This window comes from Cricetulus griseus, chromosome 4, assembly GCF_003668045.3.
Source record: "Cricetulus griseus strain 17A/GY chromosome 4, alternate assembly CriGri-PICRH-1.0, whole genome shotgun sequence".
In the NCBI taxonomy this organism is placed as follows: Eukaryota; Metazoa; Chordata; class Mammalia; order Rodentia; family Cricetidae; genus Cricetulus; species Cricetulus griseus.
This window is the reverse complement of record NC_048597.1, coordinates 190713464-190857642: the sequence shown is the minus strand read 5'-3', so window position 1 is coordinate 190857642 and position 144179 is coordinate 190713464. Positions and strand designations below refer to the sequence as shown.

The 144179-nt window shown below is 41.7% G+C and overlaps 1 protein-coding gene across 5 annotated transcripts; it reads left to right on the top strand.

The window, feature by feature from the left end:
• Nucleotides 1-33475: 33475 nt before the first annotated feature.
• On the top strand, nt 33476-136872 carry Filip1 (filamin A interacting protein 1). 5 transcript variants are annotated; one of them, XM_035443820.1, is made up of 6 exons: nt 33476-33748; nt 73888-74061; nt 80812-80990; nt 117872-120677; nt 123408-123465; nt 135851-136872. In XM_035443820.1, exons 1-6 carry the CDS (start codon nt 33476-33478, stop codon nt 135889-135891), a joined length of 3531 nt encoding a protein of 1176 aa, XP_035299711.1. In that variant the 3' UTR covers nt 135892-136872. The 5 variants fall into 5 exon arrangements, 3 of the variants coding, with proteins under 3 accessions (XP_035299711.1, XP_035299710.1, XP_035299709.1); XM_035443819.1 differs by lacking the exon at nt 135851-136872 and having other exon boundaries at nt 117872-120674; nt 123408-124219; XM_035443818.1 differs by lacking the exon at nt 135851-136872 and having other exon boundaries at nt 123408-124219.
• The last annotated feature ends 7307 nt before the right edge of the window (nt 136873-144179 follow it).

Below are 144179 nucleotides of genomic sequence, written 5' to 3'. Positions count from 1 at the left end.
CTGCATTCCAGGAAGAGTGTCTCCATCCTTCCTTGCTTTTTATATTTTTTCTGGAACTTAGCAAAAATGGCTTGCTGGTTCTTGTCAGCATGGCAAGACCTAACATTTCCTGAAGGTTTTAGACGAGCCGTCCATGCCAAATTCTTAATGGAGTTTTAACGGAATCCTCTTAGGAGACGAGACTTGTTGTGACTTACCTGCTGGGAGGTTTTCGGTCGTCTTCAGGGAAAGAGCTAATGACTTCAGGGTTCTGGGGACTTCTAGTCATGGGATCTTTGCTGGCTGTTGGCTGTGGCTGACTCTAAGTACTTTTGAAAATCAGAGCCAGGAGTCAGTAGCCTATCCTTTCTCAAAATAACATTGCCTGGAATTACTTATAATTACTTAACTTACTTGCAGGGACTAATGTAAATATTTGGGAAAGCCGACTCCCAGGAAACACATAGTGGTTTGAAATTCTGAATATTATCTTATAATTCTCTTATGAATGCAAAGTGTGTGGGAAAACAGAATGTGGAAGCAGGAAGTGTTGGACAGTTGGGTAAGGACTGCAAATGAAACACATCTCTGCTCAATCAGTGGATCAACGAGCAACAAAAAATGAAATGCCTGTGAGGGAGCGTGGGCATTATTGTGAATCTCGTGACAGAGTGGATGATCCTAGGGAGTGTCAGAAAGCATCAGTTCAGAGATTAGGTGGAGTTGTGGTAAGAGCAATGTAAAGGGCAGTCTTAACTTCTTTCAAAGGCACACAGCAATTGAATAATAAAGCCAGGGGGTCTGAGACAGCAATGAGAAGTTCTCAACATCTCCCCAACAGAATTCATCCTAAAATTCATTTTTTGTGTCTTATGTAAAATTTCTTTTCATACATTGAGGACTTTTCTTGAGTAATGTGGTTAAAGCAATTACTCCCCAAGGTAAGACATGACCCACAAAAATAGTAGTAGTAACTAACACACACAAATCATACTAGTAACTAGCACACTGGATGTAAAACTTAAGAACCACATTTAAGAAAACTCAGCTCCTAACTTAAAATATTTTTGAAAGCAGTGGCAAGGAAACATCACAGACACTTGCAGAAGAGAAGCAATAAAATTCGGTCTGTTAATATAAAACCAAGCCGGACCAGAGACAGCATGCAGTGTCGTTAGAGTCTTAGGTCATTAGATTATCTTGGCTAGCTCTTTCCTAAGATGAGCCATGCCGCTTGCTTTGGAGCCTCCAAGCAAACCGTATGTGGCAAGAATTGACGTATGAATACGTTTTCAGCACACCACGTTGTGTTCTTTCATTCATAGACATCTGACATTTGGCCTACCCCCAGAACAGACCCTCTCAGGTTTCATCAATGCCTTCATTTTCCTTTTGTAATACTTACTAACTTCTTAGGGTGGTTTCTAGTTAAGTAACTTCTCCACATCTAGGAGCAGTGAGACCCTTGAGAAAGGCAAGTTGATCTCTCCCCCAACTAAAACAATGGGTCCTTGTAGGTCAAAGGAAAAGTGAGATTAGAAGCTAAAGATAATCAGAGCTCATTCCAACCCAGCGTTTTCTCTCTCCCCTTCCTTCCTTTAAATAAAATTAGAAATGTCAAAAAAAAAAGATTTAGAAAAACATTTGAAGGAGAATTGTATCCCAAGGGGGAAAAATGGCTCTTTATTCATAGGCAGAGGCCACCCAGAGGTTTGACTGGTGCTGTCTTGGAGACTTGTGAAGGCATCCACTCTTGGTTGTTGAAGTGTGTCTCCTTCAGTGGTGAGATTTCCGGGCCACACAGAAATGGAACCAGCTTTCTGGTTTTGCCTCCTCGATGACCAACTTTGCAAGTCATTAGCTGAAAGGTTTACAGCTAGCCATGAATTCCCCAGATTGAGCAGCAGAACACGTGCTTACCATGTGTGAGGACTCGGGCTCAATTGGAGTCTCGATTAGATGTCCTCAAAGGTCATCCTAGGTCAAGATTTCTCAATTTTGTCTTTTTTTTTTAATATATACTTTGGAATACTATGGAGAAAGTTAAAATGACTGTGAATGACAAATGGGGGTAGGACTGGGATAATTTATTCTAGGCATTTCTCGTATTTTAGAAAAAGTGCTTATTTATATTTGTGTGTCTGTGTGTGTATGTGTGTGTGTGTGTGTGTGTGTGTGTGTGTGTGTGTGTGTGGGTGTGTGTGTGTGGGTGTTCTTTAGTGAGTGCAGGCACTGATGGAGTCCAGGAAAGGATATTAGATCCCCTGGAGCTAGAGCTCAAATAGTGCTAGGAACAAACTGCTTTGACCCGATCCTGAGTTGAGGAATTTTTGTTTCTACCAGTCATTTCAGAAAGTGGAGGGACCGTCAGCTAATGAGTTACCAGCTGATGCTTCTGCTGTAAGCACTGGAGAAGTTACATATAAAAAGAAGCTGTTTTTAAAATCACTAATTCCATTTTTAAATTATGTCTTTTACTTTTGAAGTTATAATATGATTATATCATTTCTCCCTTCCTTTTCCTCCTTCTAAACCCTCCCATAAACCCGTCCTTGCTCTCTTTCAAATTCATGGCCTTCTTTCATTATTAATTGTTACTCATCTATATGTATATTCCTAAAAATAACCTGCTCAGTCTATATAATGTTACCTGTATGTGTGTTTTCAGGGTTGACCATTTGATATTGGATAACCAATTGACAATCATCAGTTTCATTTTATTATCAATTGGCCCTTAAAAAACTCAAACAGGTCATTTGAAAGGCACTACCAGCAAGCAGGTGTGTGTGTGTGTGTGTGTGTGTGTGTGTGTGTGTGTAAGAAATTGATGATCAAGTAAAGATATTTGCATTTATGTCTTGTATTATACCAAACATTTTTCAACTTAAACCCACCCCATTTTATCTGTAATCTGGCATTTTTTCCACTGAGATTTCCCATCTTCATGAGAGCAGGGAATCTGAAGGCAGCATGGATGAGAGAACACTATGGATGCTGGAACTTATGAGGCTGATAAATTGCTAGCCTGGAGTACATGTGCCCTACAGAATGGAAGCATGCTTTGCCATGGCTACTAACAAAAGTTTGTTTTGCTATTGGTTGGTTTGTTTCTTACTATAGGCTGACCAGCTGAAAGCTTCCAAACCTTTTAGAGGAAGAATACAGGCAGACAGGGAGAAAATGTCAGATAAGCAATGAGTATTTAAAAAAAGAAGAATGTCTGAAATACTGACTGAGACATATTTATAGTAAAGTTTTATTTGGCCTTCATTGGGAATTCTGATTTAACCGAGCATCTAGTGTGTTTATTTTGTAAATATAGCAAATAACTTTATGCTACAAGATTATTCACACGTCTGATGTTCTAGGAGTTCAGAGGACATGCTGTTTCTTGTACAGAAAATCTCAGTCTGGGCATTGTTTTTGACATGTTGGGCTACATGAGTCTTTGTTTCAGGGGTTCTCAGTAGTAGAGTCTGTGCTTAGCATGCTTGAGGCCCAGTTCAATTCCCAGCATGTGACATACACACACACACACACACACACACACACACACACACACACACACACACATTCTGGGCTGAATAATCCCCTGTTTTGGTGCATTGTATATTGTAGGAACTTAGCAATATCTCTGGTTTTCATTCATACACACCAATAGGACTGTGTGGCTTATTTTCTTGTTTCTGTGGTAAAATACAGTGACAAAAGCAACTTAAGGGAGAAAGGGTTTGTTTTAGGTCACAGTTGTAGGGTGCAATCTACCATTCTGAGAAGTCAAGGTGAGAGGAAGTTGAAGCTTATAGTCACATCAAATACATAATCAGAAAACAGGAAAGAATGACAGCTGCCATTTACTTCACTTTTTTTTTTTCTGTTTATACAGTCCAGGATCCTAGCCCAGGGAATAGTTCCACCCATAATTAATGTTGATCTTCCAACATCAATTAATGCAATGAAGATAACTGCCTCCACACATGTCTAGAGGCCTTCTGATTCTGTCACATTACAATTAATAGTAGCCATCACAAATACTATTTCCTTTGTTAAAATCAAAAGAGTCTCTAGACATCAAAGACAGGAATGAGAAAGGAAAATGTCCCTGGTTGAGAACTGCAGGTCTAGCAGTATGTGGGGAGATTACTTTAAGAAGAGTCCATGGGTAGCTCTATGGTAGTGTTTGTTCATTCACAAGGTCCAGGGTTTGATCCTCAGCACAGCAGAAACCAAAACCATACAATAGAGCTAGAAAGGAGGAGGGAAAGAGGAAAAGAGGCAGAGAAAGGGATAGAGAGAGTATTTGAACAGTGACTTACATTTTTAAACACAAAAGAAGTGATGGTAGAAGGCTTGTCAGACGAGGAAAGGAGAATGAAAAAGGATGCTAAGGCAGTGGCTAAGTTTAGGGTACCGCGGGCAGATGTATCTAAGTGTGTATTCACTGTTCATGTGAGAAACAGGAGGACTCTGACATTCTTTAAGAATTAGACTTCTTTTGTGATTCTGCCTGTGACCCCAGCACTGGGTTCACATGCTTCATAACATCAGACAACTGCAAACTACAATTACAATGATGGTAGAGCTGGTAGGGACACCTACATAGCACATAGTGAGTGCTTTACTCATGTATTTGTGGAAAAGTTCACATATACTCCCATAACACATGCCCAGTCGAACAAATTATGTAGTCATAACACTTGAAAATGATAGTAAATGTGTCTACCATGCCGTTTGCCATTATTTTAGAGTATTATCCTACTTATGGAAATGTTTAAGTCAGCATGAATTGTATGGTAGCAGCTCTCTAGATACCTTGTTTCCTGTGTCTGAATCAAGAGGCCAGCTTGAGCGGCTGACCACACCACCCAGATTTTTAGAGAAGTCTATTGTAGGCTGTTAGCACAATGAGGACTCACCCAACTGCGTGTTTCTCAGGAACAGATCTCTGCTGTAATCAACCCGTCTTGAGCTTTGTGACTGCTCAGTTATCAGCACTTGATAGAAGTCGAAAGGCAAACGTTCGGAAGTGGAAAAGCTTTGAGTGAGAAGTCTAAAAGGTGAGACTGTTTCTGGCAGGCAAAGGAGAGCCTTCTGAGCTTTATGAGCCAGGGACTCCACGATCTTGAGAAAAACAAGCTGTTCCTAGGCTGTTTTCCCCACTGGCGAGATGTGGGTGTGAGATTGGAGACTTGCAATAGCAGCCACCATCAGAATCTCCTTGGCTCACAATTTACAAAGCATCTCTGCCTGCATTTTCTAATTTGATTGCCCCCAGGTGTGTTATCAAGGACATAATTTTTTTTCTTTATTTTTCTTCTCAAATAGCATTCGTTCTTAGACATTGGAGTAAGATGAGCTTTGGATATATTTCCCATTATGAAACAAACAAAACCTTCTGCAGTTTGAATTTTTTCACTCTTCCAGGTGTGATGTCATCAGTGGGCTTGGCAACTGTTTGATTTATGGGCAAAGAAGAGCCTCCTGTCCTTGGCAGAGAGGGCTGTGTAAACCTGGGCTCCCCTCTGTCTGGGATCCAGCTTGGAAGTGTTTCTTTTCCCTCCTCAGATGAATGTGGCACTGTGCAAACACTAAAAGAGTTGGCTGTCATTTCAGCTTGGCATTGTCCCCGCTACAATCTCTTCAAAGTCCATTGGTGTTGCTCCAGGGTCGCTCTTTGACCACTCTGTCCTTTCTTCCATCCTCTAAAGGCCAGGTGCCTTTTTCGGATGCTCCCCACCTCCAAGGTACTGTTTCTGTTCACTGCAGGATCTGAGCTGTCCTTTGAGAAGGTTACATATTTGGGGGCGTTATGAGGCAATGTACAAATATTCTCCTTCGCCCTCAAACCAATGTCTGACTTAGGTTGGGACAAAACTGAGAGTAAATTAGTTGGTCCAACAAAAATAGAAGGAATAACTGGCCTTAAACTCTCTATGTAGACCAGGCTGTCCTTTGAACTCAAAGAAATCGGCCTGCCTCTGTTCCCAAGTACTGGGATTAAAGGCTTGTGCTACCATACCCTGTGAAATCCTTTGTAATTCACAGGAGTGTGTACATTTTAATCTGGAGTAAAAGTTTATAGCATATCATTTTACTATGAAGGAAAATCCAGATTCCACGGATTATTTCTAGACAGTTATAAATGTTCATGATTTTAACGTTTACGTTAAAAATTGGGAGTAAGTCTCAGAATTTTTGCCACACTAAGATAATTATTACTTTCCAAATTCTGTTGGCACACTATTTTGCCCATTTTGAGTTCAATCAACTAGATTTAGCCAGGCTTACATAGATATTTAATTTTCTGATTTACTTTGGTGCTGCGAATTGAACTCAGTGTCTCTTGCATGCTAACCATACATTGTAACGTTGTAACCTTTCCCCTCATGTTGGAAGAGAGCCCAGAGCCTTCTTCCAATAAAGTAGGCAGGCACTTTATTCCTGAGCTGTAACCTCAAGCCACCATTTATTTAAACCATTAATTTATGTCTATTTATTTATTATGGTAGGGCCCACACATGTGGAGGTCAGGGACAGCTTGCAGGAGTTGGTTCTCTCCTTCCACCACGTGAATACTGGGATCGAAGTTAGGTGGTCAGGCTTTACCCATTAAGTGATCTTGGTAAGATAACAAATAGATCCCAATCTGTTTAGTAGAGGTGGTTGAAATGATGCAAGAAGGATTCTGAGGATGCATTGGACTTAGCAGCCAAAGAAATCCATACTAATTAGTGATCTAGGAGGAGCAAATTCATGCTGTATGTTCACTATCCAGGTTAATGGAGATTTAACTTCTCTGCAAGTTGAGTTACAAATAGGTATTTCAAAGGAGCTTAGTGTCTGGAATGCTGCCTTTGAAGTAAAATTAACAGTAGTTTTCTCTCAAGTAAGTAGAGGGTGTTACACTGTTTGCAAGCATGGCTCTTTGCAGCAATGGTTTGACGTCACCCTTATGTTTATTTCCTCTGTTTGAAAAATGCCAGGAGGAATCGTGAGGGAATTTCATTTTTCACACATTGACACGTGGTTTGTTTTAAGGGCTTAGTCTTCAAAGAGTAGGAGAGGCAGCACGATTTGTTTAGGTTTAAAGACATGTCTTCTCAGATGGAGCCTCATCTGGGTGTTCCGGTTAGGACACTCTGGAGATGGAAAGCTGAAAATCAACAATCATTTCTGTTTCCCAGATCAAACTGGTGCCTGGGATACAGGCAGAGCCTTAACTCTTCTTGTCCTCAACATTAATCTTCAGAAGTCAATAAGCTGGACAACTGTATTATTCAAAACCATCTCAGCTTGGAAAGCAAATCTCATGTGGTGGACAGTGCAATTTCTCCTTACCAGTGGTCCAGTCATTGGATACTAGACATCTTCATGCAGTTTAGGTGACCTTGACCTTATCCAAAATTCTGAGGTGAGAAAAATTGGTACTTGACTCAAACGAACACAGATGACGAAATATCACATTCACTGAAAATGTTTCCTGCAGGTTAAGAATCAGGAAAATAAATGTATATTATAACTGATTTTCAGGGAACCAAAGTTTCAAGTTTTATTACTAGTGTTTCTTAAAAAGAACAATTTCTAAAACAACAGCAACTTTTTAAAAGAAAAGACTTTTAAATATATAAACAGTTTTCTTTATCCTCTCAGCTATGGTCAAGCTTCCTTTTAGCTAAAGTATGCTCTTGGAACCACTCAAGTTTATTGGCTTGTTCACACCAACTGTGTTTTTACAATTTCTTCTTTGGTTTTGACTGACCATCTCCTCAGAAAAACATGCTGTTCCATGGGAGGCAAGCTGTCTCCTCCTCCCTGAGACTTGGTGACTTCATTGATATGGTACCAATGCTGACCAAGGAAAGGAAATGTGAGCACTGGAAAACCAGAAAGAAAGGTGTTTTTACTGTCTGGACATGCTCTTGCATCAGAGTTGTAGAAGTTACTGTCTTGAGTAGTCAATGGAGGAAATGTACCACATTGGGTGTAAAGAATGTGACTCTCCAAATCACAGCTGGCAGAAAGCTATCCCTGGGTTTACATTTTCTGGGGAACGTCATCCTTGGCCACAGTGCAATGACAGATTCATCATCTTCTTGGGTGACACGGGGCAAAGCAAGGTTTAGTCTCCTTTTATTGCCAGGGGGATTGGGAAGAGACCATGCAAAAGCTGGCAGTTCTGACTAGCTGAGCTGGCAGGTCTGTCCAAGTAAAAGTCATGGGGTGGGAGCCCAGGCAAAAGAAATGTTCACCACTGAAGAACCAGTCGTGGGTTTGAAACCACCCAGGCACATCCATACTACCAGGGCCTTGACCTTGAAGACAGCACCATCTCTGTGAATGGTCCCAGTACAAGTTAGATCATTGACATTCTGGACTAAGCATGCAAGAGGGAGACTTTTCGAAGATGGGCAGTGATTACATCCACAGCATTCAGTTCCTAAGAAGCACAGTTAGACTACTGTGGAGAATTTGGGCTTTGCCTCATTTAATATAAAAGCTTGTCATATTTCATAATGATTGGAGCTACAGACCTTGCCTCCCCATTATGGTTAGCAGAGATGCCATAACTGTGAAGAGGAGGATTTGAATAGTGAATAGAACAAGGGGCAGACTTAATCTCTTAAGAACCTAGCTTTATCTGTCACTTTGGAAATTCAAACTTTTGTGATTTGAAAAAAAGCTTAATTATAAGGGGAAATCTCTTAATTTTTGTCTTTATGATTTGAAATCTAAGTTACACATTTAGAAATGCACACTTAAAGTGCAGTCTTATGACCACCCTCTAAATTTTACAACAAATGGATTGTAATAGTTGAAATGGTTCCAATTTGTAGAACTCATTAGAGCAATGATGTCATGAATATGCCAGCATCACCAGGATCAGATTCATTGGCCATTCATTGTTAGACACAGAATTCAGACTGATTCAAAGGAATACATGAAGAAAGCAGATGTATTCAACAGACTGATGGGTGAAAATATATCATCCATTAATTGTATTGTGATTAAATCCTTTGGGCTTTGTAGAATAGAATTTGCAAATGTGTGGGGCACAGGAGTTCAGCAGTTCTGCCTCATTAATAACTGAGTGTGCCAAGCAATGTGTTGAGTGTTGGGAGCAAAATAACTTACAAATGAGGTCCTGCTTTCAAGAAGCTCAAACTAGGCAAACAAACATGGCAGCCCTACAGCTACAAGTGAATAGCAACCAGGAGAATAAGGAAAGAAGCAGCTAAGTTGGGAAACCAGCTCAGAGACAGCTGTGCTTGAATTGATATTTAATGGAAGTGCAGAAGGATTACTGTGGGGGGAGGGAAGGCTGAGGTCCACAGGGCTAGGTAGAGTAAGGAACTCTCAGGAAATAGAAGCAGTTGGCATAGTTAGAATCAATCTAGGGTTCTATGGGGGAAGTGGCAAGAGAATATTAAAAGTTTGGCCAGTGTGGTGGTTTGAATAAGACTGGTCTCTATGGGCTGATTTTAATGCTTCGTCATCAGGAATGGCATCACTTGAGAAGGAATAGGAGGTGTGGCCTGTTGGAGTGGGTGTGGCCTTATAGGAGGAAGGGTGTCGCTGGGAGTGGATTTTGGGATTTCAAAAACCCAAGTCAGGTCTAGTATCTTTCTTCTTGCTGTCCGTGGATACAGATATAGACCTCTCAGCTACTTCTCCAGCACCATGTCTGCCTTTGTGTCCCCACGCTCATTACCATGATGATAATGGACTAAATCTCTAAAACTGTAAGCCAGCCCCAATTAAATGCCTTCTTTTTGTAAGAGTTACTGTGGTCCTTGTGTCTCTTCACAGCAATAGAACAGTGACTAAGACAGCAGGTCTAGGTCATGGGAGACTTTAGAGCTTTATTAGGAGAAATGGCAGAGGATGAACACAAAAGCACTTGTGTATTGTCCCCCTATTCTGCCCCCAGGCACTACAGGCCCCAGTGTCTGGTTGTTTAATTTCCTGTATTCAGTATGTTAAGCGAAGGCGGGTTCTACTGTCCTATGGCTGTAGTGATCCTACTACTGATGAGTCCATCTGCAGTGGGGTGTTCCAGTGCTGCACGGATGGTGAGGCTAAACCGAAGGGCCGGGAAGTGGGTGCAGAAGAGATACATTAGCTGTAAGGACCTCTATCATCCCACCATCACAGAGCAAAGCAGGATTGCACTGCAAGTGCTTCTAGATACGATCTGCAAGGCAGTTCTTCAAGTCTTAAGACCCTAGTTCAGATGCCACCTCGAAACAGAGGGCATGGACTTCTCCAGCAGCTCAGGAGAGTTGGAGTCCAGAAATCAGCTGGCTGGCTGGATAAAGCTATATAACCTTCCCGGCAATGAGTTTTTATCTAACTAGATATTTGTTTTCTTTTCCTCTCTCTGCAGTACTAGGAATCAAATGCTCCACCACTGAACTACCTCCCAGCCCTCAATGATTTTCTATGAGCTAGCTCACAGGCATCTTAGGTCTATGGCTTGATGTTCATTTCCTACAAAAAGATAAATATGCCCACCAGTGGGGGAGCACCAGTGGCATAGCCAGTCAACACACTGCTCATGTGCAATCACCAACTCTGAGGTATAAGTATAGAATAATTTAAAATAGAAATAAAGATCTGGCTTGCAGGACAAAAAGGAGTTTTGGAGGGGATGGAGAATTAGCATCACATTTAAAGCCACCTTGCTGAAAATTCTGAGTTGTAAAATGTATCACCTGCCATTATTACATCCACACAAAAGACATTTAAAACAAAGCTTGGCTTCTTGGATGATGCTGATAAAATCATCTTAAGAGTTCATGACTCATAAATACATAAATACTCAGGTATTCTTTTACAGTTAATAGCTACTGGAAAATGAAGATATTTGAAAAGCTCATGTAGCTGGGTTCCTTTTCATTCTAGCTGCCTCTGTGTTGGTAACATCAGGAGTCAAGACCCTTCAAGATTCAGGCACCTTTACCCCAACCTCTTTCCTAAGCCTGTCATCAGTGGTGACAATATGATAGATATTGATGCCTTTTCATTAATTCCCTTTGACAACAAACTGTGATAGATCTTCTCTTCAATCCCATAAGCCACTTCCATAACCTTGTCTAGAAGGCCACATTAAAACCGTGACTCAGGAAGAGGCCCAGGCCATGGAGAAGGACAGAAGCTGGTCCAGGCTGTAGCTGCCCCACTAAACAGGCTGTGCTAGTCTGGTAGGTGGCACAGGATGAATACAGTATGTGCTTTCTGGTGTTTCTCACTCTCCAAGTAGAACTGCGGGAAGAAGTCAGCCATCTGATGAACCCCAGAAATCAGTTCTTCCTCCAAGGTGTTGCCTCCATGCCTACCGTGGATTGCACCATCTTCATAGCCACTGCTGCCAAGGGCTGTACCTGCTTCTGTCTTCCTGAAATCTCTGTCTCCCTCCTTCCCTCCCTCTCCCTCCTCCCCTTCCTCCTCCTCTCCCTCTGTCTCCATCTCTATCTCTATCTTTGGTGTGTGTGTGTATGAATGCATATGCACACATACCCCATTGCATTTAAGTGAGGAAGGACAGTTACCAGGGAATGCACCACTGAAGACTATGATGACCCCCCCCCACGCCCAAGGGACCATTAACTTGCCTGTTACTCCTGGGGAAAGGTGGGGACCTCATGAGCACTTCTCCTATCAGTGATGTATAGTTGATGGGCCCAGCCTTGTGCAGATAACTCCTGTTACTGTGAGGTCAGGGTGCAACAGCCATGTTATTTCCAGAAAATATCTCTTCACTACATTCCTCACCATCTTTCAGCTCTTACATTCTTTCTGCCCCTTCTCCAATGTTCCCTCAGCTTTGGGGTGTGGGGTCAGGTGGACACAACACAGAAGTCTTGTCTAGGGCTGGGTTCTCAACCATCACTTATGAGTCTGTGCATTAACCATTGTTCACTGCAAAAAGAGGCCTCCCTAAGGCTGAGTGCAGCACTAACCTATAGGTAATACATAAATACTTAGAAGGCAGTTTGATACCATGTGCATTTAAGAAGCCAGCAATAGTAGCTTCCCTCCTGGGGCTCTGAGTTCATCAGTCATGGTCTTTACATGACTTCCCTTCTGTGGAGTGAGCCTCAAGTCCAATCAGAAAGTGGCTGGTTACCCACCCATAAGAGTCATGCCACCTATTGTGTAGTTTAGGGCATTCCCAGCTCGGTGAGACCATTTCCCCCTTATTCCCCCAGCAGCTTACCTTAAGGTACAATAAAGCTAGCTGTCAGGGAGGCGTCTCCAGGCCAGCTCTTGATTTCTCCATGTCGTGCAACGTAAGTGTGATATCAACTGGGTATCGCCATCCAGTTCTGGTGGGCAACCAAAAACAATGTCAGTAGCTTGCATTATTTTGTGGCCTCTGATTTCCCTGAAGGATGACCCATGGGGTGATATCCCAGACTGGCACTGTTATCTTCATTTAGGAACCTATGGCTTCTGAGAACAGCATTACCTACATACTTAGGTTACTTTGGGGAGATACTTCTTTTTTTTTATTTTATTCTTTTATTAGTTCAAATTAGGAACAAGCTTGCTTCACATGTCAATCCCTTCTCCCTCTCCCTCCCCTCCCCCCAACATCCCACCTGCCCCTAGCCATCCCCCCCTCCACTCCCCAGGCAGGGTAAGGCCCTCAAAAGGGACTCCCCAACGTCTACCACATCATCCTGGGCCAGGCCTAGGCCCTGGGGAGATACTTCTTGATAGCAATTTAATTTCTACTTATGTACTGGGAAGAATGTACCACACGCTTGTGTAAATGTATAGCCGCTAGAATTTTTTCTTTGATAGAAGTCCGTAATGATTTTTTTTTAATGTGGTTCTTGGCACTGAACACAGAGGCGTTGCACATATGTAGCATGGCCTGAACTACCAAGCTTCACTCCCAGCTCCAACAGTGATTTTTTTTTTTTTTTACATTATATTTGAAGCCTAGCATTATGCCTAACATTCTTAACTGTTTTTAAGGTCCTATTATAAAGTGATCATCTATTGATTCATTTCAATCCTTTCAAGCCTGACATTCTTGACTCTTCCCAAAGGTTAAATATATTCCATTTATTCTCTATATAAGAATAGCTTACTTTGGGGCTGGTGAAAATGACCCAATGCCTAAAGGCTCTTGCAGCCAAGACTGATGACCTGACTTTGATCTCTGGACCCACATGGTGAATGGAGAGAACCAACTTCCATGTCTGTTCTCTGCCCTCACCACCATGTGCCTGTCTACACACATGCACTTGCTTACACACTGTGTCTGCCTGTACGTGTGTGCTTGCCTACACATGTGCACATGCACAGTCACAGATCAGCAAATAAATGTAGTAAACCCTTCTTATTAAGGATAGCTTCCTTTTGACTGTCCAGTGTCTGTCCACCTTCTGTACTGTAACTATTGTTCTGTTGTTTTTTTTTTTTTTTAAGAGACAGAGAACATGGACTTGCACACTCCTGTCCTGCTCACATTTGCTTCTCATCCATTTATTCTTTTTCTCAGAGTATTTAGTAGCTCAGATTTTCTCCTTCCCACAAACTGCAAAGATGCTTATCATTTAGGCCCTCTGTACCCATGCTGTGGGGGAGAATTCGGAGAGCTGGAGGCATTCATCAGAGGTTATTTAGTGAGGAGGTAAGATTGGCCTATCAAGTTGCTCAGCTGTTTGCTCACAACACAAGGTGGGTCAGCTTCAGCTTTCTCAATGAAGTCATTCATAATTTATCTACTTTGTTATTAACCTTTTCATCACTTTTGAGTTTTCATAATTTTTCTATAATTTTTGGTAAATCTTCCACATTCTTCATCTTTTTCACGTAAACATTTTATTGGCTATTATTTGTGTGTATGTGCACATTTGTGCACACTTGTTAGTATGCACGATTTGTAGCAACTTGTGGGTGTACGTTCAGAGGACAACTCTTTGGAGTTGGTTCTCTCTTTCCACCTTTATGTAAGTTCCAAGGATTGACCTCAGATTACCAGGCTTGCATGGACAAGTGCCTTCACCCACTGTGGAGCCATTTTACCAGCCCCCTTCCTCCCCCTTTTTCTTCATCTTAATGGAGAGTCCACAGCTTCTCATTCTCACAGGGACCTTAAGATTCTAAGAACTTTTGAGAGATTGTAGCACACTTTTCACACCCAGTTTATTAATCCTTGACAAGGGAGACCTTTGTAGGAGTCTGAGCAATGCAAAAGTGTCCACGAGACCATGTGTGCATACCCTAGCTTTTGTTTTCCTTCGCCTAATTCAAGCACACAAAGACATACCGGGAGTCCATTCTAGTCCCGTGCTAACTGTGCAGTCATCACAAAAGTGACTCAGACAGCTTCTGCCTGCAAGCAGTTTATGATCTTGTGGGATGGAAGAAGTGGTGAGCACTGCAAAGCTGTCACAGGCAGACAAAATTAGTATAATTTCTGTTTCCATTTTTACACTTTACTTTGGCTAAATTTATCTTAAGCTTTCTAATCACTGTGCTGCACCATAACAAAGGATGAAAAAGAGAAAAGGCAAAATCCACAGCTGAACACACCCCTCTGTTGCTGTTGAGAGGGTGTGCTGCAAGCTACACAGGACAGATGTTGAAGTCCCACCACAGCTGAATGGACGATGCAGACACAGTGCTATGGTCTTTTAGCCTCGTAGCTGTCCATAGCTCTGGTGAGGCATTAACCATCCTTTACAGCTATCTCCTACCCAGAAGGATCCCCTAGAAGGCATACAACTCAACTCAGCCGAAAAGCGAATATTCTGTAACTTCTGACAGTGACACTGACTGCCTCTCAGCGGTCACTGTGCCACAGTTATAGAGCAGGAGTTGTCACAACAGGCATGGCAAAGGCGGTGTTGATGAGGACGGGCACCTCTCTAAAATCTTCCCTTTCCATAAATGTACTCATGAATCCCATGGGTTAGCTCCATGAAAAAGCCAAGTTAGTGACTTTCTACAGAAATTGAAGGAAAACCAAGCAGTTAATTTCTGAGATGTTCAGTTAGCAGTTAATTTCTTTGGAATGCTTGTGTAGTCTGTTAGCCAACATTACTGATGACTAATTCCTGGTCTTGACGACAGTTTCTTGCCAGCTCAGATGTGTTCTTCACAAATTATGAAGAACCCTGACTAGTGAGCTAGATGCACTGGAAGCTTCAAGGATATATATATATATATATATATATATATATTATATATATATATATACTTTGACGTCATCTCTTTGGACTCTACTTGAGGCCATTACCTCACAGTGAGCACAGAGCGATCCCTGACTGCATCAACACATTAGTAACTGTTACAGAAATATCACAGGCCCAGGCTCTCATGTGAGAAGTCTCTGGCCAAGAGGACTGCTGAAATGAGGGGGTGTGAGGAAGACGAGCAAGCCAGTATCCTCACGAACTAAGCTTTATTTATAATAAAAGAAAGGAAGACAAGAACAAATCTTTGACTTCAGTTCAAGCTCCAGCTTGTTTTCTTTATAGAGGCCATTTGTTTTAAGTTTGTCCATGCACAGTCAAGCATTTTTCTTCCTAGCTGATTGTGACATACCTCTAAAAGAACAGCCATTTCCTCCTGACTTCCCTCTCACCTCCTCTGTGCTTCTCCATTGTTTTGGAAGAGACATATGACTTTAAATAACTGCAATACTTTGGATTATATTTGGAAGACTTGGCTGGTCAGTGTGAGCCCTTCTTATCCTAGCTGGAGGGTGAAATGAAGGAAGCAGGGAGCGATGCCAAGCTTGTCTTTTTAGCGCTGCCTTCATAATGCCTTACTTGGTGATGTGTGGGCAGCCCTCCATTATGATTCGGGATCCATGGAGAAGAGCAGGGAGTTGAGGCTGAGAGCCACTGGGCCTTTACTCAGTGGAGTAGAGGGCCATACCCTCAGGATGAGTGGGCTCATCTCTCGAATCTCGGCACAGTGGTAACTATAAATGGGCCATGGTGGAGTTTGTCCACCATGCAGATCTGCAAATGCTGCCAATCAAGGCTGGGTGGTTGTGTGTGGGGAGTGGTTTTTGTCTTTCCCTCCCTCCTTCCTTCCTTCTCCCTCTCCCTTCTCACTTCTTTCCTCCCTTTCTTCCTTATCTTATTCTTCCTAAACCTATACCCAAAGGATGTGTCCAGATAAACTTCACCAAACTGCCCTCACGTCATCAGCACAAGACAACAACTCAGAATGTGTCAGGAAGGGCCACCTGTGTCGGCACTAAAAGGTAGTTTAGGGACAAGGTAGTCTCTGCCTCATAATATCCAGGAGCAATCTTTTAAATCTCACTAAATAAGTCCCAGTGTGTGGCAAAGGGCACTTTCTACAGCTGGATTCCCCGTCCCCATCAGGAGGAGCTCAGAAATGGCCCCTGTTCCCACCTCTGAGACCCTCAGGTGAACGGTTGCAACTCTACTATTCTTGTTGTTTCCACAAACCTGAATGTTGAGAGATTCTGTCTCTACCATGACTCTTGGCATATTGGAAGTTTGGGTGCAATGGAGTTAAATCCTGGGGGCTTTTGAGCCTTTTTTTTTTTCTTGATACCCTGGATAGTATCTTAGCTACCTCAATGATGACATGGAGGCTGTGTGGGAGAAACAGAGCAGGCAATGAAAACATGTCTCTCTAGCAGTCAGGACAGCATTAGGAACACAGTTCCTCATTTTCCTCAAGACTTCTAGAAACGGCCTATTAAAAGTTTTTTAGTAAAACCTGGAGGTCCTTAGTCATAGGTGGAACTGGTACTTGAGAGGTCAAAATTTTACACCCAGGTTACGATAATTCAGTGATCTGGTTTTAATTCTTGTTCTGTGAAACCAGGAGGCAAAAACTGTGGAATCTGTGTTGAATCAGACACAATTTTCCTGTTAAAAATTGAATTAGGTTATCACTAAGTAGCCCAGGCTAGCTTAGAAAGCATTATATAGCCGAAGCTGTCCCTGGACTTGTGATTCTCCTGCCTCAGCCTCCTGAGTGATGGGATTACAGATGTGGGCCATGCCTGGAAGTCATGACTACATTAATTAAGCCCCAACAACAATTTAGTCATTCATTCATATTCTGAGATGGAAATGAGAATCTTCCTTGGGAAAAAGCTGAACAAAGCTTTCTGCAGGGTCTTTGAGTTGCTGTTGCATTAAGATTCAAGTTTGTTTTTTGACTATCCAATGGCTAGGATACAGAACCAGAACATATTTTTTTAACTGATTACACTAAAAATTAAGTTCTGTGGGAAAAACTTATAGTGCCCTACCCAGGGAAGGTACTCTGTAAAAAAAGTGTTGGTTTTTTTTGTTTTGTTTTTTGTTTTTTGTTTTTTGTTTTTTTTTTTTAGAATTGGCTTGCAATAGGAATGTAAACTCACTTTTATAATAAGTTAAAGTAAGAGTTCACCTGGATAAAACACATTTAGTCAATGAATTAGCAGAAGCAAAAGATCTTCCCAGCCTTTCCAGCTCAGCCCATGACTTTCCATCTCTTGTGGAACAATTTCCCTAGAATATAAAACCCCTGATGACAATAACCACTGGAAATTTCTTCTCCTACCAAATGCCTGTCACTCTTGGATCACAAGTGAAGATAGTAAAGAGGACTTTGGTATTTGCTTACACAAGTAACCCTATCGGTCTGATTGTCATCCATTCTTTTTTCAAACCTAGTTTAAAGTAACAAGAAGAGCTATTCTAAATTTTCCTTTTCAGCAATACATGCATATATAGGGTTTGGTGTTTTTAAATATATAGTTAAAAAAAACTAATAGGGAACAGTGTGACCATGTGGGCAAGTCTAAACCATCTACTGAGCATAATGCACAATGGCTTTATATTTTAGGTAAAATATATCAATAAATGGAAAACTCTAACTCAAAGTCTATAATATTTCAAAAAATTTCTACTTCTACTATTTCTACACAGTTCATGTATGTTGTAATCTTTCATATAGAATACTTTAAGAGATTTTTAAAATAATCCCTCTTCTGAGCTTTTGACTTGGGAAGCTTGGCTTTTACATTTTCTCTTGGACATACTTCTGTCTGTCATTGGACACATTCCCACAAGCACCAGGATAGAGAAAGGACAGAGAGGCGTTTTGGCCATTACCTCAGTTGGCCTATGAGCCCAAATCTGTATGCTGATTGGCCTGCCTAGGATGGGTGGCTGTGCGGTGGGGGAAGATTCTATGTGCAAGCATGCCACACCTTCATTCTGGTTGACAGCTGTCAGGTAAATCTTCGTTGGTGGCCACAAGTGCCATTAGGAGAGAGAAAGTGGGTACTGAAGGCAAACAGCTCTACAGTCCTAGGAGAGCAGCCCCCTTTGCGTCCTGTGGCTGGTGAGTCATGCCTGTGGACCAAAAACCGAGGTGGCAGAAAGTAAGGGAAGAAGAGAAGGATGCCCTCCCTGGTGACAAATTTGGAAAATGCTCACTTTGGGCATTTTTGTTGGCTTGAATGGCAGCTGATGAAAAGAAGGTAGTATTGAGTTACTGGGAAAGTATTTTTTCTCATGGCTACATGAGAAACAGGCTTTACTATTTATGTACATCTTAATTTTTAGACATTAAAACTATTGGCATGTAGCCAAATTTAAAAATAACCTGTGTTTTGTACTTTCTTGATGTGTAACTATAGAACATTCTTTGACCTTCCTCTGCCCTCACTCCCAGTATTTAGTTGCCATGGTTCCTAACAAAGCTATTTTTTCTTGACATGACAGGATGGCAGGGCCATAGAAAGGCTGGAAATGCAAATCAGAGTGTAGTCTTGTGACATGCAACTTGTTAACCCACTGGGACCTTGTCACAGCTTGTGATTTTTCTGTGCTTGTCCTCCATTTTGACCTTCCCTTTTAGCTCCTCCTCAGGCACCTGGCACCTGTGTCCCTCGGTCTCAGCCAGAAAGAACTATTCATCCCCTGAGGATCAGCTGAATACCACCACTCCAAAGTGTCCTGGGAAAGAGATGTAGCTAATGTAGCTACATAGGCAGAGTTCTTACCTAGGTTGCACAAAGCCACATACTGAGTTCAAGACCAGCCTGGATCAGTGAGACCCTGATCAAAACAAAACAAAAAACTGCAACAACAACAAACAAACATCAGTTTTCAAAGCTTACTCTCTTGCCCAGGTCTCAGCCTTTTGTTTTTGCACGTTTCTGGTTTCTTATCATATCAGGAATGAGTCTGCATCAAATTTACTTACTTTTCAGTTATGAGACTATTAATAAAGTGTGCCCAAAGCTTCCTCTATTAAAAAAAAGAAGAAGAAACTTAAATTTTTGTTTGGTAAATTGTTTCATGAGGGGCATTGAGGTGTGAGTGCCTATTGCATTTGTTTATAATGAATTTACTAATGATGGCACACAGGACCTCCAGGGATCTGAGGGCCTTGATACTGGAACAGCTTTGCCCTAGACTTCCTGGTTATGATGACACGTAAAGGGAGACCACATTCGTGGTCTGGACATCCTTCTATACTTAGTTTTATAAAACCACAACCGTTTTCATATTTCAAAGTTAAGACAACCCCCCCCAAGAAAAACCCTCAGGGCACAATTCTACTACTTGATTTCTTTCTTTGCTTTTAAAATTATATTTATTGTTGCCATTAGTATGTGTGATAAGTGTCTGCATGATATTTGTGTGTATCTATATGTGTGTGTGTGCACATGCAAATGTCATGATGGAAATCATGTATGGAAATCAGATAACTGTGAGAAGTCGGTTCTTTCCTTCTACCTTGGGTTCCAAAGTTTGAAGCTCAGATCACCAGGTTAGTGGAATTACCTTTACCTACTGATCCAGCTTCCTGGCCCACTTGCTGTCTTCATGACTGTTTTCTACTTTGCTCTTTAGCTCTCTTGAACTCCTTTCCCCAAACACCTCCTTAGGCAAGGACGTTAACCTGAATATTTCCTGGTAAACTCACTATTATCAGCTTGACTTCTTCAGAGATGAAATTAAAATTCCATCTCTGTCTTCCTGTCTCCTCTCTCAAACTCCTCTTCATATTTTAGGGTATAAACGAAGCTCTGCACATTGGTTGTAGGAGAGAGGCGTCTGCTGGAAGTAACAGGGAACCCAGCTTTTGTCTGGGTTAGAGTGGCTCTTGGCTGCTATCAGGAATGCCTATATAATTAAAAAGCCTAGTGAAAAATGAAAATGTGGGAGGTAGATGCCCAAGAGTAATTAAGAATTTTAAGCTGGGCTTGTACCTCAGGCTTGTAGTCTTCACCTCTGTATGGTGAAGGCAAGAGGATCAGAAGTTCAAAGATCCTTGGCTGCATGATGACTTCGAGGCCATGTCATACATGCCAAAAAATTAAAAACAAAGCAAAAAAAGGAAATAATAATGACCAGTCTCCAGAAACAGGAGCCTGTTTGGCTGCTTGGCTCACATGATGGTGAAGGCCTCTGGGCTCACTGCTGTCATCTCCCAGTCTGACCCCTGGTGAAATAACCCCACTACTCTTGGTGAAGCGCCTCTGCCTCTCCTAACATCTCTGGAGCTCCATCCCAATTCACACCCGTGCCACAGACACCCCACACCTTCCATTTCAACCCCAGTTTCATGGTCCACCTTGAAAGCGCCCTGCATCGATGACGTGTGTGTGTTAGCATGCCAGCTGCCCCCCCGTCTGCCTTCCAGCTTTACCAGGCAGTTGACCACATCTATGTCTCTTACACATACCTAGTGGTGCTCCGGGCACACATTGCTAAATCTGGATTATAGGTTTTTGCATCTCACAACACTGACTAGTGCCAGTGGGAATCCTCTTGAGCCGTAGCCATAAAACTTCATGGGAATTCCTTTCCTTTTATGTGCATTCCTTCAGCAGTGTATCTGAAAAGGGAGGAGGGAGGGACAGAGAACGTCATGACTGCTCTATCTTTTTCTCTCATTCTGTTCTTATTTTCAAGTTACAGAAAGCTGGGGGCAGAACGGAGAAGGGTCGGAGCCGCACTTCTCTAGCTTAGATGCACCCTGTCAATCAAGTTTGTTGCAGTTTGGATCAGGGTTGGCAGACTAAGGGCTAAAGATCACACAGAGCCACATCTGGTCACTTGTGTACTGTCTTGTGATCGCCTCTTGCATGCAGGAGAGCTGAGTACCATATAACCTACCATGTGTAAAATATTTGCTATCTTCACACACAGTTTGCCAATCCTAGATGCTCACAGCAGAACATAGAGTAGCCCTGTCCATAGTACTTGACTACATGGCTGTATTCAGAGGTATCTGAAATCTCAAAAGTTAATCTGCCACTATACTGCTGGGGAGCACCTTCACATACACAGAGAGTACAATAAGCTTGTGGCTTCACACTACACATTGTGTAATGTATCTGAACCTTATTATCCCCATAGTACAGATTTGGAAATTGTGACTTGGAGAGGTGACTTGTGCAGGGTTATGGTACTTCTGGTTCCAACGAGTTAATGGCAAAGAGGATTAGGTCAGTCAGGAACACAAACTCCACCGGCTATTGATGCACGAGGCTATGGGGTTGGTTGGTGACCTGAGGTAGGGTGGTTGCAAGGTAGGAAGAATGGTGTCCAGGAGCCATAACGTCTTTCTTGAAACTCTTGCAAAGGTGAAGGCATATACATACTTCCTGAACACATGCTGGATCTGAATTTTCTGTGTTGGTGTGTGGTAGTTTACACACGATAAATTCTCAAGCACCTTAATTAGTTTATCACAAAGTTCTCCAACCTTAGGACCCGCATTGTCAATATCTAAGACATTAAGTGAGTATGGTTACCCTCACAGCACACATGTTGATGGGAGTGATTTTCTTTACTCTTCTTCCTTGGTCTCTAAGTTAGCTCTGCTTGGCTTTTATTTGGGCACCTCAGACTTCTATCTATAATAAGGAACATTGGAGGACAATTAGAAACCACGGAGCCTGGGACGTTTCAAATATACATACCCTTATTCCTTACATTACAAATGACTTGAAGTTACCCTTTCATGCTAATAAATAGTCTAAGGATTTGAGAGGCACGACATCTGCAAGGACAAGTGAATACACTTGACATGTGCAGGCAGTTAGAACACATAGGGCCATTGTCAGCACACACATGGGGCAGTCAGTTTAGCTTTTCAGTGTTCTCCTTTGTCAGCACAAGACAATGACATCATCATTCCTTTCACTAACTAAGGCTAATGCTGGCTATCAAGTGGGATTTGCCTCATGTTTCTTGAAGATGTAATGAAATTATGTAAGAATGTCTTTCATATAAGACAAACATTTTTATATTGTGAAATTTTTGCAGTTATTTTAATAGAATAACTAGCTCATCTAGAAACTGGAGTTTTTCTTCATTTTGCTAGCTGAAGAATTGGTCCAACTAATATTTAGTTGTCATGATAGTTATGTCTTTGGAGTGCCAGTGATTTTTACAATTGAAAAAACTTAAGTGTTAAGACTGAGGGCCAAGTTACCCTTTAGGTCCACTGAAAATGAAAGTCTCAGACAAGGTCTGGAGAGAGGATTCATTCATTAAAGCGCTGGGTCAAGCATGAGAACCCGAGTTCAGCCTCCAGCACACACGTTAAAGGCCAGGCTCAGCAGCATGAGTCTGTGATCCCCGCATGAGAGAAGCAGAGACAGCTCCCTGGGGCTCACTGACCAGACATGTCAGCTTAGTCACTGAGCTTCAGGGTCAGTGAGAGACTCTGCCTCAAAACATGGTGGAGAGTGATAGAAGAGGACACTAGACATTAACCTCTGACCTCCACACACATCCATGAACACCCCACCCATCACCCCGGGTGGGGAACCAGCGACTCATGCACCATGGAATGCAAAGGCGGCCCCACCCACCCAGGGTGGAGAGCCACTCATGGGCTGTGGAAGACAAAGGCAGTCTTGGAGAAGAAGGGTAAGAGAATGTAGTCTTAGAAGAACAAGGTATCCTGTGAGCTGAAATTAGAGAAAATGTCTCAGATCGTGAGGTTTTACATTGGTCGGTGCTGTGAGAGCATGTATATCCTGCAAGTGTATTTCAACCCATGGGAGGATGTCCGGGAATTCCTCCATCGCAGTGTTTCGGACCTAGGGATAAAAGCGGCCATTCAGACTTTGACTTGCACCTAGAGAATCCAGATTTCCCTGTGTTCTAGTGAAGGCTTTCCCAGGTACTGAATGTATTATATGTGCAAATAACTATACCTCATTTGGCCTATCTTCATTTTTAAAATTTTTTGTCAAGTAGGAAAAAATAAAAGCACAGAGATCACAATCATATACATTTGAGAGCCTTACCCTTTGAATGTAATCAATCAGTAGTTGTTAATTATATACAATGCCTAGTGTAACAGTGACTTCAGGTTTATAATAATGTAATATTATAAGCTGGCATAATGCTCATGCTTATGGTCCTAAAATTCAGGAAGCTAAGTCAGGAGGATTATTTAGTGTTTGAAGCCCTCCTGGACTACATGGTGAATTCCAAGCCAACCAGATTGGCTTGGTGAAACCCTGTTTCGAATAAACAAACAAACAAGGAACCAAAAAACAAAAATCCATACACTTAAAACAAATATACTTTTAAAATGTACTTAGAGGCCAAGAATTTTAATTGATGTTGGAAATATATTTAAAGCATGTGAGAGATGCTTTTCTGTCATCTTTATTGTACAAACCAGGCTGTGACTAAATGGATGAGTTCTCTTTTATATATTATATTAACAATAACATGTTTATATTAAGGAAGAGAAAACCCCCAATCCATGCAATAGATACTATAAACAAACAAAAGAGGCAAATTGTGGTACTCAGGCTGCAGGGTCACAGACCTTTATGGTGTAATTTGTGCACGGGAAATAAGGACACCCAAGGAGACTCATGTCCTCATCCCAACTGCCGCATTTGCCAGTAGTGTTTTACTGGACCTCAGTGTCCTGTGTTTTAAAGAGGGAGAAGTGAAGGGGCTAGTGTACGACTTGATTTAGGGAAGTAAACCAGAAACTATTCGTATGAGCTACAGTTTATATTCTAGATGAATCCATGAGACTAACGCCAGAGTCTCATCAGGAACCCAAGCCAACAGCTTGAGATTAAGGAGAGGGTAGTTGGAAGGCTTGTGCTGCAGGAGGGCAGCAGAGGAGGGAGCCACACTGGCAGCAGTGGGCATGGAGACTGGAGGTGGCAAGAAGGACAATGACCACTGTTAACTTGCAACAGCAGTGTGGCACTGGAAGCTCTGGTTTCTCTTCTGAGGAGTTTGCCTCGTCTCTTGCTGTGGCCACTGGCACCCTGAGATCTGGGGTGTCCTGGTTACCCTCTTGGCCAGGGGAGCTCATACTTCCTAACTTCAGAGGAACCAGGGAAGGGAGTCTTGCTGGCTTCCTATGCTGCCAGGATTTCAGCATTCACATCTGTGCCCTTGAATGTGCCTACTTTCTGTTCTCTGAAATCATGGTTTTTCTTTCGTCTGTAGTTATTTTATGTTCTTAACTGTCTTCCTTCGTTGTTTATTGTTATTTTAGTGTTGTGGCTGAGATTGGAAATAACTGCAGTTATTTAATGCTCTGTATTTCCAACAGAATGTTTATGTTAACTTTTAATGAAGTTTTCTTTTTTTAGTGTTAGGAATTGCTCCAAAATATTAATTGCTTTTGGCAATTGCTGGTCTGCACATAGGTAATCTTTCTTGATTCTAACTAGATTTTCAACTGGAAATATTTATTGGAAGCCATAATTTCTATAAGCCTGTATTTTATTATTTAAGGTATTTTAAATTCAAATAGTAATGTCTATTAATTGGTATTTTTGATGATATGAAGAAATTTTATTAATTATCAACATTATATGTTTGTCAATAATATGAAGAACAAATGTACAAAATTTCTAGTGAAGGGACCTGGGATGATAGCACAGTATTTACAGTGTCTGCAGCACAAGCACGGCAATATGAAGACCTATGTTTAGCTACCTAGCACCATGGCACATACACCTGTAACACTACAACTGGGGTTTGGGCGGCTGCATTCAGACAGACAGATCCCTGAGGTTCACTGGTCAGCTAGTCTAGCTGAATGACCCAGCTCCAGAGAGAGACCCTGACTCAGTGCTCCAGTGAGAGACCCCGACTCAGTGCTCCAGTAAGAGAATCTGAGTCAAAAAATAAGTTGGAGAATGATCAAAGAAGACTCCTGATGTTGGCATCTGGCCTCCACATGTTTGTGCACACACTTGTTATCTACAATATGCATATATCCACATGAACAGGTATATACAATACACATACACACACACACACACACACACACACACACACACACACACACACACAATTGATAAGGAAGAAGAAATGATACGTGTTGCAATAGCCAGAGGAGATTTAAAAAGCACAGGGGTGGGGCCAGTAAAATTGTTCAGTGGGTAAAGACTGTTGCCACCAAGCCTGGTGACCCGAGTTCAGTCCCTGGGACCCACATGGTAGAAGGTGAAAACCAACTCCCAAAGTTGTCCTTACCTCCACATCCTCATCACAGTACAAGTACAGCCTCAAACAGAAATACACATGTGTTACGATAAATCTTTCTGCCACCCGCTTGAGTTCTGCTTGCTGTATTAAGGCCCCAAATAATACACAGAGACTTATATTAGGTACAAATGCTGCTTGGCCAATGACTAGAATTTCTTATTTGTTAGCTCAGTCTTAATTATCATGAATCTATATATTTTATAAGACTTAGCTTATTTAGGATGCCTTCCATTGGTGTCCTCATCCCAGGATCACATGGTGACTCTGGAGGAAGAGAGAAGGGGAAAGGGAACCACTTCCTGCTTGTCCTTGCTTAAATATGAGTCTCTCTGCTATGTCACTTCCTGCCTGGATCACCACTTCTTTACTACATTTCCCAGAATCCTCCTTGACTCCTAGTCCCGTCTAACTTGCTGCCTCATTGGCCAAACAGTACTTTATTCAACAATCAATAAGATGAACATATACAGAAGTAATTCCCCATCACACATGTGTTATCCACATGTGTGCATATACACATACATGCAGGTGTGCACATGTGTTACCTATATGTGTACACACACACACACACACACACACACACACACACACACACAGAGAGAGAGAGAGAGAGAGAGAGAGAGAGAGAGAGAGAGAGAGAAAGAGAAATCAGTATAAAACAATTTAAAATATGAGGGTGGAGTAGTCTTTTTGCATTTATCAACTTTTACTTAAAAATAATATTGCAAGCCAGGCAGTGGTGGTACACATTTTTAATCCAGTCTTGGGATGCATAGACAGGTGGAACTCTGAGTTCCAGGCCAGCCTAGTCTACAGAGTGAATGCCAGGACAACCACAGCTATACAGAGAAACCCTGTCTCAAAAAACAACAGTAACAATAATAATGATGATGATGCAAATTAATAATTTATTATATATGTCTATTTTTTTTAAAGTTTTCTTAAAGCTATGTATTTTATGTTGTACATATTCCTCCTCATACCCCTATTTTTGGCCCCTTTCTGCTACTTTTGGACTAGATTATTTTATAATTCATAAGCAAATCTATCTTTGAATTTTTAAAAATTATGTGTATGAGTATCCTGCCTGCATGTTTGTCTATGCACTGTGTACATGCAGTGCCCTTAGAAGCCAGAGGAGACAGCAGAATTCCCCTGAACTGGATGTAGTTGCTTGTGAGATGCTGTGTGAGTGCTGGGAATCAATCTCTGGTCCTCTGGAAGAGCAGCCAGTGCTCTTCACTGCTGAGCAACTATTAACATGGAAAAATAAAATGTACCTGCTATGATATGTAGACAGTTGCAAGTCTATGTAGAAATAAACATGGGCATTGTGTGGGAGACAAGACTGGAAGTTCAGTTTTTCTCATGGAGGAGCTTGGGCACGGGGTGATGGCTGGTAGAGTGGGGCCAGCAAAGGGCAGCACAGAAGACACTGTGATGAGGAATTAACATTTGGAGACGAAGATGTTTGGGAAAGGCTGCCCTCCATTGTCACTCAGTGTAATACTCACGTTGTACAGTCTTCCACTTCCACATGCTCTTGTCACTCCGTGGGACTTCCCTGACCTAGGCTCTTACTCGTTGTTTTTTAGACTTTTTTCTTGGAGAACCTTCATAGGTCTGCTGCTATCACCCTTGCTATCACCACGTTAAACAGAACTTCCTAAAAACATTTCAGCACAGTTTTAGGGTAAGGCAGAATAATAATTTTCTGTTTAGCCACAGTTGTGGTGTTTTCTTTGGCCTTTTGATTAAACATGGTTTCAGGAGCTCAGAAAAATCCTCCTTCCCCAAATTCTAATGCTTTATGAGACTATTTAATGGAATATTCAACTTGTCTGGCTAGATCTGACCTAGCAAAAGAAAAACATTCTAAAATTTAAAAATCTGATTGTTTCGAAGATTTAAAGAATGGTGACAATGAGGGGTGAAAAATTGGCTTACAGGTCTTTTACATACTCCTCCTTGTCTTGTGACAGGGAGTAGAGGAACAAAAGAAAAACATGGTGATACTTAGGGAAAACCTGGGAGGAAATTGTAACATTTGGGGTAAGCCCAGGAGTCTGGCTGAACAGTGTTAGCTATTATGCTAGAAACCTGAGAGATGTTCAAATACTTCATGGGTTCGGACATTTTTAATCAGATTGAGATGAGTAACCAAGATGCACACAGGAAATAATATGGACGTACAGAGACAGAGGATGCCATTTGGTTGGTTTTTCTTTTTGTTTCCCAACATAATATTTATATTGATTATTTGGGAATTTCACATAATGCACCCTGATCATACTCACTTCCCACTCCTCCCAGGTTCATTCCTCCTTTATCCACTCCTCACCTCAAAAAAAAAAAAAAAAAAAAAAAAGAGAAAAGAAAAAAGAAAGAAAGAACAAGAAGAAAGAAAAAAAAACCCACCAGAAATAAGTTCACTTTGTGTTGACTATATACTTACTCAATGGCCAGTCCCTTAAAGAAAACTTTCCTTCCCCACCCACACCCCAGCCAGAAGCCATCAACTGTGAAGAGCTACACTTTAGCATCCCTGTCGCAATTCTTAAGAGTTCTCTTCAATGGCCTCCAGCATCAGTATAGATCACTCAGCTCAGCATGATCTCCAGTGGCAATACAGACCAAGGACATCAACATGACCCTCGGTGGCAGCCCATACCACAGATGTCAACATGGCCTAATTCACAGAGGACATATAACTAAAACCAACTATATCTTTTTGCCCCTGGTTTTAAACACTTTTTTTTTTTAGTCTTTTCTATCTGAAAGAAAGAATGAGGAATGTTCTGTGGTGATGGTCCAGCACTCCACTGGGCTTTTTTTGCTAGGTCACACTGTGATACATAAGCCTGTCTGAAGTGATGGGGTTACCTTTTTACTGTGTATTAGGCTTTTTTTCTTACAAGTCTGTGAAGTAATTAAAAAATATAAATATATGCATCATATGATATTGTGGCTTCTCATCTTGTGTACCAGGTAGGCTCTTGAAGCTATGAATACAGAAAACAAAACCAGAAACACACAGGGGTGAGTATAGGAAAGAGCCAAACTTATGTGGAAAAGAAGTTTTGGTGATGGCTAAGACGGGGAATATTTTTAGCAGTGCTGAATCACCACAGGGAAGTAAGTATATGATATGGACTGACTGTAGGGGTGGATGTCCCAGGGAAAGTTCAGATTAGGTACTGGAAGGGCCAAGGAAGCTTGGGACAAGAATGGACTTTTAATTGTTAAACACTCAGCCCTTTCCGGTTTTCTGTATTTTTAAAGAGGATGTCTGTTTGTGTGTGTGTGTGTGTGTGTGTGTGTGTGTGTGTGTGTGCACATGTGTGTGTGTGTGTAGGGTGGTGACTTCGGAAACCATTAGAGGCTGGAACTGGCGCTGCAGGTGGTTATAAGCTGCAGGACACAGGTACTTGGAGCCCATCTGTCCTCTGCAAATGCTGATGCTCTTAGCACTGAGCTATCTCTCCAGCCTTTTCTTCAAATGCTTTGGAAATGACTGATATTTCAGCATAAATGACTCCACATATTTGTATTTAAGTTTTGTAATTCATGTGATATCACCCATCTGACAGAACTCTATGGTACTGCCCAGTGTGAAAGGCAGCAGGGATGAGGAGGAGGGAGGACCATAGATAAAAGGAGTTTCAGAATGCTATTCAGCCATTCCTTTCTTCCCTCTCCACTCAGCAAATTCCATGCATTGTGTTGCTGTCAGGTTGCTATGAAAGGAAAAATAAGTGTATTTAATGAACTGTTGTAATATGGTTTGCTTATGAAAGTTTGGGTCTGTACCCATAATACCAGTTTTCAAAAAGAGTTGCAAAACTTGTGAATCTTCAGTGTATTCTCCCTGTTTTCTGGGGGAAATCTTTTTCAAGGATATGCCATGGAGGGTTCAGGGATATGTCTGAATTCTCTCAGGGAATTTACCTACAGTTTTCAAACTTGCAGTGGGCTATTGAAGGCCTGTAGGGCTCCACCCACACTCTCTGCTACCTACCTGTTCTCTTTGTAAGCACATTGGACTCGATTTAACCACTTCTCATTAGATGTTTGCTATTGTTCAACTCTGGGGCTTTTAAGACAGTATTCATGTATGTAATGGCTATCCCTGTTCAGACTTTGCATCCTGTTTTCATAATGTGTACCCTTGGAGATGGTCAGGTTGTTTCTCAGGAAGGGCCTAAGAAAATTCATCATTTTACAAGTTCTGCTGTTCTTTGGTTTGGAAATAGATGTTTTTGTTTTTTCTTTAGCAACCAAATTTCAACTACTATAGGAATTTCTCAGGTGCCTGTAGAGGAGAACATATGCATGCATTTCTCCAGTTTCTTTGTGCACACCTGGAAAACATGATCTTGTGAGCATCCATGATGTTTTCTCTATCCTCTGATTTCCACCATTAGACATAAGCTCAGATCCTAGCTCTTCCTATCTGAGTGACTAAGGGAGCTCTAGCCTGTGTCTTTAAACCTCATTGGCCTCATGTGCAAGTCTCACACTAGAGGGATCTGCTTCTGAGGTGGGTGTAAAAGTCAGATGTCATCCTTGTGTGTAAAGTGCATAAGGCTTTCTACCTAAGAGGCAGTGGATAACTGTTGGAAATGAGACGAGCATGGGTCTCTTTCAAGCAGGGAGCAGAAAGTACCTTGCTAGGACATTAGTCTCTACAAGACACTATAAAGTAGTTTAAAGTAATTCCCTGTGGTAGTGCACTTGTTTATATTATTGAAAAATCATATTTTACCTCCCAGTGGCCCTGCCTAATTTCTTCCTGAACTGTCTTGACTGGTGTGTTATCACTGACGACTATCATATTCTGGAGATAGGAAGGTGCTGATCACTGATGTTATGGAAATAACGATAGAAGACTGAGAAATTGTTCACAAAGCATAGGAAGTGGGACTAGAATCTACATGCCCATGTCAACAATGCAAGTAATCAATGTGAAAGTCCAACGACACCAAGAAAAAATTTGCTTAGACAAAATGAACGTCAAGGCTCTACTACAGGAAGTCCTCCACTACCAAAGTAAATCCATGTGGAAGGGAGCTGAAGCTCAAACTTTCCAGCCAATAATGATGTAAAATTACCCCATAATTCTAAAATTCATGCTGGGTGTATTTTATCTATGTATGTATTGAATTTTACAAAGTTCACGTATATAGTATGGTAAGACTTACCTGAGAGCATTAACTGCAGGTGGAAATGTTTACAAAGAACCGAATATAAAGACACCAGATAAGAAGTTGATTCTACTTTCTATGTTTTTGCAAATACAACTGCGATTAGCATACACACAGAACACAGATAAACGCACATGTAAGAGGGTCAGGCACAAATAATGTGTTTTGATTACAGGGCTGTGACAGTTTAAATTGTCTCCCTGCTTCCCACGCTTAGGGAGCAATTGTCTAGAGAGAGTCTGCTAACTTGTGTCCTAAAACAAGGTTATTAAATTACTAGTTGATCCATCATCTCAAAAGGCCTTAAGAGTTTACAGAGAGAGTTCCTTCAGATAAAAGCAACTTGTGTGTGTGTGGAGTTGCTGAGGCTCAGTTTGGGAAGCTCATGCTGGCTGAGTGTGGTGATGAGCTTAATCTGAAACTCTATTCACCATCTCTTTGACTCTTTTTTTTCTTTTCATTTATTATTTCTTCTCCATCTTCCTTCTTTTATTTTTTACTTTTTAAGTTCTTTGTTTCTTTTTAATTTTCAATTAAATTTTATGTAAATGGATATTTAGCCTGCTCGTGTCTGTATATTATATGTGTGCCTATTGCCTGTGGAGAACAGAAGAGGGCAATGGATCCCTTAAAACTGGAGTTACAAATGATTATGAGCTGCTACGTGGGTGCTGGGATCAGAATCCTGGTCCTCTTGCAGGAGTAGCAACTGCTGAGCCATCTCTCAACTCCCACTTCCTTTCTTCTCTAAAGTCGTCTTGAAACAGGCTAGCCCACTAATAAGCTGTAGTGAAGAGCATACAGTAGATGTGCTCCAAGTGCCCTGGTTTCCATTCTAAAATAACGTCATTTGTTGTTGTTGTTGTTGTTGTTATTTACTAGAGAAACACAAAAGAGGCTCTAAAATGTAGAAGTTATCTCAGAGTCAGTCAGAGGCATATGCCGATGTCAAGGAATACTTTTCCAGTTCACATTGTTTATAGTTATAGAGAGCTCTCACCCATAAAAGGGTCCATCCCATTGTAAGAGTTCATTTCAAAAAAGGACATGAAAATGTTGATTTCAATATACGTTCGAATACCTGAATATTCACTATTTGGAAGAAGATACCGTACTATGTTTACTTATCTGTTGTAAAATCTGTTTTTAAAAGGTTTCCTTAGTTCCTAAAATATGATTTGGTTCATAAAGTGAATTTATGTTCCAGTAGCAAAGTCATCCTGTTTGGAACGAATAATGAAAATCTTGTTGTTTAGCTGTTTCAGGGGAAGGGCTGTTTAGACTGTGAATTTTAAATAATGCCGTGTTTTCGATTCTTTTTATTGTGGTACTAAGACTCCATGAATGAGGCAATTTATAGAAGAAAGAATGGCTTACAGCTTCAGAGGGTTGGAGTCCATCATGGTGCGGGGCATGGCAGTGGGCAGGCAGACATGTTGCTGTAGCGGTAGTCCAGAGCCTTACATCCACAAGCACAAAGCAGAGAGAGCTAACTGGGAATGGGGTGGGCTTTTGAAACCTCGAGTCCACTCCCAGGGACACCCCTCCTCCACTCCTGTTAATCCTTTCCAAACAATTCCACCAACTGGGGAGCAAACACTCAAATATATGAGCCTATGGGGGCTATTGTCATTCAGAACACCACAGACCACCTGCCCTGCTGCAGTATTTGTGCTTAAGCAAGTTTTGAGTCACAACCCCAGGGTGCTAGAGCTCTCTTCCATGGACATAAGTTCCAGCCTCTGAGCTCAGCTTCTCTGTTGCTCCTGTTCTCTTGTGCTTGAGGAATAGCCTTAAGACATTCATCATATAATGACTGGAATGTTCTCCCCATGGGGTTCATTCATATCTTGCCAGTGGCTTTCTCCTTTTTCTGCAGGAAATATTGTTTAAAATTTTTATTTTGAAATTGATCATTTTCTCCCATTTTTTGTACTCATATATTTGATAGTGACTGATAAAGAAAACCCACCTTGAATAAAGAGGCCATGGAAAAATAAAATTGCCTATCACTGTGTGCTGCCCCTCCTCAAATCTTCCAGCTGTTGTGTTGTTCAGCTCACCCTTGGCGATGCTTCAAGTTTGCAATAAGTGGTTCGATGTAGATTCTCAGCATGTTTTTTCAAGCATGATGTGGTTCCTGCATAACCTATGCTGTTTTCCCTATAACTGATATCTTAGTAAGTGTGGAATTGCTACTGCAGTAGTGAGCTGGGGTGCGTGCCTTGCTGTTGACTAGCATCTGGGATGCATGCATTGCTGGTGACTGGCATCCATGCTTGCCGCCCAGGTCCTCCCTCCCTTTTGCTGTGTCTCATCTTCTAGGATCCCATTCTAGAAGCCACAGTCACATTAATTGTCTGGGCTGCAAAAGCTTTTATTGCTTTTGATAACCTTGATAATTTTAAGGATTACTGGCTACGAATTTTGAGAATGTACATCTGTGTTTACTTCATTAATAAACTGATTTGAGAAGGAAGATCTCAAGGTACACTGCCATCCTCATCTTACTGTATGGGATACCGTCAGTGTGGCTGACTGAGAACAGTTGATACCAGTCTTGATCTTCGCTTGAAATGGTTTTACTTTTTTTTTTCTGAAGACCAACCAAGCATTTTCCTGGAAACTTTAATGTCTCGTTCACCAAGGCTACCAGGGAGCTAATGGGAGCTGTTCTGTTTCTCTTTATTGGTGAAGTTGTAAAGCTGCTATAAGTTTCTAAGTATTTAGATGAAAACAGTTTTAGCGGTGGTGAAGAGCATCTCTTTTCATGTGTTGCAGGTGGGAATGAGATCTCGAAACCAAGGTGGAGAAAGTTCATCTAACGGGCATGTCTCCTGCCCCAAGTCCTCCATCATCAGCAATGCTGGTGATAAAGGTCCCTCGGAAGAGGCAAAAAAGAACAAGGCAAATCGGAAGGAAGATGATGTCACGGCTTCGGGAACTGTCAAACGGCACCTCAAACCATCTAGAGAAAGTGAAAAAAAGACCAAGAAGACTCTGGAGTTATCCAAGGAGGACCTCATCCAGCTCCTGAGCATCATGGAGGGGGAGCTGCAGGTAGAGACAGACTCTTCAGGGCATGTGCTTCTAGCTCCTGATCTAGCCACCTGTCCCTCAGTGGACTGTGAGCATCTTTGGGAAGGGAGGGCGGTGCTTATCTTCCTCATTTATGCCTAAATCCTATCTCTCTCTCTCTCTCTCTCTCTCTCTCTCTCTCTCTCTCTCTCTGTGTGTGTGTGTGTGTGTGTGTGTGTGTGTGTGTGTTCAGATAAGGAAGCCTCTGGGGTAAAGAGAAATATAAAACATATAGACGTAAAGTTTGAAAAACACAAGCAAATACAACTGAGCAAAATTATTTGAATTTCACAGCAAGAAAAAAACTTCCTGGAACACCACCATTACTAAAAATAATGTCACCACTCCTAGAGACATAGTTATTGTTTTGTCTGTTACATTTATTGGGTAGAGTTAAGTGATGACTCCAGCTTATCAAGCTGTGCCCCAGTGAGAGCTGATGACTGAGTATGGTGAGGGTGTGTATCCACCTTCAGATCCTTCCATAGCAGCACCATCTTCTCGCCCCATTTCAGCCCTGCTGGCTACTGTGGATCTGCAACTCCTGCAGGCACTTCTTTCTATAGAAGGCTATTATATCATGGTGGACTCTGAGGCCACTCATGTGGCTTTTAGGGACATAGTGGCACTATGTGTCATTCTAGATTGGTATGTAAAAGATAAGCTCACACTCCAGGGAACCTGAAGAAAATCGACAGATGTCCCAAAGACAGGTGTTTTCATTTGTCTCTTTGAATACAAGATGCTTTCTTTACGTGTATTCCTAGTCAGTTATAAAAAAGTAAATTTGTGTAATATTATTCGTCAGGGAGAGGGGTGATGATAAAGAGAAATGAAGGATCTGGTACTTCAAAGAGTTCCATGGTGGTTTAAATTGTAAAGCAAATTATCAGACACACACATATAAAGGCACCCATGTACATTTTTGTAAATGCATATTTTGCAAGGTTGCATTTGTTTAAGAGGAAAGTGATCTTCTATTTGGAGATGTAGCGGTGTAGTAGACATTTATTCTCTGTTAGCACCATCACATTGGAGGGGGGGTATTGTGACTAATAGTGGGAAGCTGTTCCCTCTAGCAAATGGGAGCGGGCTGATGAAAATCTGCTGGCTTTTGCTAAGCTTGCTGGCCAGGAGAAGGGGAAGAGTTCTGTCTGGAAGGCTGATACTGGGAGAAGATGAAGCAATGTGCATTGGAGAGTGAGTTACTGTCAGCTCAGGACTATAGGGATGGCTCGACATTCATGGAGCAATTAGTGGGCTGTTTCTCAGACCTCCATTGACCGCCAGTCTCTCTATGGGCTGACCATATGTGACTCAAATGCCCTTACCCTAGAGATGACACCTCAAGCTTCTATATGATTCTGGGCTACACTGCAAACTGGAGATGCTTCCCTCATCCCGTCTCCTTTACCTCACAAACAGTTGTGACCCTGGCCCATGGAGGGTCGGCTCTTTAGTCATAGTTGCTATAGATCTAAATTCTTTGTCTTACATCTAGTCCAGCATCCTATCCCTCTTACCACTTGCATTCTGGGAATGTCCCCGTGGGGCTCGACTTCAGGAACTTTATATTCACCCTTGATCTCCAGAACTTCCTCCATGTAAATTCGTATGTAAACTCAGAAACCAAAGACATTGTGTGGAAAGATAATTTTTAAGCAAGAGAAACTGAAGGGTTCTGTTTCACCAGAGGGACAGAGCAAGATCAGAGCCCAAGGTTTGCTGTGATGCAAATGTTAAAAGTGGGCCCAGTAGAGATGCCACATGCTGGGCATTCTGCAAGTCTGGAGGTTTCGTATTCACTGCTCAGTGGCTGGTGTTCACACAGGAGCCTCAGGGGAGCATATCTATAGGTCAATCCGCAGAAAAATACACAGATACACTGGGTGATATAGGCTTATGGTGTCAAGGCTAGAAGACAAAGATGAAGTCTGATAGAGGAGAACATCTTCCAGACTTTTCATTGCCACACCTCAGCTGATACAGCTTGTCTCAGCACCAGGGCCAGCCAGTGTTGCTGGCATCAATCAAGGTCACTAAGCTGGTTTCTGTTATTACAGTTCTGTCCTTGACTGTTTCCAGTAATACGTGCTTTCTAATAAACTGGAACATTTGTACTCTCTGGGTGAAAAACTAGTTACATATTTCCCAGACTGGACTGAAAGTAATGAAACTGTACACCCAAACCATTGTTTGGGCACCGTGGTTCATTTCTCCTTGTATTTGTTCTAAAATAGCACTTTTTAAGAATCCGCTCAACTTGGCTGTACTAAGACAAACAAAACTTCAAAGGAAGTAGTGCTCTCATCATAAAAACCACAGTACAAAAAAAAAAAAGACTTGGCAAAAGTACATTCTTGAAGTAAGTCAAAAACAAGACATGAGGAAATTCTTCTTCTTGATTAAAAAAAAACATTGTATGTTGTAAATTCCCTTGGCTTATCTGTTTCAATACATTTTAGGGGAGAGATCCCTCAAATTGGGTTTCATTATTCCTCCCTTTGTTGTTAAGTTTTGTTCTCTTCCCCCTGCATATACAGAGATACGGAGAACACTAGATAAGACAATTAGATAACATATCAGAATTCTGTTGGTTTTGGTGTTCTGCAAGCACATCACACAGTCACTGACACACTCTAGCTCTAGGTAACTGACAGAAGGTGATGTATTTCAAACATGGCTTACGAAACAGGCTAATATAAACAAATGACTTTAGCTCTGTCCCTTTGGAATGTCTAGCCATTTTCTTTAAGACTGCTCACTAGTTCGTATCTACTTCTCCATTTACTGGAGGGAAGCCTGTTCCCTGCACTTCTTCCTCACCGAGACAGTTTATTCATCCTTATAAATTTTTTATTAGTTCAAATTAGGAACAAGCTTGCTTCACATGTCAATCCCTTCTTCCTCCCCCTTCCCCACCCCTCCCCCTCAGGACCCCACCAGTCCCCCACCCATCCCCACTCTGCTACAGGGAGGGTAAGGCTCTCCATGGAGGCTCCCCAAATTCCACCACATCATCCGGGCCGGGCCCAGGCCCTTCCCCATGTGTCCAGGCCAAGAAAGCATCCCTTCACATGGGTTGGGCTCTCAAGGTTCCTTTTTATACCAGGGAAAAATACTGATCCACTACCAGGGGCCCTATAGAGTGCCGAGGCCTCCTCATTGACATCCATGTTCAGGGGTCTGGATCAGTCTCATGCTGGCCTCACAGACAGCAGTCTGGGATCCATGTGCTCCCCCTTGTTCAGGCCAGCTGTTTCTGTGGGTTTCACCAGCCTGGTCCCGACCCCTTTGATCTTCATTCCTCCCTCTCTGCAACTGGGTTCCAGAGTTCAGCTCAGAGTATAGCTGTGGGTGTCTGCCTCTGCTTCCATCAGCCACTGGATGAGGGATATAGGATGGCATATAAAGTAGTCATCAGTCTCATTATAGGGGAAGGGCATTTAAGGCATCCTCTCCACCATTGCCTAGAATGTCAGTTGGTGTCATCCTTGTAGATCTCTGGAAATCTCCCTAGTGCCAGATCTCTCCTTGGACCTATAATGGCTCCCTCTGTTATGGTATCTCTCATCCTGCTCTCCTCTATTCTTCCCCCAATTTAACCTTTCTGCTCCTCTATTTCCTTGTCTCCACTCCTCTTCTCCTCTCATTCTGGCAGCTCCCTCTCCCCTACCCTCATGCTCCCAATTAGCTCAGGAGATTCTGCCCCTTCCCATTCTCCGAGGTCCATGCATTTTTCTCTTAGAGTCCTTCTTGTTTCCTAGTTCCTTTGGTGATGAGGATTGTAGGTTGGTAATCCTTTGCTCTATGTCTAAAATTCATATATGAGTGAATACATATTATGTTTGTCTTTTTGTGACTGGGTTACCTCACTCAAGATGGTTTCTTCTAGTTCCATCTATTTGCCTGTGAATTTCAAGATTCCATTGCTTTTTTCCGAAATGTACCACATTTTCTCTATCCATTCTTCAGTTGAGGGGCATTTAGGTTGCTTCCAGGTTCTGGCTATTACAAATAATGGTGCTATGAACATGGTTGAACATATGTCCTTGTTGTATGAATGTGCATTATTTGGGTATATGCCCAAGAGAGGAATTGCTGGATCTTGAGGCAGACTGATTCCCATTTTCCTGAGCAATCGCCATATTGATTTCCAAAGTGGTCTTACAAGTTTGCACTCCCACCAGCAATGGAACAGTGTTCCTTTTTCTCCGCGTCTTCTCCAGCATAGATTGTCATTGGTGTATTTGATTTTACCCATTCTAGCTGGTGTAAGACGGTATCTCAGAGTTGTTTTGAGTTGCATTTCTCTGATGGGTAAGGATTTTGAGCACCTTCTTATGTGTCTTTCAGCCATTTTAGACTCCTCTGTTGAGAATTCTGTATTTAGTTCTGCACCCCACTTTTTAATTTCATTGATTGATGTTTTGGTGGCTAGCTTCTTGAGTTCATTGTATATTTTGGAAATCAGCTTTCTGTCAGATGTGGGGTTGGTGAAGATCTTTTCCCTTTCTGTGGGCTGTCGTTTTGTCTTATTGTGTCCTTTGCCTTCCAGAAGCTTCTCAGTTTCAGGAGGTCCCATTTATTAATTGTAGATCTCAGTGTCTGTGCTACTAGTGTAATGTTCAGGAAGCAGTCTCCTGTACCAACTCTTTCAAGGGTATCTCCCACTTTCTCTTCTAGAAGGTTCAGTGTGACTGGATTTATATTGAGATCTTTGATCCATTTGGACTTGAGTTTTGTGCATGGTGATAGATATGGATCTATCTGCAATCGTCTGCATGTCTGAATCCAGTTGTGCCAACACCATTTGTTGAATCATCCTTATAACTTTAAGTAACAATCACTTAATAGTGGGTGCTTTACAATATTTGAAGAACATTATTATGGAACAAGTCCAAACGCCCAGGATGTTTCAAATTTATGGTTGTTCTTATCTCAGCCTGAGGTGGCAGCCGAGAGGTCCATCAGTTGGGTGGGCAGAGAGTTCTGCCAGTGGAGGGCTGCAGGCTGAATTTACTCACTGGGATTGCTTTTCATAGTGATCCCAGAATTTCTTTTTTGTTGTTGTTGGTTCTTCTTCTTCTTCTTCTTTTTATATATTTGAATTACAAACAAGATTGAATTACATGACAATCCCAGTTCCCTTCTCCCTCCCTTCCTCCCCTACCACCACCCCAATGAAAATCCTACCTGTCATATGTCCTTTTTTCTAATCTACACCTGACTCAAAATTTCCGCTTTCTCATGACCTCTGCATCCTTCCTTTTCTTCCCTTCTCACTCTTGTAGCTCCCTCTCGCCTCTTCCCATGTTCTCAATTTGCTCAGGGATCCCAGAATTTCTAAGCCTGTTGCCAGTGGGGAGAGGTAGGGAGGGAAGTTAATGAAATAGAGAGTCATGTCTATCAGAAATCTAGGAATTTAGGAAAAATGGATAAGAGTTATTTAACTCTGAAATACACTCACTCATAAATAGAAGTAGAGGCTAATTTCTTCCCTCTTTAGCTGAGCGGTAAAACATGTTTAACATGGCCAAAACTCTTAGAATACACATGCTCACCTCTTTATTTGAAACCACTACAGTACTTTACTTTGAGCTTTCTTTAAGAGATACAAGCAGTGTGATTTGAAAGCTAAATCCTACAGAGAAGTGCAATAGAATTCTGAAGGCTTGCTGCCTGGCCCTCGAACATTGACTCTGGACCTCTGTTCAGCCCCTGAGGTATGAAGGAGGATTTCTAGTGTGATTGTCAGTAAACCTGGTTAATCAAGATAACTGCCTGGACTAGTTTGAACATGGAAAGCAGAGAGAAGGGAGCAGCCAGAGAGGAACTACATCAGGGAAGGTTTTCAACGACGAAAGGACTTCACTGTATTGATAGGTTAAGAGGTGACAGGACCAGAGTGGAGCAGTGCCAAGGACATAGGCGGCAAAAGGATTGTCGATGACAGAATGTTGGAGGAGACAGAAGAAAGGGAATCAAACTCATGATTTGGGAGCTGACCTGGATCTTGACCTTGAAATGGGGGAAAACCCTCCATCTTCTTCGTGACAGGCGGATGAAAGCTTGACTCTCAGGAGAAGACAGTTAAGAGCTTCCTGACAAGCCTGTCTTCTCATTCAGCTAAAGTGTTGTTCGTCCCACTGAGAGGAGATGTGGGCTAATCAGTGGTCCTTAGGAAGATCCTGTACATGCTGGATCACTGCCCCAGGTGGGGGTGAGGTGTTTGATGAAGGTTGTCATGGATAATGTGGTCTCTCATGAGTAGAACATAAAGATACACAGGAAGTAACGCTGCACATGTCTCCTTTTTAAAAGAAGACACAGTTCACGGTGTTGAAATTAGGGTTGAAGTTGTCAGAGCAGGAATGTAGAGAGTGTAGGTGAGGAATACCCAGCAAGGAAGAATTATTGGATTGAGTGACCAGAACAACTCAGAACGATAAAGAAAGGGCCGGAAGGACTGGAGATTAGCCTCTTTCCACATAAGATACGATGTTACACCGGCTTAACTAACTTAGGATATAGGGTGTGTTCTTGGAAGTAGCACTGAAGGCAGTTGGAGTTAGTGGTGTGAAGAAATGGTGAAGTTAGGATATTGATTAAACATCCCATTAAATGTCCGAAACCTAGGATGAAGGCAGATTTGGAATGGAGACCATGTCTGTAATCATTGGTCAAATATGAGAGCAGGAGGTCAAGAGGTCAGCAGATGACTTTGTAGACAACTTTGGCCAGAGTATTTCTCTTGATTATGTCATTCTGTTGCTTAGGAATTTGTGTGACAGCCTTAGCCTTTATTAGATTGAAACTGAAATTGCTCAGGCTAACCAGCAACCAGCGGACTCTGTTAAGTATCTACTCCTTAGCTATGAAAATTCATTTTTAGTGTTCCTTTTAAATGACCATTCCTATCCCAATAGGCAGGATTAACACGCTTCCACTACTCTGACTCATAAATACAAACTCAAACACCATCACCATTCCAAGGGGAATTTATCTTCTGTTTATTTCACACTAAGAATACTGCAAGACAAAATTTGGTCTCTTTCGGGAAATTTTGTGTCTTTAGAGACCACCAAAGACTTACTTCATTTGTGAAGTCTTTTATACTGCCTTCCCTCCAACACTTGCCCTTGTTCTGCTCTGAGATCCTGCATCATTTTGTTATGTACAAATCATAGCATCTCATCTATACATGTTCTGCAAGTGTCTTATATATTTATATTGTGTTGTCAAAAAACCAAAAACTTTAAAGGATTTAGAAAGGGACAGGGCATATATCATCATTGTTAGTCTATTGGTGACTGATAATCTCAAAATGTTCTAATATTTATACACCCTCTGAAGCATTCATAAGATCAACTTTCGTGTGTGTGTGTGTGTGTGTGTGTGTGTGTGTGTGTGTGTGTGTGTGTACATGATCATGTCTGTGAATGGATAAACGTCTGTGTGTTTTATGTGCACATGTATGTGCTCATGCAAGAACTTTATGAATTGAGCTATCTCTCCAGACCAAGATTGATGTTGTAATGTATTTAAAAACATTTGAATTATATAATCATCATATACAAAATTGTGTTCTTATCGAATTACTGATAATGGTCATAAACATTTGCAATGATATTTCTACCACACATACAATGATTCCAGGGTTGTTTGTGATTGCTTTGGCTGTTTGTTTGTTTTGTTCATCTTGGGAGTGGGGAGCAGAGCAGTCTTTATTGACATGTATGTGTTTGTGTGTAGGCACAGGAAGGAGTTCAGGTGCCTGAGGTCTTGGGTCCCATGGAGCTGGAGTTATAGGCTTTTGTGAGCCATCTGATGCCATGAGGATGCTGAGAGGTTAATTCAGATCCCCTGCAGCATTACGCACTTTTGACTGTTGATCCTTGTCTCCTGCCCCTCTTTTTGTCATCTTTAAAAAGAGCTGTCATACTTAACTGAAGATGAGGAATCACTTAGTGCAGCCAAGCACAACAGGCTCGTCTCGAAGGGGTGCAATATATCACCTTTTCCTTTGACGATAGCTTTTCTTCTCCTAAATGGGTCCCATTTGTCACAGGGTGTGGCCTCCCTTCCAAACTGCGTGCTTCTGAAGTGCTGGATTTCAGTTACCCTTTCTGGCTTTTTAGCTTGATGACTCACCTGCTCTCAAGTGCTTCATCTTTAGAATATCAGGCTGAGGTCACCTTGAGCAAGGCGCCCAGTGAAATCTCACACCACTGACATGATCAGCGTGCTGGGAATGGCATGTCTTCGCTGAGTTCAGGAGGTAGAAAGGCAGGCCACTTTCTGATTAAAATCAAGACCAGATCTGGCCTTTTGTTGACTCTAAAGCCACAGAATCGAATAGCAGTATTGTTTGCATTTTGACAAAGAGCTCTGCTGTCTGATTTTCACTGTTTGTGGTAGAGTATGTTTGGTGTTCCTAATAGGATCAGTCTGCAGTGAGGACAATATTCTCACTGATAGTACAGGGCAGAAGTTTTGTTGAGAAGTGTGGGGGAAAAACAGATTAATAAAAATAACCTCCCACAAAGTATTTTTTGTTGTTTGCTGGGATCTGGACAGGAGAGAGCACCCTGTAGGGGACTTAGTTAAAGATGGAGACAGCTCCTTTCTCCTATGACCCACTTTTCTATCAGTGAAAGTGATCTCAGTCATTCTAGCTGAGCCAACTTTATCCAAACATTCCAATTATCTATGTAAACACCCCCAATTATTTGTTGTATATGTGTATTTGTTGTATGAAGCCAGTTTTGAGTAAAATCAGGGTCTGTTCACATTAAATGGATTTGGAGCAGAAAGAACTCCTGATTTTAGAAGGGCTTCCAGGGAAGAGTCAATCACATGGCTGGGTCTTCTGTTGTGGGGTCTCCACTAGAAAAGACTGCTTGGACACAGATTTAAGCCAATAGAAAGTCTTCATTAGTCAGATGGTGACTATAGTAGGTGCTGGGGATCCCAGTGTAGCCCTGAACTTTTCTTAGGGTGAGTGTTTAAGCACAAAAAACTTGTTCAGTTAACAAGAACAGTTATCCAGAAGCAGAATTACAGAAGCCCAAAAGCAAGGCTAGTACATTTAGAGACTTTCCCAGAACTATGAATTCCATGGATTAGGTCTTTGTTTTGCCTGGTGGTGCTGTCTACATGCTGAGTCTTACACCCTGAATGGTACTTCCATCATGGAGTCAGTTGTGCTAAGGTCTGGGCCCTGTTACACTGCAGCTCAAGCAAGAGCTAGACTTGTGCAACTCAACTGGAACTTCTGATGAAGAAAGGAATGTTCTGTACTTGCCCCAACCTATGTGGTAGTCACTAGCCACATGTGGCTTGTAGTTACTTGAAATGTGGCTAATTAGGCTGAGAAGTTGTATTTTGACTTTTGTTTAGTTATAATTAAAAACATATATATTGTCTTATTATTTTTTTAAATTGTGGGAATATATTTGTCTATGTGTGGATTTGTGCTCATGGGTGCAGTGCTTTTGGAGGCCAGAAGAGGGCATTGGTTACTCTGGAGCTAGAGTTATAGACACTCCTAAACTGCCCACGGTAGATGTGGGAATTGAGCTCAGGTCCTCTGGAAGAGCAGTGTGCTCTCAACCTCTGAGTCGTCTTTCCAGCTCCTCTTGCTAATTAATTTAAGTAGCTACATGTGCTTAAGTAAACCCTGCGTTAAATACAGTGAATACAGAGAAAAGCACATAGCCATGCCTGAGGAGCACAAGGATGGTGCCCAGGCGTCCATCCTTGGCAGGCCCTTAGACCATGCTGAATCTGGGGTAGAATAAAAAGAGCTGGCTAGAGAGGAAAGGGAACCCTGGATACAGAGTGGGAAGTGATGTGTCATAGATTCAAGGGCGGGAGGATTCCAGAAGACATTTATAGACCACAGGGCTCCTTCAGAGCACAGGGTGGGTCTCAGTTTTCTTTCCTGCTGCTGTGATTTAAAAAAATACCCTGACAAAGCTGGGTGTGGTGGCACCCGCCTTTAATCTCAGTGTGTAGGAGGTAGAGGGCAAAAGGAACACGGGAGTTCAAGGCCAGCCTAGACTACAAGAGTTCCAGGCCAGTCAAGGATATACAGAGAGACTCTGTTTCAAACAAATAAGTAAAACAAAAACAACCCTGACAAAAGCAATTTAAGGAACTGTACATGGTAGTGAAACCCTGTTTCAAAAGAAGAAAAAAAAGAAAGAAAGGAAAGAAGGAAGGAATGTAGACAGAGTTTCTGTCCCACTTGGTCCCATAGCCCTTTAGCCCCAAATAAACACACAGAGGCTTATATCAATTATAAACTGTTTGGTCAATGGCTTAGGATTCTTACTAGCTAGCTTTCTCTTAATTATTAACCCAAACTATTAATCTATGAATTTCTACATGGCCTTATCTTACCAGGGAATGCCTGGAATCCTATCTTCTTGGTAGCTACATGGTGTCTCCCTGGCAGCTCCTTTCTGTGTCCTCTCACCAGAATTCTCCTAGTCTGGTAGCCCCACCTATACTTCCTGCCTGGCTACATTCTGCCTGTCCATTGGCTGAAACAACTTTAAGGACATCCCCCATCAAAGAAAGGAAGGAAAGAAGAGAAACAAGGTAAAAGGCAATTTAAGTAAGGGAAAGGCTTATTTTGGCTGACAGGTCAAGGGTACACTCCAATATGGTGGGGAACTGAAGAGAACAGGAGCGTGAAGCAGCTGGTCACATCAGTCCATGGTTGGTCGGGAACTCAGAGGGATACAGGCTGCCTTCTGCTCAGTTCCTTTTCTCCATTTACACAGGTCAGGATTCCAGTCAGAGACCCACAGTGGTTGGAGCTTCTCAGGTGAAACCCACCAGAGGCGTTCCCAGAGACCTATCTCCCCTTTGATTGTAGATTCTTTCAAGTTGAAAAGTAACACCAACCACCAAGGATGGAAACAAAACAGTCCATTATTGAGTAGACACTTTGCTTGGTTAGATTCACAGCAGATGACTGGTGTCCCAGTGAGCTTGGGAAAGCGGTTCTTTGGGGGATGTTTTCAGAAGAGGGGTGGTGGCGGTGCTGTGTATGAGTGACAACAGGGACGGTGCAAAGTGTGTTTGTTGTTTATTATTTTTATTTATTTTACATCTTGGCTGCAGTTTCCCCTCCCTCCTCTCCTCTCAGTCCCACCTGCTTACTCCCCATACCCCTCCCCTTCAACCCACCCCTCCCCCCATTTCTGTTCAGGAAAGGGCCTGGATATCAATTAAACATGGCATATCAAGTTGCAGTAAAACTAAGCACCACTCCATGTATTAAGGCTTGGCAGGTTGACCCAGTTTGTGGAGTAAAGAGTCAGAGACAACTCCTGCTCCCACTGTTAGAAGTCCCAGAAGAAGACCAAGCTACCAATCTGTCATATATATGCAGAGGTCAGTACTATGCAGGCTCTCTAGTTGTCAGTTCAGTCTCTGTGAGCCCAGGCTAGTTGATTCCGTGGATTTTCTTGTGGTATCCTTGACCCCCTCCGGCTCCTACAATCCTTCCTCCACCTCTTCTGCAGGATTACCTGAGCTCCTCCTAATGTTTAGCTGTAGGTCTGCATGTTTCCATCCGTTGCTGCATGAAGCCTCTCTGATGACAATTGGGCTAGGCATCACTACACTGACATTTTTTTCCCCCAGTTGTGTTTTGTTCTATCCTAGGTCTCTGAGTCATCCACCCTGTGGGTCCAGGGGTGGGCTTACACTCTTGGCATGGCTTTTAGGTTAGACCAGTTTTTGTTTGACCAAATCTCTAGGCCACCCTCACGGCAGCAGACCCCATAGGTAAAGATAATGTGGCTTGTTTGGTGTCTCAGTCCCTCCACTGGAAGTCTTGCCTGATCACAGGAGATGGCCAGTTTAGGCTATGTATCTGCTATTGCTAGGAGTCTTAGCTGGGGTCATCTTTACAGATTCCTGGGACGTTCACTTGCACCAGATTTCTCCCTGACCCAGAAATGCTCCCATTTTCCAGTATTCTCTTTCAGTACTCTCCCCGTCCACTGCCCCCAACCTGATCCCATCTCCACCTGCTCACAGTTCACTCATGAAATCTCCTCTATCCCCTTCCCAGGGAGATCTCCCCGCCCCCACCTCCCTGCCTGCTTGCCGCCAATAAACTATCCTTGTTACCTAGTCTCTCTGGGGTCTGTGGATTGTAGCATAGCTATCCTTTATTTTATAGCTAATATCCACTTATGAGTGAGTACATACCTTTTTTCTCTCTCTGGGTCTGGGTTACCTCACTCAGGATGTTTGTTTGGTTTTTCTAGTTCCATCCATTTGCCTGCAAAGTTCATGATGTTCCTTCTTTCTTTCTTTCTTTCTTTTTTTTTTTTAAAAGAGGACACTGAACACAACCTAGATGTTGGGTTTGACCTTTTCCTCTCCTAGTGCCTGCTCCTGCTCTTGAGGTTTTTGCTTCCCCATGGTCTGACCTAGCTGAGTTAGGAGATTGAGGTCGTCTTAACTTCCTTCCAAACCTCAAGCCTCCACTTATCGCTTCCTTTTCCTCCTCTTTTCCCTTCACTGAGAGTGAAATATCCTTTTTTTGTCAAGGACAGTTCTATTGATTTGATACTGCAATCTTCATTTAAGTGTATTTTTACACCTCTCACCCATCTCTAAATCACCCTCTCCATGGCCGTGCTGGCTCTTCATGCTGTGGAGAGTGGGGACTGACCATTTGCTATGTGAAGGAATTAAATGAATGAAAGTACCTGTGCTTATATATAGACATTGACTTCTCAGCAGTCTCTGTCGTCCCTGGTAAACTCAGGCAGAACATTTAAGACCCCTTCCTCCCAATACTCTCCTGACTAAATACTTTTGTCTCTTCAATGTACCCTGGTCCATATTCCTCACTTAAGTGAGTTCGTCTCCATCGTTTTCTGAACTTTATTTCTGACAAGACTTCTACTGGTTCCTGTTAAGGAATACTGTAAGTTGCAGACTCCTCAAGGATAGGCCCTGTCTGTAAGGTTGTCACACCAATAGGTTACTATTAGACTTTTTTAAAGTGGATTTTTTTTTTTCTAAAAAGTCATTGCACGTTAAATGCAGAGATCTGGCTCTGAGAAAACATTCAGTGCCATGAACAGGAGGAGATTTCAAGGAAACATCTGGTCATGTCATCATGTCAGTGCTCTGGGTTCCCTTCTGCCTGTCACAGTGGCTACAACACAGCGCTTTAGGAAGTGTCTTTCTTGAATGTATTAGGCCACTGTCAGTGGCAGAGCTGTCTCTTAGCCAGAAACCAAGTGGGCTCCTGCTCTGCAAATGTCTCCATCATAATCTCCTGATCCTGAGTGGCAGCAATAGGTTACTTGGGACTTCCTTTGAGAAGCCCAGCATCTCTTCCACATGAAAGCACCTGGTGGGGGGATGAGAGAGGGTGGCCTGCTGTGGGTTTTCTGTTTACTTAGCTGTGTGTTTCCATATTACAACAATGTATTATTCATAGTGTCCATTTGTCCATCTTTTGCTGCCCAGTGTGGCAGGGTCTTCACTATGTCATCAGCACCACTCCCTTCTGGGTGTGTTGAGGAGCAGTCAGTCTCAGAGGCTCAAGAGACTTCCCTAGAACATGTCTTTGTAAGACATACCACATACCATGGGCTCCAAAGCCAGTGCTCTTTCCCTCCACAACAATTCCCTATAGACTGGGCATCATACTCTCCTTTAAATTGTCTTTTAAAAATTCAACCTTGTACTACATTCTGATTGCTAATGATTTTAAATTGCACTGAATCACCAAATCGCATGCCAAAGAAAGCAACATATCACTGTTGTATTAGCAGTCCAAGTTAAGAAAGCAAACACTGGGCAAAGAATCCTGTTCTGTGGATAAGGGAGAGAAGTTTAAGTCATCAACCAACAGGAATTTTTCCATATAAAACTTTTTTTTTAATTTGTTGGATTTCAAATTCTGGCTTACATTTTGGCCTCTAATTCATATTTTAAAGTGAGGCTACATCTCAACAGCATCTTGCTCTTTTTTTTTTTAATTCTTTCTTAGCAACAGGAGTTTAATCACCTGAATAGGTTGCACCAGTGTCAGTTTGTAGTTGGTGATTTAAAGCATTCAAGGAAAGAGGTGCATTTCTGGAAGGTGCATTTTTCTGGTTTGTATCATTATATCATATGAGATGTTTCTAATCAGGGAAGCAGGAAAGCAAGAGATGGTAGAAGTATGCTATGTGAATGTTCAGAAATGCCACAGTAAAATCCATTAGCTTATATGATTACTATGTGTTAATACTTAATATTAAAAATGAATGATGTTGGGCTTGGAGATGGTTCAGAGAAAGGCTTCACTGTCCAACCTGGTGATTTCAATTTGAGTCCCAAGATCCACATGGTGAACACACACACACACACACACAAAAAAAAAAAAAAAAAAACCACCCTAAATGTAACAAAATTTGTTTTCTTTTAAAAATTATTAGTTCTTTAAGAGTTTTATACAATATGCTTTAAACATACTCAGTCCCCCCAGCTCTTCTCTGATTCACCCCCATTCCTTACTCACTCAACTTTGTATTATTTTGTTTTGTTTTCCAAGACAGGGTTTCTGTGTAGTCTTGGATATCCTAGAACTCGCTCTGTAGACCAGGGCTGGCCTCTAACTCACATAGATAGGCCTGCCTCTGCCTCCTGAGTGCTTGGATTAAAGGCATGTGCCACATATTATTTCAATCCTTCATGGTAACTTTGTGGTGCCCAGATATCCTTGGATATGTGGCCATCCACTGGAGAGGGGTCAACTTTCTAAGGGCTGCACTCTTAAGGAAACTGTTTCTCTCTTCCAGAAGCTAATAATTGCCAATTGCTTCACCATGCTTGAGGTCGGACTGGATGCCTAACTCCTTTTTCCTTACTGGGATTTGGTCTATCTCAGGCGTGCACAGGTTTTATGCATGCTATCATGTGTGCAACTGCCCTGCTGTGTCTGGAAGATAATGTTTCTTTGTAGTCTGTCACTTACATTCTCTCTGCCCCTTCTTCCACTATGATCCCTAAGTCTGGGAAGGGGGTTTCAGTATATATGTTCCCTTTGGGGCTAAGCATTCTATAGTCTCATAATTGTAATAAAAAAATTTTAAATTAAATTTGTTGGCTTTAAAAACAGAATAAAATGCATACTAGAGCTATAGCTCAGTGGTAGACTAAGCACTTAGCAAGTGTAAGGTCCTAGATTTGATCCATATACCATCAAAAAATAAGGCCAAAGAAAATGCAGGACACAGTGTCCAGAATACAGTAAATTTAAACTGATGGTACCACTGCATTGACATCACCTATGTGTAAACCTCGACATTGTGTATGATGTCCTGACTAGTCCTTAACCTCTTTTACTCCCTTCTCTTTTCTTTAAAACTACTTGATAAAGACAGTAGATAAAGGATGGCTCACTCTTACAGTGGTTTCTCTTGTTCTTCTCTGTTTTTCCCTCCAATTGGTCTACAGGAGCTCATTCAGGGTGCTAGGGTGAGAGAAGACAAGTTTGTACAGTATTTGTCTTTGAATAGCTGACAAGTTCAACTGAGATTAAAATTGAACTTCACAAGCACCATGTCAACCAGTTAACAGACCAGCCTTGAAGCTGTGAATGACTCAAAGTGACTCATGCCATCACTGTCAGCAGCAAATATTTTTACTCAACTTGTGAATACTCAAGAGGAAAAGCAGGGCACTGTTGAGAATTGTTGAAATAATTTCAGCAGGATATTTACATATAGTAAAAAGGAAGGGCATAAACTCTGAATTACAAAGACTATTTGGGGGCTAGAGAAATGCTCAGCAGTTAAGGGACTTGCTGTTCTTACAAAGGACCAGGTGTGTGGTTCCCAGCACCCACATTCAGTGGCTCATGGCCATCTGTAACCGCAGTTTTGGGGGATCCAATGCCCCCTTCTGGCCTCCTTGGGCACCCACATGCTGCTCATGGCATACATGGGCACATAAAATACCAAAAAAACATTTTTCCCCCCAAAGAATGCTTGTCTTCTGGGCTTTCCAGCTCACATGTAATTCTATCTGTAGACCAGTCCGGCACACCAAGAACACAATGCTTGCCTGCTTGGAGCAGGACAGGATTTCTATCATCCCCTCCAAACATCGGCTGCTGATGTCGGGAAATGCTTGCTCTGATGTTAAACACTTCCTGATCAAGGGCCTGAAAGGAAACATGAAACAATGTGAACCAATTATAGCAGACCCTGTTCTCACCCAAACTTCAGCATCAGCCATTAGGAGAGCACATTTGCAAGTTCACAGTCCCGTGGGGATTATCTAAAGTTTTTATTGTTATTGTGTATGCGTGTGAATATATGAGTCTTGGGCACCATATTAATGCTGCATGCATACATTGTTTGTCTATTTTATTCTCTGTTGGTTAAATCTTCAAACATGGAACTGGTGACTCCAAGGTGTGTGTTATTGTAGTCTTTTGCTCACTTGCCTTGCTTAGTCCTGTGTGTTCACATGCTTGCCAACAAAAACTGCTGCCTATTATTTTATCAGTTAGATGTTTTATTTCTTTTGACACTTTGTTAGATGGAATGGGTATTTCCTCATAGTTTTAATTTACTCTTATCTTATGAATGTAGTTGAGCATTTTTTTTTCGAGATAGGGTTTCTCTGTGTAGCTTTGGAGCCTATCCTAGCACTCAATCTGTAGATCAGGCTGTCAGGCTGGCCTTGAACTCACTGAGATCCACCTGCCTCTGCCTTCCAAGTGCTGGAGCTAAAGGCATGCACCAGCAACGTCTGGCCAAAGTTGAGCATTTTTTTCAAATGTTCTTAGAGATTCTGTCTTTCCATTTATCTGACTAGTCTGTTCTCTTTTATCCTCTGGAATTTTGAGGTTTTATGCTAATAAATATTATTTATACAGCAGTTAGTTCTTTATGACATGGGCAATAAGTCAAATATTTTCTCTGTGTAATTTTTATTTTGCTTTTGAAACATTTTTTTTTATTCTGTGGAATTTATAATAACTATTGTTAGTCAGACATCAATACTTCCATTTATGGCTCTGATAGGGATCGAAATTTATATTCCCTCTCTTAGATTAAGAAAATAATTATTTTCTAATTTTGCTGCTAGTAGTAACACCTCCCTGTAGTTTTCCTCCCTATGTATTTCGTCCATCAAGGACTCACTTTAGTTCAAAGCATACAACTTTACTCTTTTATACACGGCTAGTGTGGCTGTTGGGGTTTGTTGGAAGAACTGAAATCACACCACATGCTGAAATAGAAAGGAGTTAATAGAGGCGTTTGGTCACACAGATGTTAGAGGATGAAAGAGTAAAAGATAAAATGCTGAGGGAACCAGGCTGTAGGCATGTGGGTTAGGAGAAGCTGGGTGAAATCGTGACGGAAACGCATTTGGATACAGATAGGAGGTAAGAAGACAAGTCTGGCATACGATGCTAGAGAGACGATGGGGAGTCGGAAGAGGTGACTGGGAACGAGTGGTTCAAAAGGTCCAGAGGAAATTAGCACATGGTCCCAGAGTTCACGTTCTCTCCATGAAAGTGTCGTTGCTGCAGCAAGGAAAATGGAGAATGAGAATTGCCCATTGCAATTAGCAACAGGGACATCACAGTCTGCCTTCATAAAAGGCTTCAGAGGAGCTACTACAGCCCAATCCTGATGAGAAGAAGTTCAAAGAAACCCCACTCCTCTTGAGGAGTGAATCCTGGAGCGAATACCAACTGCTCTTTCAGTGAGTTTCTTGGAAAGGAAAGGAGAAAGGTGAAGTGAGGTCTGTGGGGGAAGTAGAGTCACAAGACAGTCTTATTCTGATGGGAAAAATAACTGCATGCTTGGTTGCTCTTATAGTTCAAAGATTCGGGGGTTAAAGATTTAGTTCTTAATCAAAGAAGTGTCTCACTCAGCAAATGAAACCATCACAGAAAAAGCACAGCTGGACACAATGCAGGGAACATTGGATCACAGGGAACAAAGCCCCAGTGGGTACATTTACATCAGGGCTCCTACATCTGCAGTTTAGGGGATGAGAACATCATGGAAGAGAGGCCAGAAAGATTGTAAGATCCAGAATATGATGAATTTTACTGTGAATGTTTCTTCTAGAAATGACTACATAAATAAGACTCAAACAATGACGATATCGGTGGGAAGATTAAGTTGATGGGGGAAAATTTCATATGGTCCCACCTCTAGACAAAGAACTACAGGCAACTAATGACTGCTAAAGAAGGGGAATTAGCATCTCCTAGGGATGAGCCCCCTTACTGGCAAGGTAGTCATCCCTCAAACCTTATACACACAAACAATAAAAACAGACTCCTTGAATTTATTTATCTGTTGTATTTATATGTGTGTGTGTGTGTGTGTGTGTGTGGACATAGTTGAAAGTAGATTTCTAGGAGATGTAGCCCTTGAAGGTGACAGTGGGACCTAGGCCATCCTGCTATGTTTCTTGGCTACCACATGCTTCTGTAAGAATGTGCAGCCTCACCACAGGCCTGAAAGCTATAGAGCCGAGACCATGAGGTTCTAAAATGCTGAGCCCAATCAAATCTCTCTTCCTTCAGCCTTACTTCCTCAAGTGTCTGTCACAGCAAGGGAAAGCTGACTTACACTGAGGCCCATAAAAATGAGAAAGTGCAGAAAGAGCACATATGCTATTGACTGGCTGAGCAGTTGAGAGGGGACAGACCCAAGTGTACACGACAAAAAAAAAAAAAAAAAAAAAAAAAAAAAAAAAAAAAAGCTGGCCTTGGCAGTTAAATTCTCCACATAGGACATGAGCTTTATGGAATAAGCTACAGGTAGAATCTGAGGTGACGGGAAATTGTGCAAGTTTGTTCCCAGTTGTTTTGCTCCTCTTGGCAAGCTGGTCAGTAAGGGGAAATGTGTGTGGATGATTTGATAAGGGAGAAGTCGGGTGTGAATGTATGTGAGAGTGGGGAGAGAAGTAGTGTGATGATTTGTGGGAGGCATTAGAGTAGAGGACTGCAATAATGATTTGAAGTGAGATCAGTTGGTCTGATGAGTTTTTGCTGTAGATACAGATTTGAACCTTTGAGGGGAAGACTTAGATTTAAACAAGGTTGTATGTGATTTGAACTAGAGAGTATAGTCAAGCGAGGGAAGGAGCAGGAAAATGATGTCTGCAGTGGAAACTGAGTAGAGATGAGAAGGGAAATGAGCGTATTGGGAAATGAAGAATGAAAGTCAGTGAAAGGATGGAAACGTCAATGGTTTATCAGCTGCCATCATCAAATATTGTTAAATTTAAGGTTCTAGAAAGAATCGATGACAAACAGCTGAGATGGTGGTACACACTTTAAATTACAGATGGTTACAGTTTTTTATAATACCAGAGAACTAGATTGTGACTAAAAGTATTTACAAGGTAGTATAAAATAAAGACAGATCATTAGAATAGAGGGTTCCAGGACCATGAAAGTCAGAGTGCACCTGGCCCCATGAGTATGAGGGTTCTAAGGGGATACTGTGTCTCTAATTTTGGACAATGGACCCAAAGAAATTGTAATTTCCTAGGAATTTCATTTTGGGAGAAGAAAAGGCTAAATCCAGAGCAGTGAAGAGATTTGTTGCTTGTCAGACCTTGCCTTGCTGAAGAGATTGGAAACTGAACAATGATGGGGAAGTGATGGGTGGGACCAGGCATTGGCTGTATTTGTTAGCTATGTGTTTCTTTGGCCCTCTACTTCAATCTAAACCTCTTGCTAGGACCCCAAAGATGGACTTGAGGAGAGGAGTGTCACTGAATTTCTTTGTCTTTTCCAATGTGGTCACATTGAATAAGTCTCGTTTTTCTACTTTTAATCATTAAGCTGGCTCTTTGAATGGGTGATGAGGGGCTGGAGAGATGCCTCAGAGGTTAAGAGCATTGACTGCTCTTCCAAAGGTCCTCTGTGTTCAATTCCCACTAACCACCTGGTGGCTCACAGCCGTCTATAATGAGATCTGATATCCTCTTTTGGTGTGCAGGCATGTATGCAGATACAACACTGTATACATAATAAATAAATCTAAAAAAAGAAAAAAATCAACAACAAGAATGGGTGATGAAGCTTGGCTTTTAGGGCAGCTGGAGCACAGGCTGTGATCCTAGGGAATTACAGACTCATTCAGAAACTTGACAGTGATCCAGAGGCAATAGCTTTAAGGAAGGAGAGTGAATAATCAAGGGTGATTTATGCAAAAAGACGAAAGGAAATTAGCTGGTATTATGTGATGACATGAAAATCAATGATAGGATATTTCAGGCATGAGAGAATGTTCTGGAGCAGTGATCAAGAACAAGAAGGAAACCTTTATCACATACAAGCCCATCAAAACAAGGAGAGTGGAAGAGAAACCATTCACTTCTGAACTGTTGGGAGGTGGTATGCATGTTAGTATGTTCTCTTTAGGCTGTGATTCTCATGCTTGGCAGTTTAATTGTCTGGAGGCAAAAGTCAGGAGTCTGCACTCATATGCATGCATGTGTGTGTGCATGTGCCTCTGTGTGTGTGTGTGTGTGTGTGTGTGTGTGTGTGTGTGTGTGTGTGTGTACTTCTAAAGATCACTGATTCCAATATGCTGCTAAATGTGAATCACTACCTTAGACTGATGAGGTGAAGGGGACAGTCTCAGAAGAGTTGGTAAATATATGAGAATTTGCTTGTAGTTGAGTGTGAGTTTCAGAGAACACTGTTGGAAAATTCATGGTGATAGGAAAGACACATGATCAGAGTGATGGTGATAGGGAGAGGCATGGGTCAATTTGAGTTTGGGGCGAGTTTTTTGTTTTATTAGTCATGCCCCAAATACCAAGAGCCTGTTGGCGGCTGCAGTACCAGAAGTGCGTGAGTATTTCTTTCTCTCATGGCTTCGGTGAATTCTTTGGAAATCCAGCTAGAAGAGCAATGCCAGATTCCCGAAGAAGAGATGGTTTTGAATGGTTTTCTGTAGTCTAGTCACCTGGGAACCTTCAGAACCGATCTCTGTGAATGTAACATCACGCCACTAGGACTTTGGCTATATCAGGTGTGTCCATGCTGTTTTGGTTCCTTTTGCTAGATTAGCTTTTGGGAATAAGCCTGTGTAAAGAGTGTCAGTAGAAAGAGGGTATTTATACTACATACTTGTGAGACTTTAGGGGTCATGGAGAAATGTGAAAGGCATTTAGGGATATGCTCATAGTGTTATTAACCAGACTGGCCACTATTAAACATGAAACGATGAGTTCAGTGCTGAGAAATCTGGCAGCACTGGCTGACTTACTTCACCCACCTGCCTCTTCTATTTAGTCATCGTCACCATGCTTTGATCTGACCATTCACTTATGGATGACAAAGTGTTCTGATGACAGCTCAGATAAGGTTCCGGACCACAAAATTCTCAGCAGAGATCAGTGCATATCAATTGTCTGAGACAATTATGTTTGGCAGCTCAGCAAGTGCAGATAAACAGTAGGGAGCTTGAAATAAACTGAGGGCACTCTGGGCCATTTTATCAATTCTATTGTAATCTAGAAAGTTCTTTTCCTGGAAGTTTTCAGCTATGGATCAAATTTTGGCTATTGGCTCTTGGTCATTTATCTTGAAAAGAGAAGATGAACTGGCAATATTAGAGTAGCCAGTGTGACAAATATTTCCCACATCAGAATAAATGTCATGCTGCCCCGTACAGCTTAAGTTTAATTTATTATGGCAAAATATGTAAGACATGAAACCATGGCCCACATGTCTAACCTAACTGCTCTGATTTTAGATGATAGATGTTTGGAAGTAACTACTCATGAGCTTGTAGCAAAGTCAAGTTTTCCATCATCTTCCCTCAGAAAGACTGAAAAACCTACCAAACAATTCTTGGTTGACTGTGGGAAGTGCAGACAGGGAGAAAGCATGTTGTAAATAATACTTTATATATGCACACACCTGAATATTGAGGTAAAAATGATGAATTAAATGTTTGAGCACTTTGACTATATTCCTATTGCTAATGGGCAAATAATGTACTTGAACACTGTGTGACATTTCAGTGAAATCCAGCTATTTGTTTGATGGTGTTGATTTTATAGTCACAGATCGCCATTGACATATATACAACATTTTTCTGGTGTACCCAATAGCATTCAAATACATAAAATACTGATTTCAGAAAAATTACTCATTTACATTTTAAGAATTAATTGATCAGCATATAAATTAATTACTACTTGAGATTATTGCTGTGTACTTATTAGCAATTTAAGATAATGGAGACCTCTGGTCTGAGAATGAGGCCCGAGTTATGATCTATAATTTTAAAAAATCAATTAGTTGTATTACTTGGGAAAAATCATTGACCTCTCTGAACCTTTGTGCCCTCAATTTTAAGAAACATAGTCCTGTCCTTGGGGGGTGGGAAGCTGGATGAGTGGTTAAGAGAACATTCTGTTCTTCGAAAGGACCCGAGTTCAAGTCCCAACACCCACATTGGATGGCTCACAACTACCTGTAACTTCAGCTCCAGGAGTCCAGATGCCTCTGGACTCTAAGGGCACGTTATCACTTATGTGCACCTATCCATATCCAGACAGACAGACAGACACACACAATTAAAATATATTTAAAAAGAAATTATAGTTCTTTCTTATTTTAAATTTCTAGAGTCTGTCGCCTACTAAGAAGTCACTTAGTTTAGAAAACTACAGCAATATCAACAACAAAAACTAGAATTGATATTTAGCATTCCTGGTACTTGTCAATTATTATATGCTCCAGAACTTTCCTTCCTCTCTTCCTTCTGAAAAGTGGTTTGATGATAAGTAGCTGTGGCGGTTGCCTTCCCACATATCACTCCCAGTAGTCTGTAAAGTCATATGAGAGCATGGGGATATCTGTCTGCTCTTGTGGAATCACCATAGTAGCTAGCAGAATGTCTTGCATACTGCTGCTAAAATAAATTGGCACATAGAATGAAGGAAGAAGGTGGAGAGAAGCGGGGAAGAAGTGATAGAAGGAGATAGCTAACTGCTCTCCCAATGGTGGGCAGGCAATAAAGGAAAGGTTAGAGGTAAATTGGTCCCCCAGCTGTTGTTGTTTGTGGTAGGATCTTTCTATGTACTCCTGGTTGTTCTGGAACTTACTATGTAGTCCATGATTGCCTTGAAGTCACAGAGTTCTGCCTGCTTCTACATCACAAATGCTAGGATTAAATATATATATATACCACCATGATTAGCTTGTCCCCCAACTTTTATGCAGAAAGGAAATTAGAACAAATTATATAAATGTTGGAAATGATTTAATTACTCTATTCAAATAACAGTGAAGATCTGTATTTCAAATATAGCTACTATGTGGAACTCAACATCAACATAACCACATATCTGAATCTTCTCTTAGGGGAAAAAATGTACTAGATTTTTGATCTAAATTTGATCTAAACTTTGGTTTATACATTCAGGTAAGGAAATAAATTGAGAAAACTGAAAAGAGACCCATTTAGGAGAGGTATGTGTCTAAAGCACAATTCAAACTGATCAATGCTCATTTCTTTTGGTGGGGGATAATATTTTAATGTATTAAAATGCCTTGGTTGGGTGGGTAGTGATGGCCCATGCCTTTAATCCCAGAACTTGGGAGGCAGGGGCAGGCAGATCTCTCAGTTTGAAGCCAGCCTAGTCTATAGAGCCAGTGCCAGGACAGGCTCCAAAGCTACAAAGAGAAACCCTGTCTTGAAAAAAACCAACCAACCAACCAAACAAACAAACAAACAAATGCTATAGTCTAAGTCATTGCAGTTGCACAAACCTTTAGTATCGTTATTTCCATCAAAGTTGAGAAAACTGAGACTCCTATCACTTCCCCCATGAAGAAAGAGCTGGAACTTGATCCATCAGAGCCTGCCCACCTATTTTCTGCCATCTACAGTGCCCCTCTGCTTCCCACAGAACCTCAGCTGTAGAGACAGTGGCAGTTCATTTACATAATCTCATAAACCCAGCAGCATAACAAAGAGGAACCATCTTCTGATGACCTGACTCGTTTATTTTAGATCTATATATATATATATATAAAACATGTGTGAAAACTCTCATAGTATACCATCATTGTTCTGGCACTTTCTTATCTTGTGTGAGGTTTAAACATGCTAAAGCTTTATGCTTTTGTGTGGGATAAGCCAAGCTTTCTGCCTTACCGATGAATAGCTTTGATAACTTTGGTCTGGATCTCATTCTTCTGGCCTTGGATTCATGAGTTCCCCCAGAATCTATTCAGTAATTGAGATGCATTCTTGTAACACTTGAGACTAAGCCCTACAAGCTGTGCCTTTGTGTCCTCCATCTGCTGTGACCTTTGTCATTTGCTACCCATTGAACGGAAGGTCTTCCTTGTGAAATCATAGACTAGTGCCCCAGTTCCTCTGCTACTTGATATCACCAAACAAAAATACCATTATCAGTGTCTAAGAAGGAAAAAAGACATGGTACCCTGTCTCTTTAAAAGCTGAAGGATAGAGAGCACAGCGGAGTTGATTCTTCAGGGGCTGTGCCTTGAGAACTTTCTGGCCCAGAATCAAGTTCCAGATAATTAATTATGTCAGTAAAAAGCTCTGATGGTCTGTTCTCTTCAGAGAAAAGTGACATCACCCGTAGAATTCTCTGGCAATAAAGAAGAACAAAGCTGTGAGCACAGGAAATAGCCGACGAATGTCCACGAGTGCATATTTTATCAGCTTCAAACTGCGAGAAGTCATTCTGTGGGGCTGCCTCCCCGCCGCCATGACTTGGCCAGGACCCTCTGGGCAGCGAAGAGGGAGACAGACGGGAGGGCTGGGCTCCCAGACTCAAGCTGTGGCCTGATCTGAGTGTGCTGTTCTCAGAGAAGATACTAGAAAGATGACAAAGCTCAAAAGTTTTGGCGAGCCCCGCAAGCCAATCAAGTGATGTAGTGTGAGGAAATCGCAGCAGATGCTGAGGGCTTCAGCTGTGGATGAGGTCAGCGCAGCAAGCTGCCCGACCTCTCCTTCAGACTTGCTTTGCTTTGTGCTCGCCTCATGCTCACTCCCACACCGACCGGCACGGCATCAACGCATGACAAGAGCACACAGCTCAGAGTCTGACCCCGTTTCTTACTAAAGTGACCTTGCACAAGCGATGGAGTCTCTCACAGCTTTAGTCTTTCTCGTGACAGTGGAGTTAAGAGAAACCCATTCATGTTCCTGATAAGACGTTTGCGCAATGAAGTATGAATCATTGTTAAACGCAAGTCTGCCCCTTCCCTGTGAAATACGTTAGTCTCATGTTAGGTGTCTAAAGCTAGGCTTTTATTGGCTGAAGCAGTTTCACTTACATAACCAGTTTAAAGCATACTAATAGAAAACTAGCTTCAAAATTTGAGGTGCCACATTTCCCACCATCAGAGAGAGACATATGTATTTCTTCGAGGCCACCCTGGTTTACACAGAGAAAGACTTTATCTTTAAAAAAAAATGTTGTAGGTTTAAATTTTTAAGTTTACTACTTGTAAAGACTCTGGGTTTGTTTACTGAGAATTTATGTTCAGAGCCTCTTCCAGTATGCAGGCTGGGCACTGGCGATGTGATGTCCAAGGACATTCAGTGGTAGCCCCGACCTTGCCCACCTCTGTCCAATGATCTTAGTCACTTTGCAATGGAGATGACCCATGACATAGTATCAGATTCTGTGATTCTTAATAACATGTATTGATAATCCCTAATCCAAAGCTGCAACGTATCTGCTGCTGTTCTCAGTGGCACAAAGGAAGCCAAGAATCCTGAGGCAGGGCTGAGCTCCACCTTCATTTTTAGCACTCATACACATTTCCTATTTTCTTTTGCTTTTGTTGTTGTCAAAATGCCCCCAGGTGAAGGCACACCACTTTCTTCAGTGGTGCAACCATTAGTGAGTTGCCCATCCTAACGGGGACACTCCTGTTTAAACTGCAGGTCACTCAAAGACATTCATAGAAAGGCACTTGCTAGGAAGTCAAGGGGTTTCAGTGGGAGAAACGGCAGATGAGGGAGGGTAATAAGGGGTAAGGGGAATAAAATCCATTATATATACACATACATTGTTTGTGGAAAACATCGGTACATCATAAACTGGGCACGCCTATGGCTCTTTAAGGAATTGCCTGTATTTATAGGGTGAAATTTCAAATCAAGCAGGGACTTTACAGGTACATTGTAAATTTGTCTTTAAAAATTGAAAAATTAACATTTCCTGTTTGTACTTATTAATTTATTATAGTTTTCTAGACAACCTGCTTTTGGCACGAGTGCTTCTTGCCAATGCTACTTTCAGCCGTGCTGAGAAGGGTTTAGGAAAGAAACACAGCTTCTGCTGTGATGTGCTCCGACAGTGCAGTCTAACTTCTTGAATTACACTTTAAAAACCGGTTCAAGGGACAGGAGAGGTGGCTTAGGAGCTAAGAGCACTTGTTGCTCTTACAGAAGACCCAGGTTCAGTTCTCAGCACCCAGTTGGCAGCTCACAAGCATCCCTAATTCCAGCTCCATGGGAGCCAACTCCCTCTTTAGACCTCCTTGGGCACCAGCCACTTACATGATGCACATATATACATGCAGGCAAAACACTCCTACGTATAAAACAAGTATTAGAGATAAGGAAAAAGAGTGTTTCAGAAAAGGTGATAGCACTGGCCTGGGCTGCCATCAATCTGTTAGGCTCATGGTGTAGGAATTGAAGGTATGGTTATGAGTGTGTTGGCAGCCACAGGATATTGAAAGCAACAGGAATGAGATAAAATACCATGGCTTTGACCTATTGAGTTAGTCTGTGGAAAGGCTTTTTGTAGTGTTGCCCAATTGATCCAGCTGTTCCACATCAGCCAATTCACTGTGATGAAGGAATGAAAAGAGGAAATTGCTTTCAGTGGATATCCGCTATGTGCCAGGAACTATGCTAGCAACCTCACACACGTTTCATTTCAGAGTCAACCAACCCAAATCACACAGTTTCAGTGAACAGCAGAGCCACAGCGGGTGATTCCCAGAGGGTGGGAATAGTAGCATTCATTTACCCAGGTACCTTACACACTTTAGGTCAAGTACAATCTGTGAGGTTGCTGTTGCTGTGCCCATTTTATAGATGAAGAGACTGAGTTCACAAGCTGACTCACTCCCTCAAGGTAACACAACCGTTGTGCATGTTTCTAGCACAGATTCCCAGGTGCGTGCTGCCCTTTCTACAACATTGTATCTACTGAAGGGACAAGTCTTGATTATTTCCCTTCCCCTTCCTCCCCTCCTCTCTCCTCCCCTCCCCTCCTTTCCCTCTCCTCCCCTCTTCTTCTAGCAAATATCCAGTGTAACATTTTCTGCCGGATCAGGATGGCTGAGGTTTTTTGTTTTGTTTTGTTTAAATTAGATTATAGTTTTGCCAGTTGGTCACTTATATGGTACAAATATGGAATTTGCTTAGGTAGGAACTGAAATGAACAGAAAACACACTCACCCCAGGGGAGCACAGTGCTGTGTGATTCAGATAAACCTCATGTATAAATTATATCTCGGCAATCTAGTCTTACATTGTTTTTCTTTAATGCTTTCTCTTTTGAGAAACCAATGTCTGTATTTCTCAGTCCTGATCCACAACAATATAAAAATAAGATGGAGTCTTATATAGTTATCTCTTCCCTCCCCTGCCTCTGCCCCACTCCCACTTAATAGAAATGCCAAGTTTTAGAGGGCTCCAGAGAATGGCACACACACACACACACACACACACACACACACACACACACCATACACCCCTCTAGGTTACCACTGGCATTTGCCTCTTTATCCTGCCCTTGGCCCAAGCGATCCTGTGGATGCCTGGGTTGCTGCTTGCTGCAGTACAGCCAGTGTGTTGTGCATGGCCCAAGGCTCACTCTCTTACAGGTGTTAGCTGATTTCTACTTGGAGGGGTGCTCCTTGAAACCCACTCTGAGCTCTACTTGGGACAGCACGCGCCTCCTCCCCACCCTCCTTCATGCTAAAGCTGCAAAGTCTCGAATTCTAATTTACCAATTCTTCTAATTTTCATTTGGGTCTTTGGTTGCCCAGCCGTTACTGTGGGTCTCAGGGAGGAATAGAAGGGGGTGGGCTGGACGGGAGTCTGAGTGACAGGCCCTGGGCTGCACTCGGATTTACCCTTACCCTCTGACCTGCTCCATTGTTCTACAACCAAAATGGTGCCTTTCCTCCCCTGGGATGAGTCCTTTCCCATGGAAAGCTTTGGTCGCGCAAACAACTCTGTGGCAAGACTAGTGTGCCAGTCAGTTTCCCAGAGGAAATAGCATCAATGGATTGTACCAGGGCTAAACTCGTGCCTGCTATACTAACTGGATGGGAGGCCGCCCTAGAGAAATCAGTGTTAAGGGAGAGAGGAAATGTCCACCTATGAGCACAATGATGGCAGAGACGTCTGGTCTGCTCTGCGACCTGTCTGGCTGGATTATGTTGACAGCATTACATTTTCTGAGCTAGAGAAGCCACTATTAAATATCTGAGTGCACTTCCAGTGTTTCAGTGACTTCAGCTTCTCGCTGGAGTCACAGAGAGTTGTCTACACAGAGGTGAGCAGTATAAGGGCAGGCTCCGAAGTCTTTGGAATTTAAGGAATTGTCACAGCACTGCACGAGGGAACCTGTGACCTTATCTAATTTCTAATCCAGGACACAGCAGCTGCCGTACTATTAATATCCCAATGTGTACAGAGAGAGAGAGAGAGAGAGAGAGAGAGAGAGAGAGAGAGAGAGAGAGAGAGAAGAGACCACCGAAGGTTTTTTTTTTTTAATTCATGAATAATGGTGATATTTGAATGACTAACCATAAGGAAAGTTGACTACGTTTTCTAAAATGTGTTGCATAGAATTTTAGTTTTCCTTAAAAATTATAGTCTCTGGATAGTGGATTGGGAATGATTTTTATTTTCTTAATTTGAATTTTTAAAATTTAGCAAAATAGACAATTCTATAAAAATCATTGTAACCTCTTTCTCCTTCCTTCGTTCTTCCTCCCTCCCTCCTTCCCTCCCTCCCTGCCTCCCTCTTTCTTTCTCTTTTTTCCTTTCTTTCTCTTTCTTTTTGTCTTTCTTTTTTCTTCCTTTCTTTCTCTTTCTTCCTTCCTCTCTCTCTCTCTCTCTCTCTCTCTCTCTCTCTCTCTCTCTCTCCCTTCCTTTCTTTCTTTCTTTCTTTCTTTCTTTCTTTCTTTCTTCTTCTTTTTTGACGAGGCCTCTCTCTGTAGCCCTGGCTGGCCTGGAATTCCTGTAGACTAGGCTGGCCTCAAACACACAGTGCCTACCTCTGACTCTGAGTACTGGGATTAAAGGTGTGTGCCACCACACCCTGGCTTTTGTGACTATTTCCAACTGTATACTTCAGTAGCACTAACTCTGTTGACCTTGTTGGGCAACTGTTACCACCGAAGAGCTCAAGAAGTATTTTTCTCATAAACTGGAAACTCTGCATCTATTACACAGTACTTGCTTTCCTCCTAGATCCCATCCCTGTCAACCACTGTCAGCTTTGTCTCCATGAACTGGATGGCTCTAAGTACCTCATATAAGTGACACACACAGCATTTGCCTTTTTGTAACTGACGCACAACCCTTAACATAACATCGTTATGTTTGGTTGATACTGTAGTGTGTGTCAGAATTTCCCTGCTTTTTAAAACTGAAGAATATTCCACTGGATGGGTCTATTGCATTCAGTTTATCTGTCGTCTCGGGGTGGACACTTAAGTCCCTTCCAGCTTGACACTGAGCATAGCTGCTTTGAAGGACTTCCACAAATATCTACTATAACCACTGTCCTCAGTTCCTTGGAGCACACACCCAGCTGTGGAATTGCTGGATCATATAGCAAAGTGTTTCCAAGTTTTTGAGGGACTTCTGTAGTTGTCTGCACTTGGCTGCATCATTTTATTTGCCCATAGGCACCTTAAGAGTTCTGATGTGTTACAACCTCACTACCACTTAATATATTTTTTTGATTTGTTTTGGTAGCACTCTTTCTAACAGTGTAAATATCTTTCATTGAATTGTGGCTTTGATTTGTATCTCTCTAATGGCTTGTGATTTTGGGCATCTTTTCACATGTCTTTTTGCTGCTTGTATTGTTTCTTTTTTCCCCCTTTGGAGAAACATTTGTATATTTGTTCATGAACAGTTTTTGGACTTGTAGAAGTTTTTATTATTCCGCATATTAACTTCATTGGTCACATGCACTTTCTCCCAATCAGTAAGTTGCTTTGCATTCTGCTGGGTATATTCTTCAATGCTTAGAAGGTTTTAAGTTTGACATAGTCCAGGTAATCTACAGTTTTCCTTTCTTTGCTTATGCCCTTGGTGTGTTCAAGAAACAACTGCCAGATTCATTATCATAAAACACTTTCCTTGTGCTATTATGAGACTTTTATATATATTTTGATTGATTTTTGAGCTAATTTTAGTAAATGCTCAAAGATAAGGGTTAAGTTATACTAAATATGTGGATATCCATTTTCCCAATGCTATTGAAAGCTCTCATCCTTCCACATTGAACAATCTTGACATCTTTGTGGGAAATCTTCTAAATAGCTTTATTTACAGGGTTTTCCATTCTGTTGGTCTACACCTTTGTCTTAACGGCAGCACCCCACTGTCTTAATTAGCATAGTCTTGTAATTAGTTTTGAAATCAGAAAGCATCTGACCTCTGACATTATTCTTTCACAAAACCGCACTAGTTACTATAGAGCTCTTAAGAGTTCATATCAATATTAATGTGAGTTCTTCCATTTCTACAAAAATTTCAATTTTGAATATTTTATTTTTAAAATACCAAACTGCTAACTTGAATATAAAAGCAAATTTTAACATGCATCAGTTACATCTCTTTCCAATATTGTAATGAAAGATTTCTCCTGTTGGAGTATGAATGGTGCTCTTTTGTGGGCAAGCTCTGTAGAGAATTTTAGGCTGCTCTGTACCATACAGTCGTAGAGGAGAATTATTTCAGAGAATGCAAAAAGTAGCATTTTAAGCACCAAATGGCCTTTTAAACCAACCATGTCAGAATGTTCTCCTGGTATGTTGTATTACTAATCATGTTAGCTTTGCTTTTTAAAATCCAGGATAAACTGGGTTTCATTTCTATAATAATAGCTAATAACATTATAAATTACAACATTTTAGCTTTTAATCCACTTATACCATTACTATTTACCTAAGTCAGATAAACATGTAATTTAATTTGTATGAGATTTAAAGATAACCCGTTCCATCTTGCAACATTCTGGTGGAATGTACTGTTTTCCTTATTCAGTTTACATATTTTCTTTCAGAATAAATTATAGAGAACAAAGTGACTCCTGAATTATAGACAAAGCTGTCAGATGAAAGACTAAGGAAGTTGATGAAATGTAACTGTTTGGATCTTTTGAACAAGGATTAGTAGTCAAGGTTGTCCTGAGGGGTTCAGGACCAGTTCGACTGACCTTCTCACTTCACATAACTTAAATTTACTCTCCTTGATTTCAACAAATATTTACTGAGTGCCTATCATGTGGCAGGCCCTCTGTGAGGGATGGTAGACACAGCCTCTGTCCTCACAGTGGCTCACCACCCCAGGAGGAAATAGACAAGTAAACTCATAAATTACCTTATGTAAATAGATACAGAGCACTCCAGTTCCCAGAATGGGGAAGCCCTCACAGAGTGGCCATGTTCCGACCTTCCCGATGCAGAGATGGGGCTATATTTAAGCCGTTAACTAAACCATACAAAGGAGTGGTAGTGTTTGAGAATAGCATCATTCTGGGTCTTCCATAAGTAAAGACAGATTTGTTTTTGTTTTTGTTTTTTTTCTCAAATATATCGTTTGTGGAAAGCCAATGGCTCTTGGCAGAAATGCCATGCTTAAAGCACACCAGATCATCTTCTAGGGGTGGGCATCTACCCTCCCTACTGGGCATGCTTCCTTCCAGCCAAATCAGGGGAAGACAGGGGCCAGAGGGGCATCACCTAAGAGTCTGCAGCGAGCTGCCTACCTTAGGTCAGTGTTTTTTGAAGTCTGTGTTTCGTCATAAACACCCAGGTAAATATTAAGATGCTGTTACTATTCTGGAAGGTGAAAGAGCAGTCAACAGTTTTAAGTCATAGTGAGACTGGAACAAGCGGATCTGTTGTTCTGCTGTTCATATGTAGGTATAAGGTACCTGAGAGGATTATGAATGTGTTTACCACAAAGAAATGGTAAGTGTTCAAACTGTCTTGAACTGACATATTAATATATATTGAAGCATGACATAGTCCCTTGTAAGGATGTACAGTTTCTACGTGTCAAACCAAATAAATGATACTAACCTTGTGTAAAGTTATAAACTGTCACTTAATGTCTTCCTGTGAGTACTGACACAGGAGATTGCATTGTTTATGTGTGGGGCATTGTCATTCCCATTGTGCTCCCAAAGTGACATGTGTCCCCATTTCAGAAATGCAGAAGGAGGGCACAAGAGCAAAGTTGTTTTCCCTGCACACTGTTCACGGTAACTTTGCTTTTTTCAAAGACTTTCATAATCCAGCAAGTTTAAACATAGTAAAAATTAGTAACAGGCAAATAATCAATAACAGCATTTTTCCTTCCAACACATGTGTTTTGAGGTTCAGTTTCTGAGCACCGTGAGGTCAGTTAGGGATGCTCTGCTACACACCGGATGTTGTGGACTACCCAGTCTCCTCACTGGCATCGCCCATAGTTTGGATGACTTGTAGCTGTTTGCCTGGGTCTGGCCTGGATTTTCACAGTCCAGCTTCCCAGGATTCTGTCCCCTTAGTGACCAAGGCTTATTTGCAGGCAAACTGGGATAATGGTGAGCCTGATTTGTCTAGAGCTGGTAAATACATCTCCATTTCCAGGGACTCTGTTGGTCGGAAGGGACCATGATCCTTCAGTGAAGAAAAAGTCAGTGGGACTGATAACCCCAGGATATTGTGGAGGAAATCTAGGAGGCAGCAAGTCCCTGGAAATGAGTGAACCTTCATTAACATCACAATGTATTTGAGAGGGCACAGAAAAAACTGCAGACATGAGCGTTCTATTAGGGGAAAGGTTTTTAATGTGGGTAAAAGAAGAGAAAAGATACCAAGGCCTCTGGAAGTGTCCAGAGCAGAGAGAAAATAAAGCAGACTAGACATGGCCAGGGCTATAAGGAAGCAGGAGAGCTGTCGAGAAGAGTGGAGATAGAAAAAAAATAGAGCATAGCAGAGGCCAAGAGAGCTTGGCTCTCCACACAGCATGAGAAAGCAGGTAGAGAATTGCCAGATAGCGCCAGAGTTCAGGTGAACAAATCACATGGATTATAAAGAATGGTTAGTGGGAGGGGCTTTGGACCTAACACACAGCAGTCTTTCTGTGGTGCTGGGTTGCCATCTCTGTCCCAGAGCAGTGGCTTCCAAATGCAGCTATGTTGCAGAATCACTTGTAGAGACATTTTAAAAAACCCAGTGACATGGGGGAAAGCAGTCATGCAATGAAGGTTTTCTTGCCTCAGGTGAGCATGACTCAAGGGCCTGGGTCAGACAATCAGTACTCATCAAACAATGCCATAGGCCAGAGGCTAAAAGGTGTTTTGTCTGATGAACTCAAAGAATGTCTTTCACAGACAATGGAAGAGTGAGTTTAGAGAAGAGTTTTATTTTCAGGGAGAGCTTAAGAGAAAGTAAGCAAGCAGAGCTCCCATATAGCCCTGGGGAGGGAAAGAGAGGGGAGGGGAGGTCGCAACTTTGTACAGTTGGTTCTCTCCTTCCACTTCACATGTGTTCCAAGACTCAATCTTGGGTCACCAGGCTTGCCCACTGAGTGTCTTCATCTTAATGTGTCCCTTCTGGGTCTTTATAACATACATATCTGACCATGTCACTGTCCTGTGGATTAAAAGCCCAAAGCTTCTTGCTGCTCCATGACTCAGTGTGTGACTCACAGGGTTTAATGTGAGGACATCATTGCTGTTGTGCTTTATCATCTTTTTGGATGTTTCATAGTCTTTCTCTTAAGACTTTTATTATTTCTTTAATGAGTATGAGAGTTTCTCCTGCATGTGTGTGTGTATATTAACCACAAATGTGCCTGGTGCCCTCTATGAAGATGATATGGGATCACCTGAAACCAGAGTTACAGACTGCTGTTAGCTAGCCAACATGTGGGAGTTGGGAACTGAACCCTGGGCCCTCTTCAAGAGCAAGTGCTCTTAACTGTTGACCTTGTCTCTCCAGCCCCATGTTTTACAGTCTTCTGTAAAAGCCCTTCTCCATCTTTACTCACTGAGATTTCAGGTTACATCCTCCTGGAAGCCTCCTCTGTTAGCTCAGATTCAAGTCAAGCATTCCGGATAAACATTGTTACTCCCTATGTTTCCTCCGGTTCATGCTTACTGTACCGTATTATAAATTATTTCCCATTGTCGGTATCCCTTCACCCTTGAATTTCTGAGGCTACAACTGTTTCTGTAATACTGAGTACAATGCTTTGTACAAGGTGAATGTACGTAAGTTGTTTAATGAATGATGGATTCAGCTCTGCTTTTGAGCCCAGTTTCATTTTATTATGCCTCTTGACTCGGGTTGTCAGGCAAAGCCCGAGCCCTGCCATGACTTCATGACTCACCTGTGGCCCAGGGAAGCACAGGGTGGCTCTTTGCTGCCCCCACATGTTTTGAATCAGCTCCTGCTGCAGCCAACTGAGGCCACACCCCTTGTTCTCCAGTGTTACCATGGGCACAAAGGGCAGTAGGTCTGATGGCATGGGACTTCCATGTTTCTTTATGTGCCTGGATCTCATTTGTTTCATCGTCAGTAAGCAGATTGAACATTGTGCTGTCTGCTTCTACAATCCCCCTTCCTCCTCTCAAACAGAAGGCAGCTCGCTTTGAGAACCCTTTTCAAAGCATTCTCTCTGGTCCACGTACATTTTGCAGAGCTATTGGGAGCTCCCTAGAGTCCTGGGACCTTAACCACTTGTTTCTGGCTTAACTTCTCTGTGGAAATAATGTTCAAGGCCAGAAGCTTTCTGACATGTGGGATTTTATCCTCTTTCATGAGTATCAACACATTTCTTTAGCCTTTAAAAAAATTGTTTGTTTGTTTGTTTAAGACAGGGTTTCTGTGTGTAAGGGCTGCCTCTGCAGCCAGAGTACTGGGATTATAGGCATGTGCCACCACCACCACCAAATCAACACATTTCTCAAAATGGAGCTGTAAAGCGGTTTTATCCCCAAAGTGCAGGACCTTTTTCCATACACTGAATCATGTATTTGAAGTAGTGAACAAATTTATTGTGGTCACATAGTCACCATCACTAACCCACAGATTCAAAAGATGTTATGCACAGGCTGGGTGTGCATCTCTAATTGCAGCACTCTGGAGGCAGAGACAGGTGGATCTCTATGAGTTTGAGGCCAGTAAGTTTCAGGCCAGCTATAGAGAGTCCCTGTTTCAAAATACACACACACACACACACACACACACACACACACACACACACACACACACACCACAACGGCAGGTGAAATGGTTCAGTGTATAAAGGTACTTGGGGCCAAGCCAAATGACCTGAGTTTGATCCTTAGAACACTCATGGAAGAAAGAGGGAACCAACTCCTGCAAATTGTCCTCTGACTTCCACATGCATGCTGCAGCAGTTTGCACACACTCACACAAGCAACAAATAAATAATAAGTAAGTACAACAACTGTAATAAAAAGATAACACAGTGTTGAATTACTCTGTTAAATTCTTTTCAGGACAAAACAAAACAAACAACAAAAACCAGCCAAGAGGTAGTGATGCACTCTTTTAGTCCCAGCACTCGGGAGGCAGAGGCAGGTGGATCTCTGTGAGTTTGAGACCAGCCTGGTCTACAAGAGCTAGTTCTAGGACAGCCTCCAAAGCCACAGAGAAACCCTGTCTTGAAAACCCAGAAGAAACAATTATTTTCAGGTAGCAATATCATAGGAACGGCATTGCTGTTTTTTCCAGTGTTGTGTTTATAACCATTTACAGAGTTTCTTAGTAAGTTCGTGATGGCTGGAGTTGCTCTAAGTATGTGATACACTGTAGCTCTTTTATTTGATAATTAGTATCTAGATTAAGCTAAAATGAAGTGTGTAACACGTGGTGTCATATTATGACTAAGTTCAGGAATAAGTGTTTTGTTTTGGTTTGTTTTAGTAAAAGAAATAGGTGTTTCCTTGTCTCATATGGAAGCACACACACAACAAACAAACAAACAAACAAACCAAACCTGAACAGCCAAAGGCTTCCTGGACAACAACAAACAATGCTGGAAGTATCACCATAACCAACTTTCATATACATTGTAGAGCCATAGTAACAAAGACATCATAGTACCGGCACAGATACAGAGACATAGATAGATAGAAAAGAAGACACAAATAAACTCATGTAACTATAGCCAACTAGTATTTGACAAAGATGCCAAGTACACACATTGGTGAAAAGCCAGCCTCTCTAACAAAAGCTGTTGGGAAAGCTGGATATCTGAATGTGGAAGAATAAAATTAGTTCCAAATCACTCATCCTGTACAAAAATCAATTCAACCTGGATCAAAAACCCTAATATATGACCCCAAACCCTGAAACTTCTAGAGGAAAACACTTCAAGACATGGGTATAGGAATAGGCAAAGCCTATCTGAGAAGGATTCTGGTAGCTCAGGAATAATATCAAGAATTTACAAATGGGATTGTGTGGAATCCAAAGGTTTCCATCCACCAAAGAAAACAAGTGAAGAGAAGCCTGCAGAAGAATATAAAAATCTTTGCAGCCACACATCTAAAAGAGGGTTAAAATCTATAATTTATTTAAAAATTCAAAAAGCTGCATAGCAAAGTTACAAACTAATCAGTAAATGGGCTAAAACAGTCAACAGGAAGTTCACAAAAGATGAAGTTCAAATGGCCAATAAATATGTCAAAGAAATGTTCAACATCGTCCATCAGAGAAAACAATATTGAGATTCTATCCCACCCCAGTCACAATGGCTATCATAAAGAAAGCAACATGCTGGCAAGGACTCGGGGAGGGAGAGCTTACACACTGTCTGTGGACTGTAAATGAGTGCAACCACTAGAGAAATCACTAAAGAAGTTCCTTAGTAAACTAAAAGTTTATCTTTACCATATGACCCAACTATACCACTCTGGCGTATCTACTCAAAGGACTCTAAGTAACAAAAAAAGAAAAGAAGAAGCAGAGGAATAAGAAGGAGAAGGAGAAGAAGAAGAAAGGGGAGGAGCAGGAATAGGAGAAGGAAGAGGAGGAGGAGGAAGAGGAGGAGGAGGAGGAGGAGGGAGAGGAGGAGAGGAGGAGGAGGAGGGAGGAGGAGGAGGAGGAGGAGGAGGAGGAGAGGAGGAGGAGGAGGAGGAGGAAGAAGAAGAAGAAGAAGAAGAAGAAGAAGAAGAAGAAGAAGAAGAAGAAGAAGAAGAAAAGCCAGGCAGTGGTGGTACATGCCCTCAATCCCAGCACACTTGGGAGACAGAGGCAAGTGAATCTCTATGAGTTCAAGGCCAGCCTGGTCTACAGAGCAAGTTCCAGTACAGGCTCCAAAGCTACAGAGAAACCCTGTCTCAAAACAAAACAAAACACTCTAAGTCAACACGTCAACACAGCATAGAGATTCTCTCTCTCTCTCTCTCTCTCTCTCTCTCTCTCTCTCTCTCTCTCTCTTTTGGTTTTTTGAGACAGGGTTTCTCTGGGTAGCTTTGGAGCCTATCCTGGCACTCGCTCTGGAGACCGGGCTGGCCTCGAACTCACAGAGATCCACCTGCCTCTGCCTCCCGAGTGCTGGAATTAAAGGCATGCACCACCAATGCCCGGCTGAGATTTTTTTTTTAACATTAAAGATTTATTTTTATTTACATTTATTTGTGTTTACCTGCATAAGTTTATGTGCACCATGTGGAAGCAGAGGCCTGCAGAGGCTAAAAGAAGGTGTTGGATCCCCTGGAGCTGAAGTTACAGGCAGTTCTGAGCTGCCAGACCTGGGTGCTGGGAACCAGATCCCTTGCAAAAAGCAGCCCACGCGCTAGTTGCTGAGTCATCCCTCTAAACCCTATACTTGCACTTGTATGTTTACTGCTGGGCTACTCACAATAGCCAAGTCATGAGTCAGGCAAGGTTGTTTGTTGACAGATGTGGAAATAAGAATGGTACATGCATAGTGGATTTTATCCCATCATAAAGTTGAACAAAATATGTAGTAGACAGGAAAATGGATGGAAATGGGGACCATCATATTAAGCTAAATAAATCAGTCTCAGGTAGATAAATACTGCATGTTCTCATCTGTGAATCCTAGACTCTGTACAGATACATAAACCCCATAGATGAAAGAAGACGTGAGGACGAGGGGAATGAGAATAACAGGAAAGGGAATAAAGGAGAAGGGATGGGACACTTGATCAAAGTACATGACATAACTGTGCAAAAATATCCATGGCAACAAGCATTCTCCAGTAAAAGTGAAGTCCACTAGAAAAAATTATAGTAAATGTCTCCATTGACTTAGGACCTACTGTGTGCCAAGTTCTACATCAGTCACTGTATGAATGTATATCTAATTCCATCCTGGCAACATTCACGTGATGAAGCTGTTACGGTTTTATTCCATAGGTGATAAAATTAGCTCAGAGCAACATGTATAAATCACCCAGGTCTCGGACCAAAAAGTAATTCTGAGGCTCTTTAAAGACGGGCCCATCCCATTACACAACAATGTGGATTTATTCCATGTTTTAATTATGTTCTTGTTTGTCTTACTGCTTTAGAATTTACTGAATTTCCTTTATGCTTCTGTCACATAGGCTAGTGTGAATTAATAGTGCAATCCATGCTGTCAGGAGTGTTTACTTCAGTTTATGCTTGAAAGACAACTTCCTGAACACTTTAACCACAGTGTGGGATTAGTCTTCTTCAGAACGTGGTTTGTGGGGCTAGTGTGTGACCAGCTCTGTGGTAGTTCCTTCTGTGAGACAGAAATGCGACTGAATCTGAACAAACATGATGGGAACCTACCTGTTGCTCCTCATGCGTCTTGTATCTACCTACATCAGCGACTGCTCCATCCTCAGATCCACCGCTGTGTTTGAGTAATCTAAAAGGAGTCTCGGCAATGCCAACAAGTGGGTGTAGCACCATCTTTATGACTTCGGGTTTATGGCTTTGTCATGTATAGCCAGAATGGTGACTTTCTCAGGACCAGGCTTCCAGGTAGAAAAGGGTAAGGCAGCTCCAAGTGTAGAGGGGAATACACATCGAACATCAGCTGCATCACAACAAATCAGTTAAAAATAGAAAAAAAAAAAGCACCAAGAAGTGTGTGCATTGCATGATGGGACCAAAGACAATGTCACATAGACCTACAGCCGTGGTGTTCTTGAGAGTTTCAGTAAGATGTTGAGTTAAACCACTGAAAAACTAACCATGACCTACCAACCTGAATTGTCTGGTGATAGGCTAGATGGTAAAAGGCTAGAACTTGATGTGAATTAGTGAAAAGACTAGCCCAGCACAGTGTGAGTTCTCAACCATGTGCTTCTGTGCAAAGCAAATTACTTATGAGAAGGGAATCAGTAAAAAAAGCCTGCTCGTTAATTGCATATAGAATTCTAACTACAATAAACGGGGTTATAGAATAAAGGGAGTGGGGTTTCCTACAGATTTGAATACTATATTGAGAGCATAACTAGGAAACTTGAGGATTTTGATTGTTGCTGACCTCATATACATTGAAACAGGGTTTCCTGGACCAGTCCTACCTGCCTCCTCTCTCATATCACTGCTACTTAAGTAAAGCAATTTTTGTGTGGTTAATATTAGCACAAATGCTTTTTCTGCTACCCTGCTTCCTAGCAACCAAAGCAGAGTATCTTCTTGCCAATCTACTGTTGTTGTTGGTGGTGGGGAACAGAACAGGATCCCCAGTGAATCTACCTGAAGCAGTGGGGTATACCCAGTAAGCTCTGTGCTGATTTTGTGAGTGCGATGTGTGAGCCGCAGTGTCATCCATCTGACCTTGCTGTACTTTCTGCCACAGGCTAGAGAAGATGTGATCCACATGCTGAAGACTGAGAAAACCAAGCCGGAGGTTCTGGAGGCACATTACGGATCTGCAGAGCCAGAGAAAGTGCTTCGGGTCCTGCACCGAGATGCCATCCTCGCTCAAGAGAAGTCCATAGGAGAAGATGTCTATGAGAAACCCATCTCAGAGGTAAAGCAGGGCAGCAGCGAGCCTCCCTAGAAACTGCAGAGAGACCACCCCTCTTCCTTTTATATGCTTTGATGCTTTCTCCCAAATGCAAAATTGTTATGATGCCCTAATATAGAATTAAGTATGGTAATTCTGAATTAAGTAATCCATGGGATGTAGTTACTAGATAAGTTCTGATGGAAGTTTCCAGCTTTTACTTAAATATGCTTCAGGTTTGAAATCTATTTTCCCATATAGTTAGGAAAGCTATATGCTCTTGAGGTGCATTATTGTTTTACTCCTCTAAGAAATAGCACATTTAAAAATTTGAGGTGCTGACTAGTTCTCACATCGAATTTTCAGGATTACTATAAAAATGGTAACCTAGCTTTAGCTTGAATTCATTATTGATAGTTATGGTTTCCATTGGGAGTATCTTATAACGTCCTAGTTTAAAAGGTCTTATGTGAATTCCAATGATGAAGACAAAAATCCCAATGAAATATTTAGGGTGATATTTAAGATGAAATAATATCAGTAGGGCTGTAACGAGTCACTTTATGCAAAATTATATTAGGAATTCTGGGCTGGTTTTATTACCTATGACATGACATTTTAAAATTTTCCCCATGCTATAGTGGACGTTCAGTGTCAAATTGTGATACTCTCACAATGGATGTAGCTACACTCAGACTTCACAATTCAGGTGAGCGATTCATAGCTTTGCAGTTAGTAGAATAAACTAAAAGTCAGAAGAAACTAATTTTAAATTTAACTTTTAGCCTGAGTCAGTGACAAGATCTGATTTAGATGGTATCTAAAACAGATTGGCAGCTCCATCGTTTTCTGATTAATGTAGGTCTGGACTCTCAGCTTTCCCTAAAATACAAAACAAACAAACAAAAACAAAAAACAACAAAAAACAACAAAAAACAATCAAACATAACCAAAGTTGTTGGTGGGGCAGGATTTAGACAACAGGCTGTCTGGGATCCAGCTGTGTGTGGTTTTGCAGAGCCCACTTCAGCTCACTAAACCTCGGTTCCTTATCTGTAGGGTGAGGGAGTGACATACACCTCACAGTGGCATTTCGAGGACTAAGTGGGACAACACCTGTACAGCTTTTAGCATAGCATCAGGCACATGCTAGACACTCAGGTGCTACTAACCATTAGTATCGGCTTCGGTTAGAAGATGACAATTATTCGTACCTTCAGTTTCTCCCACAAGTGGGCAGGGTGGGGCGTGAGGAGTAAAATACACAGGGAAGTGAAAACTCCAGTTTTACAATGATGATGGTGGTGGTAACAGTGATAATTGGGATTTCAAAGCTCAGTTTAGGCTTCCTAATTCTTTTCTCCCTCAGCCAGGACTTGAGGTGACTCCCCCAACCCCAAGGGACAGGTAGGCCATCAGAGCAGACTCATTTACCAGAATCACTACCCCTAATCCACAGAACTCTGAAAATAGCACACAGAGAAGGGCTGCTAATGAGCACCAAGAGATGCACCTGGGCCCAGGAGAGAGGGCCATGCCGAAATGCTCAGCTGTGAACTGGCCTGGACCGTGGTGCTAGGCCTGCTTTTCTGGTTCTTTCTTCTCTTATAATCTCCCTAGTGGATAAATAAGGAGGGAAGAGGAATCCGCTTTTCCCCACAGTATCAAATGAAGTCCAGCTCTATGAAAGAAATAGAATATTTCTTTCACCACTGTAGATTTTTTGGCCCCTTATTCCATCCCTTTGTATGGGCTCAGTTCACTACCAAAAAAAAAAAAAAAAAAGAGCTAGGACTTTTAAGTGTGTCTGTGTGTGTGTGTGTGTGTGTGTTGTGTGTGTGTGTGTGTGTGTGTGTGTGTGTGTGTGTCTTCGCCTGTGTGGGTATGTGTACTTGTATACTGGTGCTCACAGAGGTATTTGATCCTCTTGGGCTCCCCTGAAGCTGGAGTTGCAAGCATTTGTGAAGTGCCTAACATGAGTGCTAGGAGCAGAAATCCGGTTCCCCTGCAAGAGCAGTATATGCCCTTGGCCTCTATGCTTTCTCTCCAGCCCCTAAAGATACCCTTTGAGTTTGTAAGTATAAAATTGGTATTAGGATAATTGTGTATTCCTAATAAACCCTTGAAGTTGTTGAAAAACTAGAGCGTGGACTTCAGGACGAATTAGCAAGACTGAAAATACTAATACAGTCAGGTCATTTTACTGCATCTCACAGGGTAATCAGTTGCAATCCTCCGGCTGAGGCTGAGCAGAGTAAGAAACTAAAAGGAAAGAAATCAAACCCCTACATTTTCTTGGAATTTTGTTTAAGAAGTTTGAATTTTGGTATTCTTGAATTATTTATAAGCGATTTCCGGGGATTTAGTATTTGCTGTTTAAGTTCTTGCCAGAACACTTGGTAAGGGAAAGCAGTCCATTGTGTTGGGCTTATTACTTAATCTTCAGTGAATCCTATTGGATAACCCAGTGAGACTTAATTTGTGTGCATATTTATTTATTTTGCATTACAGAGGATCAAACCTCCGGCCTCACATGCGCTGGGGAACAGCCCTATGGCTGAGCTACAGCACAGCTCTTATTCTTTCCTCAGCTCCCAGGCCCTGGCCTCCATCCCTCCTGAGGCCTGTGTGACTTGAGCCTACTGGGTACTATTTATTCTCAGAACTAACCCTTCTTTCACATTTCACCTGCTTAAGGGTTACTTGTCCTAGTGAGTTTTCTGCTTAGGAAAACTCGGCTGAGTTATTTTTCGTTAGGTTTAGTATTTCAATTGGTTTCTTCAAGTGGTTCCCTTCTTTCGCCACTATTTTATGGATTTCAATGATATTTTGAAATTTATCTTATTGCCTTTTTTTTCCTTATGCTTTGAAACCCAAGTGCTTAGGTGCTTGTTTTACCCCTCTTCCTCTTCTTCCTCCCTTTTTTTTTTTTCTGTCTTTAGAGACAGGGTCTTATCATCTATCCCAGGCTGGCTAAATATCTACACAAGTATTTGCTTTTATGTCTGGATATGGTAGCACATACCTGTAATTGTAGTCCTAGAGTGAAGGAGGGGTTGAAATGAGTCCACCAGACCCAAGATAAATGATAAATAGGTATTTATTCGGGAAGCACACAGATGAGAGTAAATAACCGCCTCGGTCTTCCTGCAACAGAAGATGCGGTCTCTGCCCTTCTGATACTCTCTGCAACCCAAGAGAGCTCGAGCCACCCCCTCCCCTGCTTTATAATGGACCATGTCTGCACCTGAAACCATGCCCAAAGGGTGTGGCCACCATCACAAGTTCAATGACAAGGCAAAATGCCACTACACTACAGGGCTGAGGAAGGATAGCATCTGGTTCAGGACCAGCCTGGGTTACATTTATGTAGCCTTTCCCATTCTGTGCTGTGTGGTCTCCTTCAGGGAGACCACGGCTTGAGAGTCTTCAGGACTGTGTGTTTGATATGAATCTTTTCGAGTTTCCTGTCCTTGAGTTGGATAATCCTCAGTAGGGTGTCTTCGCCATCACTCCTGAGCCATGTTGGGATTGAGATGATGCTGCCTGTCTGAATCCCCTTTAGTCTGCCTACTTTTTCTTCTGATGTAAGCCCAATGTCACAAAGTATATGACATGTTTAGTCAGACTCAAAGCAATGTCAGCAATTTAGTCTGTCACCAAGTGGTGCTTCTGATATCTTATCCCAAACCCAGTTCTCTAGTCTCCATGGACTTTATTAAATAAATCATCTTGAAAATCTGTTGCATCCTCAAGGGAAGGATCATGTGTGATCTCATGAGACCACTTGAAGGGTTATAGCATGTTCTTCAGTTGTGTCCTGGATCCCAATAACCCCTGTCTACAAGAGTCACCCTTCCCCACTCTGGGGCTTTCCTGTCTCCACTGTTCCGAATTGTGATTCAACAGGGACTAAAAATAGCCTTATCTTAAGTGCCCTTAAACCCATGACCCTTCAGTGTTTGTTTGCTAAGACCTTGTACGTTCCCTTCAGTTGATTTCTCTTCTCCTCAATTCCTCCATGCTTGGAGTTAAATAAACCTCTGCAGACAACAGAGCTAGAACTGTCTTCCTGCTATGGTCCTTTATCATAAAACATGCTGAAATTGTTCCCTTTTCAGGTTTGCCCACTTCTGGGGCCCTGCAAGGTGCTTGCCACCAAGCCGGACAAGTTGAGTTAAATCCCTGAGGCTCACGGGTGAAAGGAGAAGGCTGATATGTACAAGTCTGACCTCCGCACTAGTACCTCTAGCATATGGACCCTCATATGCATGTATATACACACACACACATACACACACACACACACACACACACACACACAGAGAGAGAGAGAGAGAGAGAGAGAGAGAGAGAGAGAGAGAGAGGAGAGTAAAAAATGTAATTTAAAAGGCTTCTAGGAAGGTGGTACTCACCTTTAATTCTAGCGCTCAGGAGGCAGAGGCAAGGAGATCACTTGAGTTCCAGGCCAGCCAGGGCTTCAAGAGAAACTGTCTCAAAAAACAAAACAAAACAACAAAAAAGAAAGGCAAAAAACCAACCCAACAAAAAGAACTCTAGGTACATTCTTTCTTTCCTTAGCAAATTCTTGGCCTTTCCAAATAACAGATGCCCTTTACAGTTGCACTGGTCTTTAACAGCCGTTCCTCTGTGTTGAACCACCTCTTAAAACTCAAAAGCCCAAAGTCAGTACCCAGTGTGTACTTGATGTCACAAAGCAAACAAACACAAAACAAGAAATAACATCTGACAGAGCTGGTTTGTGGCTACCCGTGTAAGAATTTAGGATTGGAAGCTAGACCCCATACTGACACTTTTAATCAGAACTTTAGCTCTGCAGGAATGCCTCAGTAACTTGTAGATGGAGGCCAGAAGACTATCTTCCTCATAATGTAGCTATAGTTACAGCAAACTATATGAGGTGCATTGAGGTGAATGTTATCCACAGCAATTCCAGTAACCCACTCCAGTGACCCAGCCCAAGACTATTGTTACCTTAAAAAACCCACTTGGTTAAGGCCAAGGCCTGCTCTGTGCTGAGGCTGCACCAAAATATTTGATGTTTCCATGTGCTAGTTTTCTCTCCAGGTGTCCATACAGTCAGTATCTCTTGGGATTTCTACATCTACCATCTAATTACTAATGGCATCATCTTCTGCTATACAATTTCTTGGCTAGATTGAGATCTTAGGGGACACTGGGCCTTCAGAGAACAGTGCATCATGCTACAGTATGCAGGATGCAAAATAAATTAAAAGTCTGACCCATACATACTAGGCTCTTCATTCTAAACAGCTTTCAAATAAGTTACTGCCCTTTCCTTAGCTGAGAGAAATGAAGACACAGGCAGAGATGTTCTTCAAATACTTTTCCAGATTTGTCAAAAGGCCCAAGAGTTTAACGGCCAAACTGCAAAGATCTAAATGCTATGGGTCACCAGTGATTATGGATCTTTCAACCAGTTTCCATCTGATGTATGCTCCAAAGCAAAGAGAAGACAGGAGGATGAAGCAACATCCTTTTTATTTGGGGTCCCAGAAATAGTCCATTCACAATGAATGCATCATACATTTGCAAAGAGAACTGTAAAGTCTTCCTGAAACTGAAGGGCAAACAGAAATCCAGAGAGCAGCTCCAATGCTGATACTGCATGCAGCCTCACTCCCCAGCAGGGTTAGGGAGTTGTTAGTGGCATTGAGAATGGATTTGAATACATCTGTTATGCCTGGAATACTGGGTTCAGAGAGATGGGGAATAAGTAGAGGATTTCTTTGTCCAGAAAACATGGCACAGTGTCAAAGCTTTTGTTCATCACAGATGGATATAGTGCTGGAGGCATCCGGTCAGAAGGATGCTGCTGACATCCCTTGCTGCACAGGACCGTAAGTGGCAGGACTTCTGCTGACCGATGCCACATGGACAGCCCCACAGAGGGCCATCTCTTCTCTCCTCAGCAGTGCCGGATCAAAGTCCTGTGCTGGAGTTGGAGAGAAAGAAGTAATGAGTAGGAGAGGAAGTGGCGATATTGTAACATCCAGTTCCCTTGAACAGGCATTTACTAAACATATACTTTATGCTGACTGTATACTACATAGTCAGAACTAAAGGCTGATGAAGCCATGGTTTCATGAAGATTGGATACTCTGGCCACAGAGAAGCAGCAGCCCTGTGTAAGATTTGTAAGACCTCATTTAGAGAAATGTGCCTTTTAAATGTTCTAAAAAAGTCTTCCTTTAGCATGTCTTGAAAAAAAAATTAGGAGTGTGGGCCCTTCCTATATTTTACCTAGAAATTCAGGTAGTTACAAGCCTTATATTATGCCAGTGATAATTGCTACCCAGAAGAGAAGTCTGGTACATGTGCATGATGAGATCCTAACTTTTCTGAGGTCGGGAAGATGTTATCCACTTTCTGTGAAATAATGTAATCTAAAATCTGGGGAGTGCGCCCCAGAAGGCCAGCAGGTGAATTGCAGCATGACAGCACAAGCATGCAATTCCTGCAAGCAGGAGGCCGAGGCAGGGGGATTGTGGGTTTGAGGTCAGCCTGGGCTTCATAACAAGACTGAGTCTCAAAACAGCAAACCAAAAGCATTAGGGTCATTATGGCTAGTTTATAGATCCCATTGGCATTGAGAAAACACCAGAAGGCAATGGCACACCATTTCCCTTCCAATGTTCTGCATGCGGTCATAGCCCCCAGGCCAGTGTCACAACGTACAGTCGTTACAGATGAAGTCAGGCACTAAGCTCTTTCCTGGCTTTGCTCACTCAGCTGGACAGACTGGAGGAAAAGCAGAGGGAGACATACCGCCGCATGCTGGAGCAGCTGCTGCTGGCAGAGAAGTGTCACCGGCGTACCGTGTACGAGTTGGAGAACGAGAAACACAAGCACACTGACTACATGAACAAGAGCGATGACTTCACCAACCTGCTGGAGCAGGAGCGAGAGAGGTAACTCGCACACACACACTGGCCACATCCGAGTCCCTGCCATTTCCTAGCTGGCTCACAGGAGAGGCCAGGCTCAAAGCACTAGCTGGAGCAGTAAGGCAAGAGAAGGAAATTAAAGGCATCCACCCAGGAAAAGAAGTCATCACAATACGGGAGATGAGGGGGAGAGTGGACAGCCTTCTCGTTACTGACGTCAGTGGGATTGCTCCAGGGTTTTCTCCTCTATGATGATGTTGGCTGTGGGTTTCTCATATATAGCTTTTATTATGTTGAGGCATGTTCACTCTAGCTTGAAATTCTCTAGGACAGCAGTTCTCAACCTGTGGACCACAGCCCCCACAGGGGTCAGGCATCAGATATTCTGCATATCAGATATTTACATTACAGTTCATAGCACTAGCAAAGTTACAGTTAAAAGGTAGCAACGACACACTTTTATGGTTGGAGGTCACCACAACATGAAGACGTGTATTAAAGGGTCCACGTTGTTAGAAAGGATGGGAAGCAGCCAGTCGTTGGTGGCGCACGCCTTTAATCCCAGCACTCGGGAGGCAGAGGCAGGTGGATCTCTGTGAGTTCGAGGCCAGCCTGGTCTCCAGAGCGAGTGCCAGAATAGGCTCCAAAGCTACCCAGAGAAACCCTGTCTCAAAAAACCAAAAAAACCAAACCAAACCAAACCAAACCAAAACAACAACAACGAAGGACGGGAAGCAGTTCTCTAGGACTTTTATCATGAAGACATGTTGAATTTGTCAGAGGCTTTTTCTATATTTATTGAAATGATCATGTGACATATTGTTTTGTTGTAGGGGAAGTGGGTTTGAGAGGTAGGGGAGACTTATCTGATATTATCACATGACTGTGTTTGAGGTGTGCATAAATATGGTACAATATTCTCACCAGGTTGCTTAGAGCCTGGAAACCATAAAGCTGGAAGGAAACCTAAGGGGTTTGTATATGAATTTGATCAGTGAAGCTCCTTACATTTGAAAGCCTTCTTACACATTGACTATGATGTAGATTGAAATAATTTACATTATTGAAATGATGTAAGTTTTCTCTCTGGGGTTGAAATCCAGTTTCTCATAAGGGTAAATTCTTACAGTTAATTATAAGTGAAACTTTCCCATTAATGCTAGTTTAGAAAATCTTAATATTGGATGTATATATATTACTATCTTTTTAACTTTTAAAAGGTTGCATGCTTTTTTTTTTTTACTGTATGTGTATGAAGGTCTTGCCTACACACACACACACACACACACACACACACACACACACACACACACACGGGGGGGGGGCACCTGGAGTTACAGATGATTGTGAGCTGCCTTGTGGGTGCTGGAAAGCAAACCCTCATCCTCTACAAGAACAGCAATTGCTCTTAACTGCTGAGCCATCTCTCCAGCCCTAGGTTGCACACTTTAAAACGTTAAGAAACCAAACAGAAACTAAGTGTGTTCTATCATGATCCACCAGACTTGGGTCCTGGAGCCCTGATTAGGGGAGGTGAGGTAATGAAAAAATGACAGACACACATACAGAAAAACTGATTAGGTGGGGTGTGCACACTCTGATGGCCGACTACCTATTACTGCCACAACTTGGAACCTTAGCATCCTCATTATGTACTGCACAGCATAGGGTCGGCTAGTCTCTGTAGGAGTTCTCTGTGGGCAGCTAGTTTCATGCGGTAAACATTCAGGAGGAGGAAGCTACACTTGCCAGTTTTTGTACAAACTGGTCAGTGGTCCACACTGCCCATGAGGAAGGCTTTGCCATCCCTCTGAGCTTCACCTGGGGAAGGTCTTGACACTTCTCGGGCTGAGACATTGGAGTCCTTGATATGGCTCTCCCCATGTCAACAACACACATTCCCTACAGACTTTATTCATTCAGAACTTCCTCTGCTTCCTAGTGTTCACTCTATGCATTTTTTTCTAGTTGAGATATTATTTATTTACAAGCTCACAGCAAATCTATAAGTAAGGGTTATATACTATGTATATTTTCAATACAGTTGCAGGAATTAGAAATATAATATGTCATCTTTTTTTTTTTTTCAGAGGAAAAGAGGTTTATTTCCAGAATATGGCTCTGGAAATACAAATATTCAAATCCATATATATTTAGATGATTTTTTGCTTTATTAGCATAGTAATTTTTTGTAATATTTATTATTAGTTCAAATTAGGAACAAGCTTGTTTCACATGTCAATCTCTTCTCCCTCTCCTTCCCCTTCCCCCCACTCCCTCCCCCTGACCTACTCCCCACCCTATCCACCCTCTACTCCCCAGGCAGGGTAGGGCCCTCGTCGGGGGCTCCCCAAAGTCTACCACATCATCCTGGGCCAGGCCTAGGCCCTCCTCCATGTGTCCAGGCCAAGAGTGCATCCCTCCATGTGGGATGGGCTCTCAAAGTCCCTTCTTGCACCAGGGAAAAATACTAATCCACTACCAGGGGCCCCCTAGAGTGCAGAGGCCTCCTAATTGACATCCATGTTCAGGGGTCTGGATCAGTCCTGTACTGGCCTCCCAGATAGCAGTCTGGGGTCCAGGTGCTCCCCCTTGTTCAGGCCAGCTGTTTCTATGGGTTTCACCAGCCTGGTCCTGGCCCCTTTGATCTTCATTCCTCGCACTCTGCAACTGGGTTCCAGAGTTCAGTTCAGTGTATGTCTGTGGATGTCTGCCTCTGCTTCCATCAGCCATTGGATGAGGGCTCTAGGATGGCATAAAAAGTAGTCATCAGTCTCATTATAGGGGAAGGGCATTTAGGGCATCCTCTCCACCATTGCCTAGATTGTCAGTTGGTGTCATCCTTGTAGATCTCTGGAAATCTCCCTAGTGCCAGATCTCTCCTAGGACCTATAATGGCTCCCTCTAATATGGTGTCTCTCATCCTGCTCCCCTCTATTCTTCCCCCAACTCAGTATTTCTGCTTCTCCATTTCCTCCTCTCCCCTTCTCTTCTCCTCCTCTCATTCTGGCAGCTCCCTCTCCCCTATCCTCATGCTCCCAATTAGCTCAGGAGTTCCTGCCCCTTCCCATTACTGGGGTCCATGCATTTTCTCCTTAGAATCCTTCATGTTTCCTAGTTTCTTTGGTGAAGAGAATTGTAGGCTGGTAATCCTTTGCTCTATGTCTAAAATTCATATATGAGTGAGTATATACCATGTTTGTCTTTTTGTGACCAGGTTACCTCACTCAGGATGGTTTCTTCTAGTTCCATCCATTTGCCTGCGAATTTCAAGATTCCATTGTTTTTTTCTGCTGAGTAGTACTCCATTGTATAAATGTAACACATTTTCTCTATTCATTTTTCAATTGAGAGGCATCTAGGTTGCTTCCAGGTTCTGGCTATTACAAACAATGCTGCTATGAACATGGTTGAACATATGTCCTTTTTGTATGGACATGCATTATTTGGGTATATGCCCAAGAGAGGAATTGCTGGATCTTGAGGTAGACTGATTCCAAATTTTCTGAGCAACTACCATACTGATTTCCAAAGTGGTTTTACAAGTTTGCACTCCCACCAGCAATGGAACAGTGTTCCTTTTTCTCCACATCCTCTCTAGCATAGATTGTCATTGGTGTTTTTGATTTTAGCCATTCTGACAGGTGTGAGGTGGTATCTCAGAGTTGTTTTGAGTTGCATTTCTCTGATGGCCAAGGATTTTGAGCACTTTCTTAAGTGTCTTTCAGCCATTTCAGATTCCTCTGTTGAGAATTCTCTATTTAGTTCTGCACCCCACTTTTTAATTTCATTGTTTGGTGTTTTGGTGGCTAGCTTCTTGAGTTCATTGTATATTTTGGAAATCAGCCCTCTGTCAGATGTGGGGTTGGTGAAGATCTTTTCCCATTCTGTGGGCTGTCGTTTTGTCTTACTGACTGTGTCCTTTGCCTTACAGAAGCTTCTCAGTTTCAGGAGGTCCCATTTATTAATTGCAGATCTCAATGTCTGTGCTACTGGTGTAATGTTCAGGAAGCAGTCTCCTGTGCCAATTCATTCAAGGGTATCTCCCACTTTCTCTTCTAGAAGATTCAGTGTGGCTGGATTTATGTTGAGATCTTTGATCCATTTGCACCTAAGTTTTGTGCATGGTGACAGATATGGATCTATCTGCAATGTTCTGCATGTCTGAATCCAGTAGTGCCAGCACCATTTGTTGAAGATGCTATCTCTCCTCCATTGTATAGATTTAGCATCTTTGTCAAAAATAAGGTGTTCTTAGGTCTGCGGGTTAATATCAGTGTTTTCAATTCGATTCCATTTGTCTGTCTGTCTATTTTTTGTGTCAATACCAAGCTGTTTTCAGAACTATGGCTCTATAATACAGCTTGAAGTCAGGGATGGTGATGCCTCCAGAAGACCCTTTATTGTACATAGTTGTTTTGGCTATCCTGGGTTTTTTGTTTTTCTATATAAAGTTGAATATTGTTCTTTCAAGGTCTATGAAGAACTGTGTTGGGATTTTGATGGGGATTGCATTGAATCTGTAGATTACTTTTGGCAAGACTGCCATTTTTACTATGTTGATTCTACCTATCCAAAAGCATGGGAGATCTTTCCATTTTCTGGTATCTTCTTTAATTTCTTTCTTTAAAGACTCAAAATTCTTACTATACAGGTCTTTTACTTTTTTGGTTAGTGTTACCCCAAGATATTTTATGTTGCTTGTGGATATTGTGAAGGGTAATGTTTCACTGATTTCTTTCTTATTGGATTTATCATCTGTATATAATAGGGCTACTGATTTTTTGAGTTAATTTTGTATCCTGCTACCTTGCTGAAGGTATTTATCAGCTGTAGGAGTTCCCTGGTAGAGTTTTTCGGGTCACTTATGTAGACTATCATATCATCTGCAAATAGTGAAAGTTTGACTTCTTCCTTTCCAATTTGTATCCCTTTGATCTCCTTTTCTTGTCTTATTGCTCTAGCTAGAACTACAAGTGCAATATTGAAGAGATATGGAGAGAGTGGACAGCCTTGTCTTGTTCCTGATTTTAGAGGATTCGCTTTGAGTTTCTCTCCATTTAGTTTGATGTTGGCTGTTGGTTTGGTGTATATTGTTCCTTTTATTCCTGTTCTCTCCAAGATCTTTATCATGAAGGGATGTTAGATTTTGTCAAAGGCTTTTTCAGCATCTAGTGAGATGATCATGTGGTTTATCTTTTTCAGTTTGTTTATATAGTGGATTACATTGATGGATTTTCATATGTTGAACCATCCTTGCATCCCTGGGATGAAGCCTACTTGATCATAGTGGATGATTTTTCTGATGTGTTCTTGGATTTGATTCGCCAATATTTTGTTGAGTATTTTTGCATCAATGTTCATGAAGGATATTGGTCTGTAGTTCTCTTTTTTAGTTGTATCTTTGTGTGGCTTGGGTATCAAAGTGATTGTAGCCTCATAAAAAGAGTTTGGCAATGTCTCTTCCTTCTGCTTCTATTGTGTGGAACAATTTGAGGAGTACTGGTATTAGCTCTTATTTGAATTTCTGGTAGAATTCTGCAGTGAAGCCATCTGGCCCTGGGCTTTTTTTGGTTGGGAGGCTTTTGATGACTGCTTCTATTTCATTAGGGGTTATGGGTCAATTTAAACTGCTTATCTTTTCTTGGTTTAATTTTGGTAAGTGATATCTATCCAGAAAATTGTCCATTTCCTTTAGATTTTCAAATTTTGTGGAGTACAGGTTTTCAAAATATGACCTGATGATTCTCTGGATTTCCTCAGTGTCCGTTGTTATATCCCCCTTTTCGTTTCTGATTTTGTTAATTAGCATGCTCTCTCTCTGCCTTTTGGTTAGTTTGGATAGAGGTTTATCTATCTTTTTAATCTTCTCAAAGAACCAACTCTTTGTTTCATTGATTCTTTGTAATGTTTTCCTAGTTTCTACTTTATTGATTTCAGCCCTCAGTTTGATTATTTCCTGGCATCTACCTCCTCCGTGGTGAGTTTGCTCCCTTTTTCTAAAGCTTTCAGTTGTTCTGTCAATTCTCTAGTGTGACTTTTCTCCAGTTTCTTCATGTGGGTACTTAGTGCTATGAACTTTCCTCTTAGCACTGCTTTCAGAGTGTCCCATAAGTTTGGGTATGTTGTGTCTAAATTCTTCACCTTCTTCTATACCTATTATTCTTAGGTTCGGCCTTTTCATGGTGTCCCATAGTTCCTGGATATTTTGTGTTAGGGATTTGACAAGGGTGGGGTGTGTCCGGACTCAGGGTGGGCCTTCCCAGTCTGGACAGGTCCACTCTTGCCTGGGTGGGCTCAGGCAGAAGCGAACAGGGGTTAAGAGGGGAGGTTGGGGGGTAGAGCAGCGCCCAGACTCACCTGAGGCTCAGGCACTCGCTGCAGGGCAGAGGGCGGAGTGTGGCCGGGGTCTATGCATTCATTCTTATAGCACTGTTTCCTCAAACCAGAGACTGCCAAACAGGAAGCAGAGGACCCCATGCCCCAAGTTTGTAAGGCTATTTAGCTGTTGGACTCACTCTTTTATATTATTATTCTCCTGTCCTTCAGTCAAATGGTTACTTCTTTGCCATCCATAGTGTTTGAAAATCACCTAATATTGAACTGCCCATAACCTTAGCCTTTGGAATATAGAGTCAGGAGAATCAGGGCCAGCCTCAGCATCATAACAAGTTCAAGGTCAGACTGTGCTACTCGAAACCTTGCCTCAAAAAACAAACAAATCCAATAAATTATACAGAACAGATCATAAAGATTTTTAAAATATGTAATTGGTAATGTTACCTCTTACTGGATGTAGCCCTTCCCCTGGGGAGGGAGAAATGAAAGAAAACAATGAAGTTTTATGTCCCACATTCCTCATTTACAGTTTATTTGTGTTTCTTTTAAACACAGCAAGACAAGGCTGGCTGGCTTCATGTTTGAACAGATGAGCTGGTTTAGCATTTCTGGGTAATCAGAGAGAATAAGCTTCCACTCCTAGTGTCTGTGAACTATCCATTCTTAAAATATAGACCTAGTGAAAAAAGTCCTGTGTGTCCAGAGCATGACAGATGGGAAGTCCTGTTAGGGTCATCAGGCCTCCATCTCCTAGATCCCTGGCCTCCCAGCACTTGGGAGGTAGAGTCAGTAGAATCAGGAATGCAAGGATAGCCTTGGCTACATAGTGAATTAAAGGATACCCTGGGCTACCTGAGATACTACCCAGGAGCAGGAGCAGGAGAGATGGCTCAAAGATTAAAAGCACTTAATGCTCTTGCAGAGGACCCTAGTTCAGTTCCCACCACCCACTTTGTTGGCTCACAACCATCTGTAACTCCATTCCCTGGACTTCCTATGCCCTCTTCTGGCCTCCCCAGGCACTGAACACAGTATGTACTCCACAGTACACACATACACACGCAAGCAAACAAAATGCTCAAATACATGGTTCAAAAATCCAAATCTGGGGCTGGAGTGATGGCTCAGCAGTTAAGAGCACTGGCTGCTCTTCCACAGGTCCTGTATTCAATTCCTAGCAGCTACATGGTAGCTCACAACCATCCAAAATGAGATCTGGTGCCCTCTTCTGGCATGCAGGCATACATGCAGACAGAACACTGTATACATACTAAGCAAATAAATCTTAGAAAAAAAAAATCCAAACCAGAACAAACAGATATCACAAACCAGGTTCTGAGAACAATATAAATCCACGTACCTACTACAGTCAACATGTTAGATACTTCCTGTAGGAGTACAGTCAGGAAAGACATAGCAACTTGTTTGCTGCTAACATTTTAAAATATCTGAAATTGATGGGGGGGTGTACATGTGACATAATGATAGAAGTAGTGGGTGGGTGGGGGGTGTGATCTACAGCACCACAGAAATACTTAAACATAAAATATCTGAAATGTAGCAGTTCAATGTAGGGAGACACCGTAACCACGCCTCCTAAGAGGTAGCTACAGGTGTGCCCGACCACGCCCATCTGTCTGTCCTGCCTGTGATTTCTCTGTTAAAGCTGACGGCCAGAAGTGGCACCAGTTCACTTGGAGATGGTTTAAAGGGCTGCCTCTGCAGTTTCTTCTCTGCTGAGAGAGTAACTGGAAAACTAACACAAACTGGAGAGCCCTTTCATGTTCAGTCTACAGTATCAGATTTGTTTACTCACCACCTTCAAGTCGGTCAACACCAAAAGGACAGTTCTTATCCTTCCTCTTTCTGAGCTGTTTAATGAGGGGTCAGCTATCCTGTGCAAGGTACTGTGTATACAGTGTAAGGAGTCAGGAAACTTTAGAATCATAACAAGCCTTCCATACTGTCATCAGCTGACACCACTGGGACATGCCACCTAGCTTTCACATGTTAGGGAAGAATCCGAGGTGATTTTAGTTTGCTTTTGTCTATATTTCTTTACAGATTAAGCCACAGTGCACTTGTACCTTGTTAAACACTCCAGCAGGCTCCTGCTGACTTAGCCCGGCACTCTCAATTCCTCTTACATTTGAAGTGTGGCTGGCTCTATGGCAGTGGAGACTTGAGGAAGTTTGGAAAATACACGGCTAAAACACTCCCGGTCAGTCCTTTTGAAGTGAGCATTTGTGTTAAGATCTTCTGGGAGCTGGCAGGACATCAGGTTGCCCATGCTGCAGCCCTGCCTCTCTGGGCTCTCTGGGCTCCCCAGCCTTTCTCTCCCTATCAATGGCCACCCTCTTGTTGTTCATCAGCACCTCTCTATGCATTTTCATCCTTACTCTCCTGAGTCCTTAGCATCACTCTCCTGGCTCACCAGCCTCCCTCTCCTCCCTCTTCCTCTTCCCTTTCCTGGTACCCTTGGTCTGGAAAACCACATTTCTGATCATAAGCTGGAGTCCTAATGGACCATGCCAAGTCTTTTGTTTGCATCTTTGCTTACTTTTCCTTCTCTCCCTCCCCCAAAACCTTTATGTTGTCAATAAACAGTCAGCCAAGAGGCATCCTTCCTCCTTGTGTCTGCTCTGAGCATGTGCAAGGAGGAAAGAGGTACTTCAGGTCCCAGTGGCTTTGTCCTTGTTCACTAAGCTTGTTCCACTGGGTATAGGACTTTGAAGGCTATGGAAGGGTAAGGTGCCAGCTCCCCCTGTAACACACACACACACACACACACACACACACACACACACACACACACACACGCAAGCAAGGATTCTACTGCCACTTGCATCTTTTAAACTCCACTCTCTATACTTGTCCTTCTTCACCAACCCCTTTTCTGGATGCTGGTTTAAGTTAAAAAAGGAACCAGGAATGCAGGGTCAGTAGCAGGCATTGATAACAGTCCACAACCACACATTTAGTGAACACAGAAACCCTAGGCTTTGGGCATTGCCAGCAACTTCCAAGATCAGCACCCAATGGTACAATACTGGATTCATGTAAATTAGTACCTTAAAAATGGATTGGTCTCTTGAGGAGGGGGGTTTTGCTTACCTTTAAGGTTCTTGTGTTCAAAATCTATTGAAGAATCTTAAAAGACAGAATTAAGGTCGTAAGAAAATGTAAAGAGGATATTATCAGTGCTGTCTTAGGACTGTCAAGGCAGCATCTTCTCTGGAACAATCTACTATTAGACTAGCCCCAGAAGTAGTTTTGAAGCTGATTTTGAACTGCATATACAGTATTTTACTTAGGGTGCCTTTTGCTGGGGGTGATTATGTAGTGAAGCTGATGATGTTTATGGAAGGCTAATAAAGTTTCCTAAACTATCCCCTTGCTATTACACTTTGAGGGTAAAGACAATATATGCAGAAATTATTTTTCACCTTTCAAGGATTGTTCGACTCATATAGTATAATAGTCCTACAAATTAATTACTACAAAGGGACATGTTCTGTGCTTTCCTTATTATGTTAACAGATTGATCATAATTTATTACCACCATATATTAAATATTTATCTCTATACATAGACTCCCAAGTTGGAAAGAGAAAACAGCATGAAAAAGGCATTGGTTCAGTTTGGAATTTTAGTAATGAAGATGAAAATGTCTTGTTGCACTAATTAAGATGAGATAAAGAAGGCCTCCTTGCTTAAATAGTATACTATATTCAATTTGGCCCATGTTTCTATTGGCCTTGCTCTTTGAAGGCATAACTCTGAGCATCTGAGATCACCTGCAGAGTTTGCCCTTTATCCTCTGTCTGAGCTGCATGTCTTGTGATTGTAATCCTAAACTTCACAGGGGCTGCTCCACAAGTGTCAGACTAGAACACAGTTACATCATAAAGAGAGTGTGTGTGCTGTCTAAATCTACCATGGTAGATAAGACACAGGTTTTAAAGCCTTTGGATTTTTATAGACTCAGCTGGAACAACATAAATAATTACATCATCATATAGTATCACAGTTGGGTTTCCAAGTACATGTTCATTGTTTTGAAGAACTGTACAAATCAGTATCTCAAGACAACACTTTAAACTGTGCAGTAGAGAGTTCTTGGAGGAGAGACCTTAGTGGAGGAAACCCCTTTAAGTCAGTGTGAGAGTGGGCACTTCCCTACTGATCTATTTGGTAGTCTCTGCTATTCTAGTTACTCAAGTAGGAAATGATCTCCCAAAACCCATTTTTTTTTACTACTTAAAAAAAGATTTATTTTATTTATGTGTCTGAATGAATGTTTGCCTGTGTGTGTGTCTGTGTGTGTGTGTGTGTGTGTGTGTGTGTGTGTGTGTGTGTGTCTGTGTGTGTGTCTGTGTGTGTGTGTACATTACATGCATACAGTGCCCACAGAGGCCAGAAGAGGGCATCAGATTGCATGAAATTGGAATTACAGGTGATAAAAATCCACCCTGAGGGCTCTGTGAATCAAACCAGGGTCCTCTGCAAGAGCAACAAGTACCCTTAACTGCTGAGTCATCTCTCCAGCCACAGCTAAGATCTACTGTGTCTGAGAACGTGCTCTAGTGGACTGGAATCACTGGGAATGTTTTAAATTAGAAAATGTCAGAGCCCTCTTCCCTGAGTTTAGCACTTGACTACAGGCTAGTGCTACCAACCTTTCTGATAAGATAGACCCACAGACCACCTTGTTTACTCCTTACAAAATTGTGCTGTTGACTTTTGTCTCCACTGACAAATGGGGAAGTCAGTTAACTTACTTCCATCAAGTTCCTTTTCCAGCAGATAAACTGTCAGTCAGGTTTGAAAAAGAATTTTTCTGCTTCCAATTTCTTACCTTCTGAATAAAGGAACACTTTATTCCTCCAAATGTATGGAGGAAGGAGAGAGAGGTGACCTGGAAAGTTGGTCTGACACTGACTTCAGAGAGTTTAACTTGATCAGGAGACTTACCATTTGCTATTAGTGTCCTACTGACCAAGAAATTGCTGGGAATACAGTTTTAGGGTGGGCTTTGTTATTTGATTTGGTTTGGTGGTGGTGGTGGTGGTGGTGGTGGTGGTGATGGTGGTGGTGGTGGTGGTGGTGGTGGTGTGTGTGTGTGTGTGTGTGTGTGTGTGTGTGTGTTGTTGTTGTTGTTGTTGTTGTTGTTGTTGCATCTGCTGCTGCTGCTGCTATTGTTTGTTTTTGAGACAGGGTCTCACTGTCACCTAGAAGGCTAGCTATGTGGAGCAGGCTGGCTCTGAACTCACAACCAAATGCCTGCCTCTGGCTCTTGCATGCTGGGATTAATGGAGTGGGCCACGTTCCTGGCTTAGGAAGAGCAGTTTTTAAGAAAGGAGAGGATGGTCGTAGGAGGACTGCAGCTAAAGACTGGCTATCATAGAAATGCAATGAAGGAGGGATTGAGCAGGAAGAATACCCCGAGGCAGTAGCTGTTGAAATACAGGAGGGCCTCAACAACAAAGTGTTTGATGCTGGGGTTTCCAGAGCTGAGAGTCTCCTTAAATCTTTTTCAGTAATTTCTTCTGAATGCCATTCTCAAGGATTGGGGACTCCCATGTCTGCTAGCAAAGTTGTGTCTGAGAACAGGGATAAAGGGACCTTGTAAGACAAAGAATGCCACTGGAGAATGCTGATCCTCAGAGTCAAAAAAAAAAAAAAAAAAAAAAAAAGTGAACATGTGCATAAGGCACTGTTTTCTAAAATTCCTGAAAGCAGTCACAGCAGAGTAGAAGACACTTGGTGTCATGGATTGCACGGTTGAATTGACATAAGCAATGATACAAATAAGGCAAATTTCACGATGGGTTGTTGGCCCAATGAAATTATTTGTTTCACCACTCTGGCTGGTGTTGGCACAGGTGGGTGGAGTTGGGGTAGTAATACTAACCCAAAAGAAGCAGTTTCAGACATTGAAGGAATGGAAACACATTCTTCAGGCATGGGGGTTTGGATGAGCAGTCCTGAGAAAAAATGTCCCTTCACAAAATAATGTCTCACAAGAAACTAAAATTTCTCAGTCCGTTGTATTAGATCAAGTCTCACCTCCAAAGGAAGCCTTCGGATTCACCTGGCTGAAGCTGCAGTGTTATCTGCCATGCTATGGCTAGCCGACAGTAAGATCATTGTGCCAGAAACTTCTTTGGTGAGAGCATCATTGCCTTTCCAACTCTAAGACCCTTAGATAAAGAACAAACAAACAGGAGTAGTTTAAATTTAAAAAGAAATCCAAACATTTTCCCTTTTATTACTTATGGGGTATTCTTAGTCCTTAGAAATCTGAAGAATTCACTTGTACTCACTTCTGTTCAGTCCACTTACATTGTGTTACATAATGTTTAAATATTCAATGTTTATCAAAATGTATTTAAGATATGATACTATCTGTCTCATGAGTGTTATGTTTGTAATATTCTAGTTTTTGTGGCTGGTAACCTGAAGCCTCGGATCTTAGACTACACCAGAGAAGCGTAGAAAAATGAGTCATATGATCAACAAAAAATTTTGATTAGCCAAGGGTTAGATAGTAAGTTAGTTTAGTACTGGACAGAAATTTTCTCAAATGAATTACCTTTTCCATTTGAAAAAAATGTCACAAAATTCACTTACTCTGTTTAATAATTCAGAATCTTGCAATATCTGTGTCTAGGTAAACCTTAAAACCACTGTTTATTAGATTATAACTAAGTCTAAATTTCAGCCATGGTTGTGTTTTGTTATCAAGAAGAGTGATGAAGATGTTTTCTAGATTATAGGACTTATTCTGGCTAAGAGAGACTTACAGACAACATATTTGGACTTTGTTTCCCTTTCCAGTAGAATTCAGTATCTGACATATTCAAGGCAGGGTCCCCACCATGGAGCTACATCCCCAACCTATCAGCACATAACATTCCCTGGTAGGGACCACTGGCTTCGGAGAACATGCTTTGACTTCCATGGAAAGTTAAGTTCAGCTCAGGGTGACTGGCTCTATTAGAGTATAAGCCAGACTGATGCCACTTGCCTCCCTCCTTCACACCTTCCTTCTTTCCCTCTGTCCCTCCCTCCCACCCTCCCTCCATTCATCCTTTTCTCTCCCTTCCTTCTTTCCTTCTGGCAAAGAACACAACTCTGACTTTAATAATATACTCCCACGTCTCAACATTGACTCAAGTTTATCTCTAAAGCATCTAGTTTGAGACCATGGATGACTTAGACACAAGAGAAACTTGGGCCTATCCAGTGTCCTGGCATGAGAACCCCACTTAAATAATGTACTGTGTTTGATAGTTACCATTTAACCCAATGTGGTGGTCTCTTGAGGCGTGATAAAAGAAAAAGAAAGTAAAACAACAGAATCCAAACAGGAAAAACAAAACAAAATAAAACAGCATCCTACTGGAACATGGAAATCTAGGAGTCAATAATAACCTCACTAGGCTTAGGATGCAATGCACATCCAGCCTGGGTCTGTTTGCCATGTAGACAGTTTCCTATATTAATTCATTTTGGAGTATATTCCAAACATGTTCATCATAATAGTTTTGACATTATTATTTGCCTATGTTCTGTCATATAAGTACTGTGGAGTGGTAGTAACTGGGTCTTTTAACTTAGTGGTTCCCATTACCTGTCCCATTTGAACAGCCAACCAAGAGCAACCGTTGATTAAAAGGAAAGTTCCCCAACTAGACAAGAGTCAACATCTCATCGTTTGGGTTTCAGAAGCAAGGATTTAGGTTATTATTGAGGGCTACTTGGACTAGTGAGGATATGTATCAAGTAGTTACAACTCCCACCACTTATTTTCCATGCTGGTTAAATAAAATGCTTCTCTAAGAGGACAGAAACTAGTGGCTACGGGAGGGAGTTCACAGTCTAAACAGAAGGCTCTGGACTGGGGTGCAATTCAGTGGCTGGGCACATGTTTAACATGCAGGACGCACTGGGCTCAAATTCCTGCACCAAGAAATCACCCATCCACCCAAATAAAAAGATTCTGTCTAAGTTTTGGGTGCTAGAAAGCAATAATATAGAGTAATATAAACTACAGATGGATTAGATGTGGAAAATTCGAGACTAAAGGGATTCTTAGCTGGGGTTCAAGGATGTCTTAGTGTGTGTGGATTATCATAACAAATAATTTAGACTTGGGTGACTTACATAACAGTTGTTTACTTTCTCATAGTTCTTTAGCCTCGAAATCTGAAATCAACATTATAGAACTATTGGGTTTTGGTGGAGTTTCTTTTGCTTGCTTAAGAATGGCTGCCTCATGGTTAGTTGTTGATTTTTGCATCTGCTTCTATCTGTTTCTGGAAGAGGGTTTTAGCTTCTCTGGGGTTGTGGATTGTAGTTTGAGTATCTTTTACTTTATGTCTGGTATCCATACTACCTTTGCCTTTGTGGTTTTGGGTTACCTCATTCAGGATGGTTTTTTTCTAGTTCTGTCCATTTTAATTAACCATGGTGTGGCTGGGACAATATGACAATATGAGGCCACCAGTATTGGATCCAAGATCTAAGTCTAATGCACAAACTGACTTAGTGGAGCCTACTCTATATGGAGAGATACCTTGCTCAGCCTAGACACAGGGGTGGAGGGTGGGGGTAGAGAGCTTCCTTGGTCCTGCCTCAATGTGTTGATGGGACAGGCTTAGTAGACTTCTTAGGGGAGGCCTTACCCTCTTTGAGGAGCAGATGGGAGGTGTGTGGGGTGGGAAGTGAGGGGACCGGAAGGAGAGAAGGGAGAAGAACTGGGAGTGGAATGTAAAAAATAAATTACTAAAACAAAAAGCAAAAAAAAAAAAAAAAAATGGCTGCCTCCTCATGGTGCTTTCTTCAGTTGAAGAAGAAAGATGGTGAGGGAAGGGGAAGAAAAATGTGAATCATTTTGCATGAGGACCCTGCCTGTCTGACCTGACTTAATTTTCTCCCTTAAAACTGTGTCTCTAAAACCAGTCACAGCAGGGATTAGAGCATTGACATATGAATTCAGGAAGAGGGGAAAGAGGACAGAATCTCACAGTTCAATGCAAAGAGGACATGATGACATGCATTCTCCCTCCAAGAGGGGAGAGATGGACTAACATGCTGTGTGCTATTATCAAGTGGTTGAAATATATCCAGTTGCCATTTCTCCTTCCCACCTTATATAGTAAACACTTGGAGGAAAGCTATGTTGAGTTTCTTGAAATTGGAATTTACATTGTATCAAACTTAGATATTTTGAAGACAATGAAGAGTACCCCTCCCCCCAAAAAAATAAATTAAGTGAAGTCTTGGTCTGGAGAGATGGCTCAATGGTAAAGAGCACTTGTTGCTCTTTCGGAGGGCCCAGGTTTTATTCCCAGCACCGGCAAGGTGTCTCCAGGGATCTAATGCCTTCTTACATCTTTTGGCACCAAGCATGAATATGATACACAGACATACATTGCCATGTAGGCATACCATTCCCACATGAAATAAAACAAATAAACCTCATTTTAATTTTTTAAAAGTAAATTCTTGTTCGAATGTGATGTTTTGAATTTAATCACAGATGGACTCAAGAAAATGGAAAACTTACTACAAACAGTTGGAGAAGCCACAAATTACATTTTACCAAACTTAAGATATTTTGAAGACAATGCAAAGTATCAGAAAAGACATGGAAATCTGTGTTTTTTAATGTTTAAAATCAGTCAACAAAGTTGGGTCCCTTAGGAATTAATGGCTGTTGCTCCAGTCACCTTATGTGTGTAGTACAAACCATTTCATTATAAACACAGGGAACAGCTGACCATGTTGTAGTCAGGGTTATTTCCCTCTGGCCTGCTCTGCCTTTTCTTCTTATAAGAAAATCACCATGGAATAGTTTTGGTTAATGTCCATGGAAAATGTAGCATTTACTTTTTAACTTTCCAAAAGACAGATAAATCCTATGTAATAAAAAATTATATTAGAGGAATAAAACATAATTGTAAAATATATAGCTGGAGAGCAAAAAAAGTGGTATTTTGGTTTTTAGCCACAAAATTTTATGAAAAGTAAAATATGTGGTAACTTTAAGTACCAGTTGGAAGAAAAGCTGCTACAATAATGTTGCCGAGGCTGTAAATTTTCACTATATTTCTACAACTTTTTATACTTAAAAAAATTAATAAATCAAAAAGAAATGGCAGGAGATACTTTAAATCTTGGAAAGACATATAAATACAATTTAGCCAGACTATTACAATAATGTAGAGAGTAAATTCTTTTCCCAACAGCTACATGAAAACAAACTGCTTTAAATGGTGGGGGGGGAAACGAAGAAAAGAAAACCTGATGTTAGGAGCTGTACAAAGTCAGCTTTGTGTATGACTTCCTGGAATCCAGATGCAAATTTACTTACAAAGGTATGGTTCGGGCTCACTTTATAATGTCTAGGTTCAAAAGTTGATTTGAATATTACAGTAAATATATGCAAATAAAAACAGGGTTCTATTTTCTGGTTAATCAGAGAGCCCTCAGGAGCTGGAGCAGATGAGGTTTTGCAGTCATTCAGTGAAAGCCACCAGGAGGACTGGAGAGATGGCTCAGTGGTTGAGAGCACTGACTGCTCTTTCAAAGGTCCTGAGCTCTATTCCCAGCACCCACATAGTGGCTCACAACCATCTATAGTGGTATCTGCTGCCCTCTGCTGGAATAAAGGCATATATGCAAATAGAGCATTCATAAATGTAAAATAAATAAAAATTTTAAAAAAGAGATCACCAGGAAATAACAAATGCTCAAATGGTACTCTACAGTTTCTGTCAGTGATTTACAGCCTCAGTGGCTACCCAGGTGTCAGAATGCCAACCTTCAATACCACTTCCTACCGACTTGTGTTTTGATGCTCTGATCTAATGATGCATTGATTCTATTATGTATACTACAGGCAGCTGTAAAGTTGGATGTAATGATCTATCTGACTGATAAGTTTTATGTCAGAGCATGTAAAACCAGTGTTCAATACATAGTTTTTAATTGAATGAAGCGTTGGTGAGATGTCTAAGTTCCACACAGAGAAAAGGGACTCAAAAGGCAAAAAAAAGCAACCGATTTAAAGGTAGCCAATTGCAGCCTCTGACCATAGACATCATTTTGGGTGGATGTTGTCTTTCAGCACTGTGGATAAACTCAGATAGTAAAACGTGGTAAGTTGCATCACTCTGTTGAACCACAAACTCTGGAGTGCTGCTCTGAATTGACATGTAGCTGCCACCATTAAAATATCAGGTCAGTGTTTTTACAGACACCAAGAAAGAGTTAAGAAAAGTGCTAGGAAAACTGCTGTGTGTTAGCACTGAAGTGAGTAACTGCATCAGGTTTCTGTTTCTATCCGTTGTCCAGGGAGGAAGAAGGTCCTTAGATCAGCATTCAGAGCCTGTGCTTTGAGAGGGAGCTGGAACTTGGGCGGCAGTATTTCAAGTGTTTGCATTTTGTTCCTCTCTGGCTCCTTAACTAAGTGTTCAGTCTTTTTTTCCAGGAATGCTTGTATTTGGAAAGTGCTTCGTGGTGGTGAAAAGTTTGAACAGGAAAGATTAATCAAAGGTTGGGTCTTTCCTGCTCAATGCACAAAATGTTTAGTTCTTGGATGTGAGCTCTTAGCCAGGAAACTAGTTAAATAATATTCAGAGGGTGCGTCTGAGCTCCATCTGCAACTAAACTAGAAGTCACCTTAGTCTTAACTGGTTCCTCTCAAGTTCAGAAATACAGTACCATCAGGATTTACATCATATTTCTATATAGCTCCTGAAAAAGAAGAGTTTACTAAATAATTGCTTTTTTGTTTTGTTTTGTTTATTGTTTACTTGATTGCTTGTTTTGAGACAAGGTCTCACATAGCCCAGCCTGGTCTCAAACTTGTTATGAGCCTTGAACTTCTGATGATCCCCTTGCTTCCACCTCCCAAGTGCTCGGATTGAAAGCATGCTCCACCATGCCCAACTGGACTATTTTTATGATTTCTGAGACAGGGTCCTATGTAGCCCAAACTGGCTTTGAACTCAATATATAACCAAGGGTGATGCCAAACTCCTGTTCATCCTGCCTCTGTAACTGGAATACTGGAGTTGGCCTTGCCTGTCCCCAAAGACTCCAGTTTTGGCACTGTATTGTTGCCTGCATTTTCCCTCATTACCCTCTCTCTGTACAGTAGGGTCACATATACCCATGGCTGCCCAATCACATTCCTCCTGGGACACATTTCTGTGAAAGGCTAACTCAGAACCAATTGTTAGCAGTGTGACCTGCAGATTCCTTTCTGTAGCACCAAGTACAAGTGTGCTCTTAGAATATAGAGAAGAGGTGCCCTACCCATCCTTTCTGTTGCTTGTCAGCTCCACCTTCCAAGTGCTGGGGTGGCAGGAGTGTACCATGCTCAGTTTCAGCTTTAGCTTTTCCTTAAATGAGTAAGAAAATACACTAATCTGACCTGAAATATGAAGGGCTATAGCTCTTCCACATCCAGTATATACGGGAGTTGAAGGGGCCAATATTTTGGTATGCTTAGCCTTTCATCACTTCTTACAGTGTCACCAAATCCTGTATTCTAATCATGTAAGTGTTCTCATTCTGTGCCATGAACTATATCCCTGTCCCTCCCTCTAGGACTTTCTGATTTGCTCCACTCTCCACTGCTTCTGGGTTTGACTGATAACTCCTGATATTTGTAACTCACGGGAGATTGTCTCAAAGAAAAAGGCATAGCTGCATGTAGCAATATGATTACAAGTAATGTGCGATGCATCTCTAGGCCTTCAGGAGGAGATCCTGGAGGAAGACATCCCTACCTCAGCTAATGAACTGCAGCTCCAGGCTTTCGTCCTGTGACCTTGATCTTGCGTGCTCACTCTACCTGGCTCGTCTCTGCACCATATGTTCTGTCATGAAGCCCAAGGGCAGCCAGATAATGCTCTGTCTTCAGATTCAACAGTCTGAAAAGTTAGGGCCATTCTTGACCCACTTAAGACTTAGCCTGAGGAACCAAGATCCCATGAATACTTATCACATACACTATAGACCACTGGAGTATATATTTCAGTTAATTTGTAGCCAAAAGTTTCAGAAAGGCTACTATTTACAGAAAAAAATACTAGTCTTTAAATGAAACAATGTTTATTTAATTCATTTAGTGATAATGAGTAAGCATCTGTATTGTCTATACCGCTAGCCCATTTGGATGCCAAATACGCTTCTCCAACTCAGTGTGTCCTAGAAAGAACTCTTGGCTACTTCCTAAACTCCATTCCTCCTGGACTGGCTATTTCTGTTAGGACCTTATTCTAGTTACTCAAATCGAAATCCTGATTATTCCTTATCTCTCAACCTCCCAAATGCAGATACCAAATGTGCTGTATTGATTCTGCTTCCAAATTAAAATTTAGAATCAGGACATTTTCTTCCAGAACCATTGCCACTGCCCTATTCCAATGTGAACTCTTATCTAAGCTGCCAATGCAGTGCTGATCTGGGGTAGGGGGTACAACAGCTTCTTTCTAATGATTTGTTCCACCCATATCCTCTCTTTGCTCTCCAGCAAACTCTTTACATATAATTTGTGTAAGTCAGAACCATCAAAATAACGTCCAAGCCTTTATAACTGGATAGCAAACTAGTTCCTGTCAACTCGACTGTTGTCTATTGGTCTTTTTACAAATGCTGGTCAGTCATGACAAACAATATGTCACAACAAAAGCAAATCTAAAACTGCACTTTGCAGCACATACAATTGCCAGAAAGTAGTACTTATAATTTGGTGGCATTCCTGTCCTCTGCTTTGAGGCCACACTACAAATTTCCCATGCAAAAAGGTTCAACCAGGCAGCAATATACAGTAGTCTTCCCTTGTGCTCAGAACACAGGGTTCAAAACCGCCTCCAGATGCACAAAACCACAGACAATAGTCATAAATGTTTTTCTTCTTATGTGCATTTGTGTTTCACAAAGTTATAGGAACAGTGAGATATTAATAATAATAACTAAGAACAAAACAGAACAAGTGTAACGACATGCCATAGCAAAGATTATTTAAAGCTTGATGTTTTTATGACTATCATTTTATATTTAATATTTGTGGGCTACAGCTAAAACTCCAGAAAACTAGCTATAGACTTGATGAATTTTATAGATAAGTGGTAGAATTCTCTAAGTTTCAAGACCCAGGCTCAATCTGAGTCCTGGACCTAGAGCAATACCCCAAAGAACATTAGGCCATTGTATGAACTTGGTCCTTACACCTTGTTCACATAGGGATGGATGAGTATCTTGTATCAATCACTCTTTTGCCAGTATTAATTAACAAATAAATAAATAAACAGTTTCTGGAGTCCCTGACCTCTGCACTTCGCATGGCCAGTTTTCTGGAAACCCTCAGCCTCAAATGCCACTCCTTAGGGAGGAAGGTCTTTACAGTGTGAGCTTCTCTGTGCTTTCTTCCTTCAGGCCATTAGCAGTAAGTAGAGTGTGGCTCTCCCAAGATAGGGACTTCACCAACCTTGTTCACTGTGCTCCCAGTGAACACAACGACTGACTGCTCTGCTCATACAGAATTAGATATTGGTTGTGAGAGTGAATATAAGATTCTGCCTTCCTTCCTTCCTTCCTTCCTTCCTTCCTTCCTTCCTTCCTTCCTTCCTTCCTTCCTTGTTTCTCAAGACAGGGTTTCTCTGTATTGCTTTGGAGCCTGTCCTGGAACTCGCTCTGTAGAGCAGGCTGGTCTCAAACTCACAGAGAGATCCGCCTGCCTCTGCCTCCTGAGTGCTGGGATTAAAGGCGTGTACCACCAATGTCTGGCATAAGATACTTTCTTAAAGCAGACCTTCTCAAAAAGAAGTGGTCCCTGCTTCTCCAGATCTGATGAAGGGACTTTTTAGACACAGTTCCTGTAAATAGTTATGTCACCTCTTAAGCATTTCCTTTAGCTTCAAGAGGTTCCTAATAACTACTATTATCTATTGAAAAACCATTAATTAATTAATTATCACAAATATCATTTTAATGAATCTTAGCAATGGGGTTTTAAATTAATCTGGAATGCTATCATTTAATGGTTTTAAAGAAGAAAAACAAGCCTGTGATGGATGGTCATGATATTTAAAAAATGTTTCCCAGAGATATTAAAACATTTCCTCTGGCTGTTATCATTTGTTTCCAACTCATGATTTTCTCATGGTTTTGAGCATAATCAGTGTCAAACTGGTTTGACTCTCCAGAAATTGAGTGAGGGCAGGATGCTACCAAGGAGTAGTCAACCCTGACCTCTTGGGTCATTTTAACACAGAGGCTTATGGTTTCTGGATCAAAATTAGACCACTTATTTATATTTTTATAAAGGAACTATTATCAAATTGAATAAGCTATACATAAAGCTACCATGTATCAGGTTTCCAGGTCTTGACTTACACATAGTCCTTTAATTCTCATAATAGCCTTGCAAGTTAAAATCCATATCTTTATCATGTGGCCCAGCAGACTGAAGCCAGAGCTGTCAGAAAACACATTGCTAGCCATCTGCCAAGCCAAGGCCAGACTTAGCTAGTCAATCAAGATGCCCCTCCCACCAGAGGCAGTCATTCCTTCTTTAAATTTAGTTTCCCATTCATATTAACACTGATAAATTAATGTCTGTCATTTTAGCAATGAATGTTGCTTTGTGTAACTTTTACCAAGTAACTCTATAGCCCGAACATATTTATTTAGTAAGTACTGTAACCTTAAAACATACACTAAGAATTAGACTCAGTCTGCACTACCAAGAAGTTAGACATATAGGTGAGCATGGTGGCGCACATCTGTAATCCCAGAACTTTTAAGGCAGAAGCAGGCAGACCTTTGTGAATCTGAGGCTAGCCTGGTCTACAGAGTGAGTTCCAGCATAGCCAAAGCTACACAGAGAAGTCTGGAAAAACCAAACCAAATCTTTTGTTTCACTTAAAATTACTCTTAAGTGGGGAAAAATATCAGATTAAAAAAACCTTTAGAGGCATAGCTAGGGAGATGGCTCAGCAAGTAAAATGTCTACACAGCAACTGTGAGGACTAAGTGAAAAACAGAAATAAAAGGACATGAGGGCTCCTAAGAGGTTGCGGCTTTATTATAGATATAGGGAGAATATACAGGCAGAGGCAGAGAATCTGGGAGAGTCTAGAACAGTCATGACTGGCAGACTGAACCAGGCCATGTTGCAAAGGGGGGAGGAGAAGGGGAAAATGGGTCAAAAGGCCAGGAAGGCTAGAGGCCAAAAAGGGCAAAAGGCACCACTGTAGCTGAAATGGCCAAGTTACATAGGGAAGGGCAGCCCAGAAAGGGCAGCCCAGGGAGAGTTCAAGGTAGTGGGCAGGGTACACCAGCCTGGAGGACCCCTAATGGGTGGGGACTGAGGGATACTAGGGGAGCCTGATGGCCAGAGTCTTGCTTTGATACCTTAATAGGCACCTCAGTTAGGCTTTTGTCATGGGTTTGAGACCAAACATGGACCAGAGTTGGGATCCCCAGAATCCACAGAAAAATCCAGGTGGGTATAGTGGACAGCCTGTGCATAGGGCGTGAGTATGTAGGTGATCAGTCCCAGGGTAAGATGGCTACATAGACTAGCCTAAGGGTTTAGCTCCATATTCAGTGGAAGACCCTGCCTCAGTCTATCCGTTGGAGAACAATTAAGGAAGCCACTTTAAGTCAACTTTGGGATGTACATGCACCATTCATATGTGCCCACACACCCAGACATGCAAATAGACAAACAAGTAATTTTTTTTTCTGAAGACAGAAATCATCCTCAAGCTAAAGACTACTTGTCGCTCTATAGCTTATGCTACGGTGTTGTTCTTTAACTACCAGGCAATTTGGTTGAGTTCTCTCCTACAGCATGAATCATAGATGAGGCTCTGCTGAAATCCCATTTTAATTCCAGCCTGTACTCAGTCAAACTGTATGGTGTAACAGTTGGAAAAATAAATGAGGACATTTCATACATATCTCTTCTTATCTCGCATTCTTCCTCTTCAACTCCAGCTTTCCCCCTAGTGCATTTTTCTCTGGGTTTTGCACAATTCCTGTTTAAAGGAGGCCTGCCTTTCCAGCCCAGGGCAGCTCCACCCTTTCTTCTCACAGCCCCAAAGTGAATCTGCACAGTAATGAACCGTGTAAGGGAAGACTGACATCATCGCTTAGTGGCCTTGAGCTGCTTTACACAACATCCACCTTGCCATCAGGCAGGGCTGGAATTCGATGGTTAATTCCCTGTGCAGTAAGGGACCTGCTGCCGTGGAGCAAACTTCAGTACCTCCTTATATTAAAAACAAACAAATAAACAAAAAACAAAGGCTACACGCTTTCTAGTAGGAAGGTAAGGAAGTCAAGTTCGTCTGTGGTGCGATGCTGGCACTTCAGTCCACGTGCTTTTCATTTGCTGAGAGGCTTCCTTGGCAGTGAACTCCTTTTCTTCAGAGTTACGGCAGAGCCTCTAGGAAGCTGGGGTGGGACATTTGTATTGTCCTGACTGACTGACAAAGGCTATAAGGACAACAGGCTTTCAGCTCGACACTACAGGTTGTACTGAGTGTGGATGGTGACAACCCTCGAAAATCACATTTATTGTGACTTTTCCTGATGCTTCAGAACCTTTGAAATGGGCCAGGATGTCCCTTGTGGTATGATGAGCATTGATTTTCTGATGGAGGAGGACATCTCATTCTGCGGAAAACACGGGGAATTTGTGTCAGAACTGAAAAATCCCTTATCTTTAACCATCATTTCAGCTGATGCGTTCTGAACATTTTGAACAAGAAGCTTGCTGAGCTTGTAGTTTCTGACTTGTACTTCTTGATAAGCAAAAACAAAGCAAAACAAACAATGCTAATTTAAGGCTAACTGTAGCTTTCAGTATTTTTGTTGTTCTGGTTCTATGCATGTGCTGCTGGTTTTTACCCTCCCCAGTGTGGAATCGTGTAAACGTTGTCAGTGATTGGAAAGTAGAGCTCTAAAGAAAGCCGTGTTTGATCTGAAACACTTGAGAGCCGAAGTGGTAATAGGTCTGATTTCAGAGTCAGCATGGGAGTCAAGTTCAGATTGTATTAAATAATCGTGAAAAAAGTTCAGCTTTAGTGGTTTTTCCAAATGTTGAAGAACATTGATTCAGCAAGGCATATCAAAATAAACAGTTGATAGTTAATGCTCAGCGGAGCTGGAGGGCGCTGTGTTTCCAAAAGGAGTCTGATTTTCACGGTGTTGTTTCAGATTCACATTACTTGTTTTGAAGAAGTTTGAACTTAAAGGGGCAAATGGCATGGTCTGCACTGTCAGGGTTCATCTGTTTAGTTGGTAACATTTTGACTGTGCTGAAAGTGACAAAAAATCCCCAGTACAACAGTCATGGAAAGCCAGCAACAAGACAGGCTACGCATGTAAGTGTTTAGCTTCCGATATCTGAACTTACATTCAGAGGGAGAAGGTTCTGTGACTGTAACACATGTGACCCCTACATGGAGCATCTCATAATTAGGTGTGATGAACTCGGGCAACACATTTTGGGGGATGGAATTTGGAAATCCTCTTTGGGAGAGGGAAAGAGGTGAACGTGACTCTGGGAAGGTGAGCCCAAGGTGATGCATTTGTATGGCAAATATGTTATGGTTCATGACTTTTTTTTGTTTCTTGTGAAAACTGTTAAATAAATGTATTTACTCAGTTCTTTAGAAAAATTCTCAAAAACAGAGACTAGTGTCTGCTTTCTTCATCCCACCCATTTCTTTATTTTACCAATCTGAGGGTGTCTGCAAAGTACCTTGAACAATTTAAGAAGTGGGAAATATATGAAAACTTTTTTTTTTCCCCCTGGGAGAAGGCATGTGAACTGAAGCTGAGAGAGCAGAGTCTGTAGTATTGTGTACCGTGTCTATTTCATTCACGATGTTGTGACAAGATGGGCTAGCTCATAAACATCAGAAATTTTCCCTTGTGGTGGGCCATGGTGATGGCATGGCTAAATTTTGGTGTAAGCCTTCTTCTTGGCTTGAGACTGCGAGCATTTCTTTGTATACTTCTCAGTGTGGAGACATAACAAGAAAGACTTCTCTGGGGTCCTCTTTTCAAGGACACCAATCTCATTCACAAGAGCTGACCTCATAACCTAATCACCTCCTAAAAAGCAGTGAACTAGAGATTAGAATTTTCAAGACTACAAATTTGTAATCCATTTCATTTTTACAGGTTTCAGTTTGCAAGAGTACCTAACCATAAAAGATGAGGCCTGGCATCCAGCTATCATTCAATAAGTCAAGCCAGACATTTTACACTGAAACTAGTTGGCCAGGTGGGGGACCTTAGTCTGGCTCTCAAAGAATTACCATATGGTTTTCAGCTCTAACGGCAGGAGAAGAATATTAATAACAATGACAGCCGGGTGTTGGTGGCTCACATCTTTAATCCCAGCACTTGGGAGGCAGAGGGCAGGCGGATCGCTGTGAGTTCAAGGCCAGCCTGGTCTCCAGAGCGAGTGCCAGGATAGGCTCCAAAGCTACACAGAGAAACCCTGTCTCGAAAAAACCAAAAAAACAAAAAACAAAAAATAAAAAAGTAACAATGACAAAGGGGTCAAGTAATGAAGTTTGCCATCCATATTCTCATCCTTGACTTGGTAGCCTATATTTAAAGTATAAATGGCACTTTTCTTTTTTTAAGATTTATTTATTTATTACATATACAGTGTTCTGCCTATGTGCCAGAAGAAGGCACCAGATTGAATTGTAGATGGTTGTGAGCCACCATGTGGTTGCTGGGAATTGAACTCAGGACCCTATTCTGAGCCCTCTCTCCAGCCCCTAACTGGCACTTTTCTTGTTGCCTTACAATGACTTGAAAAATTATTAGTAATATATAGTCCACTGATGTTAGGTAGAGGACATTCAGCCCCTCTCTATTAAATTGCTAAATGAGTGAATGAGTCTAGGTGATATTTTGATGCACATCAAGGAACTTCATACTGGTATGTGTGCTCAAAAATTTCCCTCTTGATGATTTTCAAATATAGGCCTCCTAGTAGACACAAACTATCAAAAAATGTCAAGCATATCCACGGTTCTATACACAAATGACTAACACTTACCTAGAGCATAATTGTTGCTATGACAAATAATTATTTACTAATATACTAAATTATTTTTAAAAACTATAAGATTTATCATTGTATATTAAAATGTTCTAGATTTAGAATAAATTGATGTTTTACACTGGTGTATAGCTACAGACAATGTGCTTAGCTGCAAGTAAGAAATCCTATAATCTTCATGAGGGATAATTTCTTATTATCTGTGTAGGTGTGTGTATGTATCTGTATAAGTTGCTGCCATCTGCAAATTTTAAAGATAAATTATGATGGGCTTAACTTCCTAATCAGTTTAGTTTGTTGTTAGAATATCCTTTGTACTAGTCAAGATTAGAGAGAGAGAGAGAGAGAGAGAGAGAGAGAGAGAGAGAGAAAGGAACGAATGAATCTATCTATCCATCTACCTACCTACCTACCTACCTATTTATAGAAAGGGGAGTTTTTTTTAGAATGACTTATAGGCTATGATCCAGCTAATCCAACAATGGCTGGTTATGAACAGAAAGTCAAAGAATGCAGTAGTTGCTCAGTCCATGAGACTGGATGTTTCAGCTGGTCTTCCATACATCTTGGAATCCCAAAGAAGTAGGCTCTAATGTCAGGGATGGGATGGACTTGCTAGCAAGACAAGAGCAAGCAGACAAAGAGGAAAAGTTTCCTTCTTCAGTATCCTTATAGAGGCTTCCAGCAGAAGGCGTGACCCGGATTAGAAGTGGGTTTTCCCTGATCAAATGATCTGTATTAAAGGTGTGTCTTCCTGCTCAGATCTGTCTGGATTAGTCGTGGATCTTCCTACTTCAAATTAAGCAGAAGTCTCCCACAAGAGTGCCCTCCATTTTTGTGTTTTAGGTAATTCCAGATGTAGTCAAGTTGACAACTAATAATAGTCATCATATCCTTCTTTTATTATTTTCAGTAACTAGACCTTAAGACACATTATTTATGTCTATTCTAGAGCAGAATTACATATAACTCTTCAAAATCATATTGAGTAGAACTTTATGGTGCTCTGTCTATGAGTTGTGTGTTATTTAAATCATTTGGATTATAATACCAAAGTATAAGTAATAATTGCTCATTATTCTCAACTTCAGAGGTTGTAGTGTAACAATATAAAATCATGACTGTGACGACAGGGCTGCCCATAGTGAAGTGAGAGCAACTCATAAAAGCTGCTAGCAACAAGTTGACTTTTAAAGTTTCTTCTCTTTTGATTTTGTGTCACTAAGCTCTTTGTCTCTTTACAGTGGACTATGGTCAAGGGTTTAGAGAAGGAAAGGAGGAAAAGTAGATAATGGTGTTATAAATACATCCTCACTACTAAGACAAAACAAACACACTGGTGAAGATACTTGTTACTATGCCGGATGACTTGAGTTCCATACCTGTGACCTACATGACAGCAAGAGAGAACCAATTGTCCCTTGACCTCCATTTACATACCACACATGCACCCTCACCTCCCACACACATACATATATAATAAATCAAAAGATGAAAGTTTAATATACCCATAAAGGTCAAAAGCTGTGTCCTATTATGAAGTATCTACCATTTCTTTATATATATAGAAAATGGCTCTCTAGCTTCAAGTTATCAGAGCTAGGTCTAGGGTCAGGCAAGAGAGATTGTCACATTAGTATAAAATTTAAGAAGTTGCCAGAATACCAGTAATCAAGATAGACTAAATTTTAGTAACACAGATCCATGATGAAAAAAATGTTGGTATCGCAGATGAAGGTGGAACCCTAACTCTGAAGCTTCAGAACCCTGCCCACTGCTTCCCCATCCCACTCCTGTGTATCACACTGAGGATATTAGCTTATTTCTAGATAATTATAATAGTCACTGACTTTAATCATAATTGTAATAATCACTGAACCACGGTGATTTATTATAAAGAGGCTCTTATTCCTCAGTCATTTCATAAAGCCATGCCCCATCATGTGAACAAGCTGCTTAGCTTTGGACTCTTCTCTAATTGGGGGGAAAATGCATTGTTACTAAAGATTTCAAATTGCATGCAAGCTTGACTCTTTTGAGGTTCATTCATCTTTAATTACTATCATGCTCTTGCTAGTTTGAACCTGCCCTCTCTCTTGAAGAGACAGATATAACAAGAGAGTTTGGGGTGGGGAGAAGCTGAGCATGCTGAGCAGAGTGGGAATAAGCATCATGTGGCCAAGAACAAGCCCAGGGTGACTTCAGTGACAGCTGCAGTTCACAATGGGGATGCTGCCGAAAGACACCTTCTTAAGGACACAAGGAGACAGCTGCTGCTTGGGACTAAGACATCTGGGGGAAATGGTTGAAAAGAAGTATCAAGGAAGTTGAGGAAAAAAAATCCATGAAGTCTTATATCACTTATTTCCAGGGAAAAGTGAGGGTATATATAGGCTCCCACACCGGAAGGAACACAGACTAGTAACTGCTTCAGAGCTGGTGCTTATTAAAAGACTCGACCAAAGAGCTGGACCTCACCTCTCTATTATTCCTCATAAGACTATATTCTTAGATTGTAAAAAGAAAGATAAATTCACAAATACATGTGGATCAAAATAGAAAGAATACTTTTATTTTAAAGCACAAGTTAGACTATCAAATACAAATTTTTAAAAATAACAAATTTAATTTTGTAAATGTGGGGAAGAATGGAAGAATCATAACCACAGAGTACCAGGAAGGTTAAAATACCAGAGATGAAAGGAGACTTGGGGAAACAGGGAGAAGTTAAAAATTCAGAGAGAATTAAAAATTTCCATATGGACAGTTTCAAACATTTTCAGAGATAAAGTGGCTAGTGTAATGAAGCCCTGTGTACCCACTGTTTAGCTTCGTCAGAGAACTCACCACCAGCTTGCTTCTATCCATTCCTCATCTCTTAGAATGTTTTGATACAAATATTACATTCATTTATGTCTTCATTCATAAATATTTCAATATCTATTTCTAAAAGGTAAGTTTTGAAAGATATTATTTAAAATTTATAATCAAATCTCAAATCTGCTAATTCCTCAACAGCATAAATTTTTCATTGTCTCATTCAAAATGAAGTTTAAATATGAATCTGAAAGATTATATTGGTCTGTCTTCTAAATTTATTTGAATCTATAGATAACCACTTATTGAAATGATTTTAATTTTAATTTTATTTTAAATGATCCTCATGTGATTTTTATATTGAAATTTATTTATTGAAGAAACTGGGTTCCTTATTTCATAAATTACCCATGTTTTAGATTCATCATCATGATGTCATTTAGCAGTTTCTTGCTCTAATATTTCTGGTAACCTATTAATTAATTATAGGAGCCTGATATAATCCTGGCTCTACTTTCTCAGTAAGAATATTTCATATGTGATATGCATGTATTTATATGATATCTGGCAGTGTCTTTTCTGAGAAACATTGCCAAGAGTTACCTGCATCTATTATTTCATCAGGATTGCAGATATGTGACATATAATTCTTTATTAAGGATATTATGCTATCATTAATTTTTTATCCACTCGACTATTGCTATGAAGAAAAACAAAAAGCTTTAAATAAAAGGACACTGGCCGGGCATTGGTGGCACACACCTTTAATCCCAGCACTCGGGAGGCAGAGGCAGGCAGATCTCTGTGAGTTCGAGGCCAGCCAGGATAGGCTCCAAAGCTACACAGAGAAACCCTGTTTCGAAAAACCAAATAAACAAATAAATGGACACTGTTAAGTGAGAGCGCCCTCACACACGCAAATATGTATATATCTTTATCATCTATATTTATATCTATATAAAACATTAAAAAACTGATCTCACTGCACGTTTCCACTTCCTTTTTTCCTTCTTTTTCCAAGCATAGTGGTACAATCTTGTTTCTCTCTCTCTCTCTCTCTCTCTCTCTCTCTCTCTCTCTCTCTCTCTCTCTCTCTCTCTCTCCTTTGAAATCACCCAGGCTTCTGGAAATAGAGGAGATCAAGGGTGGGTAAGAATGGGAACTCAGAGTCAGATTAGAGGACTTTGCAACAATCCACCTAAGAGTGGCTTGATTGAAGGAGAAAGGAATAGCAGAGATGGAAAGTAATTGGATTCGGGACCTGTTTAAAAGATGGAGATGATAAGACTTGCCAAGAAAATGAATGTGGGGATATAAGAGAAAGAGAAGAATAAAAACTGCTTTTAAACTTTGGGCCCAAACATCTGGAAAGACTGACATGAGAAGTATTCCTAGGGGAAGACTGTGAGCTCAGAGGAGACAAAAAATGAACAGTCCAGTGGATATAACAGCTAATTGAATGACAGTGTCCATGCTAGTGAATGGATGGATGCCAGCAGCAAGAAGATCCTGAGAGCATTTGGTGGAACATGTGCATTGACCTGACTTTCTGTTAATGATTGGGGTCATTTTTTTCCTTTGACATGTGTGAGGTATAAGCTTAAGTGTGGGGTGAAGAAAACAATCCAAAAGGATTCTGGACAATTACAGGATAGATTGAACAATTCAAGGTAAAGTTAGCCTACACGCAGTCTTGTCAATTTGATCTGTCCAGGCAATGTCTCTTTCATAGTATTGCTATTTAAATGCAATGTTTGCTCAAACAGATCTAACTCAAATATCAACCTGCCCTTCCTCATAATGTGCCTTTGATTAAGTTCAACAATGTCTCTTATCTATTAAAAATGATATCAATATGTTCAAAATGAAAAACCTCTTTCTATGCTCTATCTATTCACACCCTATCATATATTTAACTATATGTCATCTACCTTTTCTATTTTTATTATATTCTATATGTATGTGTGTCCCGCGCAAGCTCTGTATTTCTCGCCAGCAAGAAATCATACGCAGGACACTCGGATCCTTCTGCAGGAAAGCTTTAATGCGTCTTGAGAGGAGAGCATAAGCTTACCAGAGCGGAGACACTGAGCCAAGAATCCCGTCCCCTAATAAAGGCTGGCAGTCGCCGCCTGGGACGTGTCACCCTATGATTGGCTGTAGCTCATCCGGCCATATGACGCCACGGAATAGGCAGAGATCAAGGAATGGAAATTTACCCAGCGCCTGCGCAATAATCTTGTTTACATTCGGTGCCTGCCGGATGCAGGCGCCATCTTGTAATGGAGAATGCAGGGACGGCTCCCTACATATCCCCCTTTTTTTATTAATTAATGAAAAGGCTTTATATTATTACAAGCAAATAGGTCACCCATATGTTGAGGGATAGAGGCAGAGGTTGAACCTTCCCAAAATCAAACATTAAGACTGTGTACGGGAGTCGCAACTAGGCTGTTAGCTTGACCCGAAGCACTCTCGACCTGTCCTCTGCCGTTTTTCTGGGAAAGGGAGACTAGGGCAGGCAACCCTTATGCAGGACAACATGCCTCCCAGAGAAGCCTGCATATTGGGCAACTCTCTGTGCGATGCCTTGCTCGACATCCCTCATGGGCTGCTCAAGCCAGGCACTCTACCCTGTGCAATGAGCCTAGGCTCCGGGTGTGCAAGAGCTGTCTGGCCAGCGGCCTATTGCTTCCTTGTTCCAAAGCTACAAGCGCTTGGGCGATAACCACCTTGTCTCTCTTAGTTTGAGCCCTGAGCTTACAGACCAGCCAGAGAAGCAACATCAATCCGCAGCAAACGGCTGCACCAAACAATCCCACCTCTACCCATTTCCTTAAAATAGGAGACAGCTGAAGCAATCCATGATGACAGTCCCTCCGTCAAGGACAGGAGTTAATCTGGATAATAGCGGCTCTCAACTCCCGGGGAGAGGGTGGAGTTCCGACTTTTGAGGGTCCAAAGGGGCTCTTCGGGTGAGTCTTTCCGGGATCCACAGGGGATTCTCTTCATCCTGTGGAAAAACATATATCGCTCCCCTGGATCTTATGAGAATAGGATCCGGGCCTCTCCAAAGACCAGTTAAGACATCTTTCCATTTTACCATCTCCTCTGAGGTATGACGCTTGGCCGCTGTATGGCCCTGAGCGTCGGTGTTTAGAAAATTAAGGGTAAAGAGTGCCATGGATATTGCAACTCTTGGCACCGAGGGTAAGGATGCTCCCATTCCCTCCTTTTGTTTGATTAAATAAGACTTAAGTGTGCGATGGGCACGTTCCACAATGCCTTGTATAAGGTAGGCCAGTTAGATGGGTAATTTCCATCTGTCTGCAGAAGTGCTGGAACTTTTGAGAGGTATAAGCCGGCCCATTATCTGTTTTTAAGAAGCACACAGGTGGCTAGGTAAAGTCTTATTTCTGTAATACAGCTGAACTTCCTTAAACAGTAGCTTAACTTCTTTCTGAGGCAGGGTTTTTTTTGTGACTTTGGAGCCTGTCCTGGAATTCGATCTGTCGGACCAGGCAGGCCTTGAACTCATAAAGATCCATCTGTCTCTTACTCCCGAGTGCTGGGATTAAAGGCGTATGCCGCCAACGCCCAAAACTTAAAGGCGTGTGTCACCAACACCCTGAGCTTAAAGGTGTGTGCTACCAACATAATAGATTAGCATCTTTTACAAAACAAGAACTTTACATTGTCAGGCTTTGCTTAAGAATAATTCTAAATTGAAGCTCTTTAAGTACAAACATTAATAAAATCAAACATTTGAAAACTGGTTTTAAAAAGAAATTTAAATTTCCTTAAGGTCTTTCTTTAATATATAGAAGTATTAACATTTTAAATCTTAACTGAAAAACTTGTTTCTTAGATGGTACTTCTAATTTCCATGCGGTAACCTTTAGTTAAGATGGCGGTCTAAGTATCCTTTTTTTTAACTTTAGCAAAATGGCTACCGTCAGTCATGTGACCAGCTACAAAATGGCCGTACCAGGAAATAGAACATTTTAAAACAAGTATACATAAATTACTTGAGCAACTTTAGGATATGAGGCTTTTTCCAGGCATCCCAGGCCTCCAAGCAGTGTTGAATAACATGCACGGCCTTTTCCCCTATCAAAGACTGGGAAAGCCATCTGTAATTTTTTCTGCTCCTTTGATGGTAAAAAGGAGTCGGTACCAAATAGTGGGGGTGCTGATGGAAGCACACCCGCTGGCATTTTTGGCAGCCGATATCTATCGGGGTGGTATCGTGCTGCTTCTTTCTCTAGCTCTGCTTCCTTGCTAGAGTCTAAAATCTCAGAGTCTGAGCTGCTCAGCTCCAAGGCTTCCAGTTTCGTTGCAGGGAAGAGGCTAGGTTTTGAGTCTTTATTTCTCTTAAATTTACCGGGGTGTGACCGGTTATTCCCTATTTTCTCTCCCTCCTTTTTTGTTTCTTTTTCACCTAGCTGAGCTGTTTCCTCTAAAACTTTATCTCTTGAGCTTTTAGAGTCATTAGAGCTATCAAGATTTAAAGCTTTAAACTTATTTACAGAATCATCTAACAAATTATTCACTCCCTTGTCAGTAGACATCCCAGGAGGTCCTTTTTTCTTATTTATTGCTGTTTCTCTTAACAAATTATTCACTCCCTTGTCACTAGACATCCCGGGAGGTCCTTTTTTCTTATATTTTATTGTTAGGCGCGCCCCATCTCTCATCACATTCGGTTTCTGATATGTAATTCTGGACTTCTTTAAGATTGCTACAACAGTGAGAAAAGTCAAAATAGCTCCTAGTAAAAGCATAGAAGCCTCTATATTAACCTCCCACAATAGCAACATTCCCAAGCCAAAGTCCAGAAAAATCATACCTCTCCGAATTTACCACCCTGCAGTTCTGAATCCGCCTCGTTAGAGGGGTCTCCGAGGTGCTGGAAATGTTCACATGTTCCCGGGTTTCGGCACCATATGTCCCGCGCCCGCTCTGTATTCCTCGCCAGCAAGAAATCATACGCAGGACACTCGGATCCTTCTGCAGGAAAGCTTTAATGCGTCTTGAGAGGAGAGCATAAGCTTACCAGAGCGGAGACACTGAGCCAAGAATCCCGTCCCCTAATAAAGGCTGGCAGTCGCCGCCTGGGACGTGTCACCCTATGATTGGCTGTAGCTCATCCGGCCATATGACGCCACGGAATAGGCAGAGATCAAGGAATGGAAATTTACCCAGCGCCTGCGCAATAATCTTGTTTACATTCGGTGCCTGCCGGATGCAGGCGCCATCTTGTAATGGAGAATGCAGGGACGGCTCCCTACATATGTGCACTTGCACATGCTTGTGTGCCAAAATGGCATGCATGCAGAAGCCAAATGACAACTTTTAGGAAAATTTTGTTTTGACTTTTGTTTTCTTCTACCTTGTAGATTCTGAGAATTGAACTCAGGTCATCAGGGTTGGCAGCAAGAACTTTTATCAGATGAACCATCTATCCATTCATCCATCCATATCTATCTATCTATCTATCTATCTATCTATCTATCCATCCATCCATCTACATACCCATCTACCTATCATCCATCCATCCTCCCTTCTATATTGAATTAACTATTGAAAGGTAAAGATTACAGAGGCATTAGTGAACTTCTTGTGATGTGTTAAGACTTAACAATTCCCTAGGACTTTAAACCTTACTTCCCTAGAAGTTTTCTTGCCAGCACTGTTCCCCAGCTGCACCCAGAAATGTCAGTTCCCCTCTCTTCATCTTTCTTCATTCTGTGTTCACCCACTTATGCCTTAAGCTGCTAAGCAAGTTTATGTTTTCTATCATAGTTAAGTCATTCTGTTACCCTAAGTAGTAAGAGTAAATGGCCAACGAAATGCCCTTTTACTCATGTCAAGAGACACTCACTGAAGCTGCTATAGTGTCACTCATGGCAGTCTGTGGGATCTAAATGCAAGCTTTTCTGTTTGTTTTCAAATTGAACTAAATGCTCTATAAATTCCATAAAAACTCCTAGACATCACCATAACAATTTCTATAGTAATAATGGGACAAGTGATTTTATTTTAAGTAGATTTATAATGTGCCCAAACATTTATTGTGCAAGGCAATGTGAGACATTTTTATATTCTTGGTTAACAGCTGATGTAGTCATAAGCATGAAATAAACCATTATAAATAATAAAACTACAAAATACATTGAAAGAAGAGCTAAACACGTGCTAGTAGCTTATAATTTGTATCTTTTATAAACATAGCAATTACTGGAGAGTATTCATACAATGACTTATGGCTAGTGAATTTAATTTAACAATGTTTTATGGGTATTCGGTGATAACTGTTAACCGTATGTCAAGGCCTAGAGAGATGGTTCAGCCCTTGAGAGCTTTTTTCTGTGCAGCCATGAAGACTGGTGTTCAGATCCCAGCACCCGTACAATAAGCTGGGTGCCCAACAAATATCTGTAACTACAGATCCAAGGAGTCTGATGTCTTTGTGCATGTGTTTATGCATATACACACACTCATACAGACACGCAAATTTTTACGACTTGCTATGTCAACTGACCAACACAAGAATGATATCTCTTTGTTTTTAAGGCTATACATAAGCAACACAGAGAAAGCATATTTCATACCTACAAAATCTAATCCTTGTGGCTGCCACATTTTTGCTTTAGTCATCATTTAGATTTCTTCTCTATTTAATGATCAAGTTTTTTAAATTATTTAAATCACAAAACTGATTAAATCTTTGCCAGTTCTGATGTCAATGGAAATGCTTGAGTAGAGTGGTTTTTATATCAGAGAGCATTCTTGGCCTTCTCCCTGTAAGGTGGTAATTGTGTAGTCTTTTGGGGGGGGTTGTTTTGTTATGTTTTGTTTTTGAGACAGGGTCCCTCTGTATAGTCTTGGCTATCCCAGAACTCTCTCTGTTGACCAGGCTGGCCTTTAACTCAGAGATCTGCCTGCCTCTGCCTCCTGAGTGCAGGAGGGATTAAAGACATGTGCCACCATTCCTAGCTCGTGTAGTTGTATTCAAAGGTCAAAATAAAAAGACCTGTAAGTTCTTTTCTGATATGTCTCCTTTTTAAGTCGATTTCTCCCTTGAAGTTAAGATGGTGTGGAAGTGGTAAGTAAGGAGGCCTGGTGGCTGAGTTGAATTCCAGCACCGCCATTCACTTTATGTCTATGTGGCAGGTTACATGTGCTCCCCTGTCCCACTCACCACTCACCACACGAAGGTAAAGTAGCAGTACTTTTCTCATGGGGTTCCTGTTAGGATAAAGTACTCATTAGTTCCTGGAATAAGAAAGCACTATACAAAGTCATTATTGTTGTCCAACCTAAGGCCCTCATGTCACATGGGCAGCTTATGGCATGTCATAAACTAAACAACCCAGCAAGTAAATCATAAAAAAGAAACTACTGCCCTCTGAGCCCTTCTCATATCTCCTAGTGGTCACTGCCCCTCTCCAAGGGGAACCACTATCCTGGCCTCTCATTAGTTGTACTGAGAGCCATTCATAAGCCATACTATTCTGAAGTTATAAGGGACCATGGTGTAGCATTTTGTTGTTGTTGTTAATTTATCTAAGACTTTATCTATTTGCCAGGGACTCTCTTAACATAGAGTTTATGTTTTGGTTTCTAGGTTGAAAAAGCTCCTGGAGCAAGAAAAGGCTTACCAAGCCCGCAAAGAAAAAGAAAATGCTAAGCGGCTCAATAAACTCCGAGACGAACTTGTGAAACTCAAGTCCTTCGCACTCATGCTGGTGGATGAGAGGCAGATGCACATTGAGCAGCTGGGCCTGCAGAGCCAGAAAGTCCAGGACCTCACTCAAAAACTGAGGGACGAGGAGGAGAAGCTCAAAGCCATCACCTACAAATCCAAAGAAGACCGCCAGAAACTGCTCAAGTTAGAAGTGGACTTTGAACACAAGGCCTCCAGGTTTTCCCAGGAACATGAAGAGATGAATGCCAAACTGGCTAACCAAGAGTCTCACAACCGGCAGCTTCGACTCAAGCTGGTTGGCTTCTCGCAAAGGATTGAAGAACTGGAGGAGACCAATAAAAATCTTCAGAAGGCAGAGGAAGAACTTCAGGAGCTCAGGGATAAAATTGCCAAAGGCGAATGTGGCAACTCCAGCCTCGTGGCGGAAGTGGAGAGTCTGCGGAAACGTGTGCTGGAGATGGAAGGCAAGGACGAGGAGATCACGAAGACAGAGGCCCAGTGCAGGGAGCTGAAGAAGAAGCTCCAGGAGGAGGAGCACCACAGCAAGGAGCTCCGACTGGAAGTGGAGAAGCTGCAGAAGAGGATGTCTGAACTGGAGAAGCTGGAGGGAGCCTTCAGCAGGAGTAAGTCGGAATGCAGCCAGCTCCACTTGAACCTGGAGAAAGAGAAGAACCTGACCAAAGACCTGCTGAACGACCTGGAGGCGGTCAAGGGTCGCGTGAAGGAACTGGAGTGCTCCGAGAGCAGACTGGAGAAGGCCGAATTAAGCCTCAAAGATGACCTCACGAAGCTGAAGTCCTTCACTGTGATGCTGGTAGACGAAAGGAAAAATATGATGGAGAAAATAAAGCAAGAAGAGAGAAAAGTGGACGGGTTGAATAAAAACTTTAAAGTGGAACAGGGGAAGGTTATGGACGTCACGGAAAAACTAATTGAGGAAAGCAAGAAGCTTTTAAAACTCAAGTCGGAAATGGAGGAGAAGGTGGACAGCTTGACCAAGGAGAGAGACGAGTTGATGGGTAAGCTGCGAAGCGAAGAAGAGCGGTCCTGTGAATTAAGCTGCAGTGTCGACTTGCTCAAGAAGCGGCTTGACGGCATAGAGGAGATGGAAAGGGAAATACACAGAGGTAGGTCGTGCAAGGGGCCCGAGTTCACCTGCCCAGAGGACAATAAGATCAGGGAACTGACGCTTGAAATCGAGAGACTCAAGAAGCGTCTCCAGCAGTTGGAGGTGGTAGAAGGGGACTTGATGAAGACCGAAGACGAGTATGACCAGTTGGAGCAGAAGTTCAGAACCGAGCAGGATAAGGCAAACTTCCTCTCCCAGCAGCTGGAGGAAATCAAGCACCAAATGGCCAAGAACAAAGCCATAGAGAAAGGAGAGGCTGTGAGCCAGGAAGCCGAGCTGCGACACAGGTTTCGGCTGGAGGAGGCTAAAAGTCGTGATTTACAGGCTGAGGTGCAGGCTCTCAAGGAGAAGATCCATGAGCTGATGAACAAGGAAGACCAGCTGTCTCAGCTCCAAGTCGACTATTCGGTCCTTCAGCAAAGATTTATGGAAGAAGAAAATAAGAACAAGAATATGGGGCGGGAGGTTCTCAATCTGACCAAAGAGCTGGAGCTCTCCAAGCGCTACAGCCGCGCTCTCAGGCCCAGCGGGAACGGCAGGAGGATGGTGGACGTGCCAGTGGCTTCCACCGGCGTGCAGACCGAGGCGGTGTGCGGGGATGCTGCGGAGGAGGAGACCCCGGCTGTGTTCATTCGCAAATCCTTCCAGGAAGAAAATCACATCATGAGTAATCTTCGACAGGTCGGCTTGAAGAAACCCATGGAGCGGTCCTCCGTCCTCGACAGGTATCCCCCGGCAGCAAATGAGCTCGCCATGAGGAAGTCTTGGATTCCTTGGATGAGAAAAAGAGAAAACGGCCCCTCTACCCCACAGGAGAGAGGGCCTCGGCCGAACCCAGGTGCAGGGCACCCCGGGGAGCTGGTCCTAGCACCAAAGCAGGGCCAGCCCCTGCACATCCGCGTGACACCGGACCATGAGAACAGCACTGCGACCCTGGAGATCACAAGCCCCACATCTGAAGAGTTTTTCTCTAGTACCACCGTCATTCCTACCTTAGGCAATCAGAAACCAAGGATAACCATTATTCCATCACCCAATGTCATGTCGCAAAAGCCCAAAAGCGCAGATCCTACTCTCGGCCCAGAACGAGCCATGTCCCCTGTCACTATTACTACTATTTCCAGAGAGAAGAGCCCGGATAGTGGAAGGGGTGCTTTTGCAGACAGGCCCGCGTCTCCCATCCAGATCATGACAGTGTCTACGTCCGCAGCTCCCCCTGAAGTCGCTGTCTCTCCTGAACCCCAGGAAGTGCCGATGGGAAGGACTATCCTCAAAGTTACTCCGGAAAAACAAACTGTTCCGACCCCGGTGCGGAAATACAACTCCAATGCCAATATCATCACCACGGAAGACAATAAAATTCACATTCACCTGGGTTCTCAGTTTAAACGATCCCCGGGGCCTGCCACTGAAGGCGTGAGTCCAGTTATCACTGTCAGACCTGTCAATGTGACAGCTGAGAAGGAGGTCTCTACAGGCACAGTCCTTCGCTCTCCCAGGAACCACGTCTCTTCACGACCTGGTGCTAGCAAAGTGACCAGCACTATAACCATAACCCCGGTCACAACATCATCCACACGAGGAACCCAGTCGGTGGTGAGAAGCGGAGGACCCACGGTAGATCCCACGGGGAGGGGGGCTGGAGAGCTGGGAGGGGTGTTTACAGGGAGGGGAAAAAGTACATAATTTAAGATTACAGCTGTGCATTAGTTTAGGGGGTGAATATTGATTACATGGGAAATCCTAAGCAAGTACAATTGATTGTTACTTTGTTCTCTTGAAAGTGCATTAAACACACAGGCTGACTACACAGTAGGCTAAGTGACCTCAAGGTGGATTATAACTCTGGCTTTGAGGTCCCGCAAAACTTCTAATTTCTTAGAATGTGAGAGTTTTTTTTTTTTTTAACTTTTATTGATTCTTTGTGCATTTCCCATCATGCATTCTGATCCCACCTATTTCTCTGTCCCCTCACATTTACCCCCTGCCCTTGCAACCTCCCTCCCCCCAAAAAAGCAAAACCAAATTAAAAAAAAAAAAACAAGCAAACAAACAAAAGAGACTGACAGATGAGAGGGGGGGGAGGAGGAGGAGGAGGAGGGAAGGATCTTGTCATGGAAGCTGTAGTGTGGTGGTCACACAGTCTACCCTTTAGTCCATTCATCTTTACTTGCAAGCGTTCATTGCAAGTAGTCATTGGTCAGGCCTCTGGCTTCTGCTCTAGTGGAGATTCTGCTGTTTGGGATCTGTAAGTTGGGGAGACAAATGTCTTATACAATAGCACATACCTCTTAAATGTTAATTCAAACTAACAGGTTAGACATTGTGATTCTACAGAACACATTCTATAGTTTATGCTGAACTCTCTTAAGAGCAAACTCATTATTTAAATGCATGAGCTATGGCCTGTCTACCCACATCTTTAGTATCATTTACACCAATTCTCTGTGCACAGATTCAAGGCAGACTTTAAAGGGTGAATGGTCATTGCTTTGGCAGTAAAGCTTTGAGTTATTGGTTCCCTGGAGTCCAACAGCATTCAGCATTGTTAGCCTTCTCAAATGATGCCGAACTGTGTCACTGAGCAAGCTCTTGTGTCTCTGCATTTTGTAAACAGACAGTGGAGGTGTCAATCGCTGAATTTCAGAGCAGATTCTTCTGCTGTTGCATCTTCTCCCCGTTTCGAAGTTCAGATTGAAAGTCTTGTCCTCTGACTACCACTTAAGCCCTATACAAATAAGATTTACAAACAATTATGCATGATTTCTCAGCCTCAGTGATGGTCTATGTATTTAGTAAAGTAAAAAAAAAAATTAGAGCAGCAAAAAAGATTTAGTAGAACATTGAAATCAGTGAAGCTGGTTCATTTGGGTGTTCATTCATTTACTTTTTATTGAACCTTAGCCACACTTCCACCATGCTGTTTGGTGCTGGTGTGTAGAGATCTGTAGATGTTCCTGAGTCAGTGAGGCAGGACTAGGAGGACTTAGTCATTCTGTGATAAAGGTATGCACCAGAGGAGGTGTCACAGATCAGAAGGCATGGGAAGGAGTGTCTAGACAAGCAGAATGTGTGAAGGCGTGGCCATATGAAGGCACCTAGTGAATTTGGGGCATAGTGAGTGTTCCCATTGTGTTGTAGCAGTGGCTTTGGTGCGGGTGCAGAATCTACAAGCACACACAGGGATTAGTTTAGTTAGTTTAGTTTCTCTGAATAAAGGCAGTCACTGAAAAGTTAATGAATGATCCTGAAGATATTTTACACTATTTATGAAAGGTATTTCTATCAAACATCTGAAGGGACCAACAGGAGAGAACACAGGCTAAAGACAAAGTACCGCTCCAAGTCTCTAGGCTAAAGATAGTATAGGATTAAAGGGTGGTAGCGGCAATGTAAATAGGGACATATTGAAAATGAAAGTGAGAACCAGATATGGTGATTCATGCTAGTAATTCTATCACCCAGGAAGTGGGCAAGAGGGCTGCCGGTTTAGACCAGCCTGGACTGCACAGTAAGAACCTGTCTCAAAAGGAAGAGAAAGAACAAGAATTTAAAAGATTTTACAACAGAGTACATGCAGAGGGTGGCTCAGGGGTTCCTGTCTTTGCTGTATAAGTGGGGTGAGAAATGTAAGATTTGCTGGGCAAGCAGTGTGACACTTTCTGAGATACCTGCGTGATGCTGTCCATGCCCAGTGAGTAGTTGGAAACTAGTTTTGCACTTCAGGAGGGACCGGAGGCTAGAGGTTCTAGGGCTTGGATGCATGGAATTTACAAGCAAGTGGATTCTCAGGGTAGAAGTGGAACCCTTAGTAAAAGGCCTGGGACTAAGACAAGGTGACACATCTAGGAGGCAGGCAGGGTCGAATGGACCATCAAGAGGAGGAAGGACTCATCAGAGCTTGGAAGCATTGGCGACACATATACAGAGACCAAAGCAATGCACTGTGAGGGACATTGTGAGAAGGTGGGTGTGGTCAGAGTGCCAGTTAAAAAGTCTGAGGTCATAAATAGGTGAAAAGAGCCCCTTCCTCTGAAATGACAGGAAGAAAGGACAGTGGCAAGTCTCTAAGAACTAGGCTTTGAGGTTATCTTGTGCGGGGGGTAGAGAAGGTGAACTAAAGTTTGAGAGGGAAATTCAGCATAGATGTTTCAAGAATGGGAAAAGGAAAGGATTCAGAGTAGGTTAGACATCAACTTCAGCTTTCTTAGTCCTTTTCCCTGGGACGGATGCTCCTTTGTGGCAGGAATTATGCTAATGCACAGGTTCAGGGCATGACTGGGAAAACTCACCAACATCCCTTTTGTCCATGTTTTTCTCTTACAGTCAGGACAAGATGGGTCATCTCAGCGGCCTACACCCACCCGCATTCCTATGTCAAAAGGTATGAAAGCTGGAAAGCCAGTAGTGGCAGCCCCAGGAGCAGGAAATCTGACCAAATTCCAGCCTCGAGCTGAGACTCAGTCTATGAAAATAGAGCTGAAGAAACCTGCAGCCAGCAGCACTACCTCTCTTGGAGGGGGGAAGGGCTGAGGGCAGTGGCTAAGGGGGTATGTTATAAGGATGCTACTGCTGCTGTGGAGACAGACCTGACTCTGTGTGTGCCAACCCTTCACATGTACTACTAATTTAAGTTTTAAGTATCTTGTTTATAAAATAACCATCTAATAGTCATGCGGTTTTCCTATTTTGTGCATTTGTTTCAACGCAGAGAAATTGAACTGATTAGCAGAATTGCTGTTTGCTGAATGTTTTGTTGAAGATGCTGGTCCTGAGACAGAATCTGGCCTGAGTTTAGTTTTGCTTCTAGCATGTGGCCCCATCAAATTTAGCTTATCAGTTAAAAAGCCGTCAGTGAGATTTAGGGGCCATGATACATGCTCCTGAAGGCTGGCTCCCAAATTTTCTAATTGTAAGTCAAGTTTAATAGACTTAGTTCTACATTTGTTCCAAAAAAAAAAACAAAAAACTATTTTGAAATAAGACAGAGTTTAACAATTGTCAAATCTTGAGTTTGATATATGTTATGTAAGGGAAAAACTTTCAAAGCTATCATAGGGCCTTTCAAATTTGGAAAAACAAAAGCTCCTAATATGACGTCAGGAAACAATTTGAACATGAAATAAAATGGAGATGAACTGTGGAATCTGAAGAAGAGAGTTTGATTTATTTGTGTGTGTTTGTGTGTATTCTAGAAGTTGTGGCCATCTCGAACCACTCCCAGCATTTCATAGACAGTAACTTTGAACCATTAGGCTCAGAGTTATGCTCTGCTCAAGTGTGCAATTGGTTGCAATTGCAGAACGGTAGAATAGAGCTGCCAAATGTCCCTTTAAAAGCTCTACAGAAATAGTGACGAACAGAAAACAGGAGAAAGCAAGTTCAGACACGTTAATGCCAAGGAAAAAGTGACATCATCCATAGCTTAATTGAATTCAATATTTTCCTTAGTTAAGTATGGACTCTGTTTACAAATGTAGAACAGATCATGATTTGGGGTGTGTGTGTGCCTGTTGGTATGTGTGCTATGGTGACATACTTTATTATTACTGTCAGTTTTACTCATGTTTGAATAATTTTCTTTAATTTTGGAGCATGTTCTAATAAGCATGGGACAGAGTGTAAATTCAGAATGCCATGTGTCTGTGAGATTAACCTTGAAAAAGTAGATTTTGTGCTTCATGGTTCTATAACCACAAATGAGCTCCAGACTGGTAAACTACAGCTTAGCATACAACCATCTCATGCAGGCCATGGCTTTGCCAGAATGTCTGAGCCACATAGGTGAACTTTATAAAATTACAGCAACCACAGACTTACAGATTTGTACATTTTCTTAAATTTCTGAATTCTTAAATTTCCAAAATCACACCAGGCGTTGGTGGCGCACGCCTTTAATCCCAGCACTCGGGAGGCAGAGGCAGGTGGATCTCTGTGAGTTCGAGACCAGCCTGGTCTACAAGAGCTAGTTCCAGGACAGCCTCCAAGGCCACAGAGAAACCCTGTCTCGAAAAACCAACCCCCCCCCAAATAAAAATAAATTTCCAAAATCACGTGGGATAGCACACAGTTTTTGGTATCAGAGAAAGGCATATTGGAAAAAAAAGATGTGTGTTTTGTTTTCAGACTGTGAGCCAATGTTTCATGATGAAACACATCTCTGCATTCCTTTCTGTAGCAGACGCCTTATACCCCACAGAAGGTGCATTGAATAGTATGTTCGATGGTGGGTGTGGCCACCTCCAATCATCTCCACACACTTTAGGCATATCTGCCAACAGCTGCTCATTGGTTCTCAGTGAATATATGAAAATGTGTTTAGCAACCACGTTAACAACAATCCAGAATACTGGGTCAGGACGGTTAAGGAGAAATAGAGATTAGCTAAGACGTATGATCTTTGGACAAGTTTAAACAAGACAGTTTGACAGAATACTGACTTGTGTTTCAGAAAGGATTTTCTATACTCTAATCAATAGTCATCCAACCCCTTCAAAGACAAGGGCATTCTTTGTTTTACTGGTGCCTACCTCGTGTTGGTGAGGTGTGAGGTGATACTGTTCTATGATGTCCTTCGCTCGAGCAATGACAGTGTCCACTATCGTGCGCCTTTCGACTCTGCTTGACCTTCTTTAAGTGACTTACAATCTCAGTGTCATTTGCTGATCTCCCAGCTTTTACCTGCCCACACCATGGTTACTTCTCTTCCTCCTGGAAGTTCCCATCACCCCTGGGAGGGTGCTCAGAAAGGCTTCACAGTGAATGTACAGGATGTTTGTGTGTGTAGATCTGGCATAGAGCCGTGTACAAAGCACAACTGCTAAGACAACTTAGCAGAACAATACATAGTCATTCAGAAATGACAAAAAGTAACCTCCAGGGAAGTTGCTCTTTGTAAATTTAGAACCAACTGTACATTTATCGGGTAGCTTTGTTTTAAAGCACACATTATAAGTGGAATACACAGGGGATAGGAAGTGGAGGATTAAATGCAGCCCGGCTCCATCTCCCGTTTTAAGATGCTGCTTAATGTGCTTTTGTAGGAGTGAATGGGCTAAAAGTCTAGACTCTTTTCTCTGCTGTGAATCCTACTGTATGCTAAAATAAAAGCAGTCTCACAATGACTGATGTGTATAACTACTGTCCGGATCCTGCAGTGAGAAAGTCTAAGAGGTAGGACACACGTCATTCCCAGTTTCCCTGGGATAATGCTTTCTAGGATGTGCTGGTACAATCCACACAGCTAAAGAGGAGACCCTGGTCTTCCACACCTGTGAATCCACCACTGAACATACCGAGGACACCATGATGGCGACTTCCTGCCACACATGGTCCCAGCAATGCTCTGGTACTGGCTATTGCTACAGCATGTCTCTCACGTCAACGCTGTGAGCTTCATATGTAGGTCATTTGCTTAAACAGGGCCACTGGCTTGCTATCATATTTGCAGGAGGACAGGTTGATGGAGATAGCAGTTGGGTCTCTCTCAAGTTGTTAATATATGTCATCAAAGACCTCAGCAGATCCCTTTCTTGGCTGTTTTCAAGAATGAAATGAAGACCCAGCATCGAGGTGTAGCCCAAGGAGAGTATAATTTCAGTGACGAAACATACCCATGAGTGCAAAATGTAAAGAGGACTTGGCTTCCTCATAAATTCAGAGTACTGAGGGAAGAATGAGACTTCTGTGCTGAGCAAAGCATAGGAACATAGGTGAGAGGAGTGCCCGGGGGCTGCTGAGATGGTTCTGGGCTGGGCAGTTGTCTAGCATTGTAACATCCTAGTTTTTATCTGAAGCAATACAAGAAGGGAGATAGTGCGTTAGAGGCTGAAGAACAGAGGGAGGGAGGGAGAGAGAGAGAGAGAGAGAGAGAGAGAGAGAGAGAGAGAGAGAGAGAGAGAGAGAAGAGAGATTCTCTCCCTTCCCCTCCCCCTTTCCATAAGGGCTCTATCACTGTGCTACCTTCCTACCCTTAAACTCTTATTTTTAGCTGTCATTTCTAGACAGGCAATAAATATACCGCAGTGTCTTCCAGTGTAGCAAACCTTTCTCTTCATCTCTGCAGGCTTGTGCAGCCTCTACTGCCTCCATCCATGCCAACCTAAGCCGTTGACAGGATGGTTAACATGCCCTGCCTCTGCTCTCACACTTAACATTTCCTTTTTTATTTTTAAGGGTGCTGCTCTTTAATCATGTGCATTCGTGTGGGCAAATGCAGGGGATTGCAGGTGCTCTTCATAGGCCAGAGATGTTGGATCTCCTGGAGATGGAGTTATCAGAGGTTGTGAGCTACCCGTTGCATATTGACCTCCAGCCCTCTGCAAGAGCAGTGCTTGCTCTTAGCTGCTAAGCCAGCCTCAACAGTTACTCTTGAAAAAAAAAATCCCTGCCATTGTTAAAATATCAGTCCAGGGCAGAAGATAATAAAAATAGTCATTCCTTACTTCCCCCCCATCCAAAGTTTTCCTTGGGGAGCTCTTCTCCAATTCTTGCTCATTTCTCCGTATTTGTATAATGTCCTAGTACCCTAGCATCTTATTTCTAGATATTAGATATATTGTATCTTCCTATTGTTGTTTTGGTGGTGATCATTTAGGCTTGTAATTTTTCCCTTTTACCTGTCATCTCAACACAATCATGTTATATTTATTTTTCAAGATCGGGTTTCTGGGTAGCCCTGGCTACCCTAGAACTAGCTCTGTAAATCAGGCTGGCCTTGAACTTACCAAGATCCATTTGCCTCTGCCTCCCAAGTAATGGGATTAAAGGTGTGTGCCACACCACTGCCTGGATCATCCCACATATTTTTGAGAGAGCAATTATATGTTTATAAAATGTGCACAGTGGAAATCTGACTATGGTTCCCTGATGAGCCAAGTTGTACACTAGGAGTGTGCTCTCTCCTCTTGACACTTCTTCCAAGGAACAATTACTTTACTCTTTCATCTGTTTGGTTTCCTATGTGCCTATTTTAGCTTTCCCAAACACTCCATTTGGTCTGCCAAACACTGATCAGTAATTTTTCCAACACTTAAACACAGCAGTTTTCTATTTCTCCCCAAGAGGCCTTCCCAGTGCAGCCCTCTGCTTCCCTCAAGCTGGACTGATTGTCCTCCAAGACTGCTGCCCAGCTGTTGTCCTTTTGCATGAATTGAATCCAGACTCCTCCCCTCTCCTCTCCTCTCCTCTCCTCCCCTCCCCTCTTGCCCCACATGAAGAGGTCAGAGGACAATTTTCAAGAGTTTATTCTCTTTCTACTGCAGGTTCCAGGGACCTAACTCTGGTGCCAGACTTGTGATCTAAGTGCTTTAACTTGCTTTTATCTTCCAGGTCTTGGACCCTGTTTTCTTTTATTCCTGTCTTTCATGTTCTGTTTCAAAATGCATTTTTCTGTAGTTTCTATAGAAGTAACAACTGTACTAATCTCTCTGAAGCAGGTCCCATGTTTCTAGAACTAAGTCAGAGGAGGTGAGATGTGTCACCGTTCCCATGTGTCAACTTCCATGGCCTCATTCATCTGTGCTGTCCTTTGTTGTACCTATGGCCAAGACTTCTTCAATCAGGGTTCCCCCCCACCCCCCAAAAATAAATCTCTGGCCTTTGGTGACAATTGTTTTAAGCTATGCTCTTCTTTTTCCACGATCAAAACATCAGGTTCTCTCGCTCCCTATTTTAGATGCATACTTGTTAGACTGCTGTTTCTCACTCATCGTCAAGAGCTCCATTGCCACTCCCCAAGCCTGCTCTGGTTCTTTTATAAACTTCCATGGCTTCAGTTGCCACCCACATGCCGATGACTTCCAAACCTCCATCCCAACTGTGTATCCAGTTTTGTAACGTGTCTCTACCAAGTCTACTTCTCTCAAAAGAGATTCTCGGCACTTCTCCATCCTTCTTCCAAGACCTTTCTTTTTATTTTATTTTATTTATGTATTATGTATACAACATTCTGCTTCCATGTATATCTGCACACCAGAAGAGGGCACCAGATCTCATAACAGATGGTTGTGAGCCACCACGTGGTTGCTAGGAATTGAACTCAGGACCTCTGGAAGAGCAGTCAGTGCTCTTAACCTCTGAGCCATCTCTCCAGCCCCCTCCACCTTTCTATGTATGACTTTCTGGCTCGGCAGTGATAAACTGATACTTCAGCCATCAGAGCTAGGAACTCAGTCAGCTATGTAGGTTCCTGCCCTCTGTCCTAGTGGGCTTCTTCAGCAAGTTCTGTTTGTTCTAACCCTCTCACTTCTCTAGCATCCAACACCACCACCCCATTTGCACATCAGTGCCTGAATTGAGCCTGTGATTACTTCTCATCTGCATTGCTCGCATGCTCCCCTGCTGTCATCACCTCCCAAAACCCTGATTTGTTTGTCATTGTGCTTTCCAGTGTGCACTTTGATCATTGTCTTCCTCTAGTGAAGCCTCCAAAGACTTCTCATCCCAAACAGGACACAGTGGCATTTCCATGGCTGGGCTCTGTAGCTCTCAGATCGGAGCACCTTTTGCTTGTTCAGAGTCATGCTACAGGAATTGCTCAACTTGTTTCTCCTTCCTGTATTGGCCTCACTTCTATTTTCTGGCAGTTATTTCCTTCCCTGTTCTAAGTCTCTTACACAAACACTGTCTCTAGAAAGATGAACTATAATCTTAGGGTCTATCTTGGGATTGGAAAGGCTTGCCCCTCACTGTAAAGACTTGGCACTGATAGTAGAGAAATGAAGCAAACCTCTGAAATGGCAAGAAGTGGGCCTAATAAGATGTTCTCTTTTCTTTCCTTTGTTCATGCTGCAACCCCGTGAGACTGTCACTGGAGGAATTAACAAGTCACAATGAGAACGTGGTGGAGGGGGTGGGGTAGGGCGAAGTGGGATGGGGCTGGGGGGGTTGGTGGAGTTGGAGGTAATCCTGATGCCTTTATGGGAAGCAAAAAGATATTTTCAGATTTATGAATGCCTTTTCCCTCTCTAGCTTCTTGACTTCCCCAAAGGACGGATACCTCAGAGGGTAGGCATGCTCTTCCGATTCATGGAGGATACTCCTCATTTTATAAACCCCAAATCACCACCCTCAAGCAAGGGTTCAGATTTAGAATAAATAGTAATGAGACTCCAGAAAGAGGACATTGATGAACAGTGGACAAGTGGCCGAGAAGACTAAAAACCAGGAGATTGGAGTAGCATCTTTTTTCTGTCACCAAAATGCTGTGTCCTTTGGCCAATCACTTTACCATAGCTTGTTACCATGCACCATAGCATTTAGCTAGATGATTCTGGAATCCTTCTGCAGTCATAAAATGATTACTTCACTCTATGTTGCAAGCCACTTGCAAAAGCCTGCTTTAGGCCCCTGAAAACTAATGATTATTTTCTTGTTTGGGCTCTCTTCATTTTGTTGTGTTCTGAATATATGATGGACATAGCTGCAGAGTCACAGAGGTAGAAGGGGCTGATTCAGACCTTACAGATAAAGGTAAAAATAATGGTCTTTATAATTTAACTAAAACAAGTCATTTTGTGTGTATGGGTGTTCTGTGACTGTGCTCAGTGTACATACCAGGGAGGCTAACCAGGGCATCAGACCCCCTAGAACTAAAATTACACATGGTTATGAGCCACTACGTGGTTGCTGGGAAATGCACCGAGGTCCTCTGGAAGGGCAGCCAGTACTGCAGAGCCATGTTCAGCCACTCCCCACAACCTAGTTTTTGGGTTTTTTTGTTTGTTTGTTTGTTTGTTTTTTTTGAGACAGGTCCTCTCATTGGAACCTGGTGCTCACTGATGAGGCTAGATTGGCTAGTCACTGAACACCCAAGATCTAGTCACCTGTCTCTGCCTCTCTAGTGTGGGACTCTAAACGGGACCAAACTCAGGTCCTCATGGACTTCATGCACTGAGCTGTCTCCCCAGTCCCAAGTCCTGAATTTATTTGGGGATTGTATGCATATGTACCATGTGCCTACAGGGGCTTGCAGAGGTTGGAAGAAGGCATCAGACTTCCTAGAGCTAGACAGAGTAACAGGTGGTTAGGAGCTACCATGTGGGTGCTGGGAATTAAACACAGATCTTCTACAAAAGCTGTAAGCACTCTTAACCACTGAGTCATCTCTCCAGCACCCCCTACCCTAACAGTTCTAAATGTAAGGATAGGTTCAAACATTTAGCCTGAAAAAAGTAGAACCTGGGCATCATGGGCTCAAAATTTACATATTTTCCCATCACTTAGCTTTTATTGATAGATAATGTTGCATTTGAGGGAAGCAGTTCAAATTTGCTTGTTCTGGAAATAACGTTCTATGCTAGAGGTAAGAATTGGCTTACCTGAAAAACAAGTTATTAGTGATAATTTTTGGTGACTCCTATAACTTTGAGAGATGGTGGGCTTATTTGGGCTGATGGTGGAGGAAGAACTGTTTTTGGAAGGAATCAAATAGATGGTTTGATGATTATGAAACCCCAAGAGAGATTATGTCATCTGGTTCAAAAGTTTTCTGGAACAAATGACATTACTGATTATCGGAAGTATTTTTAATTAGCTGAGCTCAATCCAAAAGGAGTACAAGCCCAAGCCAACAGAGGAAGTTTATTGAACTTCCTATTTAAAACAGATGTTTTATCAGGATTTCTGAATGTGATAATAGGATTGTATCCCAATGTAGTTTATGGAACTTGGAAATGCACAAAAACAGTGTCTAGGTATTCTCCCTTCTAAATGGTACATAGGATGCAGGTGGGTAAGTTACCTGGAGCACACCGAGCTCGAAGATGAGGTTTGTAAGCTTTCAAAAGGGAAGAAGTAAGCTGGTGTGGGTCCTCCACAGAGTCCCAGCTAGGGAGGGGAGCATGGAACAGGGAGGCAGCTGCAGGGCAGCTGATGGGCAACAGCCACCAGGAATAGTTCTCTTTAAGTTGATGTAGAATTTTCTATGGTCAAACATATCCTCCTCCCTAAATGCAAAGCCCTGACACAAGGTGAGGTGCCACCATGATTTGTCTTTGCTGTGTGAACTTAGAGTTTAGCTGTTAGACTAGTTTGGTTGAATTTACTACAGGGTTGCATTTGTAGAGCTTAAGAGTTCTTTGTAGATATTTTGGCAGAGTAAAAATACTCACATTGCATGGGAGGGAGGTAATGCCTTGCGAGGGAGGACATCTTTCCAACTTCGCAGCCAAAGCACTCTCCCAGGAAGAAGGAGAATTCCAACTTGCTGTTATATCCCACTCCAGCACCCAAGGGAATGCTCCCTGAATTTCTCCCCCAATCTCACCCCATTCATGTGTCTTTGCAATCCAAGTCATCTGGTTGGCTAAAAGTTCTGTGGAACCACTCACAGGAGGATAGGTGCTTAGTAAGGTCAGAAATCAAGCAAAATTCGGAATTGATAACATTTAATTTGCTTTGCATGGAACTTATCTAATAGCTAGTGTGACAAAATAATGGATTAGTACCATCTCACAACAAAGTCAGAATAGCAAATAAAGTGTTTGCTATCTTGCCCAAGGTTCCTTAAGGAGAAAACAGCATGATAACAAGCGAAAGAAATGGAAAATGTTTAGTGTATCATATGTATATGATAGTCACAATTTTAAGATTTTTCTTTCAATTAGAAAAAAAAAGAAAATTATGTTGATAAGTGCCTGGGTATCAGAAGTTCCCAAGTCTAAGTTTTTTGTTATTTTGACCTTGTCAATAAGTGGTATTTAACTACGATTATTGGTCTTTACTATTTATTAAATACTTTACAAATTACAATTGTCACAAAGGTGTAATTACAGAAATAGGAAATTGTTACACAACTGTTCCTGGTCATAATAACCTCTCCTTAGAGACCCCAGGGGACTGGTACTTTGGGCCCTTTTCTGGGATACAATGAAAGCTTTTTAAGAGGTGCAAAAATATTTGCCAAGTTTGTTACCATTATCAATAATAAAAATTTAAATAATATTTATGGGTTTATTACTCTCCTCACCTCCTCTCTCTCTCTCTCTCTCTCTCTCTCTCTCTCTCTCTCTCTCTCTTCCCTCTGTGTGTGTTGGTGTGTGTGTGTGTGTGTGTGTGTGTGTGTGTGTGCCATAGAACATATAACTTGGTCAGAGGACAACTTACAAGAGTCCATTATCTCTCCCATGTGGGTCTTGGGGATCAAACTCAAGCCATTAAACATGAGTCATCTTCACTGAGCAATCTTTCTGGCCTCTCAACAATTTTTTTTTTAAACTAATGATCAACTTCAAAACCGTATGCTGAACAATATTTATTTCTCATAAGTTCAGGTGTCAGATGAATGATTCTTATTTGAGTTCATTTCATATTTTGGGAAAAAGATCACAAGCAATTACAGATTTTTATTATGAAGGCAAAATTTATATACAACAACCCGTCGTTTGGGAATATCAAGTATTTCTGACAGTCTATTATAAATATACACACTTACATATCAGTTGCTAGTTTGCTGATTTAAATGAAGCCAAGTAGTGAGACCATGATATTGTGTCTCCATGTAAACCCACAGCCAACCCTTCACCAAATATGAATTCGAAAGTCATTGTTGTGTGGATTGTACAATGATAGGATTAAGAGAAGGCAATTCTGGGAATGAAGAGGCTTGCACACGTAGAAAGATGTCAAAGTCAAAAATGTTAGCCACGCAGGGGACCTTACAGGGATTTCTGGAACCTTTATTGTTTGTCCTGGATGAGAACAAAGATTCTGAGTTGCATCCACAGTAAGACTGATTCTGGTTTCCTCTCTGACATTTGTTTCTGTGCTCCCCTAGGGAAGGATATGGGAAGATGCTTATATCCTGGAAGGGGGATTTTCGATGTAGGTCTGTTGAAGATTCCTTAATGGATACTATGTAAATTTTTAAAAAGTATTGAGTAGGAAATAGTATCTTAATATTAGATGATGATTTCTACATAATATCTTAGTAAGTGCTTTTATTTTCCCGGCTTGAAGATGGATCCAATTTTAGAGTTTTCAAAAGTGTTTTTAGGTCTAGAGAAACAATATATATATATATATATATATATATATATATATATATATATATTTGTACTTATATTTTTAAAGCTGTGGAAAGCTTTCAAATGCCTTAAGTATAAAACATCTATGTTCTTCAATTAAACTTTTTGTTTAAAACTCAAACGCCACCAACAAGGCTGAGAAAGGGAGTGGAAATATCTCCACCTAGTGGCCTCCATGGGGTAGTTAATGAAACCAAAATTCAAAAGCCTGTTCTACAGAGGACCATCCACCTCACAGCGCAAACCTATAGGTTTATGGTGTAATGCAATTTAGTTAATGTTTACTTAAATATTAAATACCCAAGTAAAATAAGGTTATAATAGTGTGCATTCATAATTAAAGTGAAACAATAGGTGGAAATGCTATTTCTTTCTTGGGAGGCGGGTAGGTTGTTGAGGAAGGAGTTCAGAGCCTTTCGCACACTAAGCAAGCATGCTACAGTTGAGCAACAGCACAGCTGCTCTTTATGTTACTGGAAAATCCCGATGTAAGTTCTGCACTTACATCATAGCCATAGGTTGACAGAGAGGTGAAGGTTTGAGGTGGAGCAATTTCCTTGCTTTTCTTTCTTCTGCTTTGCATAATCTCTGGGACTACAGAACTGTGTTTTCTCACCAAGCTAGCTAGCTCCATGAGTGTACCACCTCACTACGTAGTTTCAAAATGATTGAATGAAATAAATGTGATGCTACAAGTTTAGGATAGCATAAAGGATAATATAAGAGGAAATCTCATCAAACAACATGGTATTAAATGTTTGTAGTGTGGCTGGGCTGTTTTAATTACTGAGTCAGCTTTGAAATTGAAGACTGAATTAGGGAGCAGGTGGGATGGCTCAGTGGGTAAAGGCACGTGTTGCCAAGCTTGAGTTCCATCCCTGGGATCCACACACATAGTGATAAGGAGAGAATCAATGCCCACAAACATCAGCTGACCTCCACATGTACACCCCCCCACAATCCCACCCCCACAAAAAAATGAATGTAAAAATTTGTTTTAAAAAACATGAGTTTATGGGGCCAGTGAGGTGGCTCAGTGAGGAGGGAGGTCTGCTGCAAGCCTGACAACCTGGGTTTAGATCCTGGAACCTACACGGTGAAGGGAGGTAGCCAAGTCCCAAATATTGTCCTCTGAACTTCACAGGTGTGCTTCGGGGCATGCACACTTGCACAACACATACTCAAGTAGGTAATGTAATTAGCCAAAAAAAGAATACATTTCGATATAAAAGCATTAGCCAGTTATGCAAAAATAGTAGTTAGAGAGCAAATTGTTTCTTGACTTCTTGGGAACATGAAGGGATTATGTCCTCATTGACAATCCAATGCATTGAAAAAATGAACACATGCATTGAAACAAGAAGTTAAAGGTGTGGGGGCACTGTTCACAATAGGGAGTGTTCAGCTGGGAGAACAGTTGCAGGAAATAATTTTCCAATTATGAGACTTGTACATAGTAATTACTGTATGTTTAGTTCTCTCATTGAATAAGGTCAACCTAATATTATTAGAATATTAGGCATGGTTTCTAAAAGGCTTTATTTTGGAAGGAAAAGACACATGAAAATGTAAAGAAGTTATCCCAAATAGCAAAGTCTGCAGAGCTGTTGGTACTGGCCTCTTGTACGTGCTTTTGTTTTGTTAACATTTGTAGTCTTTTGTTGAGATGGTGTGGTACTGGTCTTCACATCAACTCCTGACTTGAGTTTAATTGAAAATGCCATATCTTTCTTCTCTTTATAGAAAGCATCATCATTCACCAGTTGCGAATGAGCTCCCGATGAGATTGCCAAGCACAGCCCTCAGTCATCACTAAGGTCCTCAATGCTACTGATGTTGACTGGAAACACCTTATGACTTCCAGTGATGGTTTTTGTTTTTGTTTTTTTGAGGATACAATTTAACAGTTAAAAACCACATTGTGGATGATATGAACATATGTAGCAAAAGCTATTGAATCTTTGTGCCAAAGAAAGTTTTCTTCTCTTTGCAAAGCTTTCAGGTCTGTGGGCACATGCTGTATAATTTATTTTTATAAAAAATTTTGTAATGTGATTTTTTCCCTAAAATGTTTCTTTTCTCATAGTCGATGGCACATATATCTGTAGATTACACTGTCAGTTCTTCAAAGTATTGATATTGTGTATTCAAAAGGTTAACGTATCATTTTCTTTTTATTAGTTTGTTATTTTTAAGGAAAGCAAAGCACAACACTCTATTTCCCTGGGCAACTTTAAGAGGTAAAACCTAGAAACAGTAGATTCCTGGGGTTTTATTACTCATATGATGCTATGGTGGTTCATATGATAGTGGTTCAACACTGAAACTGGTTTGCTGACTTAGGAGTTTAAGTACTTAAAACCAATCTGGGTCTCCCACCAGTGTTCTGAATGGGAAACAAACAGCTTCGACTGGCAGTTCAATTTTATTTCCATCTGCATTATTTATGTGTAGACAACTTTATAGTGACTGTGATGTCAGGGAGTTTCCCACATATGACTCCCATCCTATGAAAACTTGCAAATAAAAACTGACCTAGAAAATGTCAACATTTTTTTTTAAATAGGGAGACCCAAATGTAGATAATTGTTTCCCTTTGATTTTGATTGCCTTTCATAACTGTGTAGGTCAGAGAAAAAGTTATCTACTTCTATTCTTCTGCTTGGTACAGGTTCTTGCTGTGTATGCCTAGCTGGACTAAAACTAGCTGTGTAGGCCAGGCTGGTCTTGAACTCAAGAGATCTGCCTGTCTGTGCCTCTCGTAAGTGTTGGGACTAAAGACATATGCCATCATGCCCAGCTAAGAATATTTTTAAAGAATTAAAAACCCAAACTGTATTACTTAAGTCTCAGTGTCAGAGCTGCTGTTGAATTTAGGTTTGTACCAAAGTGTGAAGTCTACTTGAACTCGTTTTAAAAAAATACTGTCAATGGGGGTGAGGCTATTTCCAATAATATCTGTAAAATAACTTTAAAGATAAATTAAGAGTTGACATTTGACTTTCTAAATGCAGAAGTCATTTGTCATGCTACTGCAGTGTGAATGAAGAACCAACATGTTAGGCTGAATGTTAGGACGTAAGTAAAATCACCAGAGTTAAATACTGTAGGCTCACCACTATAGTCCACAAGCTGTGCCCATGACAGCCATAGAGTGTCTGCAATAGGAAAAACAGTGCTAAATTTCCTCCCTCATGTAATCTAGAAGGCTTAAATGTAATCTGTGGAGCTGACAAATCATAGCCAATGCATACTGTAAATTAAATACCTACATTTTCTAAAAATTATTCTTGCTTTTTAAAAAGTAAATGTTAAGTTAGGTTTACCTGAGCTTGAATGACTGTGGGAGGTCTCCCATAGCCTTCTGTGGTTTTAATTACTGACACAGAAGCCTGGAGTATGTGTGTGTGAAGATTACTAAAAGTATTAAGTTTTGTTTTCTTAAAGTGTTAAAATGAAATGACATTTCCAATCATAAAAGTTTTTATTTAGTTTTTTTTTTGTGATAGGGTTTCTTCTGTGTAGCTCTGGCTATCCTGGAACTCATTCTGTAGACCATCCTGGCCTCAAACTCAGAGATCCACCTGCCTCTGCTTCTTGAGTACTAGTATTAAAGGTATGTGCTACCACTGTCCAGTTTATTTAGTATGTTTATATTGACAGGGAAGTAAAATTTTAGGTGGTACAGTTGCCTGAAGCTTAATTATTTGCTTTCAATTAAAATATTACTAAGTTGTATTTGGATCTGATGGGTTTCTTTCCCACCAGAGTTGTAAAGAATTTTGGTATTTGCAAAGACAGTGAAGATCATGTTGCAACCAGTCATCTGGGTAGATGATGAGATTTTTCTGTCTACCATACCATGAATATCCTTGGTTAAACATGAGTGACAGGTAAGTAAAATGAACACATTAAATTTGAAAAAACAAATGAGAATATTAACAAGATCACAATCACATTTTAGCAACCTTGTCTAGTTGTAAAAGTTACCTTCACAAGCACTAACTTGAATTACATCACATAACTTCAGTTTCTTGTACTGTAAATAAGTCTTCATCAATTCGAATGAGATTAATTTTTGATAGAATAATTTGGATATTTCCCAAAGTGTAATCAGTATTTCTAGTTCAAGGCACAACTGAACTAATCAATTTATTTTATGCTTGACTTATTTTTGTTTTATTTTGAAGACAGGGTCTCCCTATGTAGTCCTGTCGGCCTGGAACTTGCTATGTAGACCTCACAGAGATCCTGCCTCTGTTTCCTCAGTGCTGGGAATAAAGGTGTGCAATACAATGACCAGCCTTTATACTTGTTTTTTTGAGACAGGGTTTCACTATTTAGCCCAGGCTGTCCTCAAACACACTATGTAGCCAAGGATAGGCTTGAACTCATGATCCTTCTGCCTCAGTCACCTGAGTGTTAGGATTACAAGGGTAAGCCAGAATGCTGGCTATGCCTTTCCTCTTGATAACTATTTCTGTATATTTGGTTTGGTTCCTATGTTATCATATGCAGTTTTTCAAGAGTTCTTAACGTATTGAGCTTGATGAAGATAGAGGATAGCGTATATGCACAGGATGCTGGAATGTATATAAAATATGAATTTGAGTCTTAAGACAACCACTAAGATATCATGATGTGGGATATCTAGTTTAAGCACTAACAGCAACACAGGCACTACTGAAAGAATGTAGAGCTTGTAAAAGTCAAAGGCAAAGCAAGAGTAGGTGCTGTATTAAGCGTGTGATGTTTTTATCCAATGTCATGGTTGAACTTTTCTGGAAATACAGAAAAACCATAGTGGAAACCAAGTATGTTTGTGAATTGTTTCAGAAGTACAAAATGAAACTTAAACATCATAGTTGGTCCCTGAGGCTCACACCCTCTTACCTCTGCTGCTAAACCAATGCTGAAAAGACTAACTAGAAGGCAAAAAGGAAAAAGAAAAATAACCATAATAAACTTACAAAAATTAGTTTTCTGACCATTAGTATTTGTTTCTTAAATTTTCAGTATTTATTTCATAACTACATAGTAACCGTGTTGTTTATGGAAAATATAATAGTTTCACAAATTTTGGACAGGTAGGTTTATGATTGCCATGGTGTGATTCAGATATTTTCTGCTTTTTTTGTTGTTTTTAGCTCACATTATTTGGAGGAATTTCACCTTACCATTGAATATATTTTGTTACTTTGCCAGTGCAAATTTGAATTTTTAACCTAATTTTTAAAAATGTAAGGTATTTGTTTCTCCAATATAATAAATGTATAATGTGGTCAGTCAGTCTTAGAATTCTTCAAGTTTTAACAGTTTTCAAAAGCAAGAATATATTTTGGAAGACTTCTAGAAATACATTCTATTTTCCTATCATCCTTTAAGTACATACGTTAATTATTTCACACTGAAGTCACAGGATTTTATGTACTTGTCTTTTATATGAAAGTAATACCCTGTTTTCAGTTCTTCATAGGTGACTGAAATTACAATTAAGACATTCTCTGTTACTTTTAAAATCGAATACATTTATGGAAATCTCACCAGAGTATGAAAGATGACAATGAAATATGAAAGCATTGTGCAATATTCTTTTTATATAAGAATATTCATAAAATTAAAACAATTTTAAATAAATGTACAACTTTTTAACAATTTACTTATTTTTATGTGTATGTGCATGCATATGTGCCCAAGGTTTTTTTTTTTTTTTTTTTTTTTTTTTTTTTTTTTTTTTTGTGTGTGTGTGGTGTGTGTGTGTGTATTCGTGTGGTGTGCATGCAGTAACCAAGGAGGCCAGAAGAGGGCATTGGGTTCCCTGGGTGGGACTGGAGTTATTGGTAGTCTTGAACCACCTGACATGTGTGCTGGGCACCAAACCTGGGTTCTCTGCAAGAGCAGCAAGTGCTCTTCTAACCAGAGCCATTTCTCCAGCTCTAGAACTTTCTTTTAGTCAAAATCATTTGCTTTAAAATAGCCATTTTAGCTCCACATTTCATTTAGTGTATTTCACTCCAGCTGTGTAGATGTAGCAGAGTAGGACTGTCAAAATGAAGGGTGCTCTTCCCAGTTACACTGTAGTTTTGATTCTTTAGTAAAATAAAAATTGTAAGATTTCTAAGACAGTGAACTTGCTAAGAGGGTCCTCTTGCTCTTTTCCCATCACTAAATGTAGTGTCATCAGTGTTCATGTACTATTCTACTTCTTTCCACAGTTACTCTAAAGGCAGAATCCTCAGTAGAGCATACACACCCAAGCTCTGCTGACAGGCATGCTGGGGCAATGGCAGTTTGGGAAATGGTTTGTGTAAAGAGGGATGGAGGTGAAGTGGGTTATTACTTAACCTCTTACCAGCTTGGTGCCAGAAATTGTGGCCCACAACCATAGCCAGTCATAACTTACCTTTGGCTTAGAATAAACAAATGAGTTTTTCTTGTTTATTAGTTAGAGATATACCTACCAAAGAAGCAAAGGGCCAGCAAGATCGAAAAGGATATTGCTGCCAAGCCTGACAGTCTGAGTTCAATCCCTGGGACCCAAACATGGTTAAATTTGTTCTCTGATCTCCAAATGTGCACTGTGGACAGGTGCTCACACACATACATAAACAAGATACACACACACACACACACTGTAAAAAGCTTTAAAAAAAAGCAGACAGGAAGGATATTTAAGCCAAAATGCTTCTTGCATACAAGTTGCAGATGCTAGTCTGTCGTCCTTACCAGGGGTGATCTTGTGCGATCAAGAGGATGGAGAAGCCCTGTGTGTACTGTGCTTTTAGAACACTGGCTGAAAAACTCATTATTAATTTGGATTTTACAAGAGAAAATGTCCCAGGGTCTAAACCACATTTAAATGAATTTGTTAACCTCAGGCTAATGACCATGTGGATGGAAAACAGAACAGCTCCTTCATCCCAGGCTTCTTTGGCAACAGGGTACATAGTCTACTTTGGAATTGAAAACTCAGCCAAGGCAACTTCTAGTTCCAGGTACAGTAACCTGATCTACTGGGAAAGAACAGAAACCTAGAAACTGGATTTCACAGTTGACTTGTTCTCCTCTTTTCTCTCTCTTTTTAAATGTGCATAGTGTTATGCCATGGGTTTCAGGTCGCCAGGCAACGGGAGTTACAGACAGTTGTGAGCTGCCATATGGGTGCTAGGAATTGAATGCAGGCCCTCTGGAAAAGCAGTCAGTGCTCTTAATCACTGAGCCAGCTCTCCAGCCCCCAAACCCTTCTCTTTAAAGTCAATCACTTATTCCTTGGTTTTCCTGGCAGTCACAGCATTTCTTTTGGAGTAATAATCTCTAAGCAGAATAAAACTTTTTTCTTCTCTTCAGGGCCCTATTTTTCAAAATCCCCCTTATACTGAATGGTGGGTCAGTTCCTTGCTTCTGTAATAAAAAGCCCACAAAGTCAACTGATAGGTCAGAGTTTACACTGGCTCAGTCTCAGAGGTCAGTTCATGGTGCATGACTCTGTTGCCACAGTACATCATGTGAGAGCCTGTTGTAGAAGAGGCCTAGTCCGGTCACAGTAGCCTGGAAGCAAACAGAAACATCCAGAAGGGAACAACATTTCTGTATCCCCCTTCAACTGCATGCTCTCCTGTTGTGGTTTGAACAAGAATGACCCCCATAGGCTCATATGTTTGAATGCTTGGTTCCCAGATGGTGGACTGTTAAGAAGGATTAAGAGGCGTGGTCTTGTTAGAGAAGGTGTGGCCTGAGAGGAGGTATGTCGCTGGTGGTGGGCTTTGAGGCTACAAAAGAGCACACCAGGCCCAGTCTCTTGCTCTGCCTGCAGCTTGCAGTTCCAATGTGAGCTCTCAGCTACTGTTCCAGAGCCATGCCTGCCTGACTGCCTGATGATCATGGACTTACCCTCTGAAATTGTAAGCAAGGCCCCAACTAAGTGCTTCCTTTTCTAAGTTGCCTTGGTCATGGTGCTTTGTCACAGCAATGGCACTCCTAAGACACCCTCATTGCTATAACTTCCTCCCTGGGCTCCACCTTTTATGATTTTACTATCCCCATCCCAGTGACACCATAAACTGGGATCAAGCCTTCAATAAAGCGGACTTTGTGAAACATTACAGATGGAAGCTATAGAAACTGGTATTGAACAACTCTATGCTTTGCATGTTCCCCACAGTGAGTTCAAGAAACTGGACACAGAGCTCCAGCAGCCCAATTGATTAGCGTCTGGTGCTTATTCATGACCCTGGATACATTTGTTTTATGTGTTAGAGATTGAACCTGGGTCTCTTACATGTTTAACATGTGTTCTACTACTGAGCTACACCCAACGCTTTGGATAAATTCTAGCAAGCCCTGCTAGAATGAGGCCTCGCCTACCCTTCCCTCAAGTTCTCGATCTTCTCCCCAGTTTTCAAATCTTCTCCCCTGATCACAACCACATCCACTCTCTCTCCTCTCCTCTCTCTACCCCCTCCTTTTCTGTTTCTTTTGCCTCCCTTTTTGCTCTTTATGCATAGTCTTTCACATCTGCTGCAGGAAGCCATAAGTTAATTCAAGTTCCATGTTTTATAGCACCCAATGAGATGCTTTTAACCCTCAAAACTGCTCTTTGAGGGTCAATACTTCACATGTCCTGCGTGTTCTTCAGTGAGGTACTGGCTGCCGGTACTTCCTTCCCAGAAACTTCTGTGCCCTCGGCAAGTTTTAGATCTAGCATCACTGATTCTAAAGGAGGATGTGCTGCCTGTAAGGACCGGGGGTTCACCGCAGGCTACCACACAGTCTGCAATGCTTTGACAAGGAAAATGTGCTCATTCGTTTTCATGTCACTTTTCAAAGAGTCCACGCATTGGTTTCCACAAGGGACACCAGAGCAGCAGAGAGTGGGACAAATGAATTGTAGAAGTTAATGTCTTAGTTACTGTTCTATTGCTATGAAGAGACACCATGACCAGGTTAACTCTTATAAAAAAGAAGGCATTACAAGTTGCTATCATGTCAGCATAATTATTTATAATCTCTGTAAGGTGCATAACATATATACTTCTAGTTGTTAATACAAAGGGATGAATGTGTATGTTTGCAAAAAAGATATTTAATTCCTTTAACTGTGCTATTTACAATTACAATGAACAATAAATCAAATGCCTATCAACAGGAAAAAAAAAAAGAAGGCATTTACATGGCAGCACACAGGCGGCCATGGGGCTGGAGAAGTAGCCAAGAGCTATATCCTTATCCACAGAGAGACTGGGTCTGCTGTGGGATTTTAAAAGCCCATTCCCAGTAAAATACCTCCTCCTCCAAACCCAGTTACTCAGAAAGGCCACACCTCCTAATCTTTCCCAGCAGTTCATTTCCTGGTGACCAAGCATTCAAATATATGAGCCCATGGTTGTCATTCTCACTCAAACCACCACAGTTAACAAAACAAGTATCTCACCCACATTCAGAGACTAGAGACATCTGTTTCCACAATGATATAAACACTTGCTTGAGAACAACTTGATCACCTAGGGTAACATGGGGTATTAACAAAGTATATGACATAGGGCTCCTTTAGTTATTAGAAAATTCTATTTTCTCTTGAATGAGGACTTCCTTCCCTATAGCTTAGTGTTTGACATCATAAAGGGGGCCCCCTACAACCCCTTTTAGATGGACAGAACAAAGAGCTCAACATTGTTTGTTGGCAAGTAATCTCTTCCACCGAAACATGAATCCATTCAGTTGCCAGGTAAACTCTAGATTTAATGAGTATGTTTTATGTCCCAGGCCTTTTGCCAAGTGTTGGGCCTTTAGAAATGAATAATCAGTCTCTGTCGTCGAGTTTATACCTATCAAGACAGATGTAAGTAGATACCCTTCAGTACTAGATGATATGTGCAGGGGTGGGAGGTAGGTCTAAGTCCCCTTGAGCTCAGACAGAAGTTGGAGTTACAAGCAATAAGTAACTTCATAGGTGCTTTGAACAATAAAAGAAATGTACCTCCCACTGCTAGGACATCTAACAATTTAAAGCTTGTCAATGGCGGGGGGGGGGAGGCAAGTTAAGTCCTAAAAAAATGGTCTGCTCATATGAGAG

Bases quoted from the DNA above. Each gene is read 5' to 3' on its own strand.
- Filip1 (XM_035443818.1), top strand. From the start codon at position 33,476: ATGAGATCTCGAAACCAAGGTGGAGAAAGTTCATCTAACGGGCATGTC. The intron at 33,749-73,887 runs GTAGAGACAGAC...TTTCTGCCACAG, and splicing joins TCATGGAGGGGGAGCTGCAG to GCTAGAGAAGATGTGATCCA. The intron at 80,991-117,871 runs GTAACTCGCACA...TTTGGTTTCTAG, and splicing joins CTGGAGCAGGAGCGAGAGAG to GTTGAAAAAGCTCCTGGAGC.